General features: G+C 43.7%; 1 long non-coding RNA gene across 2 annotated transcripts; it reads left to right on the top strand.

Annotated features, from left to right (window-relative positions):
* The first annotated feature begins 38483 nt into the window (after positions 1–38483).
* On the top strand, positions 38484–94450 carry LOC124502261 (uncharacterized). 2 transcript variants are annotated; one of them, XR_006959884.1, is made up of 5 exons: positions 38484–38619; positions 55148–55209; positions 75887–76065; positions 77586–77674; positions 93409–94450. It is a non-coding gene; the product is annotated as an uncharacterized LOC124502261 (long non-coding RNA). The 2 variants fall into 2 exon arrangements; XR_006959885.1 differs by lacking the exon at positions 77586–77674.
* Positions 94451–144179: the final 49729 nt, after the last annotated feature.

Genomic DNA, 144179 nt, shown 5'->3' with positions numbered 1-144179 from the left:
GAGTTCTGATGTTTAAGTCAAATAAGGTCAAATAGATATTAATCTTGAATATATTAGCCTTAAAGCAAGGTAGATAGATTTTTTTTTTTTTTAGATAAACCAGTAAATATGGATTGGAAACTTTTTGTGTGAGACATAGTTACTGTGAAACATATAAAAATGGATCAGATGTTTCCCCTGCCCTCAAGGAACCTACAATGGAGTTAGTACTGAATGTGTTCTCAAGAAGCTTAGTGGCCACAAATTCAGCAAAATAATAAGAGCTAAACTTACTGAATGAGTGAGTACTCTATGCCAGAAACACGTACTGCTTTATTTAATCCTTATAACACTCCCATGCAGAGGACATATTACTATTCCCATTTTAGGGATGAATCTTCTGAGTATAGGAGTATCCAATAAGTGATTTGACTGGCCTTTGTTCTTCATTCCTGGGAGGGAACTTGTAAACCCTTGGAATTTCCTTCAGTAATAGAAGAATCTTTGTTATTCACAGTGGGTCCTCAGATCACAACCAAAAGTTTATGACAATCAAGTGACTCACGAGGGCCCCTAGATAGTTTGCACTAAGAGGATGACTCAACACGGGGGCTGGCCAGCCAGAAAGACCAACCATGTGATGAGAGGCTTGAGGCTCTGAGCCATGATGTTAGTCTGACGTCCAAGGAGACGAGGGGCCTGGAGATTGAGTTCAGTCATCTTGCCAATGATTCACTTCGCCATGCCTACGTAATGAAACCCCGACAAAAACTCTGTGCACCAACGATCCAGTGAGCTTCCATGGTTCGGAATACTCTGAGGATTACCACAGAGCATAGCCAGGAGGAAGCAATGCTGCCCAGGACTCCATGGAGAGAGGATGATTGGAAGCTTCATGTTTGAGACCCGCCCAGAACTCACCCCAAATGTCTCTCCTTTTGACTGGTTTTGATTTATATCCTTTTGGTATCACAAAATTATAATTGTAAGTATAGCACTTTTCTGAGTTCTGTGAGTCATTCTCATGAATTATGGAACCAACAAAGTTCGTACGGACCCCTGAATCGTATAGCCAGATGATTTGAAGTGAGGGTGGTCCTGGGAATCAAACTTGCTGGTGTCTGAAGTGAGGGCAGTCTTGCAGATGACCGTGCCCTTCACCTGTGAAGTCTGGCCCAATTCTGGGTAGTTGGTGTTATAAGTCATTGCAGGAAGTTCACTGCTTGCAGAGACCCCTTGTGCAAAGTAAATGACTCCCCTCTAATCAATCTCTCTCTTTTTTAAGTTTATTTTTTATTTATTTTTAAATGTTTTATTTATTTTTGGGAGAGAGAGAGAGAGAGAAAGAGAGAGAGAGAATGAGCAGGGGAGGGGCAGATAGAGAGGGAGACACAGAATCTGAAGCAGGCTTCAGGCTCTGAACTGTCAGCACAGAGCCGAACGTGGGGCTGGAACTCGTGAACCATGAGATCATGACCTGAGTCGGAGTCAGAAGCTTAACTGACTGAGCCACCCAGGCGCCCCAAGTGTATTTATTTATTTTGAGAGAGACAGAGTATGTGGGAGGGGCAGAGAGAGAGAAAGAGAGGGAGAGAGAGAGAGAGAGAGAGAATCCCAAGCAGGCTCCCCACTGACAGTGCAGAGCCTGATGCAGGGCTCAAACTCCTGGACCGTGAGATCACAACCTGAGCTGAAATCTAGAGTTGGATGCTTACCTGACTGAGCCACCCGGGCACCCCTCTAATCTACCTTTCTTAAAGTTTTGGTCTTTGTGTAGTTGGTACCCAGCTGGGAGAGGGGCACATTCCCCTCACTGTTTTCCATTCTCTGCGGCAGAGGTAGCCACACCACAGCCTTCATGTGCGTAGGCAGTTGGGGATGAGTAAGGGGAAAAGCTCACTCCGTGCTAAATCTCGGTCTCAAGGCTGCATTTTCTGTTTCGCATCAGAGTGTGCCAAAGAAAACCAGACATCAGGGCTGGTGGAGAGCTGGATAAGGACTCCTTAAAAAGAAAACTCCCAGACAAGGATTCTGTGAGCCTCTCAAACCATATTCATCTTGCACCTTAATTAATAGGCAGCTAAGCACAGAATGTGTAAAATGCAATTAAGATGCAGACGTGAGTCAGTTTTACAGCCACTGGCTTAGAAAACATATGCTTTCCTAGTTGAGAGCCACAGGATTTTTTAACACTATGCAGCAAGAACTACACACATTAACATTTTTTTTTTAAGTTGGTAGTGCCTGTGAACAATGTTCAGTCTACACTGACTGACCCCAATACGCATGCGTGCCCCCCATATGAACAGCAAGCAGTCCCCCCTCCAACACCAAACTGCCCTCCTAGGGCATTTTCTTACTCAGAGTGGTCCAAGAATTTTAGTTTGTTCAAATGTAGTTCTAGAAAAAGAATTCTGAAGAAATTCTCCTTTCTTAACTACTGAAAGTTTCTCAAAGTGTCATCTATGTGTGAGCTCTTGGGCAGGGTTGGAGCTCCTGTCTATTTCTCTGGGGGGGGGGGGAATGGCACCGATGTCTTTTGTGAGCAAAGCCTCAGCGTCACTCAGTGCATTGCTCTCTCCCATGACTGGGGCAGCAGAAGCTATTTCTTCCAAAGCTGGAGGGTCACAGCCGGATTCTGTGCCTCATTCTCCATAGAGGGTTGGTTTGAGGACATCTCTGAGCTGTGGCCACTATGCTTGTAGGAAGGAAGGAACGAGTAAAGGAAAATCTCAGTATGTGACATCTTGTATTAGTTTTCTAGGGCCTCTGTAACAAGTTACTACAAACTGGGGGCTTAAAACGAGAGGAATTTATTCTTTCACAGTTCTGGAAGATAGACAAAATTAAGGTGTCATCAAGGCCACACGTCCTCCAAAGGCTGTAGGCCAGCATCCTTCCTTGCTTCTTCTAGTTTCTGATGTCACCAGCCATTTCCTGGCTTGTGGCTCTATCACTCCAAATTCTGCCTCTGTCTTCATGTGGCCTTCTTCCAAATCTCCCTCTCCTTTCTCTTATGAAGACACCAGTAAGTAGATTCAAGGCCCACCCGAAATCTAGGATGATTTCGTCTCAAGCTCCTTAACTAATTACATCTGCAAAGATCCTATTTCCAAATATAGCCACATTCTGGGGTTCCGGGTAGACGTGAATTTGGGGGAGGGGGACACTGTTCAATCTGCTACAGCAGCCAAAGATACAGTTTTGAGTGATGCATTTTCCTGATCTCATCTTTCTTGAGCCTCAGCCCTGATTTGTAAACTGAGTCTGCTAATGACCCTTACTTACCCCACCACCACCAACATTGTTAAGATTGAATGAGATAGTTGATGTGAAAATGCCTTGTAGGCTATCACAGGAGTAAGGGGATAAATACGTAATGCAATATCTTTTTTTTTTTTTTAATTTTTTTTTTCAACGTTTATTTATTTTTGGGACAGAGAGAGACAGAGCATGAACGGGGGAGGGGCAGAGAGAGAGGGAGACACAGAATCGGAAACAGGCTCCAGGCTCTGAGCCATTAGCCCAGAGCCTGACGCGGGACTCGAACTCACGGACCGCGAGATCGTGACCTGGCTGAAGTCGGACGCTCAACCGACTGCGCCACCCAGGCGCCCCCGTAATGCAATATCTTAATAGCTGGCGATAAGATGTACTATTTTTGTTCTGGGAAATATTTTGATAGGGCTGCCCGCCGCGGCCAAGAATTTGTTGTGGGTGGTAACCCAGGTAACAAACGCGGGTGCCCAGACTGCCCTGTATACGTCAAGAAGAGGAAGACTGCATTTTATTTTATTATCTTATTTTATTATTTCATTTTTTATTTCCCTTGAGGAGAATGTGAGCAGGGAGAAGCTCGGACATAACCTGGGTTTAAAGGCTGCGCCTAAAAGCAGGGGAGCTGGGAATTCTTAAAAACAGAATGTGTGCTTTAAAGTTATTTGCTCTGTTGGTGTGTGGTGGGAACCCTTCCCATGGTGCTCAAGTCCTCAGAAATGTCAAGTGCACTCAAGGCTGCTTTCGGGAGGCAGGATTTGGGGGAAATTTGGGGGAATCATATCAGGAGATCGGTTTCAGGCTTCGGCCGGTGTGATCTCGGACAGAAATTGCATACGTATAAACTGAAGCCATGAGAAGAATATCATCTTTCCCCACATGCCTCCAGGAATTGGCCAAAAGTTGATGGCTGGTCTTCAGGCATGCAATTTGGGGCTGAGCCCAGCTTATCTAGAATTCCCAAGACAGGACATCCCTAGGTGACACTGTGTTCTACAGCACCGGATATAGGTATTAAGGAACTGAAATGGTTTGCAGAGAAACAGAATACTTACAAGCGGTAGAGGTAGGTCCTTCCCCGAGACTGCACCATTGTGCTCAGCACTGGGCTCACAGCTACGAAAGGCACAGTTCCCAATCCAGAGAAGCTCAGGGTCTAGAAGGAGAGCTGGGTCTGTGAACAAGCAGCCACACAATAGTAAGCACGTCGCCAGCGATAGGTAGAGGCTACAGAGGCAGCAGGTGGGGCCCGGGTCGGACACCTAATTCAAAGTTGGATTTTGGGTAGAGGGTTGTCCTGACGGCTTCCAGGAAGCTGAGAATTTCCAACAGTCTTAACTAATGAATGATAATTGGCCAGGAAAAAAGAAAGTGGGGGAGATCCTTCTAATACCCCTGGCCCAGCCTGCTTATCTTTCGGTACCTCACTTTTCAGTAGGAATATCAGGGGCTGAGCAAGGGCTGTTTTGGAGATGGCAGGGTCTGGCTGTAGCCCCTCTGCCTATAGCTGATGATCAATCTCATTGCAGTTGATTGATTTTCACTTCACAGGAGCCAACACGAAAGGTGGCCTGCACTTCCAGTTATAGTTACAATAAAGCAAAAAATAGTTCCAAGGCAAAACAGAATAAAAATATGTTACTATTAGAGCAGGTTGTAAAAATCCATTAGGTAGCCAAAGAAATTGTATGAGATAAATTACTGATATGCACTAATCACTTGCTTAATTATGAAGGAAATTACTCCTGATGTTTCGAAAGCCTTGTAGCACCAAGTTAACAGTCCTTCTTATCGAATTGTGCCTCATTACTTATTCAGCTTGGATTGCACCAGATGAATTATTAGTTGTCAGTCTGGATCCGGTTGCCATTTTCTCTAGAGAATGAGGCTTCTACTTCCAAAAAACATGAATATTCTGTGCGTGTGTGTGTGTGTGTATACATATATATATGTATATCAGCTTTATTCATATATATGTACGTATGAATAAAGCTAATATTTTACAAAAACATATAAAAATACACCATGCATGTAGTCAATCCTCATTATTTGAGGATTCCTTATTTGAGAATCTGCCTACTCACTAAGATGTATTTGTAACCCCCAAATCGACACCCTCGCTGCTCTCCTACTGATTTGCAGACAGATGCAGAGTGGTAGAAACTTTGAGTTGCTTGAACAGGCATGTTCCCAGCTGAGGTGCAATAAGGCAACAGCTCCTGCTTGTTCTGGCTCTCCTGCCGGGGTGACCAGAGGATGGTGACTGTGGGGTGGTGCAAGCTCTTGCTCTGGGGCCATCTGGGCCAGGTTTGAATCCCAAGTCCAGCTCCTGCTCCTGGGGCATCCTCAGGCAAGGCACTCAACATTTCCTGAATCTTGTTTTCACCTCTATAGAATAAAGAAAATAGAATCTACCAAGATGAGTTGTTTTTAGGATTTAAGATGATAATCTCTATGGGGGCACCTGGGTGGCTTAGTCAGTTAAGCATCCGACTTCAGCTCAGGTCACGATCTCACAGTTCGTGGGTTCGAGCCCCGCGTCGGGCTCTGTGTGGACAGCTCCGAGCCTGGAGCCTGCTTCGGATTCTGTGTCTCCTTCTCTCTCTGCCCTCCCTCACTCATGCTCTTTCTCTCAAAAATAAATAAATATTAAAAAATTTTTTTTAAAAGATTACAATCTCTGTGATACACAGTATATATAGACATGTATAATATACAGATTTTTTTAAGTTTATTTATTTATTTTGAGGAGGGGGCAGAGAGAGAATCCCAACCAGGCTTCGCACTGTCAGCCCAGAGCCCGACATGGGGCTCAAGCTAACAAACTGTAAGATCATGACCTGAGCCGAAACCAAAAGCCAGACACTTAACCCACTGAGCCACCCAGGTGCCCCAATATTTCCTTTAGATACAGTTAGTTTACAGAACATAATGACTGAGAATAATTAGAATCAATGATACACATTACGTATGTATGTATACGTATGGATTTACACATGCACGCACATGCACAGACACGCATGGAGAGAGGCACACATATACTTGAATATTTATAAATGAGGATACAGTGTGTTTGTCTATTTGCTTATTCTCAAATACATACAGATATAATCAATAGGCTATTGCTCATGGCTCTTATCTCTTCCATTTTCAGAAGTGAAGAAATTCTCTCTCAAAAGAACTTTCCTCCTTATGAAAAAAGAGTAAATTGCCCACTTTTTGTAGGTACATTAAGTCTTTTGGGGAAAACCTACCTGAGCCTACTCAGTAAACTACCTCTTTTAACACACTGAATGATATCCCATTAGTCTTACCAAGTTAATGCAGCTTCAAAAGGGAAATAATTTACTCCTCTTTCAGAAATATGAAGAGAACTATAATGCACATTTTCCCCACTATTTTTCTGTAGTTTTCTATTCATTGGCTAGGATTGCTAGCTGAGACTTCCATTATTATAGTAAAAGGATGGCTTCCCACGACAGGTAAAAAACGATGCCACTGACCTAACAGTAGCCTAGGAACTTTGAGAGATTTTTTGCAAAAGTGATAATGAGTTTGTTATGTTCCATTCCTGCTCTTCTTCTATGGCTCTTGATGAACAAGGGAACAGGTTTGCCAGACGGCTGGAAAGTACCGGGCCATCCATCCTAGGAACTGGGCGAACGAACTATGAGAGATATAGACTTTCAGTCTTGACCTCTTGGAACCCAAAATACAATGCTATTGAGCCAGCGAAAACATTTTCAGAAATGGAAGTGAGGTTTTTAACCTGTCACAGCCGAGGGCAAAACCAGGTATTTCTGTCTGATGTCAAGAAGAAAGAATCTCCACCCAGAAGTCTGCAAGTTTTACTAGAAAAGAGCTAGAGCTGTTTGCATTCCAAATGCTGTATTGGCTGAGGTAGATTAAGTTCAAGAATAAGCAGGCCCCCAAATTGATGACGACTCAAACACAAGATAAATGAGCCTCTCAGTCATGCGAGAGTCCAAATGGTTGCTTCCGGATGGCAAGCATATTCCCTCCATACGGTGTCTCGGGGATCCAGTCTCATTCTGTGTCTGTGTCACCTCCTAGGCCCTCATTGTCATCTGCATCTAGCCGGCAGGAGGAAGAGTGTGGGTTGGCATAGCCACTTTGTAAAAGCTTTGGCTGAGAAGCCCCGGCCATTATGTGTGTGTTCCATTGGCTAGACCTCAGTCTGTGGCCGCCCCAAACTGCAAGGGGTGCTGGGAAATATAGTTTACCTATGTACCCAGGAAGAAAGATATCATGGATTTTTGTGAGCAGCTAGCCATCTCTGGCATTATGTTGTTATGCTACTGAATCTGGAGGGGGGCTATAGACAACCCCCCACCAGAGGTGGAGAATAAGATCTCAGAAAAGAGGTGGGCCATTTGTGGTATAAGTACCCTGGGGAGGATGCTGGTTTCTATTCAGAAATAAGAACTGAGACAAAAAGGTCAAAGGCAGAAGGTAATCCATTTCTGTCTCTCAATTTTCTTTTAATCTTAGAATTGACGGGAAAAATAGTTGAGATGTTTAAAAAACAGTTCCTCACATGAAAGTGAGGAACCCAGGCAATATGTCTATGAAATTATGCCAGCAACTTGAAGCTAGACACTTCTGTCTCCTGGTATGTGGAAAAAAGTAGTGACATTTGTGGGTGTGAGAGGACATCCTCATAGATTTTTAATAACTTCTTCACATGTTTGTAGTTCTTCATCTACTTAGAGTCCATCAAAGGTAGTTGTATTTTCCTACCTTCCTTGCCTCTGGGACGCAGATAGGTGCCTTTGATTCTCCAAACAAATGCATGGGGGTGATTTGGAGACAAACTACCTGAGGGGAACGAGCAGAGCATTGGGGCATCTGTATTGCTGGTAAGAGTGGTCAAGATTGGGTATTTCTGGGGTCCGCAGCGATGGAGGCGACCTCCTGATCACAGAAGAGGAAGTCAGTGGTCGCAGCTACTCTGTTACCTGGCCAGCTCTGCGGGCTGATCCTGGGAGTTGCCCTTGGAAGCTTAATCTCACACTAGTCCTCCAGATCTTCCAGTGATTCCGTGAGCTTTTGAATATCCCTTAATAAATGTCTAGCATCAACTGGCTGGAATGAATTCCATTGTCTGCCTGCGACTCATAACCAAAACGAAGCTGGCTGTAGTAGAACCACAATCATTGCTTTGTATAGAAGACCACTTACGTTCCTTAAACTCGGACTTCACATTTTCTTATTCCACCCAGAATCAACACGGAGCTAAAAATATGCAGATGAAAAGCTCTGTCTATATTGTGCCTGAATATTAAAGCTAGAACGGAACACACTTGGAAGATTCGTGGTTGTGGCAGGACAATGCCATGGTGGGGGGAAGGTACGTTTCAGGAAACTAAGTCAGGGCCACTTATTTGGCTGGCCCTCCACACCAGGGAATTATTCTTCCTGAGTTAACCCGGAAGGTTCTGGGGGTATGATTTATTAAAAGGGATAAATTCCTTTATAGATAGACTATAAAAAGAAATCAACTACTCTTTTTTTTATTAAACATTTTTTTAAATGTTTTATTTATTTTTGAGACAGAGACAGAGCATGAGCAGGGGAGGGTCAGAGAGAGAGAGAGACACAGAATCCGAAGCAGGCTCCAGGCTCTGAGCTGTCAGCACAGGGCCCGACGTGGGGCTCGAACTCACGAACTGTGAGATCATGACCTGAGCTGAAGTCCGACGCTTAACCGACTGAGCCACCCAGGCACCCCTCAACTACTCTTTATAAACGGGTATCTCTAGATACCAAGATGGCAATGGTTACTTGGATCTAGTGTGTGGAAAAATTATTTATTTTATTCAAAAATTTTATACCCCAAATAATGTTTCTAGGGTAATGCCGGCCTAATGGAGCCCTAGACCAAGGGTAAGTACTGGATATACAGAAGTGGCCATGGTTTGTGAGAGGAAGCTTGGTGTAGTAGGAAGAGCGTTTGAGTTCTGTTATTTAAAAGCTGTGTGTGACCTTGGTCAAGTTACTTGACTTCCCTGAGCTTCATTCCTCATCTGTAAACTGGAGATAATAATCACAGGACCTTACTCACAGGATTATCATTAGGCTTAATTAAAGGAATGTTATGATTCTTTGTGACAGGCGATAGGAACCAACCCTGGCTGACATCGGCAGAAAAGCAATTATTGGAGGCTATTGAGATGCTCACAGAATTGACAGGAAGGTGAAAGAACCAGGGTCAGAGAATAAGCAGGCGTTAGGGAAAGTGGGCAAAAGAAAAGAGTCAAGGTCACCAGCAGGTATGGTTGGTGGAGCCCATCCCTGGCTCCTCTACCACTGACACCAGTTCCTGCCGTGGCTGCCACCTGGCACTGTCAGTCACTGATGCCAGACTCTTCCCCAAAGGTGTCCAGGCATCGTCCCCTGTCAGAGCTGTACCGCACGGGAATCCAACCCGCTCATGAGAGACTACCGTGAACCATTCAGGAGTTTTGCAAAATGGGTGTTGAAATATTTGTCGTTTGAAATCAGCCACTGTAATCAACACCACAGAAATTAGCAAATGATAAAAATCAGGGCTGGTTTTTGTTTTCCCAAGAGACCCAGTTTCCCAGCCCACTGCTGCCTCAAATACGGAATGTTGAACGTTGGGCGTGAGCACCTGATCCCTTGAGTCCTGGACACATGGCTGTGCATCAGCCCTAAGGGGATGGGGAAGGGGAGAGACGGCCTTTTGGATTGCAGGAGGAAGTGGCTGCTCCCTTACCAAGACTGAAACCAAGAATCCAAGAGGATTCTGCCCAAAAGGCTGGAGATTTCACTGCTGAATCACCTCCCCAAATTTCAAGGATTTTCTACGGTATAGAAAGGGCTCATCTAAAGCTATGCCTTTACTCGTAACGAGTTCCCAATACGTGCTGGGTCCCTCCTTCTTTCTCTCTTTTCCCCAGTTTGGCCACATGTATAACCCTTACTTTTCTATGTGGTATGTGTTCTGAAATTCTGGCTGTAACAAAAATAAAGCCTTAATAAAGCCTTGCCCTAAGTTGTATGAAGTTAAGGAGGTAAGGCCAGCTCAAAGCTTCCAACATTAAATCAATAACTGTAAACATTATGTTCTCCATTAAGGAAATGAACATCTTTTGATGGAAGAGTTATTGTCCTTAAATCTGCACATTTAAGTATTTTTGAAATAAAAGTAACTAATATAGGCAAACACTTGAAACAAGATAAATTTCTTGCAAAGATACTAAGGGTCTGAGGTCCCTGGCTGACTCAGTAGGGACAGCATGCGACTCCTGACCTGGGGAGCATGGGTTGGAGCCCCATGTTGGGTGGGGAGCTTACTTAAAAAAAAAGATACTGGAGGTTTTTCTGTGTATTCAGTTATACAAAATCCTACTGGGAGAATTTTTACTTGAAAAAATGAAGTTAGAGCAGAGGAATCTTCCAAGTGAGAATATAGGGCAGACAGTCCTCTTTTTCCTTCACATTAATAAATAAGTTACCTGGTTAATCAGCCAGAGGTTAGAAAAAAAATATTCATAAATTTTCATGAAATTGCTTTTTTATAATTATCAGCTACAAATGATTTCTGTCCTAGGACTTGAATGAAGGGAGGAAAAAGTACTTTTCTAATAGAAATTGCATTGCCCAACATGCTTTTTCATATGCATCTTTAATTTATGTTTAATTCATGTTGCATATTCAACACTCTGTGTGTATAGTTGGAGGGTGCCTGAGCTCACACTGGAAATTAGGAAAATTTGCCACTATTCAGAGTCAGCTTTAATTTTTTCTGGATGGTTCAAGAGGAAGAGACTTTTTTTTTCCCTAGGTGGAATAACTCATTCTGAAAGAGGCATTTGGAAGTTCCTTTACCTGCAGCTTTTGCTCAAGGGTCTGGAAGGGAGGATGTGGGGGTTGAGGGCAGGAGAGGCACCACGGGCTGGGAGAAGGAGCTCCACTTGGACTCAACCCCAGTGTGTTAGTGACAGGAGCAGGTCTCCTGGCCTCCTTCGGATTCCCCATCTGAAATATAAGGGTGCATTCGGTAGTTCATTTCTATTCCCGTCCCCCTGAACATTTGCGTCCCAATTACTGATTCTGATCCCATCTCTCAATCGAAAAAGAACCCTCCATTGCTTGTAGTTCAGTTGGACGTTAATGAAAAATTGGCAAACAGACATGAAGGGATTTTCAGTCAGTGGTGCCCCAGTTCACACCCGCATTTCAGAAACCCCTGCTTGTGACCGTTCTCAATGAGTACACACGGATTTTTTGGTAGTGCTGGCCGGGGAATAGCGTCTCTATAGAAACCAGGTGAATGCTTCCTTGCAATTAAGTATCTTCTCGACATTTGCGTGTCAAGTTAATTGATAAAACAGGGAGCTCTTCCAACATCTCCAAGTCCTTCTGTCAGCTTACAAGTCAAATCCTAAATTAGATACAACACCTGAATGGGGCATGCAAGCTGAGAGGAGCCCTCAGTGTTGTCATGACAACAGGGAAATGCCAGGTCTCCCCACACATGCATATTCCACTGTCAGGTTTTTACACACCGGTTGTTATTATATTTTCTACCGTGAGCAGAAATGAAGTAACATCTTGGGTTTTCCCTAAGGGATTCAAAGCCATTTGTATTCTTGTGGTTGGTCTGCTTCCTTCCTCTTCTATAACCCCCAACCTGGGTGTTTTCAGAGTTGCGGCATCTGCTAGGACTCAGCTACCACAGGGCATCTCTAGAGGCTCCCAAGCAACATTTGGGGGCTGGGACCGGAGCAGTGCAGATCTAGGGAGCCTACGCTTTCATACTTCCGAGTCTAGCTTCTCTGGAAACCAGCTTTATAAGATGGTTTGAGAATAAATAGAAATAATGGAAGCCCCCAAATGCATCACTGGTGGTAGGGCTATTATAGCCAGGAAGAGATTTCATTCGTACCCAAACTATAGGGCTAAACTAGGTAACGCACATACAGTGTTATTCCATTTCCCCCCCTCCAGCCCATAATGTATAGATGATTGTAAAATTCCAGAGTACTACCTGTCTTCTGGAGGATGGTGAAACGATAAACTCTGGAAGGGAACATTTTCTGATGGGTCAAGCCCAGTTTCCTTGCACCTGTTACCTTTGAAAGAATCAAGAGGCTAAACCCCCCTAAGGTTTGGTTTGGAAAGCCAAGCAGGGTGTATATCAAGGCACTGTGATAGGAAAATGTATCTTTATTATAAAGAAATTGATGTGCTGAAACTAGTCATACATAGTTTTGCGCCGAGCCCTTTGTTTTGAATGTCGGGTGAAGAGGGAATCTCCATTCAAGAGAGATCAAGACTTTCTGACCTGGGGCTGTGTCACAGGTAGGTTTAGATCAGTTTAGAAATGTTGGTTTGATTTTTCACCCTGGAATGCTCCCGGTGCTCTGACAAGAAGAGAAACACGCTTTGTTCTGAAGCATATGCCGTCCCAGCTCTTCAGGAAGGTTTGAAACCAAGAGCCCAAATGGATGCACGCACTGTTTTTAATATTTTGTAGCAACGCATGTCTCCGCATTCACTCCAAGCTGGCTCAGTTTTCCATTTCCTGTGTAGATTTATTCTCAGACTGGGAACAACTTCATCATCTACTTCTGCAGATTAATTCCTGAGTCATGCACAGTTTCTCTTGAAAACAGATCACAAAGTCTAGATTTTGAGAACTGGAGTTTGACCATTTCTTACAGTGTTCCAGGATAGGATGATCCGTGAAGATCTACTGTGACAGAACCACTTCTGATTTATGGGGTGGCCTGAGAATCTCTAATAAGGCAGAGAAAAGAAACAATGACAATTCCATAAGACTGCTACCGATTATTAGGAATCTGCTAGATTCCAAGCATTTTGTGTATCTTAACCTCACTTAATCTGCATTTGTGCATCTGTGCATTTGAACTCATTTTCGGAGGGAGAAACTCGTTCCAGAGATGAACTTGCCCAGATTACATGGCTCTGGTTTGCTAAGATGCAAACCTGAGTGGGCCTGAGTCTTCTGCCCGACAGTTATACATTAAGCAGTGCTGTGTCACTAGTCAATCAACCACAGAGCATGGTATATTTCTGTCTGTACCTGTAAGCTTAGTAAGTATTTTTAATGTTTGTGTTCTAGAAGACCGTGGCTCTCTATTGCACTGAAGGCCATAGAATGTATCATAATAACAGAGAGGCAAGCCCTTGATGAATAGAAATTGAATAGCGATAAATTGGAATAATACTATGTGGAAAGGAAAGAAGATATTTCTTACTAACTAGATGAGATTGTGTCCAGGGATGTAAGAGGCGATCCTTCAGTATTTATTGGAATGCCAACAGAAGCAGAGTCCCGTATTAGAGTCGTTAGCAAAAACTCAGTACAAAACCTTGGCTAACAGCTACCGGGGTTTCACTTTTCATGAAGTACAAGCGGAAGGTAAATGTTGCTTGTGCTTTGTCAAGTGACATTTACCTTGTTTGAAAGGGTCTGCCAAGATCAGAGGTCAGGAAAAGGACGAGTTGCTGGCAAAGGAGACTGAAAAAAGGGAAGCGCCAGTGAAACACAAGGCAAACTATGAGTTTCGTGTCCAGGATGAAAAATAAGAGGAGGGCTTTAAGGAGAGACAGATGCTGGTCATGTGCTGCTGAGTATCGGTGAAGTCCAGGGATTCCTTTCCTATGTATTTTCTGAAGATGCTTCCTCCTCCTCACCCCCATGACTGCTTCCCTAAATACATAGATACAACGTAAATTCATAAATACAACAAAAGTAAGTTCAGAAGTACAGCAGCCCCGCAAGGGACCTCCTCGCTTCTTGATTCATCTTCGCACGGGCCATACCCTGTGCTGTCCCCAGGGTGGGTAATCTCTCAGGACTGCAACACCGTATGTCTCATTCCGACTTAAAACTGGGCAACGGCTCTCCATTACGCACAAAATACAATCTTAGCTCCTTATGATGTCCTAGGAGGCCCTCCACCTCCTAGAACTTGACTCCCCCTCCTCACCAGCTCCATTTCCTACACACCGTTTGCTGTACCCCCCGGTAAATTGCTTCTAATGTACTCTGCTTTTTGTTTCAACCTCCATGCAATCCCCGCTGGCAGATGCTGTACTCTCTGGCTAAAATGCTTTTCCTCACCTTGTCCTCCTAACCCTTTTTAATATATAGGTCTCAGTTCCAGAGTTATCTCCTCTCTAAAGTCTCCCCTGACTTTCTCTGAACAGATTAGGCATCGTCCATCTTAATATCCCGTAACTTGTCATATATATCTTGATTGTAGCACCCCATTTGTATTATAGCTGATTTTTATTGACATTAGGATACCAGCTGCTACCATGAAGCCATGAATTCCTTAAGTAGGGACGATGCCTCCTCTTGTAATGTCCCCAGGGTTGTGTACAGCATTTGATTTCCTATGAGAAGCTCCACAAGTATCCACTGAATGAATAAGACGTCAAAGACTTCATAACAATCTGCATTTTCCCATTGACTCTACTTTGGCAAAGCTTTCTCTCAGGGGATTAGTCACTTATTAAAATCATGGCTAATTACTCACCTGGCTCTTACCTTGCATGATTTGGTCATTGTTCTGTTTTGTGATTCATCAGGGTACATTGTTGATCATTTCTTGCAGGGGCTCACAACTGTGAGTCATACAGTTGGTTCCTTATATTAGGAAAAAAAAACCCCAAAACAAAGCCACTTGTCTCATTTATTGAAAGCTCAGAGCGGTGTTGCTTTAATTAAAATGAGCCAGTATTTGTCAAAGTTCCTCCAGCTACAGAGAGTATACCTTGAGACATAAGAAAACTTACTCTATTAAGGCTCCACATTAAAAAAATTTTTTTACTGAGGGTTGATGGGAGTGGGAGGGCAGGGAGGGTGGGTGACGGGTATTGAGGAGGGCAAATTTTGGGATGAGCACTGGGTGTTGTATGGAAACCAATTTGACAATAAATTTCATATTAAAAAAATAAAAATAAAAAAATAAAAAATAAAAAAATTTTTTTACATTTATGTATTTTTGAGAGACTGAGAGAGACAGAGCGTGAGTGGGGGAGGGGCAGAGAGAGAAGGAGACACAGAATCAGAAGCAGGCTCCAGGCTCTAAGCTGTCAGCACAGAGCCCGATGCAGGGCTTGAACCCATGAATTGTGAGATCATGACCTGAGCCGAAGTCAGACACTCAACCGACTGAGCCACCCAGGTGCCCCAAGGCTCCACATTTTTATTAATGTAATTTTTAAAGAAAATACCTTATATAACTTAGCCGTAACCCATCTAGAATAGATATAGGGAGGAGAGGGGAGTAGATTACATTAGTTTAGAATTGCAATAGTTTATTGAGATTTATGGAAAGCACAACAAAATCAGATTCTGGCATTTAAGTACATTCCAGTAGAAAATATTTTAATATTTCCCTGACACTAGGTTGCATAATATTATGAATATGATCATCTCTCTCTTGGTTTTTTTTTTTTTTTTGTCTTGGCATCTATTTAAAAAAGCTATTTCAAGATCTATTTACTGCTAAAAGATTAACAAGATAAAATTCAAGCTTTAAGTGTTATTAAAGCAGGCATTTTGACCTCTCCAAATTTGGCCTTTTCGATATATTCTGGCCCTTCCCTCTGTTTTGTCAGCCGTTACTAAATTCATACCAGAAGAATGAGAATCTGTCCAATTTTTAGAGGCCTAGAAAAGAAATCTCCACCAGGAACTCATTTGAGTATACGCTAACCCTCCAGGACTTCTTTCTCGTGTCTTCTCAAAGCATGTCCCTATGCTTCTGCCAAAGCCCCCTGCCTTCTCCAAACCTGAACACCACCATGCATAAACCCACATCTTCTATGGGAGTGCTTTGACTTCACCTAACAGAAATCTGAATTCAAACGGCCTTACACAGTCAGAAAACTTATCACCCCTCATAGCAGCAGGTCAGAGGGTGTGTGAGTATCTGCACTTGTTTGATTTGGTGGCTCAAGAATATCCTTGAGGGCACAGATCTTTCCATGTTCCCTTGACCATCCCCAGAGCATGCTTCCATCTCAAGCAGGCAGCAGGATGGCTGGACAAGTCCTGAAGACAAAATTCAGAGGGAGAAGAGCGGTTACTTCTTCCTACGTCTCCTTAGAAGAGAGGAAACCTTTTCTAGAAATCCTCCTGCACACTTCTCCTCGTGCTCTTGGTCAGAATAGGCCATTCTTCTTTTTTTTTTTTTTTCATTTTTTTTTTTTCAACGTTTATTTATTTTTGGGACAGAGAGAGACAGGGCATGAACGGGGGAGGGGCAGAGAGAGAGGGAGACACAGAATCGGAAACAGGCTCCAGGCTCTGAGCCATCAGCCCAGAGCCCGACGTGGGGCTCGAACTCACGGACCGCGAGATCGTGACCTGGCTGAAGTCGGACGCTTAACTGACTGCGCCACCCAGGCGCCCCAGAATAGGCCATTCTTGAACCAGGCACGGACAAAAATGATATGTCTATGGTTGACCCATCACGGCTGGAGTGAATCACAAAGGCCACCACATCTGCCTGGCATTCCTCTGGCATTCCTCTCTGGCCTCTGGACCTCTCCCATTACCCTGTGCCATTTCCTTCAGTGAGCGGGAAGAGAAGGACCAAGGAGAGGAGGACAAGAGAACACAGAGAGGAAAGCGAGGGTCATTCAAGATTCTACTAGAGATTAACAGCTTCAAAATGGAGAAGAGAATTGATTGGAACAAATCCTTTTCCATATTTATTAAGAGAGTTAGCTCATGTGATTGGAGTTCCTATTTAACTCTAAAATGCTCGATAGGAGTCTGGACAGTGAACTTAGACAAGCGTGTGTGTCTTAAGGTCAATTAGTTTCATTGTGTTGAGCCTCAGTTTACTCATTCGAAAAATAAGAGTTATAAGCATCCTGGGGGTTGTCATGAGCACTAGAAATATTTTACAACAAGTGTTAGCATCACACCTGGAATTTTATATACAGGTAGTTAATATGTGACAGCTGTTGTTTATAATAATAAAGAGAAGGAATTAGAGATGCTAGGACAGTTACCAGTACAGTCAGCAGCAGGGGCCCCAGGAAGGCAGAACACTTTTGATTGATTATCATGAGATGGTAACTGTCAATATTGAATTATTCATTGTGCGAACTGCATTATTTATGCTGTCTCATTTAACTCTTTGTTGCTCTTCTCCTTTTAGAGATGAGCATTCAGAGGGTCACAGGGGTGGTGAGGGGAAGAGCCTGGTCTAGAATTTGGATTTACCTTGTGTCAAAGCCCAGGGTGTTAACCATAACATGATAGTTTCCAGACATGAGTCCCTTTTCTCAAGGTCACCTGGCTTGTACATTCTGAACAAACCACACCAGCATAGTACAACCACTTTTATATTTCTTTGATTTTGCTCTCTTTATCCCATTTTGAATCTTTTAAAATTGCATGTATGTTGATAATCTGTTATCATAGACAGTCTGTTTTCACTCCTTGTCGACACAAAACCTCTCCATAATCCCTACAAAGAAATCTGCTGGCACCAATGATTAGTGAGCAAAGCAAATTTCACTAAAGACTTTATGGCAGGGACAGAAGGGGGGGATTATATTATACACTTCACAGCAAGCTACTGATGATTCTCAACCAACCCATCTGCTCTCAAGATTCTTGCTTCGCCACCGAATCTGCAGTGTGGTGGGTTATTCTCCTCGGTCCTTCCCCGTGGCAAAGCCCTCTCTGCGTCTTATCTCCTTTCACTTGATCCCTCATCTCCAATCCAATGATCCCATTCCCCTTTTCTTTGCACGACATTTAGCACTTCTCTGCGTTCAGCCTTCAAGTTACACACCCGGCCCATCTCTGGAATCAACTAAAAATGTCTCCTCCGCATAGGAACCCAACATCCTTAGGAAATGGGCAGGGAAGAGAGATAAATAAGAATTCCAAGTCTTTTAAATGTAAAAACTGCCTCAGATCATCTTGGGTTGAAGTGGGGGGATACATAAATAAGTATCTCATTTACCTGGTTACACATGCTGGCCAGGTTCGCTCTCCAGCATTTATGGCCTCTGGCTCTACTGACCTGCTTCTTCACTTGTTATCAGGATAGCCTCCTGGAAAATGTTTATGAGATTACGTGACTATTAACAGTTATCCTCTTTATTTCCACAGGTATTTATATATCTTTTAGAAATATTTCCTCTGACTCTCCAGGTAGTACATGCTCATTATACATTTTACGGAAAATCCAGGAAAGTATCATGGAAAACATAAAAATGGCTTACAATTCTACTGCCCATAGTGACCCTCTGTTAACATTTGCGTATATTATCTTACAGATGTTTTTTTCTTTTCTGTCTCTCTTTCTGTCTACCTTCAGATCTCTTAAAGAATTAAAGAAGTGTTCAAGAACAGAAAGCTCCCTTTCCTTCACTGTGGAAGATGAAAGGAGAAGAATCAATTCGACAAATGATCTCCAAGATGAGCATCAGAACGACACTTTGCTCTCTGTGATGAGAAGGGGAGGCCACACAAGATTAAAGAGAAAACTACAAGGGCACCTAATTTCTATAAGGACAGTCCCCAAATTCCCACCACTCAGGCAGTAATGGTAAAATACAGAAACACAAGAAATATGTGTGTAATTTTTACATTTTTTAAAATGTTTATTTATCTTTAAGAAAAAGAGAGACACAGAGTCAGCAGGGGAGGGGCAGAGAGAGGGAGACACAGAATCTGAATCAGGCTCCAGGCTCTGAGCTGTCGGCACAGAGACCCACATGGAGCTCGAACCCACAAACCGTGAGATCACGACCTGAGCCGAAGTCGGACGCTTAACCGACTGAGCCACCCAGGTGCCCCAGTAATTTTTTTTCAAATAATTTTAAGAGTTTTATTTATTTACTTTTTTTTAAAAGATAATTTATTGTCAAGTTGGCTAACATACAGTGTATACAGTATGCTCTTGGTTTTGGGGATAGATTCCCGTGATTCATTGCTTACATACAACACCCAGTGTTCATTCCAACAAGTGATCTCCTCAATGCCCATCACCCATTTTCCCCCTCTCCCCCGTGCCCGCCAATCAACCCTCAGTTTGTTCTTTATAGTTAAGAGTCTCTTACAGTTTACCTCCCTCTCTGTTCGAAACTATTTTTTTCCCCTCCCCTTCCTCCATGGTCTTCTGTTAAGTCCCTCAAGTTCCACAAATGAATGAAAACATGGTATCTGTCTTTCTCTGACTGACTTATTTCACTTAGCACATACCCTCCAGCTTCATCCACGTTGTTGCAAATGGCAGGATTTCATTCTCATTGCCAAGTAGTATTTCATTGTATATGTAAGCCACATCTTCTTTTTTTTTTTTTAATTTTTAAATGTTTATTTATTTTTGAGAGAGAGAGAGAGACAGACAGAGCATGTGCAGGGGAGGGGCAGAGAGAGAAGGAGACACAGAACCTGAAGCAGGCTCCAGGCTCTGAGCTGTCAGCACAGAGCCTGACGCGGGGCTCGAACCCACAAGCCGTGAGATCGTGACCTGAGCTGAAGTAGGATGCTTAACCGACTGAGCCACCCAGGTGCCCCTAAACGACATCTTCTTTATCCGTTCAGTGCCCCAGGAATTTTTACATTTTAAGAATATATAAAACAAATATAGCAATCATCCTGAACCTGTGATTTATTTTTATTTTTTATTTTATTTTTTTTAAGTTTACTTGTTTATATTTAGAGAGAGAGAGAGAGAGAGAGAGAATGAGAGAAAGGGTTGAGAGAGAGGGAGAGATAGAATCCCAAGCAGTCTCTGCACTGTCAGCACGGAGCAAGCCCAACATGGGGCTCAAACTTATGAAGTGTGAGACTATGACCTACACTGAAATCAAGAGTTGGATGTTTAACTGACGGAGCCCCCCAGGCCTCCCAAGATCTTAAGTTTTGATAATAAAGGCACAGCAATAATGAACTTCATGAAACCAACAAACGAAATGAACCCCAAATGTCTTGTTTGGTCTCCTATAGGAGAAAAATCTCTTTTATTTCTTCACTAACAAACTCTAAATTCTTTTTTAGTTTGAACTCCAGTTTTGTTTTGTTTTTTTACTGACTTCCATCCCCCCTCTTCAGCCATATCAATGTATCACACATCTTTTATCCATACCTTCCATTTCTGATCATGCCTATCCTATTGCTACCTTACCGGCCTTGTCTTTCCTTCTTTTCTCCTCCTATATAATTCTGAGACTATCTTTTCAGGCTTAGTTCAAATATCTTCTCTTCTGTAAAAATGTCACAGACTAACAGTTCTTGCCATACTCTAAACTCCAGTAGCAACTTTGGTCTAATTTCCCCTCAGTTAGGCATTCATTCAGCAATTATTTATGTTGGACGTGATACCTTAACATTTGACGTGTGTATACACTACTTCTTCAAATGATTGTAAAATTTTCCAGAACTGGGCCTATGCTCTATCCTTCTTTGTCCTCCTAGCCTCTTTCTCCTCCTTGGTGGCCACCTCATCTACCAGCAGGTGGGATAGCACCTTGTAAAAAGTAATCAGCTAGCACTCGATGGATTGATTTATTGACCACAGTGACATTCCAGGAGACAAGACAATAATGACCCTTTTGAAGCAATGCTTTACCTTGGGTGAAGGGGGCTGCATAAAAGCCAGTGTAAACCCCTGGGGTGGTAGTTCATCCATGTTTGGGGCTTGATGTGAAATCAGCAGAAGTTATGCCAGCCCAGGTGGCTCTCAGAGAACAGAGATAATATAGATGCCATCACATGGGACGCTCAGAGCAATCCATTTCTACCGACATTTCTACAGAGTCAGGCAGTTTTTCACTATTTCCAGCTTCAACGACCTGTTCTTATGATTAAATGTGACTCATTACACATATTTAACGAGTTCCAGTCAAGGGGAAAAACACCTCGAACTGGCAGTGGTGCACGATAGATGCTCAGAAATCTTTCCTTTGCCCCCTTAGCTTTGGGTGGCAAATGTTCTGGTTGTTTCCAAAGATGGCCCCTCTTTGCCCAATTCCCCACTCCTGCCTCAGAGATTTCATGGGATGAGTTTTGGGTTGTGGATGACAGTTCTTTATATTATAGTGCTTTATGGTATACTAAACCACTTCCAGGTGCACGATTTCATTTGGGTGTCACATGACTCCAGTCAGATGGAGATTATTAATCCCTACTTTTCAAGTGGGAAAATTGAGGCTCAGAGAACTTACATGGCTTTGCTTTTGGTGAATAACTTGAACTTGGATTTTCCAATTTAATAAAGGAGAAAGAATGAAAAGAGGGAGAGGAAGTTTTGTTTTGTTTTGAATGGTATTACCTTGAGAATACCACTGTGGTGGAGAGACTGCTGATGGTCTCCCGAATACAGGTAGATGCACCATTAAGTGAACGTGTTGAGTGGGGTTGGATGTTAGGGAGCCTCAGAGAGCCTCAAACATTTCATGGTTTTCCATTAGCACAAAGGTAAAGATGTACCTCTGTAACATGGCTCAAATGCTCAACAGGATGTAGCCCAGCTGTCCAGACCCATCAAAAGCTGAAAACCATGAAATGTTTGAGTGTGGGGTGCGAGGAGAGCTATAATCACATAGGCCTTAAAAATTAAACAAAACAAGGGGCGCCTGGGTGGCGCAGTCGGTTAAGCGTCAGACTTCAGCCAGGTCACGATCTCGCGGTCCGTGAGTTCGAGCCCCGCGTCCGGCTCTGGGCTGATGGCTCGGAGCCTGGAGCCTGTTTCCGATTCTGTGTCTCCCTCTCTCTCTGCCCCTCCCCCATTCATGCTCGGTCTCTCTCTGTCCCAAAAATAAATAAAAAACGTTGAAAAAAAAAATTAAACAAAACAAAACAACCCACTCCTTATTGGTGAGTGGTATTCCATGGTGTAGAAATACATACCTTATTTAACCATTTCCTTACAGAAGGACATTATGATTATTGCCAGTTTTTAGCTATTACAAATAAAGCTGTTATGACCAAGCATGTATAGGTTTTTTGGGTGGACATAAGTTTTCGTTTCTTTGAGATAAATGCCCAGGAGTACCATTGCTGAGTCACGTGGTAGCTCTATATTTAACTTTAAAAAAATCGGCTAAACTATTTCCCGGAGGGGTTGTATCATTTTACAATACCATCAGCAATATATGAGAGATTTTGTTTCTCTCCACCCTCGCCAGCATTTGGTATTGTCACTACATTTGATATTAGCCGTTTTTATATCTCATCGTGGTCTTAACTCGTACCTCCCTAGTGGCTAGTGACATTGAAAATCTTTTCATATGCTCAGTTGCCCTCTCTATATCCTCCTCCGGGAAATGTGTCTTCGTGTCTTTTGCCCATTTTCTAATTATATTGTTTGGGTTTTTTGAATGTGAAGTTTTGAGAATTCTTTATCTATTCTAGGTCTGAGTCTTTGTTAGGTATGTGGCTCGTCATTTTTGTCTCCCGCTCTGTGCCTTGTCTTTTCATCACGGTTTTTCACAGAGCACAAGTTTTAAATCTTGATGAAGTCCAATTTATTAACATGTTCTGTTATGGTGTCATGTCAAAGACCTCTTTACTGACCTTTGAGTCTCAAAGATTCTCTTCTGTCTAATCTTCTAAAATTTTTATAGTTGTTGTACATTTAAGCCTACGACCCATTTAGAGTTAAAATTTTTTTTATATATGAGACAAGATGTGGGTCAACCTTTTTATTTTTGTTTGGTCTGTGGATATCAAATTGCCCTAGCGTATTTCTTGGCAATGCTATCCTTCCTCCATCAAACTGCTTTTGCACTTTTGTTAAAAGTCAGGGAGCCATATTTTATGGAGCGATTTCTTGGTTCTCTCTCTTCTGTTGATGGACGTGTCTTATCCTTTTGCTAACACCATACAGTACTGACTACCACAGCTACATAACAACTCTTAAAATCAGGTAGACTGATTCTTCTCACTCTTTTCTTCTTTTCCAGAATTGTTTTAGCCATTCTAGTTCCTTTATCTCTCCATGTAAACTTTACAATAATCTTGCCGTGTCCACAGAAAATCTTGCTGGGATTTAATATGGATAGCGGTGAGCTGTATATCAACTTTGAAAAATGGACATCTTTATTATGTTGAGTCTCTTGATCCAGAAACAAAGAATATCTCACACCATTTATTTTGATCTTTGATTTTTTCCCACCAGTGTTGTGTAGTTTCTGGTGTACGAGTCCTGGACATGTATTTCACTTAAATTTTTTTTAAAGTTTATTTATTTACTTTGAGAGACAGAGAGATAGCAACCCAGGGAGGGGAAGAAAGAGGGAGAGGAAGAGGGAGAGAGAGAGAATCCCAAGCAAGCTCCACACTGCCAGTGCAGAACCTGACGGGGGAGGCTTGAACCCATGAACCGTGAGATCATACTTGAGTTGAAATCTAGAGTCAGACGCTTAACTGATTGAGCCACCCAGGTGTCCCCATGTACTTCACTTTTTAAAGCAGTTGTAAATGGTTTTGTAATTTTTGATTTCAGTTTCCAGATGGTCATTGCTAGTATATAGAAATGGAATTGATTTTTGCATGTTGGTTTTATACTTTGTGACCTTGCTGAACTTGTAAGTTCTGGGAGTTTTGTGTAGATTCCTTGATATTTTGTATGTAGAATATCATGGAATCTTCAGATATGGGCAATTTTATTTCTTCTTTTCCAATCTGATGTGCTTTATTTCCTTTTTTTGCCTTATTGCTCTGGACAGATCTTCCTGTATTTTGTCAGACAACAGTGATAAGATTCTTCATTGTATGAGGAAAGCATTCATTCTTTTATTGTTAACTGTAATGGTAGCTAGAGATTTTTTTGTAGATATCTTTTACTAAGTTGAGGAAGTTCCCCTCCTTTCAGAAAGTTTTTTTAAAATCATGAATGGCTATTGAATTGTTTTCAAAAATTTTTTTTGCATTTATTGATAAGATTATGCAACTTTTCTCTTTTAGCCCGTTAATGTTGTGATTCACATTGATTTAATTTTGAATATTACCAGCCTTGCATTCCTGGAATAAAGCCCACTTGTGCATAGTATATAATTCTTTCTATATATTGCTGAATTCTGCTTGCTAACATTTTGTTAAAATTTTTTGGACAAATACTAATGAAGGCTAATTGGTCTGTACTTTTCTCTTGTTTTGGAACTGTCTTTGTCTCGTTTTGTTATTAGGGTAATACTAGCTTCATAAAGTGAATCGAGAATTTTTCCCTTTATCTTTTATTTTGTACATGAGATTGCATAGAAATCTGTGTTCATTCTCCTCTAAGCATTTGGAAGAATTCTTCAATGAAATGATCTGGGTCTAGAGTTTTTTTTTTTTTTTTTTTTTTTTTGGAGAGTTTTAAAATTACTAAGTCAATTTCCTTAATAGTCATCGGGCTATTCAAATTGTCTGCTTCATATGGGATAAGTTATGGTAGTCTGTGTTTTTGAGGTATTACCCTTTTGATGTGTACAGGTTCTGAGCGGCATTCCATTTCATTCCTGACACTGGTATTTTGTGTCTTCTCCCTTTTTTCTCCTTCTCAGTCTTGCAGGATGTTTGTCAATTTTATTGATCTTTTCAAAGAACCACCTTTTTGTTTCATGAACTTTCTCTATTGCTTTTCTATTTTTAACTTCATTGATTTCTGCTCTTATCTTCCTTCCTTCCTTCCTTCTTTCTTTGGGTTTATGTTGTCCTTGACTGTACGACATCACTGTAAATCAGCATCTCAAAAGACAGGGACCACCCGACTTGTGATTGGGTAACTGGAAGCCCAGGAAAACTGAAAAATATACACACCCCAATCCACTTCTCTCCCCTTGGGTAGAAACCGAGAAAGATAAAACCCTTCAGGTAAAAAATTAAGAGTTCTAGACAATAAACTCAAAACATTGGCAAATCTCTGCATAAAAGGAGTTGTCTTTAAGAGTCACTCAGGGGTGCCTGGGTGGCTCAGTTGGCTGAGCATCCAACTTCAGCTCACGGATCTCGCGGTCCATGAGTTTGAGCCCCGCGTCAGGCTCTGTGCTGACGCCTGGGAGCCTGGAGCCTGCTTTGGATCCTATGTCTCTCTCTCTCTCTGCCCCTTCCCCGCTCACACTCTGTCTCCCTCTTTCCCTCTCTGAAACATAAATACACATCAAAAAAAATTTTTGTAAGAGGCATGCAGTTGGCCCTGAGCTCATTCTTTATTCTGTTAGGGCCCCAGAAAGCACAATTTGAAAACAAGGAATGAAGGAAAGAAACCAATACAGCTCCACGTAATAACGTGACATAGTCATTCCATTGTGACATGCTCGCTGTGAGAGAGGTTCTGCGACATGCAGGCTGTGCGTGTGTTCTCCTTTAGTGTCAGCAGGATGGTACCATCAGAGGAAGAAGAGCTTCAACTCAGTCAACCGACTCTTCTGAGCATCTAGCATGAGCAGGACACTGCGGCAAGTTTCGCGTATGGTACAAAAAAAAAGTTTTAAAAGTCAAGAGGGGGTGCTTATCTTTAGCGAGGCATTAGAATCCTAGGCACTAAAATGGCGAGTCCAGCTCCAAAATCATAGTCCCATGGTCTCTAATCCACCAGCGTATAAAATACCCCAATCCTGGGGCGCCTGGGTGGCGCAGTCGGTTAAGCGTCCGACTTCAGCTCAGGTCACGATCTCGCGGTCCGTGGGTTCGAGCCCCGCGTCGGGCTCTGGGCTGATGGCTCGGAGCCTGGAGCCTGCTTCCGATTCTGTGTCTCCCTCTCTCTCTGCTCCTCCCCCATTCATGCTCTGTCTCTCTCTGTCCCAAAAATAAATAAACGTTGGAAAAAAAAATACCCCAATCCTGGCAGATAACTGAGGCAGGTAGAACACGCCAGTGCTTCTGGATCCTGTGAGGAGTGGGCCCAGGGAGTACCGAATCAGGACTGTGAGAAACTGCTGGTGAATATCTGTCACCTGCTTGGGAAATGGCTGAGGACGAAGTGTGGCTGTCATTGCCTTTCTTTTACTGTTATCGTTCAGCATGCTCCTCCAGAGCCAGCGAGGAGGAGAAAAGGCACAACATCCTGACAACATTTGTTAACACTTGGAGAGCTAGACGCAGCTCCCCGGGGACTTGCTCTCTTCCCACACTAGATGTCATCTCGGATGGGCCTGGGTCCCCCAGCTGGCTTGCAAAAGTCTGGGGGCACATTTCATGGCATTCCCCTCAGAAAACTCTAAAGCCAGTATACACACTGGAGAACCGTCCTTCATTTTGCATTTGTGCTGTCCTTATTCCACAAGAGAGAGACCTGAAAATGTCAGCGGTTGAATATAGAACGGGGTTCTTCAAAATGGGTTTAAAAATGCATAATGGCAAATTTAAGTTCACAATTAAGGAAGGTCCAGGATTCTGCACTTAGTAGCAATTAGATCTTCCAGACTCTTTATTTTGAAGTGCATCACCTTGTAAGGACTGTAAGAAAGACGTCCCCTGAGCCGGGGGCATGAAAATATACATCCCCAGGGAATTCACAGAAAACACTGAGGAGGGTGTTTAACTGTCTAGAGTCTGTGGGAAAGGTAAGGTTTTGCACATTTCAGTAAAATCCCAGAGCTAAATAATAGCTACCACCGAGTACTTACCCTGTACCGGCACTGGCATTAAAAAATACCTCAGTCCAATAGGTATTAGTATCATCCCCATTCTCATGACTGTAACGTCGAGGGCTGGAAAGGCTGGGTAACATGCCTAGTGTCAATTAGCTAGTACATGTTTATGCCCAAATGAAGCCCCAATATATTTGATCTCACTGCATCTTCTGACTAGTGCTTCATAGTCAAATAAATAAAAGAGCAAGGAATCCAATTACCAATTTTTTCTATAAGTTGTTACTTGTGGTGCCATATCTGTGCCCCAGCTGTGCCTGAGAACATTAAAAGCGGACCACTCTTGGGGCGCCTGGGTGGCTCAGTCGGTTGAGCATCCGACTTCAGCTCAGGTCCCGATCTCACGGTTCGTGAGTTCGAGCCCCGCATTGGGGTCTGTGCTGACGGCTCAGAGCCTGGAGCCTGCTTCGGATTCTGTGTCTCCGTGTCTCTCTGCCCCTCCCCTACTCATGTTCTGTCTCTCTCTATCTCAGAAATAAATAAACACTTAAAAAAATGTTTAAAAAAGTGGACCACTCTTTCAGACCAACAGTGGTACAAATCTACAATAAATTTTATTTCTACTCTACCCAATACATTAAAATTTTTCCAGGGGCACCTGGTTAGCTCAGTTGGCCGACTCTTGATCTGGCTTAGGACATGATTTCATGGTTCTTGAGTTCAAGCTCCGCATCCAGCTCTGTGTTGATGGTATGGAACCTGCTTGGAATTCTCTCTCTCTCCCTCTCTCTCTCTGCCCCTCTCCTGCTCGTGCTCTCTCTCAAAAATAAATAAATACACGTTAAAAAAAAACAAAAAACTTTTCCAAAGCACAAAGCCTCTTTCAAAATGTCCCTTAAATTAGGCGGGTTTCCTCTTCCTGAGCATCATCTGTGGTATTCTCCTTCATGCACAGTATCAATTGCCATGGTGAACTGCATTCTGGAAGCCCACGGGCCTCCTTCTGACATACAGTCTGAAGGTCAATAGTAGCCTTGGGCTACGTCACAATACCGACATCATTCACCTCACTCATCTCATCATTTTATCCTCTCACATATCATCACAAGAAGAAAGGTAAGTGCAGAACAATAGGATATTTTGAGAGAGAGAGAGAGAGAAACCACATTCCTAAATAACTTTTATCAGCATGTATTATTATACCTGTTCTATTTTATTATTTGTTATTGTTGTTAATCTCTTTCTGTGCCTAATAAATTAAACTTTACCCTAGGAACGTCTGTATAGGAAAAATCATAACATATATAGGGTTCAGTGCTATCTGGTTTCAGGCACCCAGTGGGGGTCTTGGAATGTATCCCCCGCAGATAACGGGGGCCCACGGTACTTAGAACTAAAATATTCGTGTCTGTTGGGGAGTACAACCTCAATTCTTAACTGAATGAGATCAAAAGAGATACCGGAGTGGCTTTGTTCTTTTGCTGTTTTCTAGTTAGTGACACGCCAGCCTCCGGGGCTCATGAGTTAAATTGGAGAATGTTCTCCCACTGCCTCAGGAACTTGTTTTCTAGGGACTTTACTTGTACGGACAAACTTCGTTCATCGATGGCATGAATATCGACAGAAAAATGTATAAACAGACCGGGACGTACTCTGATTTAGAAGGTAGAACAGAATAAAACAAAGTGAATATAAAATTACCTCTGGTAGTTAGTACTATAGTCTTTGAGATGGATTGGGGGCATCTCTGGGGAGAGTGAATTAATAACAATCCCTATTTATGGTAGTGCATAATAAGAATAATTAAGAAAATGAATATGCTGCATGGAGATCCCCCCCCCCCACTTTTTTTCCAGTGGACCCACAACACTGGGTGATTCAGCTCCTGCTGGAGCTGGATTCTTTTCCCAGGATCAACTGTGGGCCTCCCTGATGACACTTTAATAGAACAAGTGGGCACAGAGTGACAGCTGATGATGGGAAGCTCAGGCACAAAGTAGAGCTACCATTGCCTGGAGCTAAGCAAAAATTATACTGTTTAAAAATTCAGAGTCCAATAGCTGATATGTTGTCCACAAAAGGAGGAAAGGCAGAAAGTTTCCACTAAGAGGGGTAAGTTATAAATGCCAGGAAGTCATGAAGTGTGTATGTTTGATTGAGGCAAAAAGAGCCGATATAGAAAAGGAAACAGACTGAGGACAGATGACTTCCTGAAACTCTCACACGTTGTGCCATGGAAACAAATGTGGTTCTGGGGACTCACACGTGCCTGGGGGCCGAGAGGCCTTTGAGGAGGTGACTTTGTCTTTGCAGACCTCAGCCTCCTCACCTTGACAGTGACATCCTCTGATGTCCATGGCGTTGAAAGAGGCCCCTTGGAGAAGCTCCTCTCTACAAAATCACCTGTGCCAAGGAAAGAATTCTCGGGGAAAATGGAGCTGACTTGCTGTTCACTCTAACAAATGGCTTTAAAATGCATCCAGAGAAAGATGGAAAGAGGAAATGCCACTGTGGCAATAACAGGTCTTCATGACGTTCTTCCCCTGATAATTTATTCTAAGTGAAGGGAAAAACCAGGACACGGAACTTTTGTCACAGATGGAAAGAGGAAAATGGAAGCTGGTCATTTTGTTCTAATTCCTGTGCATTAAAGAAAAAAAAAAAAGAAAGAAAAGAAAAAAAACCATCTCCTTCATGGTTTCCATAGCTACCCCACCCCACCAGTTTTCATTTGCAGCCAGCCTAACGCAGAGGTCAGGGACTCGTGGCATCACAGCTTTCTCGCCCTCCCCACAGTGCCACATGCCCTGGGTGACACTGATCAACACCCCCGGATGTCACCCGAGGAGGGCAAAACAAATTCAAACAGCTAAACAATTACCCTTTTCCCTTTTAGCTCTGAAATTCTTATCGAAAAGTGGCTCGAGAACGTCCTTCAAGCTAAATGCAAACTAGAGCACTGAGGTAAACAATGATTGTCTGTAACAAAGTAAAAACAGATTTAAATATTGCCAACAAATATGTTTTGTAGCCACAGTTTGAGGCACAATTTAAGATAATATGTGTTTTAATATTGCAATACAACAATGAAAAAATACTCTGAGTGACAGGATCAATTTTTCTCCTAGGGTTCCCTCCCTGAGTAACCAGGAACATATTCTCTGGTGTTCCCCTGGGCTTCTCACACCTTCTCTGATATTACTCCGCAAGACTGTTTTCTGTCCCATTGTCATTCCAAGTGTCGATAGAGTCCACAGTCTCCATGTTCCCAAGCAGAGTAGGTCCAGACAGGGATGTCAACCACCTTTCCGGAACGTTGGGGAATGTTGGATCTTGGGGCCTTCGGGCCCTGAATAAAACCTCAGGGTCTGTGCCTGGTTCCTAGCAGGCTCCCACGTGACTCACCCTCCCATAGTGAGAAAGCTGTGGAATGAGGGTCCTCAGCCCAAGACGGCTCCTTGCTTCCAGTCCAGGGCAAGAAAATCCACCTGAGCACACTCCCAGTTCTTCGATGAGAAGCTCCTCCTCTGCCCTCCTCCCCCTGAGACATGCAAGAGCAGATGATCTTCCAGGAGCCACACAAGTCTAGACGTACATTTAGAGGTTTCCTGAGTAAGGATGGTTTTCTGATCAAAGACCGAACACACATGCTCATCTTCCTTCCGGAGGTCCACTGGAGAGATATCAGGAAGAAACACCAAAAGTTGCAGCTCCAATGGCGAAGCGAATGGAAGGCAGCCTCAGTAGAAGAGTTATTTGAACAGAAGTCTGAAGGATGTGAAGTCAATGGGGGGTGTGAAATGGACGGAGGAAGCCATAATTTGTATTGTTCACAAAGGGGCATCTAGACAGACTGCCCCATAAGCCAAGCAAGGACCTCCTGCACATTTGAAGGCACCCGCCAACAGGGGCGAGGTGGGGTGTGTGGGCCCAAAAGAAAGAATGAACATTCAGGGAGAAGAACGGAGGTTTCAAATGAAAAAGAAACTATAATAACTACTCATGGTGTAGGAAGGTCTCCTGGAAGAGGGTTGGAGCAGGTCTTGCGTGAGCCAGTCTGAAATCTCTCCGTTCTACAGGCACACAAAATAACTCAATCTGACGTTGAGTAAATTAACAAGTATTGATTATCCATCTTTTGTGTGTTAAGCTCATCCTGGGCATTGATGGTAGCCTATTTTATTTTTAATGGCATGTGATCAATTATATTCGTGGCACTAATCACTTTCATCTGTCCCTTGGCTCTTTTACCGAGTGCAGTCTGTCCAATGGAGAGTGGGAATTATAGGAACAGAAGACCTCCTTCTCCCACACAGACATTGGAAACAGTCCCTGCAAGTGAAATGATGGAAAACGGTAGAACTAAGTACCACCTGACCTACTCCGTGATGCTTTAGAGCTTGCGAAAGCACTTCTTTATCTCACGTTGTCCTATAACGCTGTAAAACAGGGTATTTTTCCAACTGCGCTTTCCCTCCAAACCAGTGTTGAACCTACTGGGAAACGTAAAGATCGGATGACGTGATGCCTGCAAAGAGCTCCACGAGCCTGCGGTACCAGTGCCTGGTAAGAGGCGGCGGCTACAATGAGGCTTGGGACACAGAAAAAAGGAAAGTGGGGCAAAGTTTGCCTTTTCTTGTCATCATTCCCCCCCCCCCCCGTGCTTGCATGACTTCCTCTTTCTCTCTGTACCCCAATGTGTCTAGATTTTTACCCCCGGGGTGCCCAAAGTCCCTTAGGTGCCCCCCACCCAGCCTTTAACCTCTGCTCCTACCTCCCATTCAAAATACATCAGTCTTACATCTTTTCTCTTACTTTTCTCCCCCCCCACCCCCACCCCCAGACTATTTGGTATTTCTGCTCTTAGTTTTGCAATCCCTTTGTGAAGGCAAGGGCTAGACTTGACCGTCCCTGCCAAAGCAGACTGAATCCTTTCTACACAATTCATAATAAAATTTAATCCGAGGCTAATGGCATAGACACCCTTTCAAATGAGTTGGAGGAAAAGAAACAAAGTTCAGAGATAAGGAGCTTCTTTTAATGGTGACAGTGGTTGATCCTGGATCCCGAAGGTTTGTTTCAGAATCACAGAAGAATCTTCAACACAGGACATTTCTGTCTTTTTGCAAATGGAAAGTCGCAATTATTCGGGTATTCAGGAAAGGTCGGGGTCTCTTGGCATTGGAGATTGTACCACCCAGGCAGGTGGGTGCCTGCTCTGTGGGCCCAAAGAGCTTGCCACAGGATTAGCTGAATGGAAGAAGATTCAGACTCTCCTCAGAAATACGTGTTGAGGGTTGGGGGGAAGAAAAGGGCTTTCCCTAGAGATTTAGCCACTGACCTGTGGAATAAATTTCAACTTTCTTCAGAACTTTTTTTTTATGTTTATTTATTTTTGAGAGTGAGAGAGAGAGAGAGAGGGAGCATGAGCAGGGGAGGGGCAGAGAGAGAGAGGGAGACACAGAATCTGAAGCAGGGTCCAGGCTCTGAGCTGTCAGCACAGAGCCCGACGCGGCCCTCGAACCCGCGTCACGCATCGCCAGATCATGACCTGAGTCGAAGTCGGAAGCCCAACTGACTGAGACATCCAGGCTCCCCAAATTCAACTTTCCTCAAATAGAGGAAGCAGCTTTAAGTCTTTTCCACAACAAACTCCACCTCTGAGCCTGGCACCACATCAAATTTCCTAGACTGAATATATAATTTTTACAACTACGTGGTAGAAATTTGGGTGAATATATGGTAGAGACCTGATTCCCATACGAAGACTGCTTGGTGTATAATGTAGGGTGGGTGCTGTTGCTGAGTGATGGAAATGGTGACTCTGAGTGAGTGAGTGTGTGTGTGTGTGTGTGTGCGTGCATCCATCTGCAATGAAAAGAAGAGTGAGACGGTGGAATATTTACCTACAAAATTTGGCTTCAACCCCCCCCCCCCCCGCATTCTATTTTGTTGTATATTATTACAACAATTTTCAGCCAAATAGGGCTTGTCTCACTTGGATTTTACAGGAAATAAACCCAGCATCCCGTAGTGGTGGGTGGTTGTGGAGGGATACTGTGATAGGAATTAACCATCTGCTGAATGGCTAAGCAAGGATCGTTACTGCCCAGATTCTAAGTCAGAGCTTCCTGTGGGGTCAGATGATTTCAGAAGAATTTTTATGGTGAGAATTAACTCTGAATGGCCCATCTGCCCACACTCCCTGGTCCAAATGAGAGCTGCCTCAGCCACACTGATCAACTACCTCTGAGGTGAAGGGGTCCTCCTAAGTTACCAGCACTAACTGGATGTGGACCCTGAGTGCGTCACAGTTACTGTTTTTTGTTTCGTTGTTGTTTTTTTTTTTTAACATTTATTTATTTTTGAGACAGAGAGAGACAGAGCATGAACGGGGGAGGGTCAGAGAGAGGGAGACACAGAATCTGAAACAGGCTCCAGGCTCTGAGCTGTCAGCACAGAGCCCGACGCGGGGCTCAAACCCACGGACCGCGAGATCATGACCTGAGCCAAAGTCGGGCGCCCAACCGACTGAGCCACCCAGGCGCCCCCACAGTTACTGTTTTTATCTCTGTGAGCTATGGTCTGCCTGTGACTATATATTAATAAAAGGAAGAGACAAAATGATTCTGTGCAGATGATCTAATTTTCCCTGAGAAAATCTAAAAGAATTAATTAAAAGGTTAGAACACAGTAGCTGAATACATTAAAATCAACATGCAAGATTGTGATGAGGAAAATAGGACAGACTTGGCGTAACCAGGATGAAGTCTAATGGAGGGATACCATGAGCCATTGCCTGGGGACAGCCTGTCCTCTGAGCTGCCTGATAAACGCTCTTGGTTCAGGGAAGAATCCATAAGCAGTTAAATTCTTTCCTTTGATAACCCTCAGCAGCCTCTTCGGGACAGACTGTCCAGACAGACTCCTTTGCTAGACACGAGCTAATCAGTTTACTAGGAAATGTAAATAAGTTTCCCTCCCCTCTTTCTCCTATAAATTCTGAAATTTTTGCCTTCCTTCCAAGACAATAGTCGATCTATTGTTCTTGCTCTTATGAGTAAATTTGCATGCTTACAACAAACTATTATGCCATATCAATAATCACTTGGAAAATATGATTTTAAAAGAGGAATTGCAGGGGAAAAAGCAATCAATCGAAATTTAAACCTGCTATCAATTTTAACGAAAGAGGATATCTTTTTTTTTTTAATTTTTTTTTTAATGTTTTTTATTTTTGAGACAGAGAGAGACAGAGCATGAACGGGGGAGGGTCACAGAGAGAGGGAGACACAGAATCTGAAACAGGCTCCAGGCTCTGAGCTGTCGGCACAGAGCCCGACGCGGGGCTCGAACTCACGGACCGCGAGATCGTGACCTGAGCCAAAGTCGGACGCTTAACCGACCAAGCCACCCAGGCGCCCCAAGGATATCTTTTTTTAAAGGTGTACATGGTGGCTATGTTTTCATTGCTATGTAACAAGCAAACTACCCCAACTTGATGACTCAAAACAGTGCCATTTTATTTGTTCGTGATTCTGTGGGTTGGTTGGGACTCGGCTGGGTGGCTCTTCTGTTGTCTCACTTGGGGTTCTTCATGCCGCTGCAGTCAGATGGTAAATGGGGCCAAAACATTCAAGATGGCTACACTCATGTGTCTGGAAACATGGAGTTTCCATGTTTCACCAATTCATGGGATTGATGAGGACAGCTAGAAGGCTGGAACCTCTCTGTCTTTCTTTCTCTTCATGTGGCTTTCTCTGTGTGGCTTGCTTGGGCTTCTTTACATGATGGAAAGGCTCCCATGTGCAAAAGCTTGCCAGTCTTCTGCTTACATCATACTTACTGTTCTCTCAATGGATGAAGTCTGTGTGGGTGGGGTCTATACAAGAGTATAAATATGGGAGGAATGGCCAAAGTATAGGTCTACCACAATGGCTCTCTGCTCAGCCTCCAGGGGCATTGGTCAGCGCTGTAATTGCTAGTTTCTTCCCAGACTCTAAGTGCCATGGGTTACAGTCTTGTTTAAATACATTCAGAGCCTAGCATAGTACCTGGTCAGTGATAAACACCCATCGGTTGAATGAATGAAGGGATGAACACGTAGAGTCACATACTCCAGTCCTTGCTGGGAGAACTAAAGATGAAGACATGAAACCAGCTCGTGCTCTCTAATGTCTCTAGTTTCTACCCTGCATCCTTCCTGTGCCCGCTGTGAGGTGGCAACACATACAGAAAGGAGTGCCTTCCGCCAAGTTCTGTCTGCTTTTGTCACAGCTTTACAAATCTCTGCGTCGTATCTCTCCTCAGTGCTTTCAGGAGACAATCGAATCCTGCAAGCTATGGCATCCCGAGCTTAGCAATTTTTCAAAAGACCAGTTGAGAAATGAATTCTAACACCGGCTCAGAATGAGGCTGGCCGGGGCCACCAGGCACACGGCAGCGCAAGCAACGCGATGACTAGCGAAGGATGAGGTGTTTCTCACAAGACGGGGTGGTACTTAGAAGAAGCCCGTTGAGCCTGGCCCGGAGAATTCTCTTTGAATATATTATTCAATCCTTTTGAAAGGTTGCTTTAGTTGAAAGGATGAACCAGTCTCAGGAACCTAGATTTGGGTGTCCGCAACGAGATTGCCTTATTTGCCCTCGTGATACGGGCTGGCGTTTTCCTTGTCACGGCCTGGGAAGTGAGAGGGGAGGCCAGCTCGGGAGCTTTCCCCCTGCGCTCCTGTCTGGGTACCAGGGAGGCGTCCAGGGGGTTGAGGGGCCAACCTGACTTCAAGCAGGCCTCCGCTGCTTTCATCTCTCTCCTGTGTACGAACATGTTCTTTCCGCTTAATACTTTGTTTGAACAAAAGGTCCTGCGACTCAAATCCATCGTTTTTTAAAAAATTCCTCTCATCTCTGGAATTCTGTGGCCCTTCTCAAAATCCACAGACTACTTTGAATAATTGGTTACATAATTTCCTGTTGCTTTTCTTTCAGGGAAAGAGAAAAAAATATGGAAAGAAACCACATTAGAAAAGCAGCCCCCGGCTTTTGATGTTGTTTTGTGTTTATTATGACATCTATAGCAAGGGCTAGGTGGGTGCTGACCCAGCTTCTGGTCTCCAGGACGGAAAAGCAGTTTGCAAACGTCCCTTTACAAGCCCTGTTACAGGGCTTGTACTTTCCAAATAGTTACTTTCCAAATTATCACCAGTTTCAGAGCCTTTGGAATCCGAAGACTACGCTATTTGTGTTTTGTATTCTCACATACTCTCTCCTTCCCAATATTTTGGTTATGTAGGCATATTAAATAGAAGATTTTGTGGTGTCTGAAGGGCCATCTTTTAAAGCATGTCTCATTTTCTGATTGTCAGGATTCCCTCCTGGCCGTCGTGTGCAGAAATGCTTTCATTTATTCAATCAGTTGAACGAGCACCTCCTATGTGACAGATACCGTTCTCAGCACTGGGGATGCAGCTGTGAATGAGTCCCTGCCCTCATGAATAGGAGAGGGAGACAACAAGGAAATAAATCACGTACTTTCAGATATGAAGAAAAAAAAAACCCAGTAAGGGAAAGATCATTAGCATGATATGGTTGTAAAGTAATCAGGGAGGACTCTCTGAAGAGGTGTTCTTTAGTTGAAAGATAAAAAATGAGTTCAAAGAGCTGGGGACATGGAAGGGGACTTGGTGGGGGCGGAATGTTCCAGAAAGGGGAAGCCACGAATCCAAAGCCTGGAATAGAAGTGGAGCTTTATATTTTTGAAGGACAGAAAGAAGGCCAGAACAACTGGTGATTACTGAAGGAGGGACAGAATGGTAGGAAATAAGGTTGGAGGGAGGCCAGATCATGTAGGGCCTTGAAAGACATGAAAAGGAGTTTGGATTTTATTTCAAGTACAACGCAATTGACAGCCGGGGTGTGAAATGAGCCGATACCCATTTTTAAAAGCTCACTTTGGTTGCCGAGTGATGAATGACTCTCTCTATGTCAATGCCCCATTTTATCTTTTTTACAGCATACATCACAATCTTTAAAAAAAATTTTTTTTAATGTTTATGTATTTTTGAGAGAGAGAAAGACAGAGCGTGAGTGGGGGAGGGGCAGAGAGAGAGGGAGACACAGACTCTGAAGCAGGCTCCAGGCTCTGAGCTGTCAGCACAGAGCCCGACGCGGGGCTCGAACTCACGAACCATGAGATCATGACCTGAGCCGACGTCGAATGCTAGACCGACTGAGCCACCCAGGCGCCCCGCATACATCACAATCTTAAATTAACTCGCCTGCTTATGTATTTACTTGTTTAGCGTCCGTCTCCTCTACCTGTACACTAATAAAATGTAAAGCCCAACTGTGATTAGTTTGCCTCTTTTGTTCACTGCTACTCAGCCCAGTGTCTAAAATAGTGCCTGGCACATAGTAGGTGCTAACACTTGCTTGTCGAATGAAAGAGTGACTAGATAACTAAACCTGAGAGGAGCGTTTGTGGTATACGGGTGGGTGATAAAGTAGGAAACGATGTTATTTTGTGACCCTTTCCTAGTTGTACCTGGGGGCAATGATTCCCTGAACACCCCTCACCACTCCTGCATCATATACAGGTGCAGTAGGATCACAGCGGATCTTAAGTCTATTCCCCGGGTGCAGGGACATATGTGTGTGCCTTCTCACAACACTTGAACTATGATGAAGCATGGAGAGAGCAGACACTGGAAACAGGACAGGTGTGGCGTCCAATTTCTCCTCTGGCTCTTGCCGGCTGTAGGGTTTTGAGTCAATTGCTCTAAAGTCACCACCACCCTGACCTCATGACTCTGTCACGGGTGTTTTCTATGAGGCAGTTACCCTGTTCTGTGCTTAGTAACCACACGAACCGGAAACTTACTCAGACAAGTGCCGCTTCCCTTCCCAATGGGAGGAAGGGGCTTGGGTGGGGACAGAGAAGTTGTAAGGCAGTTAGAGGTGGGGGGCAGCCGCCGGGTGGGGCAGTTATGTCGGCACGGCTAAAATTGGGTCCCAGCTGCATCACACCTGCTGCCGTCAACCACCGCACCAGGTCCACCGGGGCATCCCGGAAAGGGTGAACCGGGGCCACAGAACCTGTGGGTTTTGCTTCTTGAAAAACCAAAGCCGGGAATCCTCGGGATACCAAACACGCATCGTGATAACGGATACTCGCTGTGCCAGGTGCGGTTCTAAGCATTGCTTGTAGCGACTCACTTGGTTAGTCCTCATAAGGATCCCCCTTTACTGTGCAGCTGAGGGAACTCAATTACAGGGGTCAAGTAACTCACCCAGTGGCCCAGAGCTGGGATTTGAACCAGAGCATCCTGGCTCCAGAGCCTTACTCTGAGCCACCCTGCTCTCTTCAGACCCCCGGGGAACGAGAGGTGGGCTGACAAGTTGGGAAGATGGAAAGTCTGTAACCCGTGTCTGTGGTCTCCAATGGTATTAGCACCCCCCTCCCCTTAACATCTCCAGGACCCACTGCAGGGCCAGGCTCCTGGACAAGCACACCAGAGACGCTTGTCTGTAGAGTATTTGCTACGTCCCATGGCCAGCCGCTGCAGAACGGTCCCAGTGTGCCACACCCCGCATTTGCATCTAGGTGGGCAGAAAAGCACACGGTTTGCAACGGCTGGTGTCTGCCGCTGTCTGCCACCTCCTCCGCACGGCAGGGGGGCGCCTTCCTCAGGACACCTGTGCTGCCGTCACAAACAGCTGTTAGTCTGTTGCTGTCTTCTTTCACCTCCCATCTGACTCGGATTACCCCGCATGCAGAGTGCCCCGCACACGGTAGGTGCTCAGTAAATAGAAAATGCCAGGGGCGCCTGGGTGGCTCAGTCGGTTAAGCGTCCGACTTCGGCTCAGGTCACGATCTCACGGTCGTGAGTTCGAGCCCCACGTCGGGCTCTGTGCTGACAGCTCAGAGCCTGGAGCCTGTTTTGGATTCTGTGTCCCCCTCTCTCTGAACCTCTCCCGTTCATGCTCTGTCTCTCTCTGTCTCAAAAATAAATAAAAAAAAGAAAAGAAAATGCCAGAAGAAGAGAATTTCGGACCACAGTGCAGAACCGTTTGGGACGCGGCGCTCCTGCCCCCTGTAAGCCCGGGAGCTGCGCCCGGTGAAGGGCTGACGTTCTCCCTTAAAGAGAACCCCCTTAAAGTGCGATGGCAAATTTAAACATTAGAGCATGAGGAATATTTTTATTACCACCCCTTGCCAAATGGAACTCGATATGAAAATTGATAGGAAGCAAAAGGAATGAATAAAAATAGAAAAGAAATCACCGAGCTTTGAAAGGAAGTACATAAGATGAAAATGGAATTAAATCTACCTTGACTAGAGGAGATTACATAAAAATGAAGAAATCGACAGTAAATTAACAGGTAGCACATCTACACTCTGTCTTGAGGGAATAACAGGAGATATTTTTATTATCTCCATGCAGAAGTTCGGTTGATCCCCCCCCCCCCCCCCAGCCATTGGCTCCTGAAATGAGAGGTTTCTTTTTATGTAGAAACAAGTGTTGTGCTTTGCCCGACTGCCGGGGAGTCTGAGATGTGTTTCTGTCTCAACCTCCCTGGATTTTCTTGGATGAAATTTTGTGTGAAGCTGACAGCGATTGCCTAGGGGTTGGAGTGTGTGTACACATGTGTACGTGTGGGTGTGTGTGTTGTTTGGGGTTGTGGGAGAGGAAACATTTCAGAGTTGAAACCCTCAGAAGTCTGATATGGCAGCTGCAGAACCTAATGAGGAAGCGGAAGACCGGGTCCCTTCTCAGAAGCTTACAATAGCTTCTGTCGGGTAAGTCGCCTCATCTCTGGGTCTCAGTTTCGCTAATTATAAAATGAAGATGCTAATTGCTACTTTCCCCATCTCATTTACGAAGATCAAATGAGATAATGGACGTGAAAGTACTTTGAAGAGTCGAAATACGAGGCTAATGCAAGGAATTATTTTATAATTTCATCTCAGTAATAAAATTATTGTAAGTGCAATTTCTAAGACAGCAAAGGTTTATTTTGAAAAAGTAGAGGAATAGAAGTATGTAGTAATTGCTTATATTTATAAATTATCCTGTAATTTGAAAACGCCACAATCCGCATTCACCTACCAGGTTCACCCAATAGTCCTGTGAGAGAAGCAGCTCTTTGGACAGATGGAGAGAGGCAAATTGCACCAAGTGCCCCGGCTCTTGAGCGGTGGAACCAGCCCTAGATACTCACATGCTGCTTGAAGTCGTTGCCATTCTTCCTATGTGTGTGAATAACATTTTTGGATTAATAAAGACACAAAAAAGTGGATGGTTCCATGCTTTCCTTCCAGTGCTTTCTTCTGGACATCTCTCTCTCTCTCTTTTTGACATTTGGTGATATTTTTCAATAAATATGTACCATACCGGAGCCCAAGATGGCTGCATGGTGAAGAGGTCATTGCCTTGGTCTTCAGGAGACTTCTGATCTAGAGGGGAGGAAGGACATATAAACGGGCTGGTGCACCAGGTGACAGATGTTACAACGAGGCAAGATGACTTCTGGGTGCCTGCCCCAATTCTGTGCGGGCCATAGGGGGCCTCCAGAGACGAGTGGTGCCTTGGATGAGACCTGAGGAAGGGCAGTAGCAGGGCAGGTCAAGGAGGAAAAAGCGTCAGGCAGAGGCAGTTTCAAAAGCCTGCAAGGAGAAGCAGGATATTTGGGAGACAATGTATTTGAGAAAGGCTGAGTGTAAAGTGTGGGTTTAGGGGAAGGAAGGGGGGTGCTGCTGGTGAGAGGTGAAGCTGAGACACAAGCCGGGGTGTTGAGATCTTGATCAGTTTGGTCAGGAGAGTGACAGACTATTCCGGAAGTGTGCAGAGAATGGTATGGACAGGATTCAGTGAGGAAACAAGGAGATAAGAACAAACAAAACAAGAAAGGATAAGGGCCTGAACTAGAGTGAAGGCATGGAATGGAGGACATTTGAGAGAGATTGAACCTGTTGGAGAAAGAACGAGAAGTCTTTCAAGGAGTTCTCTTGAAAGAGAAGTCAAGGATGACACCCAAGTCTGCAATCAACACAGGCGGACGGTTCATGTATTTGAAGATATCTCAGCAATGGATTGGCTTTTTCACAAAATGTTATGATTGCCTGGAGCTACAATCCCCCAGAGGCCACTTTACTTTACTTCCGTCCAAACTACTGAGCAAAACATACGAGTGGGAGCGTGATTGCCTCTGCCTTCCCTCTTTTCCTCCTAGGGAGACAAATCCACTGCTCTCTCTCCTTTCCCATCTACCCTTTTCTCCTCCCTGACGTCCCCCCCCCCCCAGTTCTTAAGCTGTAGGAATTTAAGCCAACCCATCATGGACTACTTCTATTTATATTTGGAAGAGGATTTTCACACAAAAAAAATCTGAAGAGAAACGAAAACGTGTGCACGCAAAGACTGGTCGTGAATGTTCATGGAGCCGTATTATTCAGATCTCGAGACAGTGCAAATGTCCATCGACGGGTGAGCGGAGAAGTAAAACACGGGGTATCTGTGCCATAAAAAGGACTGAACCCCTGAAACATCCACGACATGGATAAACCTCAGAAACAGTCCGCTAAGGGACAGAGGCGAGGTGCAAATGACCACATATGATATGATTCTATCTACATAAAACGTCCAGAAAAGGCAAATCTGTAGAGACAGAAAGTAGGTTAGTGGTTGCCTGGGGCTGGGGGTGGGGATAGATTGCAAATGAGGGATCTTTTTGAGGGTGCTGGGAATATTCTAATGCTGGAATGTAGTGATGGGTGCACAACTCTTAATTTACTAAAAAAAATCAGTAAATGTCAATTATTCTTAAATAAAGCTGTAAAAAAAAAACACCACTGGCGGGGGAGGGGGTGACTCAAGGAAATGAATGATAGTGTACATGTGCACTTGAAAGGGCCAGCTGTTGGAGAGGAGGCCTGGGTCTTAAATTAGATTTTCTCACAGGTGTGAAGGTGGAAGGAAGCCAGAGTCTAGGCCAGCTAAGGAGTGCTTCAAGGAGCAGTTAGTCTCTCAGGGTGTGACAAACTCTGCTCCCATACCTGAAGGACCGCGGAACAGAAGGTTTGTCCTAACATGGGCAGCGATCAGTGGATGTCCCTGAAAGGATAGTCAGGCAGGCTGAGGGACTGGGCTGTGCAACCTCAAGGTGCCTCATTCTGGACTGGACTCCAGAGGAGTTTTTAGACTTTGGGGATGGCTACTGTCAAGGACAAGGGCACAACCCTGCCCCCAGGTTTCCAAAACCAGACTAGCTGAAGAAGAGGGAGAAAACAGGCCATAAGCATTGGAGCATCGGGGGAGGATGGGACTCAGAAAGACCATCAGAACCGGTGTTCAGAGTCAGGGCGTTTGAAGATCCAGACGAGTCACAGGGCCGTAGTGGAGGGCTGTGGTCTGTCCACCATCAGGTGGACGCCGATGATCAGAACTGGGACGCAAGGGCCTAGGCGGACAGCGGTGACCACACTGAGCTCAGACTGAGGCTAGTGAGCACACTTAATACCCCTGCCTCAGGTCAGGGACAGGTTAGGGACTCCAGATGCTCACTTTTTCCACCCCTACATGGAATTCAAAATACAACAATACTGAACCTGATCATAAGTGTGTGGAGGTCTGACGAAATTCTGATTTTCCTTATGATGACCACATCAGTACTTTTTAAGAAAAAAATCAGCATTATTTGTGACCATTCTCCAGTTTCTGGCTTCTTCCTACTCTGCTCTCTTCATCCTCTTCCTCATTACATTTCATCACTTTCTTTTTTAAAAAACAAATTGTTTTAATGTTTATTTTTGAAACAGAGAGAGACACAGAGTGTGAGTGGGGGAGGGATGGAGAGGGAGAAACAGAATCTGAAACAGGCTCCAGGCTCCAAGCTGTCAGCACAGAGCCCGACGCGGGGCTCAAGCCTACGGACCACGAGATCGTGACCTGAGCCGAAGTCGGACGCTTCACCGACTGAGCCACCCAGGCGCCCCTCACTTCATCACTTTCTAATATACTATATAATGTGTTTATCTGTTTTGTTTGTTGTCTGTCACTAAAATTTAATGGTATAAACTCACTGCTGTGCTTCTAGGGCCGAGAACAGTGCCTGACGAAGTGGTGCTCCTTAAGTACTTAACTGAGTGAATGAATCAACCATAAAACTCCCCATTTTTTCTCCTCTGCCTTGCAGATGCTTTGAGAATAGTTTAGGTTACAAGTTGGGTAACTTGGCACTGCCTCAGGTCACAATATGTCCTGAGAACTGATAGCCGGGCCCTTCTGAGCCCAGAGTGAAAGATCTAGTGAGTGCTGGCAGAGGGTGGAGTGGAGAGGGGCTGCAGAGGCCAGGAAGTACTGATGATGGGATCTCAGTACCAGTGGCAGGCTGGTGGGGGGCTATTTATGCAGGGCGTTGTCCTGGCCTTTTCAAATGGCACCAGCAGGGGTTCCATTGTTGTCACTGGCAACCCAGACAGGTTCCCACCTTTGGCAGAGGAGCCTAGGGATGTCAGCAGGAGCTGTCTGCAAGGAGGGCAGTGAACATCTGGCCAGAGTTCCTCTGGGTTCCATCCTTCCCATTTTAGACAATCAGGGAAAAAAAAAAAAAAAGGAAGGTAGACATATGGTAAGACACAGTTGCTCTGCTAGGGTCTTTAAAGAAAGAGGACAGTCTGATTCAGTGGGAGTCTCAGGATAATTTTGACAGGCTCAGCGGAGCACTGGCTTCTGTTACATGCATCACGTTATCTATCCCAGACGGTCCCTACCCAAGTTTTTGTAACATTGCTCACATTTCAGATGTTCTAATAAGTCTTTGAAATTTAGCAGTGATTGATTCCTATTTTTTTTTTCTTTTAGTCGAATTAAGAACATAAGTGATTTTGTATTATGGGAGGAAAGGTTCATTTGTTGGCGAACGAGGATGCATTTTGGAATCTCTTTGGGCACCAAGGATTAAGTCATATATCTTCAGTAGGCAGACGCCTTGATGTTTGGCGAACATCTTTGGTTCAGAAGTAATTGTTTAATCTTCTCCAAATGTCTCGATAACATTTTTGTTGAAGTAAACTTTTTATTGAAGTATATCTCTGCTCATTCAGAGAGGAACACAAATGCAAAGAATTTTCCTGAAGTGAACACATTCGTGTTACAGTGTCTGGACCAAGAAACAAAAAGACCAGCTCACTGAAAGCCCCCTGGAAATTCCTTCCAGTCACCATCCCCCTCTGTCCCCCCGCCCCCCATCATGGATCACTACCATGATGGTAGTTTGCCTGCTTGAGAATTGCTAGAGGAATACAGGCATACGGTATGCATTCTTTTGTACCTGGACTCTTGCTCAACAATTTATTTGTAAAGACAAAGTTCTGGACCTGATAGCGAGGCGAGTAGAGGAGAAGAAACGGCAGACAGTCTGGTCTAAAGGCTGGTAGACCTGGGATCAGGCAGACGGTGGCCTCGGGCAGAAACAAACAATGAAAGGAGAACCCAGATTTGCATGAACGCTGTCCCGATTCTACTCCTCCGATGCCACCAACTCCTCCAGTGCCATTTTGATTTATTTGAAGGGACACCTGAGAGGACTCCCTGAAGGAGTGATTACAAGTGTGGACAGGAAAAGGGAGGCATCAAGGATGATCCTTTAGGTCCCACTTGAAAACCGGGTTGCTGCTAATTACTGAGCTGGGGAAGACTGGGGGAGACACAAATTTGGGGGAAATGTTAATCAGCTGTCTTGTTTTGGCTAAGATAGGTTTTGAGATACTTCTTACAATCTAAGTGGGTCTGGAGCTGGGTGGGAGCGGGGGGAGTAGTCAAAGTTCGAGTTGCAAATTTAGGGATCATCAGAATGAGGATGATTTTTAACTCTATGGGCGGTCAGGGGGCAGTGTTGATATCACCTGGGGAGAGACAGAAGAATGGAGTGAACAGCAACATGGTGCCTCAGGATGAAATCCTGTTTCTGTTCTTTCCCATCAGCCTTCTCCGTATACTGTGCTTGCCTTGCAAAGTGCATCCACTCAATCCCCAGGCCCAAAACCTCCCCTGACCTCCTGCTCCTTCAGTTCCTCTCCTCCCCCACCCCTTCCTATGTTTGGTATCACAAAAGTCCAAACAAATGAGGAAGAGGAAATTTTCTTGAGAAAGGGGGAGGGGGGGAGGGGAGGGAAGAGGGTGGTAGGTCTGGCTATTGGAAAACTTTTTGTGACTAGAAGGAGAAAGAAAGCCTTAGTACACATACCAACTCATACTGGTGTCCATATTAATATTTTTATATTATATTAACCATGTTTTTATTATGGTGATTCATATGCACGAGTTGTTCCCGGAATTTTCTTAAAAGTTGTTCCTCCCTGTGTTCCAAGACAATTTTACTATGGTGTAAACCAAATAGTTTAACAAAATATATTTATTGGATAAATTTTCTCCTTGCCAAAAGGACTAAATTGCTTATTTATATATTTATTCCAATACTTACCAGTTCAACTGTAGTAAGGTAAATATTTCCTGGACCAATGTGTACGTGTGTGCGTGTGTGTGTGTGTGTGTGTGTGTAACTTAAGGAATCATAAGTAGACTCCTACATTGTGTAAGCAGTGGTATTTGGGAATAGAAAAAGAATCCTTTCAGATTAGACTTCCTCTTCATTGTTTAAGTGTTGGCATCCATTGCTGGTTGAGTACTTATTTTTCAACCAGGGATAGGACGCTGGAATGAGGCCCTGGCAATCTCTGGTGACTAAACCCAAGAACAATATGTGCCTTCCCCCTCAGATATTTTTGGGGATTAATTCACTTACATGCAACCTCTAACGGATGTAGCACTTGGGGGGGAAACAGAACCCTTCTTCATGCCTAGATTTCTCTTCTTCTCATAATTAAACCATAAAGAAAATAAAAGATGAGATGAAATATGCATCCTTGCCTTAAGAAGACACAGAAATGCTGAGGAAATGACACAATGGGGGGATTGACAGACTCCCTGGGAGTCCGCACCTTGGCCAGCCGCCAGTCTGCTGCTTCTCTGACTACCACCTGCCTCCCTCCTCTTTGGGTCTCCACGCGAAGCCCTGACTTGAGTCCCTGGGCTCTTTGTCATCTCTGCCCTGATGGTTATTTCTCTTTCTCTTGTATAACTAGTATTTTCACATTTCCTCAGGACAGACTGAGAAATAAGATCACATTGAAAAAAGAAATTCTATATTGTGCTAGCAAAATCAGAAATTGACAAGTCGATGAGGGCCCAAGCAAGTTGACTCGTAAAAATGAAGTCATGGACAGTACCTTCCTTTCAGAGAATACACATGCATGTTTTGTTTTCTTTTTTAACATTTTTTTTAACACTAATTTATTATTGAGAGACAGAGAGCATGAGCAGAGAAGGGGCAGAGAGAGAGAGAGAGACACAGAATCTGAAGCGGGCTCCAGGCTGAGCTGTCAGCACAGACCCCGACACGGGGCTCGAACCCATGAACCACGAGATCATGACCTGAGCTGAAGTCGGACGCTCAACCGACTAAGTCACCCAGGCGCCCCAACGCATGCATGTTTTTAACCTTTGAGACTCTGTGGGGACCCAAAGACATAGGATAGGTGGATATAAGATAAGTTTACTCACAGATGGGGACCAAGTGATGCTCCACAGAATGAGAGGTCTAATGAGCTCTAGGAGTCACATACCCTAAAATATGTCTCCCACTTGCTCTGTGACTAAAATTTCTACTTGAGAACAATATTGGTAATGCCTTACACTTTATCAGTGTTGTGAATCCTCCTGTTGTGAATATATTGTGAAGCTTTGCATTTGTACACACCTGTCTGGTTCATTGCTGCTTATGAAGGGCCTTCCTTATGTGGCCCTCACTGAGCTAAAGAATGGTGTGCCCTGTCTTCTCTGGTTCTCAGAACCACCCTAGAAAGGGGGCACGGTTTAACCGATGCCCATTTCACAGATCAGGCAACTGAGGTTTAGAAAGAACTTGTCTAAGTCAGGCCTCTTCCATGTGGTGGGGCCAGGAGTTCTGACTCATGCCTCTGGACCCTCCTTGCCTTCTAACCCAGCCGGGAGCTGGCAGTTTTAGCCATTTGTTGAGGACACGGATGTATGGTTGCCAGGGAGCCCTGACTTGTTCATCAGACTAGCTTTATTAGAGGACCACACCCTCAGAAGGTGGGAGAGGCTGGATGGGAAATAGAAGGGCAATCATGGCAGGCAGGGAGGGAGGAGGAACGGAAGGCCAGATTCACGTCCTGGGTCACCACGATGTACCCAGGACCTCCCTGCACATAGATGAGAGTGAGGAGGAAAGAAAAATGGTATACTTTTGCTGGAATAGGCATCCTTCTTTCAGTCAAGGTGACAGGCATTGTACAGGGGTCCTCTTAGACCTGGGGAAAGCCACAGCCCTTCAGCCTTCTGTGGTTTCAGTCCTCAGTCTGCCTAGAACAGTGGCTGACCTCCTTCACTGTTGCTGGGGAGCACCGTCCGCCAGGGTGTGGGTGTGTAAGGACAGCCCAAAGGAGGAGCCGCACATCAGCAAAGACCCCAGCAGAGGGACCCGTCACCGGCCCAGCTCTGGTCTGATCTTAACTGATCTGCAGCTACCTCTCTGTCAGACCCTCAAATGTGGGAGGAGGGGGCCCCCGCGTCCCCTTTGCCCATCCTTCTCTCTCCCTTGGGGCTCCAGTGTCCGTGATCTCTGATGCTGGCCCCTGTGAATCTGCCCGTAACACCTTTGCACTACAGAGCAGAGAATAGCTTTGTGCTATGTCCTGTTCAAAAGTCCATTTTCTCCCTTTCTTTTTCCTTTTTTCCTTTTCTTTTCCTCTCCTTCCTTCCTTCCTTCCTTCCTTCCTTTCTTTCTCTTTCTTTCTTCTTTCTTTCTTTCTTTCTTTCTTTCTTTCTTTCTTTCTCCCTCCCTCCCTCCCTCCCTCTCTCCCTCTCTCCCTCTTTCTCTTTCTTTCCTGCACATTTTCTCCATTATAAGATCCACTACTATGTAAGCCACATGGAAGAACCCTTGCTTTCTCACACAGACCATCGCTTCCATATACTCTGGTAGGCAATAAAATTTGAATCTCCAAATAAGGGATTTCCCATAACTGCTGCATTTCTAAAGGTTTCTCTTTGTTGTGGATTTTGTGGTATCTATTGCAATGTGTGCTAGGGAGTGGTTTTGTTGCCTGGGTCACGCGTAGATCCGTCTGCGTGATCAAAGGCTTCCTCACATTTACTGCGTGTGTGTGATGATCTGCCCTATGGTTACTGGCGTTGCCATCCTCTTCAAGAAATAAGCTGTTGCTCTGCCATCTAGTCCCTCGTGTTGAGGGTGTGGCTTGTAATTGACCATTTCCCTCATTCACGCTTTTAAATGGATTCTCTGTCCTGAGATTTCTCTGATTTCCAATAAGGTACAGGTTCTGCCTAAAGGGTTTTCCACAGTGATTACATTTAAAGGGCGTCTCCCCAGCTTTTGTTTTTTGATGTTAAGGACTGAGTTCGTGTACAAACTTTCCGGCACTGGTGACACACAGAGGTATGTATTTTCACATGCATTTTACGATGGGATTTTTCTGGCATGAGTTTCCACACTCACTGCGTAAGTAAGATTTCTTCACTTTTCCAAATTTTGAAATAGCAGTGTTATTCGCAATCGCCAAAAGGTGGAAACAACCCTAACGTGCATTGATGGATGAATGGATGAGCAAAATGTGGTATGTACCTCAGCCCTAAAAAGGAAGGAAATTCTGACACGTGCTATAATGGGGTCGAACCTTGAAGATATCATGTTAAGCTAAATGAGCCACACGCCAAAGGACAAATACTGTATGATTCCACTAACATGAGCTTCCTACCACAGTCAAACTCGTAGAGACAGAAAGAGGAATGGTGGTTGGCAGGGGCTGGACGGTGGGAGGAATGGGGAGTTATTGTTCAATGGGAACAGAAGTTCAGCCTGGGATGATTAAAAAGTTCCGGAGATGGATAGTCACGACAATTGTTCACCAAGGTGAATATATTTAATGCCACTGAGCTGTACGCTTGAAAATGGTGGGGGCGCCTGGGAGGCTCAGCCGATTAAGCGTCCGCCTTCCGCTCAGGTCATGATCTCACTGTTCGTGAGTTCGAGCCCCACGTCGGGTTCTGTGCTGACGGCTCAGAGCCTGGAGCCTGCTTCGGATTCTGTGTCTCCCTCTCTCTCTCTCTCTGTCCCTCCCTGCTCACACTCTGCCTCTCTCTCAAAAATAAATAAACAGTAAAGAAATTTTTTTTTAAATGGTTAAGGTGGTAAATTTTATTATATGTAGTTTACCACAATTTAAACAAAGAGTACAAGAGTTTTATAGGATCCTTCTTTGAAAATGCTGGGATTTTTCTCTAATAACGTTTTTTTTATAGACTCTTTCTCTGGTGGGGTTTTCCTTCTCTTCCCCCTCTGCCGTCTTTTAGAGCAGCCCCTGTCTTCAAGGGATCCTCCAGAGGGTGCACATCTTTCTGCACACATTCTGAAGCCGACAACCCCTTGGTCTCAGTGTCGTCGGCCCACTCAGCAGACAGAAAATGCTAGCTCTGTCAGTCTTAGGGACTCTCAGTTCCCTCAGTCAGTCTTAGGAACTCCCTCTTAGCTCTCTCTGTGAGAAAACAGGACTCTGGGTTCTTGCAATTTAGAAATCTCAGCTTCTCTGAAAGGTGAAGAGGCCGGGGAATCTCGGGTTTTGCTATTCTCCAGCCTCTCAAGATACAACCCTTCCTCTCACATCCTCAAACTTTAAGGGATCCCCACACAATTCATGTTCACTGCAGTGGCCAGGTCCCAGAATTCCCAGAACAAGAGCCTGCTGTAGCCTGGCAGAGCGAATGGTGGCTATTACTGGAAATCCTGGACTTTCCCCGAAGCCTGGGGGATCAGGTGCAGCAATTTACCTGAGTCCTAAAATAACCTGTGGGCTCTGGGACTGGAATGAGGCCGGGGGCCCTGCAAAGCTCCCCTCCATGCCATTTGCACTTTGAGAAGGGATCAAGTTCTAACGGAGGCATTTCAAGCTGGAACCAGCAGGTGGGGTTGTATTTCTTCTGGTAGCAGCGCCACTGAATTTTACCTATTGCCACCTGCGTGTTGGTGCCTGCTCCAGAAGTCACAGATGCTAACTAAGCCAGAGCTAGTCATGAGACTTGAGTCTGAGCCCCTAATCTGTCCCTAACTATCAGGCCTCGGGGGTGTCATTTAACCTCATGGATCTGCTGGGGCTACATGCTGTCCACCTGCCTAATGGGACTGCTGGGAAGATAAAGAGCTATTTCGGGAAAAATGGGGAAATCTGTAGAGCTAAGCTTTATAGGGGTGTGTGTGCAAATCGGGAGCTTTTTGTAATGCTGCCCATATTGTATGTGAATCATTTAGCTCTTATAGCTGGGCCACATACTGGCTGGTAAGATTTACGGGAAAATGTAGCTAGGCGTGGCTGGAGATGGAAAATAGGATGGGAAGGCTAGGGCACAGTGTGTCCTTTGGGTCAGATTAATGGAGATAATTTCATAATGTGTTTCGGTGACTTCTTAGGACAACACGAAAACAACATCAATGGCTCTGCACCTTGGTTCCGGGCGGATATACAGGGGCCAGGAAAGCGGTTGGGGGAAAATGGTCTCACAAAGGTCCAGCCAGGGCACTGCTGGTCTTCTCCCTAGAGATGGCCCTGGTGGGCCAAATGTCTGGCTGTAAAACCCCGTGTGGGAACAGGATGAAGAACTAATGAGAGGGGGAGTCAACAGCACCCTGTGTTACTTTCCCATTGCTGCTGTAACAAATTACAACAAATTCTGTGACTTACAACAACATAAATTTGTCCTCTTATAGTTCTGGAGGTCAGAAGTCCTAAGCTGGTTTCACTGGGCCAAAGTCAAGGCATGAGGGGAGAATCTGGAGGCGCCGAGGGGAGAATCTGTTTCCTTGCCCGTCCAGTTTGTGGTGGCCGCCTGGATTCCTTGGCCTGTGGCTCCTTCCTTCATCTTCAAAGTGCATGGCTCCAATCTCTGCTTCCTCATCTCATTGGCTTTTCCTTTGACTCCCCCCTCCTGCCTCCCCGTTATAAGGATATTGTGATGACATCGGGCCCATTCAGATAAACCAGGATTATCTCCCTATCTCAGGGTTCAGAATTTAATCACATCTGTGAAGTCCCATTTGCCAAGGAAGGCAAGATTCACAGCTTCTAGGGATTAGGATGTGGACATATTTGGGATTATCTTCTGTTATTCTGCCTACCCACCCCCTCTTTAATCATTAGTAGAAGAGTGAGAGAAAAAGCTGACTATGGATTAAGAACAGAATGGAGTCCCCAAGACATTTTACGCTAAATTGGCTTAAGACCAATTCACTGCATTTTAATTTCCCAATGACCAATTTATCTAACTTTTAAATTTTATTACTATTCAAAAGATTGTCTTTTTTATTTTTTTTTAAGTTTATTTATTTATTTTGAGAGAGAGAGAGACCGAACATGAGCATAAGCCGAAGAGGGGCAGAGACCGAGAAAGAGAATCCCAAGCAGGCTCTGTGCTGTCAGTACAGAGCCCAACACAGGGGCTCGATCTCATGAACTGTGAAATCATGACCTGAGCCAAGATCAGGAGTTGAATGCCCAACCCACTGAGCCACCCACGTGCCCCAAAAGATTGTCTTTTTTAATGATCTGAATGTCATTTTTCTATTCTTCAATGCTTAGTATTCTTTGTCAATTCCTCAAATAGCACGTGAATGTTAATTTTGAACTTCCAGCAATTAAAACGTAATTATGTTACATTAAGTCAAATTAGATTAAAACTGTAAAGGCTTAAGATAAAGGGATGAAGTTTTAGCTGGGGATTTTCGGGAAGAATCTGCAGATACAGTTGTATTTAAATTTAAATTTGAGAGCAAAAAAATGAGCGGTAGTCCAAACTACCCTACAAAAAAATGATGGCATTTTAAATTTCTAAGAAGAATCAATTGAGACAAAACAAACCAAGGCAGCAGAAAGGAAGTGAGGCAGCCCAGAAGATTGTATCATAATGATTTCTATGACCAGTGCCTCAACTTTGATATTCACTGACTGTAAACACAAAATATAAAATCCTAAAATGCTGGAGAGAAATAAACTGCAAGCTACAGGAACAATCACATCACCCAGTAGACTTGAATTGTTAAATTGTTGGAGAAGTTGGGTTGACAACATACTTGAGAAATTGGCAGAATCATCACAAAACTGCTGAAATGTTTTGCAAAACCAAAATGGCATGAAAGAAATCAGTACAAACTGAAAAATTCTTGCAGGAAGCAAGCACTGATATTTCGGTTACGGGATGATTTCTGAATTTGAAATACAGTTCAAAAACACTTGACGATTTCTTTAAATGCCTCTATGATGACAGAATGAAACCTTGTCAATAAAAACTACAGAAATCCTCCTAAACTACTAAAACTGTTCCATTGGAGACAAATTAATTTCCTACGACGGTTTATAAATAATTAAGAGAAGCAAGTTTTGTTTTTGTTTTTGTTTTTGTTTTTGTTTTGTAGAAAGGTACATTTGATGAACTGATGATTTTACAAATTATTTTTTGGCAGACTAAGCTTCCAGTAATTTGAGTAACCCACCCTGTTTCCCTTGGTTTCTAGGCGGGGGGGGGGGGGTGGGGGGGGTGGGGAGCCAGTAGGGGAGGCCAGAACTGCTCTGAATTCTCTCTTCTCACTTCCTGGGTCTTTCTCCTGGTGCCTGAGTTGACTGGGAGCTTTTCCACTTCCGAGGTCTGGTCCTCTCCTGCCAGTAAATGTCTCCCTCCATGGTACCCGGACCATCACATGCTTCTATCACATCTCTAACACTTGATTACTCTTGTTATTTACATGTCTGTGACCTTCAACCAGACCTTGAAGCTCTTGGGCTATGGTTATATCTCATCCAACGTTTCCTTTCTGGTCCCAAACCTTGTGCCTAGCATATTGTAAGTGCTTAAAGAGTGATTATTGAATGAATGGATAGATGGGGGAAAGACTTTTTATTTTAATAAATGTGTTAGTTCTCCAGGAGTCAATTCCTAACTCCTTGCAGCTGGATTCCATGTCCCTGTCCACCTCCTCCTCACTAAAGCAGGGCAACCCTTTTCAACTGTACTTTTTTTTTTTTTATGTCTATTTATTTTTGAGAGACAGAGAGAGAGACAGAGCGTGAGCAAGGGAGGGGAAGAGAGAGAGGGAGACACAGATCTGAAAAGCAGTCTCCAGGCTCTGAGCCGTCAGCACAGAGCCTGATGCGGGGTTTGAACTCACGGACTGCAAGATCATGACCTGAGCAGAAGTCAGACGCTTAACCGACTGAGCCGCCCAGGTGCCCCCAACTATACTTTCTATAAACAAATACGGGCGCCCGGGTGGCTCAGTCAAGCATCTGACTCTTGATTTCAGCTCAGGTCATGATCGCACAGTGTGTGAGATCGAGTCCCTCCTAGAGCTCTGCACTGATGGTGTGGAACCTGCTTGGGATTCTTTCTCTCTCCCTCTCCCTCTGCCTGAACGCGCACTCTCTCTCTCTTTAAATAAATAAATAAACTTTAAAAACAAACAAACAAATAAAAGCAGGGCAGCCTTTCTCTCACGGGTGCCTCCCCTGACTCAGCAGCGGTGGGCCCTCAACACACGTCAGTCTAAACTAATTATTTAATGATCTGAAGCGAGCCTCCAAAGGTCAGAAGGAAATTCTCTGTGCGTGGTATTTCCAACACGACATTCCAAACTCTTTTTTAATGTAGACATCTTGAAAGCTGACTTTTTCCCACTCATCTTATTATTTATTATCTTTTGACTGATAAGCAACCCACTTACTCAATAGCTTCTTCTGAATCTACTTTGTGCTACAGTCCTAAGCAGTAAGAACAGTTGTGAATAAAACAGATGCTGTCTTTCATAAATATTATACTCAGCAATTTCTTTTGTTCTAAATATTTTCTTACTAAAAGCAACTTTGTTAGAAATAGCTGTCCCTATATTTTCCACTCCTACTGTCTTTGTAACATGAGTGGGATTTCCCAGATTAATCTTTCATTTTTTTATGGCTGAAATGAACACACTACAAATTTTTAATTGCTTAGTTCACCCATGAATATTGGAAATAATTCATCATCATCAAATGAGATGTTTTCTCATTTCTCTCTTCACGGAAACAAACCGTTAATGTTAAAAATGTTCTCTCTCTTCTCTTCTACATTTTTCATTTAATATTTGAAAAACCCTTGTAGTGTTAAAGGGGCATGATTTTGTCATAATAGATTCTAAAAAAGCTGCTGGTGTAAATCCCGAGTTGCATTTGGGTGAATCAACATGATGACTTCAGGTTTCTATAAATATTTTCTGCAAAGGCCTTTGTATTTTCCCGAAGGCCTTTTCCATGAATCTTTCTTCAAGTTCCCATAAAGTGTTATGTATAGTTCTATAATGGCACTTCATGCACAGCCGTTATTATTTACTTGTTTCCCTCCTTTGCTAGATTGCATGGATCTTACCCACATTTGTATGCCCAGTGCCCCGCGCACGGAAAGTGCACCACGGGCATCACGGCGTGAAGGAATGAATTCACAGAGACATTTTCATGTCTTTTAAAAATAATAATTCCAATGTATCAAAAATAATAATACCAATAATACCGATGATGGCCCGGGTACCATGGAAGGAGACATTTACTGGCAGGAAAGGACCAGACCTCTGCAGCTGATGTTCAGTGGCTACATTCTCTGTGCCGGGCATTAAGCTAATCTCACTGGATGCATTATTTCCTTTAATCGCTACTGCAGCTCTATCTGTGGTGCAGATATTCTTATTATCTCCCCCTTTTACCAGGAAGGAAACTGTTGGAGATTTAAAGAGGTTAATTAGCTTTCCAAAGGTTACACAGCAACAATGACCCAGTGGGATGCAAGCCCCCATCTGATTCACTGGAGGCTCATATTTTAACATTGCTCTGTACTGCAAAGGCATTTCAGTTACCTATAACTTGAAACTGTTTCAGAAGGCTTCCTCTACTAGCATTCTTTGTATATAGGACACGGATGGCTGCATTCCATGGGCATCTGACCAGTGGCCTCAAAACCAAAGCCAGTCGAAGGGGAAGAACCCAGAGAAAAAAGGAAAATAGGTGGCAAAATAAAGGGGTCTGTTTGGTGCTAGATGGGGCACGGAAGTGGAGTTTTTACCTAACCATTGTGATGTTTCTACGTATCCATCCCTAAATGCCTGGTGATTATATCCTGATGATAAATGAGAATTCTTATCTTTTTTCTAGGTATGTTATTCCAAAGATTCAGCCAAATTAAGGACAGAGAGGAGAAAAAGCAGGCAGGGAAGGTAAGTCACCATTTACACAAGAGTGTCTCAAACTCAGTGTTGTTGACACTTTAGGCTGCGTTATGGGTTGACTTGCGTCCCCTCCCCCCAAGTCATACGTCGAAGTTCTTCTAACCCTTAGTACCTCAGAAGGCAACCTTATTTAGAGATAGGGACTTTACAGAGGTTATCAAGCTAAAATTAGGTCATTAGGGCCAACCAATCTGATATGACTGGCGGCTTACAAAAAAGGGGAAATTTAAACACAGAGATGCACACGGGGAAGACAACGTGAAGAGACACAGGAAGACGGACATCTGCGAGCCCTGGAGAGAGGCCTGGAACAGATGCTTCCCTCACACCCTTAAGAGGCACTGACGCAGACTCCAGAACTGCGAGACAACACATTTTTGTTGTTCGAGGTGCTCATGCTGTGGTACTTGGTTCTTGCAGTTCCCGCAAACATGTCGATCGGATTCGTCTTTGTTGAGGGGCTGTCCCGTGCGTTGTAGGATGGTTAGCAACATCCCTGGCCTCGACCGGCTAGATGTAGTGGCACCTCTTTCCCCCAGTTGCCACAACCCCAAATGTCCCCAAACACTACCAAATAGCCCCGTGGGGCAACCGGTCTAGACTTTCTCTGGCCTTGAGGCAGACGTTGCTGTCAGACATCCGAGGCAGATCCACGGCTAATTTCACAGGCATTCTGCAGGCCCTGGTGATTTCTCATGCAGAACAATATGCTTAATCTGGAACATTCAACTTCGTCTCAACAGGGACCCCTCACAAATCATGCTGTAAGACCGGAAAAGTTCTCTAATCAACTGGAGGTTGAGATAAGATAGAAAAACCCTGAGTCATGCTCAGGGAAAACTCCTGAAATTTGGACAGCGTTTTGTCTGAAGACCAAGGAATCTGCAGATGTCACTGTTTTGAAAGGGTGTTAGTCTTGCCATTGTACAGGAGCAATTCAAGAAGGGAAGTGATGCTTCTGGGCTTATGTGAAAACACAGACAAGTCACTGCTTCTGCGTAAAAGCTGTGGGAGAAGGATCTGAAGAGAGAGTGGAGTATTATGCAAGTATTTTAATAAACTAGCACAAAGGCTTTGATTAAGTTGCTATTTATTTACGTGTGAGTGGCTAGTTGCAGTGAATGGAGCGGAAGAACAGAGACGAACAGCAGCAGGCACGGCAGTGATGCGGCCAAATCCCTTTTGCAGCCTGTAATTCCAGAGGGATTCTAAGAGGTCCCATCTTCAGAGCTACCATAATTTACGTTCTGTCCAGCGCCAACTCTTCTTCATGGCTATGCTGCAAGCTCTATTCAGGTGGCGAATTTTTTCCCAACAGGCCAATGCATCATTTGTAACAGAAAACGATTTCTCTTTTGCTAATAGTTTAAGCTTGTTGACAAAGTCTAGGTTATAAATCTGTAAGAGATCCTTTTAAGTAGGAACACCTACGAATTTAATTAACTCCAGGATTTACTTGATGGTACTGGTCTGTAATTGATCAGGCATTATTTATCTTTTTTCCCACCTTTTAAGTGCGTGCTTCTTTCTCTTCTCACGCATGCAAATGCACACACGAGTATTTGTCTCTGTGCCTGTACGTTTTATCATGAGCGACTAAAAAGACTGAGACATTCCGATCCCCCCTATCTATTTGACTGGGGAGTTCCCCAATACGACCCCCAGCTCATCACCCTATCACTTCTAGACGTGGTGGAGTGTAAGGGTCACAGAAGCAGGAGACAGATCACATGATTAGGTTTTGGCTCTTCTCCAACCTGGCTGTGTTTCTGAGCTCCTCCTTCTTCGTGTGGAATAGACGCACTGATCCCCATATGCCCACCTTGTATGACCGTGAAAATCAGAGAGGGGCAGTCCAGATAAACACGGTAAACTGTCACATGCTTCCACGTGGAAGATACTATTGTTGTGTTAATGTCCCAGTGAGTAGGGAGGTCACAGGCCTATGAAAGTTGAGTTGGGGAATTACAGACCCAAGTCTCCTAGGAGTCAGTCAAGTGCTGGAAGGAACTAGGGCACCTTGGAGACACGTCTCTCTGGCCCATCAGGGCTGGATTTAGCCTCCCGAAGTAGAAATTTATAACCCTCTACTCGGAAAGAGGAACTTTCCAAAGCTTTGAGATGCACAGTAGAGAAATTGTTAAGACACTGAGATACAAGGCAGGTGGCCCTAAGAGATACCTGTACGCCCATGTTCACTGCAGCCTTGTTCACAATAGCCAAAAGATAAAAGTGCCCTAAGTGACCATCAACAGATGAATTGGTAAATGAGACGTGACACATACATACACTAGAATATTATTCAAAAGGAAAGGAATTCTAACACTTTCTACAGCATTGGACAAACCTCGGAGACCTTAAGCTAAGCGAACTAAACCAATCACGAAAGGACGCATGTTGTATGATTCCATGTCTCCGAGGCGTCTAGAATAGCCCAGTTCATAAAACAGAAAGTAGATGGTGGTTGCCAGGGGCCGCAGGTGGGGAGGTGTAAACGGAGGTGTCATTTAGCAGAGATAGAGTTTTAATTTTTGCAAGCTGAAAATGTTCTGGAGATTGGTTGTACAGCAGGGTGAATATACTTAACATTACTAAACTGCACACTTCAAAATGGTAAAGAGTAAATTTTGCATGACGTGTGTTTTACCACAATTTAACAGAGGAATTAAGAAAAGAAGTTAAGACACCGCTGCAAAGTCAAATAGCCAGAGTTAAAATTATTTGAACTCTACCTATGACTCAACGTCTGTAGAGCTTCGCTGCACTACAGGGAAGTGAAAAAGAAAAAAAAAAACAAAAAAACCAACCAAAGGGGAGTGCAGTGACCCCACCCTCTCCTCTTCCTTTTCATTTTCAAAGTAGTGGAGTTCAGTATCTGGAGAGTTCTAGAACAGAACTCCTTTGAAAGGGGTGGGATCATAATATACCTCCTTCTTTTCCCTTTGTGTTATTGTAGATTTTCTTAGATTTCTGTAATGACGATGGATTACCTTTATAAGTGGAGGTAGAAAGTACCGATCCTCTTCTAGAACAAACCATGGTGCACACCTCTGACATGCTTGAGTGATTACAACTTAACAACGTTCTGCTGGTGTTTCCTGTGTGCCACCAGGCCAACCCCAGGAAGGATCTGGCCTCATCACATGGCTGCTCTCGTTCTAAGGAAGAAAAAGAGACCCAGAGATGGTGAATGACTTTCCTCAAGCTCCAAACCAGTTGTACCAAGTCAGGGCTTGAAGTCAGCTCTTGCAACCTCCACCCAGTACCCTTTGCCCGGCTTCACTATTTCTCTGAATCTGAGGTGCTTGGTGTTATTGACGTCATGTTTACATCTAGGCCTGCTCCATTACCCCTGGGGTTTCTCAGCTTTGACGCTATGGATAGTGGGGGCCAGATAATTCTTTGTGGAGGTGGGTTGCCCTCTGTATTGTAGAAAGCTTAGTAGCACCTTTGGCCTCTCTCCACTCTTTGCCAGTAGCACCCCTGGTCCCACTCATGTGACAATAAAAATGTCCCCAGATATTGCTGAATGTCCCTTGGGGGGCACAGTCATCCCGGGTTGGGAACGAGTGATTTACTCTTGGTGAAAATTCATATTCATTCAGCGGACTTCTCCTTTGGACCTTTGTCCTACCTGTTCATAGTTTACTAGAGTCTGAGAGGTTTATGTCCAAAAAAGAAAATCCTGCACAAACCTCTGGCCTGTTCCTTGGGCTGTTCCTGCTGTGTGGCTGCTAAAGGGATCCTGGGGGGTCAGAGTAGGAGGCTGCACGATGGCTTTGCCACCTTTGCTGCTATTCAGTTCCAGTCTCATCCTTAGCCAAGCTTCCTTGTGTCTCACCTGCTTTTCCAAGGTCTGGGCCCTGCCCACCTGGAGGCAGCCTTTGTCCATTTCTCTCCCCGTGGTGCAGGGACCTTGTCTGGATGGCCCTGGCTTCAGGAGTAGAGGGACACCCCTTGGGTAGCCCTGCGGGGGCAGGGAGCCAGCACTGCATTTGCATCAGAAAACCTGCCTGTGACTCCTAGCCATCTGATGTGTCCTATCTTGTAGGATTGTTGGGAACACAAAACGAGATGATAGATATAAAGGGCTTAGTGCCATATCTGGTCAAGCCACCCTCGTTGTCATCACTGCCACAAAGCCACTTGACCTTTCAGGCCAACATCCTCATCTGAAAAAGGAAGGGATTGGGTTGGGTTAACTTCTAAGGTTTTCTTCAGCGTCAGCTTTCAAAGACTATTTGGTTGCTTCAACTGTAAGACGGAGCAGTTATAACTCCTTACGAGGTTGTGGCACAAATAACTTACTATGGGAAACACTTTGCCAGCAGTAGTCACGTCATCATGCGGTGGATTTGGCCGGTTGGGTGGAAGGACCGTGGTCAGGCGGGACGGACACCAGGTCATGGGGCTGCTGAGCCTCAGGGCCCACGCTCAGGCTATTCAGGCCAGTGGTGAATGAACCTCATCTCCCCCCACCCCTGCCAGTCTCTCTGTGGCTCTGCATATGTGGGCAGCCTCCTGGAACCTCTAGAGCCATGGGAAGTCAAAACGAACTACCAAGATGAAAAAGAACCGAGGAAACGCTTCTCAGTCATTCCTCGACAGAGAACTCGTTTTCCCATTCTCAGAGGGCTGAGGGGGCCAAAGTGGAGGCGATATGTTCCTGGAGGTGATGAGAGGTTGCCCAGTCAACCAGGAGAGGCCAAGTTCTCAGCAAGAGAATGAAGAGATCTGAGTGAAGCAGAGAAGACGCCCAACAGCTCCGACAAATCCTTACAGAAGAATGCTGTTCCGATTGATCATATTCTGGCTGTAATGGCCATCAACCAGGCGGCACCAGTGAAGTCTTTCAGTTTTTATGAGAACAGTAGTACCGCGATTCCTTCTAATAGTACCGGTAAGGGTACCACTTGTAGTGTGGTACTTGTGTCAGTGGTACCGGTAATGGTGATGATATTGATGATAATGGTGATGATGGTGATGATGGTGATAGTGAAGATGATGATGACGATAGACTCCACCAGTGGCTGTTTTAAGGGCTTTACGTATGTTACCATTTGAATCCTAATAAGAGGATTTAGGTGTTTCGGTATAAGCGCTCCCAGTTTATAGAACACAAAGCCAAAGCCCAAAGGGGTTAAACAATGGGCCTCAGTTGTCTGGTGCAGACCAATGGAGTTTATCTTGAAGCCTTCAGCGGGCCTTGGACGAGAAAGGTTACTACCATCTCCCACGTGACATTGACCTTGTGTGGAGCTGCCACCTGTGCTGGGTAGGCCTTCCTTCTCCTCCAGTCTCCTTTTGGGACTTGGGCTTCCAACATTTAGAACTATATTTATATAGATTGCTACGTTTTGGCAATATGAATGTAACTCTCGATTCTGGCACCAGAAGCATATTTCGCCGTGATCAGTCTATTTTCACGAAACCTTTAGTAATGTAGAGGACTGCAAAAACCAGTTGAAGCAGGCATCGTGGACCTAGGCATCTAAACAGGGTCGACTTACGAGCGCTGGCATCCGGGGCCAGACAGCTCCCTCCTCTCCATCTTGGTTTCCTTGTCTGTACGTGGGAGTGAATGGTTTCTCCAGTAGGTCGGTATGAAGTGCCCCTGATATGATGGATCTAAAAGTTATCCATAAAGAGTAAATTCTCATCAAAAGGCAAGGCATTCCTTGTCCTGGGGGGGGGGGCAGATCTTTTATTTTTGCTTTCTTATTACCAAATCAATACTAGTTCACATCATTATTATTCACACACAGAAGGAAAAAAATCTATAATCTCTTCATGCAGAAATAGCAGGTAACATTTTAGGGTACGTGGCTCCTTCCTGACTTCCTATGGAAATGAAAGGTACCCTTGTCTTGTAATTTTAAACAACGGGTGCTGATGAGGTAGAGGAGGAGAGCGTGAGAGGGCAGCAGGTGGCCCTATGGGAGACGAGGCTGTGGGGGAGCCGTGGACATGTGTCCTCGGAAGATCCCAGACCGGCAACTAGTCAGGTAATCAGTTATAGTAGATATTCAGTAAAAGCAGGGAGACAGTAAAGATGAAAAAACAACGTGACTATTTTATTGAAGTAAAACATCTAAATATACCTTCATGTAACAATATTTTGAAAGGACAAAGCCCCTTCTACAAGCGTGTGACAGCTGACTGAAGTTTTGTACAGAGTTAAAAATAATTTTTTTTAATGTTTATTTATTTCTGAGAGGGAGAAAGACAGAGCCTGAGCAGGGGAGGGGCAGAGAGAGAGGGAGACACAGAACCGAATCCAGGTTCCGAGCTGTCACCACAGAGCCTGATGCGAGGCTCAAACCTATGAACTGTGAGAGCATGACATGAGCTGAACTGACTAAGCCACTCAGGTGCCCCTGTACAGACCTTTAAAAAACTAAAAGTTTCTGGTCCTAACAGCTCTTTTTTAGAAAAAACAAACAAACAAACAAACAAACCACTTTTTAAAATATTTATTTATACTTATTTATTTATTTGAGAGAGAACATGACAGAGTGTGAACAGGGGAGGGGCAGAGACAGAAGGAGACACAGAATTCGAAGCAGGCTCCAGGGTCTACACTGTCAGCCCAGAGCCCAGCACAGGGCTCCAACTCATGAACCACAGGATCATGGCCTGAGCCAAAGTCAGAGGCTTAACCGTCTGAGCCACCCAGGCACCCCAGCATCTTTTTTTTCCCTTTTAATCTTTATTTATTTTTGAAGAAGAGAAAGACAGCAGGGGAGGGGTAGAGAGAGGGGGACAGAGGATCCAAAACAGGCTCTGCCCTCACAGCACAGAGCCCAATGCGGGGGTCAAACTGACAAGCCAAACCCGGAGATCATGACATGAGCTGAAGTCTGGCGCTTAACCGATTGAGCCACCCAGGGGCCCCCTGGTCCCAACTGCTTTAAAAAGTAGAGAGACGACTCAAAGATAGTCAGGAAACCATCTGAGTTCAGAATCTTCTAGATTAAACAAAATTTCCCAATTATTGTATACTTGTCTCACCCGTGCCAGTAGTAAAGCTACTTTCCCTCTACTGTTTAGTAAACGCATTCAGTGTGGCTTTTATACAATTATTCTTTTCCTCACGCATCTTTCATTGGTTCACAGAATAACAGAAACAAGTTCAATTGGCAAAACCAGCGTGTAAACAAACATACGTGTCTCTTGGTGATCCCAAACTGTAGGGGCAGAAGTGCCACGGTGACCCTGAGTCCTGCTTCCTGGACACACACATTCATGCTGCCGTTAGACCGTATGTTTAACTGAGCACAAGGCGAGCACTGGCCGCCTGTTTGAAGGTTTCTAATACGGTGTAAATACAGGAAAACAATTGTGTCCATGAAGATGCTTTCGCTGCAAGTAGCAGAAATCCTGACTTAAGCTGGTTTTTTAAAAAAATAAGGAGATTTATTGTCTCAAGTGACAGGAAGTTTAGAAGTAAGATGCGCTTTGAGGCTGGCTGATTCAAGGATTTAACAATGTCATTGGGGTCCCAGATTATTTCCATCTCTCTACACTGCTGTTGATAGCATCAGCTTCGTTTTGCAACTGAGGCCAATACTGGAGCGTTAGGTTTCCTTTTTCTGGTTAAATGGGAGAGAGAAACAATGGGCGTCCACCAATGGGATCAAGTCCTTCCCTTCCATCTGATTGGCCCAACTTGGGCCCCATGCCCCATCCCTGGACTTACTAACCATCATCAGAGAAATGGCGTGTGTGGATTGGTTTCGAATATCAGATATGACCTCACACCTGTCAGAATGGCTAAAACGAACAACTCAGGAAACAACAGATGTTGTCGAGGATGTGGAGAAAGGGGGACCCTTTTGCACTGCTAGTAGGAATGCAAACTGGTGCGGCCACTCTGGAAAACACTATGGAGGTTCCTCAAAAAAATAAAAATAGAACTACCCTACGACTCAGCCATTGTACTACTAGGTATTTATCCAAAGGATACAGAAATGCTGATTCGAAGGAGCACGTGCACCACAATGCTTATAGCAGTGCTATCGACAATAGCTAAATTATGGAAAGAGCCCAAATGTCCATCAACTGGTGAATGGATAAAGCAGATGTGGTATATATATACAATGGAGTATTACTCGGCAATCAAAAAGAATGAAATCTTGCCGTTTGCAACTACATGGATGGAACCAGAGTGAATTACGCGAAGTGAAATGAGTCAGTCCAAGAAAGACAAGTACCATATGATTTCACTCATATGTGGAATTTAAGAAGCAAAACAGATGAACCTAGGGGAAAGGAAACAAAAGTAAGATAAAAACAGAGAGGGCGACAAACCATAAGAGACTCTTAAAGACAGAGAACAAACTGCATGTTCCTGGAGGGGTGCTGGGTGGGGGGGATGGACTAAATGGGTGATGGGCACTTGGTGGGATGAGCACTGGGTGTTATATGTAAGTGATGAATCACTAAATTCTACTCCCGAAACCAGTACTATGTTATATGTTAACTAACTTGGATTTAAATTTTTAAAAATTAAAAAAATATATCAGCATCCATTCTTGGAGCTGGAGACGAGCTCAGTTTCCTATTCCTGTGAATCTCATGAGCTGGGTGAACCCTTGAGCAAACTGGATTCTATTTTGGAAGAGGAAGGGAGGACGGGATGCTGGGAAAGACGTAGTGACTCCTACGATAGGCTTTCCCTAGTTCACAGTATGGCTGGAGGCCAGCTCTGTTCCCTCAGATACCAGAAATGTACATTCCTGAAGACTCTTTGGTCCTGGTCAGAAGTCCTACCATGGAATCACCCACTTTTAGCTATAGCAGCTCAAAGTGGCAACGTCAAAGTATGGAAACTAGTCTCACTTTAATTCATGACCACAAATAGGGATGGGCTCTCCACAGTGCCAGGCGACCCACCCACACGTTCCTTGCTCCTGCAAGGAAGCACCTCACAGCTTCTGTCGCCATCCACTCCAACACCTGTTTTCTTCTCTTCTCACATGCTCTGGCTGACGCCTTTCTGTCAGATCCACTGAGAAAACAGAAGCTGCCAGACTGTTCCGTGACCATCTCTGCCATGCGGCCTTCTGTGTGGGACTGTAGATGGCCTGGCTCCTGGCTCAGGCCCGCCCTCACCCTCCACTTGCACCAGGATCCTCTCCCTCCCCACTCACCTCCTCAGGATCTCGCTCTGGCAAATAGCATCCCCCCCCCCCCCCCAACCCTGTCAGCATACAGAGCTCCGGGAGCTTGCATCTTAAAAACAAAGCAAAACCACTCTTCCTTGACAGTCTTTCCCACTCTTTCCACAACAGAACGTCTTTAAAATGTGGTGTGGAGTCACTTGACTCCACTGTCTCGATCCTTCCCCTCTCAACTCACTGCCTTTGACCCTCTCACCACCCCTCCCCCATGCCACTGAACTGTTCTAGGCACAGTCAGGAGTGACCAGGATTTTACCAGAGCCAGCCGCTTGCTACGTTTGTCAGACGGGATCCCCAGCGCTTTCCTCAGCCTGTCTCTGTCTTCTCTCAGCTTCGACAGCACATGCTCTCCTGGGAAGATTTCCTCACTGTGTTTCCTAAATCACTTCTTGTGTCTCACTCTCCCCTCTGAGCATTCCAAGTTTGACGTGGGGCCTTCTTTTCTCCTTCCTTCCTCTCCCCTCTTGTCCTTCCTCTCTCTTCCCTCTTGTCCTCCTCTCTCTTCCCTCTTTCCCCCTCTTAACTCCCACACTCATTCACCCCAATTTATATGCTCTGCTCCCCTGTTTAAATGCCATTCACTGGCAGGTGATGGGCAGATTCAGAGTTCCAACGCTGAGCTACCCACCAAGCTTCAGGCCTACGGAGCCTACCAGCTCCCGGCACCGTCTTACAGCATCTCCAACCTGCTGTGCCCCGCATGGAACTTCTGGTTCCTCCCCACCCAGTGTTCTTCAAACGTGTTTCTCCTCACCTTCACCACCTCAGTGAATGACACCACAATCTGTCCCCTGCTCCTCCCTTCATATGTTCATCAAGTCCTGTCATCCCCTCCCTAGGAAAAGCCTAAATCCACCTGCTTTTCTCCAGCCCCAGCGCCAAGCCACAGTCACCTCCCTGAACCGCTGTGATAACCTGCCTGTTCTCGCCTTCCGCACAGGGGCCAGAGTGAGCTAAAAATATTAGATCAGATCATCTCACTCCCCAGTGCAAACCCTCCAATGGCTTCCTGTTGTGGGCAGAACAAAATCTAGATACCTTATCATGGCCTGTGAGGCCCTAATGAACCCAGTCATGACCCCTCTCTGCCCTTTTCTGGTGAAACTGGCCTCTGGGCACCTGGACCCTCTTCCAGCCAGACTCGTTCCCATGCAGGGCCTTTCAACTTGTTCTGCTCCCTGACTTACATGACTGGATCTTTCCTGTCACTCAGACCTCAGCTTAAAAGTGACTTCCACAGAGACCTTCCCTGGCCACAGAGTCTAAATTAGCCTCTCACTCCCCATCACTCTTTACCCTTAACCTTGTTCTGTTTTTGTTCTAGAATGTACCAGCATTTAAATGATCTTTTCACTTATTTATTTGTTCTCCATCTCCTTCCCCTTCATATTAGACTACACCCACCAGGGAACAGGATGCTTGATCTTACTTTCTATGTGGTCTCAGCACCTAGAACAACAGTAGGAGCCAATAATAATAATAATTTAGTGAATGAAGAACTCCGTTTGCCCCACTTACATCTGACTTTCCTGGGAATGGTCAACCGAGGTTGTAGGACAAGTAGCTCACTCTTTTTTTCAGTCACCACTTAACCCATGTAGCAAATATCACCAGGCTGTGTGCTTGGACCTGGAGGAAGCCAGGTAGAGAACTTCTAGAACTTGACTTCAAGCCCTCACAAACAAGTGGGTGGCGAGAGACGAAGCATGAGAAAGTCTGAGTGCCATAGTATGGCAAATACCAGGAGAGGGGGAAGCACAGGGCGATACTGGAAACTCAAGGAGGAGCATCGAACACAGGAAGGTGAGGTCAACGGTACGAGTCAGCCAGGTGGAGAAAGGATGGAAGGTGGGAGTGAACACTGTAGCCGAGGGAACAAGGGAGGCTCATAAGCCTCGGGAAGCCATGGAGACACGCAAGGAGGTTAGGAGGACTGGAGACTGAGTTCAAGGAGGACAGGAGGAGGGCACGGAAAGGTAAGAGACGGGACCAGTAGGAAGAGACCATATCATAAAAGGCCTTGTAACAACAGCCACCGCAGCTAACATTGACCGAGAGCACACTATGTGCGAGACACAGAGTTAAGCACATCACATGTGTGTCCCATTTAATCCCCATGACAACCCTGTGAGCTAGGTTCTATCACTATCCTCAATTTACTGGTGGGAAATGTTAAGTTACTTTCCTGACGACACACAGCGTTGTGGAGTCAGCATGTAAGCCCATGGAAGCATACTGCAAATGCTTTGAGACATAAGCCCTGGGTCTCTTATGACATTTCTTAATTTCTCTCTCTAGAGCTTAGTTTTCTCACTGATAAAATGGGGCCGATAGCAGTGCTCCTACCACGCGGAATTTGTGAGAGCAAATTTGTGAGAATTTAATGAGGGCGTTCATATAAAAGTGCTTAGCACTGAATCCATATTAGTCCCTGTTCAATAAATATAAGCTACTACTGTTATTATTAAAAATTTTTCTGGAGGGGTGCCTGGGTGGCTCAGTAGGTTAAGCATCTGACTTCGGCTCAGGTCATGATCTCATGGTTTGTGGGTTTGAGCCCCGCGTGGGGCTCTGTGCTGACAGCTCAGAGCCTGGGGCTTACTTCAGATTCCGTATCTCCCTCTCTCTGCCCCTCCCTTGCTCTCTCTCACTCTCTCAAAAATAAATAAACATTAAAAAATTTTTTTTTAAAAATTTTGGAAATATTGATACAGAAAGACTACTATTTATACCTGGGGATTTTTTTCCTTGCAGTGGAAACAGGACTTGATAGTTCCTAAAGTTTGTGGCTCTCCTCTTTCATTATGATTCAGTTTACTCATCCGTACCATATTGTGAATGTCTAACTTTGGTCACTTTTCTCCTCTTCCTCCTCCTCCTCTTTCCCCTTCATCTTCTTTTCCTTCTCCTTCCCCTCCCCCTCCCTCCTCTTTCTATTTGCTAACATCTTTTTAGATCCAGACTGACAGGTAAAAATGTAGAATTGGTATTTCCATGGAAGGATTAATGGCTTGAATTTTTGTTTTTTAGCATAAAATAATGCATGCACAAGTTTAAAAAATTCTAACAATACAAATGGATAAAATATGAAATGTAAAAGCCAACCTCTTTACCTACACCCTCATACATAATGTAATTGCAGCTGAACATAATCGTAGCTATTATTTCTTTTTTCCCAGAAATTTCTATGTGTGTAAGTACATGTATATAAATATATGTATAAAAATGTGACCCTTGGAGTTTCATTTATAATAATACTGTATTGGGGCGCCTGGGTGGCGCAGTCAGTTAAGCGTCCGACTTCAGCCAGGTCACGATCTCGCGGTCCGTGAGTTCGAGCCCCGCGTCAGGCTCTGGGCTGATGGCTCGGAGCCTGGAGCCTGTTTCCGATTCTGTGTCTCCCTCTCTCTCTGCCCCTCCCCCATTCATGCTCTGTCTCTCTCTGTCCCAAAAATAAATAAACGTTGAAAAAAAAATAATACTGTATTCTGCCTTATTTTTTCACCTTAAATAATTTAGTTTGGATAATTTTTCACATCAATATGGATAAATCTATTGATTCTTCTGAACAGCTATATAGTATTCTATTTTATAAGTTATTGTAGTTCATTTAATCCTCTCTTGATGGGCATTTAAATTTTGTCTAGTTTTTAACTCTTACAAATAACATTATTTGTAATATTATAGAATAATTATATTACAAATGTAATATATTACAAATAATTATATTATTTGTAATTATATATTATATTTATGTATTTGTATATTATATATTATAATATACAAATAATTATATTATTTGTAATACATGCTGCCCCGGTACAGTATATATTTGCCTCCTTGTGCAAGTGTTTCTGTGGGCAAAATTCCTAGACGGGAAATTGCTGAGTTAAAGAAAATGTGCTTTTAAAATGTTAATAGTTATTGCCAAATTGCTTCCCAAAGATGTTGTAGCAATTTGCATTCCATTAACAATATGTGAGAATTCATATGTTTCCCATACCCTTAAGTATGAGCAAAATTAAATTTTTACAAAGATTCTAAGTAAAAAGTGATATCCTGTTTTATCTTTATCTTTTCTTTGACTATTTAAAAAGCTGAAAAAAATCTTTTCATATGTTTATTGTCCATTTGCTTTTTTTTTTGCCACAAACTATCATTTGCCTATTTTTTTCTTGAGTTTTTCCTTTTCTTTTTGCTGAGTGTTAGATCTGTTTTTGTATTAAAGAAATTAATCTCCTTCCTGTTATATAAATTGCAAGCATTTTTTTTTTCTATCCTGTGGTTTGTTTCTTAACTTTGTGTATGGTATTCTCTGTTTTTGCAGAAGTGTTAATTTTTATGTAATTTTGTCAGTCTTGTATTATCTGTCTCCTGACCTTCTCCAGTTCAAAATCTGGAAAAAAAAATTACCTGTGATTTTTTTAGAGTTGTTATAATTTTGTGTTTTATGTTTAACCTATTGATCCATTTAGAAATTATTTGAACCGAAGAAGGGAGGTATTTTAGCATCCTCCCACCGACCCCGTGCCTTGTCTGTCACAACATTTCTAAATTATTCATATTCTTCCATTGGCTTAAAATACCATTTTGTTTATATTCAAATGTATTTGGGTCTATTTCTGGGATCTCTGTTCTCCACTAACATCTTTGTTATTTCCTGTACTTTCTGTGTAATGTCTTTCTGTGTTTCTTGTAATTTCTCTACCTGTAACATGTCTTAATGTTGGGTATAGTTAGTTGTCCTTCATTATTCTGTTTGTTCTCATACTGGCTATTTTCACTCCATTATTATTCCACATGAGCTTTGTATCATTTTATCAGATTCTCAAAGAAATCCTACTGACATTTGCATTGGAATTACGGTTGTTCCAGGGAGAGGAAGCTGTGTTGTTCCATTCACTCCTGTCTTCTTTTATGTTCCCAAACTAATCGGGATAGGATGGGCTATGCTGCAAGAATAATTAAAGCTTTAAATCTCAGCAGATTAATTCAACAAAATTTTGTTTCTCATGCATACAAATTCCAATGTAGCTCAGCAGCTCTCCAGGATAGGAGTCCATTTCTGTAGTAATTTGATCTTTTTTTTTTTTTCTTTTTGAGAGAGAGCAAGCAAACACGTGTGTGAGTGGGGGAGGGACAGAAAGAAAGGGAGAGAGAATCCCAAGCAGGCTCTGTACTGTCAGCACAGAGCCTGACGCGAGGCTCGAACTCACAAACTGTGGGAGATCATGACCCGAGCCGAAATCAAGAGTCAGGTGCTTAACAGACTGAGCCACCCAGATGCCCCAAGGCCGACTTAATCTTATAGCTTTGCTTTCTCAACACGAGGCCTCCATGGACTGTGGAAGAGACATTTACTGTTCAATGACTATCCATGTGCTCCTTTAAATTTCTAGCCCCAGAGTACTTAGGTGGGGACATAAGACTAATTCTGGCCAATGGGTTTTGAGCTAAAGTGATGTGTGTCACTTCTAGGTCAAAACTTAGAAAAACAGATGTAAATTTCTCCTGTGATCTTTTCCCTTGTTGGACAGTTGCTGAGACCATCAGCTGAGATGATTTGGCCAAAGACAGATAGACCCCTTCTCAATAATTGAGTTACTTCATGGAAGGCAGTTGCCCTGGAGAATTACCTGGCTCATAATCAAACCTAGTATGCATATGAAATAACCCTTATTGTATCAAAGCCACTGAAATTCTTGCCATAAGTGTGTATGTATATGTATATATACACACCTATATGCACATATATACACATATACATATATGTATGTATACACACATATACATATATATGCACTCGTATATACCCATGTATGTACACATAAACATAAACATATGTATGTGTATGTAATATATGTATATGTGTGTGTGTATATATATATATACAAAATGAAACCTATCTTGACCAATACAAAAATTAGAACCAAAAGTGATACACTGCTGAAAAATACACTTAAAATATTGACTTAGCAATCAGTTGGTAGCAATGGGAAAACTGATATCAGAGGCTGGGAAGAAGGCAAAACATTTGGTAAAGGTGTTGCTTTTGATTATCTTGAAGGTGGTTCATTTACCAAACTCATAGTTCAGGGGGGAGATGTCAGGAAACAGAACCTTAGAACTTATGCAGTTGCTACTGGTTATGTTTGGAAAAGAATTGAAAGAGAGAGAGAGAGAGAGAGAGACTAAGAGAAACAGAACGAGTTGGAGAGGGTTGGGGCAAAAAAGCAAAGGAATAAAGCTCATTTAAGAAGTCCCTCAAATAGAATATTGATTGTGGTTCCTTGCTCACGGAGATGTCTGGACACAGATAGACAGAGCCTACTGCATTTTTGAGAGAGTTGCAGTGGACTGCCAAAGAGGTCCCAACCTCAATTCCTGGTAAGAAATGGGCTACGAGAGCTGTGTGGCCCTATGGAGGGACTCCTCCAGCCCCCACCCCATGCCCACTTCCGGTTTCACCAGGGAAGGTAATCGAATAGGAAGGACTTCCCAGATGTGGCACCAAGGAGCTCTGAGAACTGCCCCACAGCCCAGGAATGGACCAGGAAGGTTGTGTTTGTACCCATGGTGTGCTGTTTGAACCAGTGTAGGGCAGGTGTCCTGCATTTACCTAATTTGATTCTATCAGAAATTTTGAGACTGGGACCAAAATGTTCCCGTTAATCTGAGAGGCTTTCTTGTTTTGAGGTAATAAGAACTAAGGCTATTGTGGGGGTTGGCCATCTCTTATCCATCAAGCGTGCTGAGAATTCTGTAGAGAAAGCTGATTTTTTCTTTAGAGAAAAGAAAAAAAAAGCTTTTTGTGCAGAAGAAGAGATAAGAAACCATATTTATAAGGGGAGGAGAGAAAGAGATAGAGAAATATGATGTGGGTCCTTGGGAGCTTTCTACTCCCCCGGCTACCCCTAGTTCAAGTCCCCAGCTATATTCCCATGGGTTCCAGGAGACACCCCTGTATCATTATAGTCCATCTCCTTTTCTTGTTTAAGTTTGATTGAGTCAGTTTCTAGTTCTTAAAATTAAAAAAAAAAAAACGTAACAGAGGAAGTTCCCATACCCTATCACTGCAAAACATCTCCAGGAAGGGACCACCCCTTCCTTCCTGCTGCATAGGTTGTGGTCACAGCCATGCCCATGAGATTTCTCAGACTGGTCTGATTTCAAAGTCAGTATGGGGGAAGCTGGAATATTGGCTCATGCTTCCATCCCCACCTACACTGGCCAGTTTTAACGACGGCCTCTTAGTAACAACATTGAGAAAACTAAAAATAAAGCATAATGATTCCAATTTTCCTTGGAGGAAACTCTCTTCTTTATTTCCCTTACGCATTTGCTTTCCTGTCCTCTAGAAAGTTAATTTCCTACCATCTCCTTTCTTCCCATCTTGCAACATCTCCCTCCCCTTCCTTCCTCACTGTCACTTGATGACCTTACTTCTTATTCCACTGAGGAAAAAAAAGAAATAGCCAGAAGATGACATTCTTATCCTTCCAGACCAAATCTGCCAGGCTGCCATCAACTGCACCCGTGTTCTCTGCCCTCCCTCCAGCGCTTATCAGCACTGTCCAAGAGAGCTGTCCTTGATGATAGAGATGTCCCGTACTGTCTCTGTTCAATACACCAGTCCCTTGCCACATGTGGCCATGGAGAACTTGAAATATGGCTGGTGCAACCTAGGAACTGAACTGTACCTTTTATTTGATTGCAATTAATTTAAATTTAAATAGCCACATGTGGCTAACAGCTGCTGTGTAGAACAGCACGGGGATAGAGAACTCTTGAGTTCTGCCATGAAGCGAACAAAGAAGTGAATGGGATGGATAGTCACAGAGGGATGGGGTCAGAGCTGCATTTTTTAATAAGATGGATAAATAATATTTTAGCCAAGCTGATGGAAATAATCTAGCAGAGATAGAAAAATAGATGAAGCAGGAGAAAGCAGAGTCAATTATAGAAACAAAGTAGATCCTAGGCAGGAGCAGGTCATTGCCTATGGTGGCACTGTCTCATACGGCAGCTGGTGGCGACCCGTGACTATTTAAATTTACATTAATTCGAACGTAATGAGGGGCACTGGGTGGCTCAGTTGGTTAAGCATCCGACTTCGGCTCAGGTCATGATCTCGCAGTCCATGAGTTCGAGCCCTGCATTGGGCTCTGTGCTGACAGCTCAGAGCCTGGAGTCTGTTTCAGATTCTGTGTCTCCCTCTCTCTCTGCCCCTCTCCCACTCACGCTCCCTCTCGCTCTCTCTCTCAAAAATAGATAGGCTTTCAAAAATTTTTTAAAAAGGACGTAATGACATGTTAAATTTATTTCTCAGTCACACTAGTCACATTTCAAGTAACTTCCATATTGGATATAATTTCCATCATCGAAGAAAGTGCTGTTAGAGACTGCTGCTCTACACTTTCTGTCTTCATTTCATATTACATTTCTCTTTCTTGCATTTTTAAAAAAAGTTTTTAAGGTCAGCTTTATCCATGTTCATAGTTTTGAGAGCCAGAAAGCCTTACAATTTGTTTTTTCATTCCTTTCCCCATTTTCTACTCTCCAAGTAACTACATTCAACTCGTTTAGCTTTTTAAAGAATGTTTGTGTCTCTGATTCTAAATAATTTTCTTGTACTGCTTCTCAATTGTTTTCCAAGGTCTGGGCATTGCTGTGATTTCTTTATGAAATGTATGGATCTAGCCTGCTTACACCTCTCCCCTATGTCACTGCTCAGCAACGCGTGAACACTTCCTGCCCCTAACTCTCAACGGAGTCAAGCAATTTTTATGGTTAGATCAGTATTTAGTGTTTTAACTCTCCAGCAACTTTTAATCACATTGTAAAATCCCAAATCCTTACCCTGATGTGCAAGGCCCTCCCTGATCTGTCCCCTGGGCACCTTTTTCACCCTTGTTCACCACACATCGCCCACACTACAACCTTGAAGTACCTCTGACACGCTTCTATTTCAGGGCTTTCCCACTTACTATTCCCACTGCCTACAATGTTTGACTCACAAGGCTTTCCCCTCAGGCCATTCGACTGTCACCTCCCCAGACAGACTCCCTGAATACCTTACAGGATGGAGGAAACTTTGTCATTCTCTATCCCTTTGTTCTGCTTAATTTTTCTTTTTCTTATGATCTTGAACAATACCTGGCCTTACACTGTTGTGTACCTATTTTTTTATTTTCTCTGTTCTCCACTAAAATGTATGCTTCATGAGAGCAGGATCTTAGACTTCTGTGTCACTCCAGTGTCCCCAGCACCTAGAACATTGTCTAGCTCATAGTTGGTGCTCAAAAATTACTTGTCCAAATAAGTGATGAGTAAATTGATGAACTTAACAGTTTAGAAGCTGAGCCCGTTTTGCATTGGCACTGGTGGGAAAAGGGAGTTCTGTTCAGGCAAACCCAGGGAAACAACTCAAATGTTGGTGCACGTCCATTTCCCACGGGCCAGGATGCTGTCCTGAGCAGCTAGAGGGTGGCGTTCTGACACATGGTCTTGTTGGCTCCTTAAGATGACCTCTTAGAGGAGCACAGAGCAACTTGTTTCTTGGTTCTTTAAAAATAATCCTGTCCTAGGGGCCCCTGGGTCGCTCAGCCCATTAAGTGTCTGACTTGGGTGCAGATCATGATCTCGCGGTTTGCGAGTTTGAGCCCTGAGACAGGTTCTCTGCTGTCAGCGCAGAGCCTGCTTCTGATCCTCTGTCCCTCTCTCTCACTGCCCCTCTCCACTCCCTCCTCTCTCTCAAAAATAAATAAACATTAAAAAAATAGTAATAATCCTGTCTTAATTAGGAGGTAACATGGAAATTCCTTTTTCATCACGGATCATTGGTACTTTGCTAGAAGATCACTTGTGCAGCTACTGCCCATGCTGGTACCAAAGTGTGATAGATGGTGTTCACTTCCTTACTCTCCACTGGGCAGAATTCAATGTTATAACAACATCCTGTCCATCCCTCTCAATAAACCAGAGAATGTATTCAGTGAAGTTAGGACAAGTACCCAGCTGTCCAGAAAGGTAATCCAGCCCCAAGGTTATGGACTTAATAGTTCATAAAATCCCACAGATCCTATAAGTGTACTTAATTATCAAATCTTCTTGGCTAAAATATGTATATAGGTCTTTGTTGACTATATAATTCTAGTGCTCAGTTGGGATACATTCTAAAATCTAGTACATGGGGTGCCTGGGTGGCTCAGTCGGTTAAGCAGCCGACTTCAGCTCAGGTCATGATCTCACGGTCCATGAGTTCGAGCCCTGCATCAGGATCTGTGCTGACAGCTCAGAGCCTGGAGCCCGTTTCAGATTCTGTGTCTCCCTCTCTCTCTAACCCTCCCCTGCTCATGCTCTGTCTCTCTCTGTCTCAAAAATAAATAAAGGTTAAAAAAAATTTTTAAAAAATAAATAAAATCTAGTACAAAACATATTTCAAAGGTAACTTCTATGTATTTTTGCAAATGTAATTTTATTTTTCTTACATAAGTAATACTTTTTATTTTTGAAATCTTAGAAACTATAGTTAAACAATCAGAAGAGAACTGAAAATATCTATAATTACTACTGCACCATTGACATTGATTTGTATAACTTCCAGGTCCTTCTGAGAATACGTTTCGATGTAGGCATAACATTATTAAGTAGATAAGCTTCACATTCTTATACTGAGAAGATCCCCTGGAAAATATGGGGGTTAGAAGAAAAAACAAATGCTTTTGGGTAGATACGTTTCAGCAGCATTAATATCAAACTGACTGTTCACAAAAGTTCTGCCACTTGAATATCGCTTTAGCCATTTTTTGCAAAACAATAAAAAAAAAAAAAAGAAAGAACGAGAAAAAAGAGAAAGTGTGTGCCGTGTGCCAGGCTGCTGTGATGCAAATACCGTCAGTCGACATAAAGTAATGGCCAGAATGAAAACCCCAAACACATATGGCTGGTAGAATATCTGTGGCTAATAATTATTTTTAAGGTTTTTTTTTTTTTGAGAGAGAGAGCGCACACACACGCATAAATAAAACATTGAAAAATAATAGTAAGTCCTTTTGAACTTACTTTGCTTAAGAAGTAGTGGACCAAAGGGAAACATTCAAATATGATCTGGATTGAATCTAAACCAAACTCATAGTCCTTTTGAATTTCTGCTCTGAGGATCTGTGAGACTGAAGCAGGGTTCTCCACATATGCAGAGATAGATGAAGGGTTTCTGGGTCGTGCTGTGAGCGTAACTGGTCATCAGAGGAAGTGGTACAGTCTGTCCGTAGGCTAGAATGCACAGAGCGATCTCTACGTGTACTTTGTATCTGGTGCCGCAAAGGCTTTAGGGATATGGGGTGAACAACACAGAAATGCATTCCACCCTCCTTGAGTTCACTGTCCAGTGAGATGACCATTAAACAAACAAGTACTTAGTCCCAAAGGAGAACAAATGACTTCAGTAGTGAATAACTGAAGAACCAATCTTTGTCTCCAAGCTTTAGATGAAACCTCCCGGAGGATTCAGTGGAATGCCAAAGGTGAAGGAGGAGTTGGTCCCCACCTCAGCCCTTCCCCGGAACTTCTGGCAAGAGGCAACAGAACACCGAAGGCTCAGAGGCAGACATTCACAAAACTATAGGAAGACCTCTGTGGCTAAAGAATAAGTGAAGGAGAGGTAAGTTCTTGGTTTATTCTACTGCTATACACATAAACACCATTATAAATAGGGGGTGGTGGATATTTACGAAGAGAATCATCAAACTGTGGTGTTAAATCGACAGAATACAAAATTCAGCCCCTTCTTTCTATAATTCTGATCGGCCCTCCTCAGTCTCCCTTCTTTGTTCCCACTTTGAAGGTTGATAAGCTGCATAGTTCTGTCTTTGGTCTTGGTCCTCTTTTGTTCTTATGCTGCACACCCTCCTTGAAGATCCCTGGTGTTTCTCAAACAAGTCTGATAGCCTTTGCCCATCCAGGACACTCCTCCCCTCTGTCTTCTCATGGGGTGCTCTCTCTTCCTTTAGGTTTCTGCTTGGATGTAACCTCTTCAGAGAGGCCTTCTGTGATCCCTTACCACTCTCTGTTCCCTTAATGTCCTGTATTTTTCTTGAGAGCACTGATATATCTGGCATTGCATGCTATTGTGTTTCTTATTGTGGGTCTCCTTCCCACTCGAATGTAAGTTCCATGGTGCCAGAACCTTCGTCTTCTGTTCACTGCTGCATAAACATTCAGCTACCCATACCATGTTGCTGGTATAATGTAAACAATAAATATTTGTGGCATGGACAGATTAATGGGTACATGAATCAAGGATAAAATGCATTTCATGCTGTCAATGGATTGAGCTACTACCCACATGCCCACGACTCCAAAACCCAGACTTCCTGCCTTCTCTCTCTTGAGGGCCAGATCCACTTATCCAACTTCCTGTGGGACATCTGTGTTGTCATGATCTAGAGGCACTCAGATTAGCATACCCCAAATAGAACTCATCAACCCCAGTAACCTCATCGTACCCTTCCTCTTGTGCTCCTTTCTTTTGTGATGTGAGTGACTCCACCGTCTGCCCAGTTGCCCAAGCTAGAAGCCTGAGAATCGTGTTCCGTTTCTTCCTCTCCCTTATCCTCTGCATTCGGTCACTAAATCCTGCTGATTCTGTCCTTTTGACTTGATTCCATTCCTGTACAGCCCCACTGACAGCATACGATTCACTTGTTTCTCATTTCTTTCCTGAATTATTGCCCCTGACTAGCTGGCCTATCACAAATCTTGTCTTCACCAAATTCATGCTTTGCCATGCCGTAAGGAAAATCTTTCTACGGTACAACTGCAATCATGCTTAACATTCCCCAGCGGCTCCCCTTTGCTATAAGGTAACAGTCAAGCTGCTACGTATGGCGTGCAAAGCCAATTAAAATTCAGCCCGCATCTAAATTCTAGAGCGTGTCTCTCACTAAGTCTCCTTTTGTCTCCATCTTGCTCCGCCACCACCATTCACACGAGCACAATGACGTGCCAGAAATATTTCCAATAAATATTTCTGGGTCACATTCTCAAAAAAGTATGTTTTTCTTGGTTTCTTGGTTGACCCTCAAGTTTCTGGATAAAGGGAAGGGTCCTTAGAGACAATGGGGCTTACAATGACCTCACTCCCGGCTAAAACCTTTCTGAAAGTCTGCCTCTTTGTGGAAGGTGGAGAGCTATGCTCTTTGAAGGAGCCTGATCAGAATTGTGAAAGGAAGACCAGTCGTGTTCTCAATTTCTTCATTTCCAGGGAAGAGGTAAGCCTTCAATTTGTAATCAGGGGATCGTCCTGACACCGAGAACTTCTCCATCTCACTGACATGCCTCTGTTGATACTGGAATTGTTTCCTTAAAGAAACATCATGCCTATCTCTACATGGGTCCACACAGCTTTCAAGCAGAATAGGGTATCTGGTTAGTCTTTATAAATCTAAATGGAATAACCAGGACCCACGAGTAGAAGCTCCAGTCATGCCTATTCATTCCTTGGATTTAATAAAAGGGATACATCCCTGGAAATTCAAGCTGTCCAACAAATGAATGAGCCGTCTGGCAAGGTAATGGGTGCCCCATCATTGAGGATACGCAAACAGAACATAGATATCCACTCCATGGTTATTAGATGTTTCAAAGGAATCTTACATCTGAACAGGCGTTGAGTCAAATGAGCACAGATGTCCCTTCCTTACTCTGATATTCTTATTTGTCTCTGAGTCAAAGGATAATTACACAGTCCTCCATTTTACTTTGGCTGTAGAGACCTAGACTTTGGTTAACAGATGGGAAAACAGACTTCGAAACTAAAAGCCCAGGAATTATTGTGCCTATTTTTGTCAGTTGGTTTTGTATAATCCTGAGATTAAAAAAAAAATACTCCAAAGAAAGTTGTTTGTAGAATGAATTTCATCATAGCGAGCATGGTCACAGTAAAACATTCCCATGGCCAGTATATTGTCAAATCGCAAATGATGAGGCACTGTGATGAACTGATGAACACTTTTCAATGCATTAAATAATTTGGGCCTGTTTTTGAAGTTTACTGGAGTCTGACAAGAGCACCTTTTTTTTCTTTTTTTTTTTTTTTACATTCTGTTGGTTGATTCTGTGAAATGAGCAGCTGTTTGATACAGACTTTTAAAGTTCCAGGTTTCAAAATTAAAGATCATAGAGAAGCTTTCAATGAGTTTAAGGATTCAAGCTCGGACAAATTATATATAGTATTCGTTAGGATATACTTAGGGAAAGAGAAACCGTTTAGATATTTCAAACAGAGGGAACTTAATATAAAAATTGGTTCCAAGGGCGGGGGAAAGGCTGGAGGAGCAAGAGGGAAAAAAAAAAATCAGGTTACTGAAAAGAGCAACCCCAGGAAAGCAGTTCCTCCCCGAGCCGGGGCCGCTGTGACTCAGGAGTCAGGAGTGGACACCCCAGAGCAGGCCTTGCTGGGAGCTGCCAGACCACTGCTGCAGCCGTGGGACCCCCCTGTCCCCCACCAGGCGCTGGCCCGGCTGCTGTAGCTGCTGCCACTCTTGCTGCTGCCCCTTCCACCCAAACTGACAGCCAAGATGGGAAGAGAGTCGGTTCTCTACTCTTTGTACTTTCCAGGGTCCCTTGGAGCCCGCATCCAACGGGAAGCAGGGGACAAGGGCCCAGGAAAGCACGGCCGGCAGGATCTCAGCCCCTAACTGTCCAGAGCAGTGCACAGAGGAGCGATTGAGCTAAGGGCACAGGGGCAAAGGTCACTAAAGCTTAGAGGCTGGTGACTGATGTGAAAATGTTGGGGTTCAGAGCAAACGGCTGCTAGGAAAGAATTCTTGAGACATCGTCAGTGCAAAAAGGTGGTTTTATTAAAGTGCAGGGACAGGGGCGCCTGGGTGGCTCAGTCGGTTGAGCGGCCGACTTCGGCTCAGGTCACGATCTCACGATCCGTGAGTTCGAGCCCCGCGTCGGGCTCTGTGCTGACAGCTCAGAGCCTGGAGCCCGTTTCAGATTCTGTGTCTCCCTCTCTCTCTGCCCCTCCCCTGTTGGAGCCCGTTTCAGATTTTGTGTCTCCCTCTCTCTCTGCCCCTCCCCTGTTCATGCTCTGTCTCTCTCTGTCTCAAAAATAAATAAACGTTAAAAAAAAAAAAAAAAAGTGCAGGGACAGGACCCGTGGGCAGATAGAGCTGCCCTGGGGTTGTGACAGGTGACTGATTACATACCTTCAAGTTGGGAGGGGGTTAGGGACAGCGTAAGTCTCTGAGGAATTTTGGAAGCAAGGTTTCCAGGGCCTTGAGGGAGTTAGCTATTGTTTGGAAAAGGTCATTTATTACTGTTTAGTAAAACCTCCCTCATGAGACCCTTCAGATGTGTATCAGTGGGCCATATGCTGGGAAGTGATTGCTAATATATATCTTGGAGGTAGAGATAAAGGAAGTTCCCAAAGGAATTTCTATATGTTAAAGAAGACTTACAGCGTCCTGGAGATGGGGATAATGTTAAGCTAACATTGCCTTTTGCCCTTAGCAAAGTATTAACATCGAGGTAGCTGAGTTCCTAGAGGAAGGTCACTCCGCCTATATCAAGGACTTGTCATCGGGCTGTAAGTAGTAAGGAAATTTAATTTTTTCTTTTGCCTTCGTTTCCCACATCAGTGACTATTGTCCTAATTTTCAAAGAGGGGCTAACAGTGATTTCTGTCAAGAGTAAACCAATTAGAATGGCACCAACCTCTAGCAAGATTCTAGGATAGGTGACTAAGTGATTGTGGGGACTGTTATTTTACTGTGTTTAATACCTCTGGAAACCAGAGAATTGCGAGGGCCAAATCTTAGCAATTCCGAAAATGGAAAATATGGGCCATCTCAGGGTACAAGGGTCTGAGAAATTTGTTCCAAATCCGAAAGCAGACATTCTAGATGAGCATAGAGTCCCCCGGTCCATTAAAGTCCATGCATATGTAACATTTCACAGATGGAGAGGGCGTTTGAGATCTGGCAAGACCACCGAGATCTCCTTTATCTCTGTGTCAGTGGCTGGGATGCAGATCACTGAGCGCCTTGTCTGAGGTCACACAGCTGAAGTTGTCGAGGTGGGCGTACAAGTCAGCTTGCTGTCAGGGCTCTACTCCACACCAGTCCCCACAAAGGATGGAGCACTATGCAGCCAGGTGGCATCTCCGCAAGGGGGATTATTGTCTTTGCTGTTGAGATGGAAGTTTTGCAGGGAATCATCCAAACCCTAGTTCTCCAGCCACTGTGTGACCCATGGCAAGCTTTGGCGAAGCATTGCAGGAGTCGGGAATGGGGTTAAAACGTGTCCTTGACATCAGGGACATGCCTGGGCAGGCTCGAGCCTGCTGGGTTCCCTTGGTTCCGTATCCTCTTCCTAGTTGGAACTAGAAACTGTGTTTGGAGACTACTGTTTACACTAAAGGTGTTGCTTCCTAAATTTATTAAAGTTTGCCTGAATAAATTTAAGCATCACTACTGAAAGTAGCACCTAGTTCACCTCTAGGAAAATTTAATTAAGTCAAAAGGAAATTTGAAAGGAAAAATAGCCATGCCCACTGTCTTCGTTCATTGGGGCTGCTATGAAAAATACCACTGACCGGGTAGCTTATAAACAACAAAAATGTACTTCTCACCGTTTTGGAGGCTGGAATCTGAGATCAGGGTGCCAGCGTGGACAGATGAGGGCCCTCTTCTGGGTCACGGACTTCTCCTGTGTCCTTGCATGGTGGCAGGGGCTACAGAACTCTGTGAGGTCTGTTTTATAAGAGCATTAATCCCATTCATGAGGGGTCCAGCCTCATGACCTGAGCACCGCCCAAAGGCCTCACCTCCCAGACCATCACGTAAGATGTTAGAATTTCAGGATATGAATTTGGGGAGATGTAGGGGACACAAACGTTCAGACATATGCAAACCTAGCATCCACTTAACTGTCATTCACTAAACTGCCCCTTGTAGACCTGCTTTGTGCCTGGCTCTGACTCTGCCTTTTATATGCATTGCTTAAAGTCCTTAACCACACTTCTAGGGGCCCCTGGGTGACTCAGTCAGTTGAGCGACCAACTTGGGCTCAGGTCATGATCTTGCAGGTTGTGAGTTTGAGTCCCGCCTCGGTCTCTATGCTAACAGCTCGGAGCCTGTGTCTCTCTCGCGATCTGCCTCTCCCCCACTCTCTCTCTCTCTCAAAAATAAACATTAAAAAAAAATTTAATAAATTCAAATAAAATCCTTACCACTCTCCTGTGTAGGCGTGATGTAAGGATTACCTGTCCTTTAAGGATAAGAAACAGATTCAGAGGGTTATCACACGCCAGTAGTGGTGAGGTTTGGGGGTGATAGGGGGCGGGTCCGGAGCCGATGGCCAAGAAAGAATTCTTGAAAACGTCTTTGGTGCAAAAAGGTGATTTTTATTAAAGCACGGGGACAGGACTTGTGGGCAGAAAGAGATGCACTGGGGTTGTGAGGAATGGCTGGTTCTACACTATGGAGTTGGGGAGGCAAAGTCAAAATGGAGGCCTCCAGAGGGACTTTGATATGCCAAAGAGGACTCCTAAGATACCTGACGCCTTGTTATTGTCAAGCCAGTAAAGCGTCAACAGTAGGAAGGTAGGGGGTTCCCGGGGAAACTCTATACTCTGCATTTGCCCCAAGTGTCTGCCGATGGGCTGCAGGCCATGAGGAAATTCAACTTTACCTGCCATTTGCCTCTTGCCTTTGTTTCCCATATCATTATTGAGGGGTGATGTTGGAGTGTATAGGTTTCTGGAGATCAGGCTATTGACAAGATCACCTTTTTCTTGTAGCTTACTAAGTTATTTGTAAACTGATGGAGACCCATGTCCTGTATGACTGTGATCTCTATCGGCTGGCCATTTGTTTTCTTTCCTTTGTCCTTGAGGAGCCAGGGGTGCCTGGGGAATATCACACCTATCCCACCTGGGGAGGAGGGGTGCGGCAGCTTGCACTGAGCCCTCAGCCCGCCCCACACTGCCTCATCGGTAGAGGAGGAAAGTCTGAGAGCTGAACCGAGTCCCTCTGAGCCCAAAGGGCGCCCTCTTCCCACTCGGATACACCTGGTTTATGTCATTTTTTTTTTCTGGAAAAGTCACAGGAATTGTACCTCAAGTATAGTACTCGAAAATGCATTTGTTAAAGAAATAGAAATCCATTTATAAACACGAGTCGATGTCACGTTCTAATAAAATAAAACGGGCTCTTAGGTGCTTGCAGTGAACTTCTGAAATATTTATGTGGCTCCCAGAGAGAGGTTATTTCGCCACTGATGAGATTCTGGGACTTCATTAACCTTAATAAAATTATGTCTGATTCTTTAAATCAAGCAAGAATAACGTAAAACTGAGGACAACTTCTGGCTTAGAGTAGAACATTGCCCATGGCTGGGGGACATGTCACTGTAATGATACTAAGTATTTGGAAGGGCTGGTGAACATTTGCAATCTGCAGTTAGTGGGAAACCAACCGTAAGGCTAATGTGTTTCTGTGCTAGGAATATATTTTATTGAAGACAAATGATCTCTTTGGGTAGATATTTTAAGAAAGGAGATTACATTTTTTCTTGTTACGTTTGTTTCCAAAGTATCCCCACTAACTGCAGCAGAGGTTGGCTATTTCTGTAGAGGAGCAGGGAGTAAACATTTAGGCTTTGCAGATCACATGCTTCTGTTGCACCTATTCAACGTTACCACTGTAGCGTGAAAGTACCTCAGACAATAGGGAAAAGAATGAAAATGGCTGTGCTCCAATAAAACTTTATTTACAAAGTGGGAGGCCAGGGAGAGGACTATAGTTTGCCCACCTCTGGACTACAGTGTTAGAAGGCACCATCATAAAAGTTACTTCTACCTATATGCCCAAGAGACTATCAAACCAAAGAAGCTTAGTGACATTTATTAATTTTTTATGTCACTGTACATACTGGGACATGCAAAGCCAACACAGAATATGACATTTATGTAATGTGTTACCGTACTTAATTTAAAGGATTTGGATGAAATCTCTGGTGTTAATTTCTCTGTTGTATTTCTTAGTGACTTTGCATAAAAACAAAAGAATCTAGACGCAAGTGATGGAAAGAGGCCAGGATGAGTTTCCAGGTGTTCAGAATCTAACAACTGATGGCAGTGCTAGATCAATATTCAATTAGGAGATAATGAGTATCTTTCCAGCTTCCATATCCTGCCATCTCTGAGACTAGAATTGTGCAGGTTAAGGGTGGGCTGATTTCACTTCAATAAGTTATTAGAATTTTCTGTGACCAAAGTATATGCTAACTCTTCTAAAGTGTTAATCAAGATTAAGCAATTTTGGGGGCACCTGGGTGGCTCAGTCGGTTGAGCATCCGACCTCGGCTCAAGTCATGATCTCATGGCTTGTGAGTTCAAGCCCCACGTCGGGCTCTGTGCTGACAGCTCAGAGCCTGGAGCCTGCTTCATATTCTGGGTCTCCCTCTCTCTCTCTCTCTCTGCCCTCTCCCACTCATGCTGTCTCTCTGTCTCTCAAAAATAAATAAAATAAACATTAAAACAATTTAAAAAAAGATTAAGCAATTTTTCATGAAGTTTCTTGGTTTTCTATGTTTAACCACTGAATGGAAGTATCGTCTTTTAGACAGCCAATAATAACATATTCAATAAGGTTTAGTGACAATAATAAATTAATTCAATTATAGGTCTTTTCCTTAGAGATTTTTTAAGGGTTATGTTTCTTATAAAAAAAAATGACACTCATTTTACATATTTTTCTTAGTTATGATGGAGAATCTCTATGATAATATGAAAAATTCATTATATCATTCCTTGGAACCTTGGTTATCAATCTCATTATGATGTCATAGCAGGTTAGATGTTGGAGCTCAACTGTAGGTAAAGAGAAGAGATAACTTTGAAAATGTAAAAATCATTTTGAAATCAAAGTTATTTTCTAATTGAATTTAGTAATAACAGTTTGACTTCACGCAGTGGATTAGCCTTTGCCTGTTCTTTTCCAACTGTGACCTCTTCCGCTCGGCAATATCCAAGGGCAGCAGGAAGGCTGTGGCCGTCCTTCACCCTGTGTACTCTGGGATGCAAGGCTCACATCTTCCACTTCTCCCTGGGTTCCTTGGCCCTCGAGTCAGACTGTCCTTGGAGGTGGCCAAGCCTAGCTCCTCCAAAGGCTTTCCAGACCATGGCTTGAGAATGAATAAGGCTGATGGGCCCTTCTGATCAGTGTCCTGCTTTGCCTCCTATGCCTACGGTGGCCCCTGCTCTCCTGGAGCAAGGGACCAACACTTCTTACAGAATGTGACAGCTTTACTCACTCGGCCCACAGACCCCTTGCCTATCCTGGCTGGTGGGGATGTGTGAAAGTCAGGCGTGTGATCAGTAGGGACAGGGGTCACTTTCCAAGATTGTGGTGATTTCAGCCTAGAGTTCAAGAGAAGACAGAGTGATCTGGAAGACATGCTGTTCCCTCTTTATGCTATCAAATTCCAAACTGTGAATTTTATATGACCCCCAAATGGAATACTGTTCACATGTTCTGGAATTCCCTATTCTCCCTGTGTGAGACTTGCATTTGTGGCCATTATCAGTGAAGCAAAATGATGACTTTGTGACAATCATTGGAAACCAGTAATCACAGGTCACAGGATGCATGTTCCAGGACCATGCGTAAGTGATATAACAAGGCATTGAATAAGTGCAGAGGTGAGATTCGTATGGTTTCAATATAAACAAGTTCCAAAGGATCGTAACATTGTGAGTAATAACAACATTGCAACCCTTTGCTGTAGTGGAAAATAAAAAATTATCCAGAAGTGGCACATCCAACAATAAAGAACGTGAGTGATGATTCCTGGACCTTTGCAGAAAAAGATGGTCCCTGGACATTGGCCAGACTGAATAGTAAATACACCCCCAAAGTATCTCTTCCACTCCTTCCCATTATTCTGCATCTTTATTGATAAATTCCTATACTTTCCAGGGGCCTACATATTTTGTAAAACTATTTAATCAAAGTCCTTAGTTAGACAGGGCCTTGCAAAAAAATTTTCCCTGGGTGCCATATTCCGCACATAGGGCAGCTCTGCTTAGTTGTGACCTTTTCTTTCAGAGTGAATAAGTATTAATTGACTCACTGCATTGTACCGTGTTCTATGACAAATGCTGTGAGGCCACACCTTATCAAAACCTGTAGGATGCAACCACTGCCCTCAAGAACCATGGTCTTTCTGGCTACACACAATTAAACACATGAAGCGGATCAAGGGAACTAGAAGACCAGACATTAGATGGCACTTACTAAATCTCAAAACACGGCAGAAATGGTTAATGCTTGGGGTTCAGGTAGGGCCAAACTCAGGCTGGGCTGGTATCTTCAGGAAGGCTGGTGGCACTTAACACAGGCCCTAGGCCTAGGCTGGGTGTAGAAGACCTCAGAAAGATACAGGCGACAGGTTGGGCAGCGGCAGCAGTGGGAACCCCTTGAGGAGGGAGCCCCACTTCAAGATTCAGACTTGAAGACATTCTGAACTGAGCAAGGCATGGCCCCTGGCCCTGAAGAGCATTTGACTGGCCTGGAGTGGGGGTGGTGAGCTATTAGGAAAACACTGTGAACAGGAGATATTGATAGAACTCCTTTTGGGGTATAAGTCTCTCATCAGAAATATCTTGGTCGGGGGCATCTGGGTGGCCCAGTCGGTTAAGAGTTTGGCTCAGGTCATGATCTCACGGTTTCGTGAGTTAGAGCCTCACGTCCGGCTCCGTGCTGACAGTGTGGGGCCTGCTTAGGATTCTCTCTCTCCCTCTCTCTCTGCCCCCCTCCCCTCCATTTGTGTATGGTTGTGCTCTCTCTCAAAAATAAAAAAGTAAACATTAAAAAAAAAAAAAGACATCCTCTTGGTGGTTTCTTCAACACCCATTTCTTGGCATAGACCTAGCCCAACAACCACTCTCTTCCCTGTCTCTCTCTCCACCTTGTTCCTATCCTCCCACCCCCTGCTGGCAGGGTGTGATTTCAGTGCTTTTCTGCCTGCCATGTTCTCTAAGCATGAACGCTGGTTTTTCACCTTGCACTCCTAACCAAACCTCATGGAGTGCTCATATGATGGCATGAGCCCCAGATGTGACATCAGAAGACCGGTGGCCGAGACTAGGTCTGTCACTTGCTGGCTCTGTGACCATGGGCAGGTTACTGGATGCCTCTGAACTTCTGTTTCTTTATGCATGGACATGGTGATGCTTTACTACTTACTTTAGAGGGCGTGGTGAGGAGCAAATGACGTTCTTGAGCTTAAGAGAATAGTTTCTAATACTTAAATACAGCTTACTTAGTGCCAGGCAATCGTCTAAGGGCTTTAGATATACTAAGTATTTTAATTCTCACAATAACCTTGTGAAGAAGAAACTATTATGATTACATGTGCACTGGGGAAGCTTAGGCACAGAGAGATTAAGTAATTTCCCAAAGATTACCGCATTCATTCAGGGTAAGCGCTGGGAGCTAAACCCTGGGGAGTCTGGTTCCAAAATCTATTCCCTTAACAAGCCCATTATACTGTTTATCTAATAACAATACGAGAGAACACTTAATTCAAGGCTCACTACTTGTCCGATACTGTACCAAAGGCCCACTTAATTCATTTAATCCTCACGATAGCCCTTTGAGGTATCTATGAGGCGGGGGGCATTACTAACTGTCGGAAAATGATTTGTAAAAACTTCCACATTTAGGAAGGGAGAGTAGATGAAGCCTTCCCTATTCTTCCCGCTGAGTACAACTGAAATCCTGTGCAGTGTATATAAAACAAACACAAGAAGAATTTGAAAGGTGGAGATGAGAAGGCATATCAACTGGGGACCTTGGAATCAGAGGAGCAGGATGCTTTGAGTTACCTGAGTTTTCTGTTTTGCCTCATCTATCCCAGAGCTGGGCTGAAGAAGCTGGCAGCCTGGAAAGGCCAATGAGTGTAGCCCCCCGAAAGCCCCAACGGAAGCCTGCTCTTGGGAGCCAAGGGAGCAGCCTAACAAGACGGAGACCTTTATCGGCAATAGCTGCTCTCCTGCAGCCGAACCCTGCACAGGAATCTGGGAGCCCGCTCTCCCCCATGCCCGTGAGGCCCAGAGGGAAGCCTGGACTTCTACCCTTGTGAGGCTTCAACAAGGAGCCCAAACCTCTCTGCCGGGGCTTTCATCCCCCGAAGGTAACGAGGCCCCCTCTGTGTAGTCGTGTCAATGGAGACCAGTTGGGCACCCTGGACTTCCGTCTCCATCCGGAAGTGCTGAGGTGCCTCTCCCCATCCTGACTGGGATGGTGTCAGAGAAGGCCTCATGCAGAATCAGGACTTTCAGCACTGCCCAGCGGTAGTGAGCCCCCACCCCCGGACATGCCCGCCATGATGTCAGTGGAGACCATGAGAGGAGCGGTAATGAGGCACCCCCTCTTCTGCCCAGCTGGGGCGATATCAGTGGAGGCCCAATCCCCCGCGATCCTCCCATGCCCCGCGAGCTGGGGCATCAACAAAGGCCAAGTGGAAAACCTGAACTTCACCCTCAGCTGGCAGTAATGAAGTTGTCCCCTCATCTTCCCCTGCCAAAGTAGTGTCAGAGGAAACCAGACAATATGAAGGTTTAAACAAGATTCAGAGTCTCATAACAAAATAGTCCAAATGTCCAAGAAAAAGAAATTGCTCATTATACCAAGGGCAGGGAAGAGCTCAGACTAAATGAAAAAAGACAAGCAATAGATACCAACACCAAGATGACAGAGATGCTGGGATTATCTGACAAAAATTTTAAAGCAGTCATCACAAAAATGGGTCTGTGGCTTATTTCACTTAGCATAATGCCCTCTGGGGAGGCCTTCCTTAGGAAGGAGAGTGAAAAGAAGAAAATTAGGTCCACATGTGCTCATTTGCCCTTCTTTTTCCCTCTGATATCTTGAAGAAATGTACGTACTTTGACAGTTTTCTGAAATACAGTGTTCCAAGTGTTCCCTGAACGTAACCGTCAGGATTTCTCTAAATCCATTTAAACTGATCTCTTAATAATTTAAAATGTATGTGACCGGGGCATCGGTTTAAAGATATTTCCAGGTTTCTCATGGATTTGCTTTCATTTTCTTGTCAACAACTCATTTGACACAATTTGCCTCTTTCGTTCCCTCACATTTCTTTTTCTGATGGTTTCAGCCAAAGGTAGAATTTAACAGGGTTGTACCCCTGAGATTTCCAGTCATAGCGTCATGCTGTTCATCCCTGTGGGTTTTGTCTGTTACCTCTACTAGATAAATTAGTAAGAACTCCTGCATCTTTGAAGAATCTTGGCGATCATGAACAATCTCCTGTTTTCCTTGCCGGTTTTATATCTGTCCTCCACATCTTTCTCAAACTATAATCTTGCTTGCCATCCTTTTCTTCTTTATTTCCATCATGGGATTTTGCTGGTAGCCTCTTCCTGTCATCGCACTGGAAACACATTATTATTTTTATTTCTTGTCCTTGAGAATAATAAAAAAAAAGATAAATATATTTCAACACCACAGGACACTTTCTTCTTTTTCCAAATTGCCTTAGAACTAATGTTTCACATCAAATGCCTTATAGAACACAAATCTCAAAATCAATTAAGAAATTTTTTTACTGAAATTAAGGGTGCCAGAATGATTATATAGAATCTTCTTTCCTATTCTCAAGTACTTAGAAAGAAATGCCTTCTAAGCAGGAATGGAATTCAGACATATTTGGGATTAACATGAGGTCCCCGTGGAATCGTATATCGTGGAGGTCTGTGTGTCCCGAGAGTCTTGTAATAGATGATTTCAGTTGCCCAACCAGTGCCAGGCATCCACACTGAAGTGTGTTGGGACAGTGTTGGTTGAAGTCTGAGTGCTCTCATCCTTCATTTTTCTGATGAAGCAGCCTCAGCAGTGAAGCAGTCTTGAGTAACCATCATATCTCAGGCTGCGAGACTCTGAGGTATTTATTCATGAGGTTTGATTTTATTCTCCCAGAGCTGGCTGCTGATTCAGAGAGCAAATTCCACTCCACTCGGCCTGAGCATAAAGAACTTATTTTAAGTTCTAGACAGCTTCTGGTATCCTAGGGAAGTCGGGCCTCCTCTGACAGGAAGTGGGAGCTAGAAATCCAAGGAGCTGTCTCCAGATCTCTCTCTCTCCTGTGGTCTCTCATGTGTCTATCTGCTCTCCCTGTGTCTCACTCTTGCTCTCTCTCCTTCTCCCTGTCATTTCATTCTCTTTCACTGTGAACCTGTACCTCAAAATGTCCACCAGCCCCAACATTGCATCATCTCCTTCCTGCCCAACATCCTCCTGTAGCCTAACTCTGTCTCTCAGAGTTCTGATTCCAAATCCCCGAGGAAGAAATTCAGTCTCGACACTGTCTTTTAGAGCCCTGCTGTAAACTTCTAGAAAGCCTATCGATGTGATTTAATCAGTGACTGCCTGGGATCTAGGGCTTTCTCATTGACTCAAGACAGAAGGAGTGCACAAGATTAGATTATATGAAAAAAGATGGGGCAATTGTTTAAAAAAATTTTTTTGAGAGCACACAAGTGTGGGAAGGGCAGAGAGGGAGGGGGGACAGAGGATCTGAAGCAGGCTCTGTGCTAACAGCAGCGAACCCAATGTGGGGCTTGAACTCACAAACTGTGAAATCATGACCTGAGCTGAAGTCAGTTGGACTGAACCACCCAGGTGCCCCCGGGAAATTGTTTAAAATACTAGTGTGTTCTCTAAGGACACCTACATTTTTTTTTTTTAGGTTTGTTTATTTATTTTGAGAGAGAGAGATAGATCATGCATGCAATGAAGGTGGGGCAGAGAGAGAGGGATGCAGAAAATCCCAAGCAGGCTCAACACTCGCAGTGTGAGCCCGACTTGGGGCTCGATCTCACGAAACAGGAGATCATGACCTGAGCTGAAATCAAGAGTCAGGTGCTTAACCGACAGAGCCACCCAGGCGCCCCACTAAGGATACTTGTTTGTTATATTTTGGTAATACCTTTCAATAAGGCTTAATATTTGCTGTACAGGGAGAAGTTTCTTACAATTCAGTCTGAGCCAGACGAGGACCCTTTATTCTCTCTTACAGTAGAGTCTGTGGGAGCTGCTATGTAATTGAGAGGATCATGGCATTCGGGGGATTGGACTACTGGAGAGAGCAATGGGTTGATAATTGAGAGCCCAAAGATTATGCCCAGGTCCCGACATAATACTAATTTATTAAATTACTAAATTACAAATTTATATTTGTAAATACAATTTATATTTAGTATTACTAAAATACTAAATACAAATCAAGTCATTTTCTGGGCCTCTTTTTCTTTCTTTCTTTCTTTCTTTCTTTCTTTCTTTCTTTCTTTCTTTCCTTCTTTCTTTCTTTCTTTTTTCATTTATAAAATGATGGGGCTTGTGTTAATCAGTGATTCTCCAATTTTTGGAGTATGAAAACTTTTCTTAATTTCAAAAAGTTATGGATAACACGTGATATGGTGTTGATTTTGTTGCCCAGTGAAAGAAATTAAAAAAAAACAAACAAACAACCTGTAAACCCTGGTTCCAATACTTGTAATAATTCCAGAACCTCTGGGAGTCCAAATCTCTGGGGTTCCACAGCCTGGAACCCCCGGTTTAGCTGAGTTTGAGGTCCCTCCAGGCTCTGATATTCTCGTATTCGAGTCAAGCAAATATGGGCTCCTTAGAAAAACATTCATTTATTCAAGAGGAAAGCTGACATTCAATACTACCAGATCTGAGAAAAGCACGAGTTTTTGAGAGAGGTGAATTGAGGCAGATTTCAGGGTGTACGAATCTGAGCTGAGAAGATGGGAGGAAGAATCAATACTAGTCGCAGTGGGAGTGGGGTGACATGATGGCGAACAAGGTTCCAGAATGTGGCTCATGCCAGGAAGAGGGTCAGATGCCATGATCACTAACAGAAAGAGGCAGAGGAGAGGCAATCTCACCCCCAAGGCAAGGTGGATTAACTCTTCCAGCCTTAAGTGAATATATTATATATTAGTATATTAAATATAAAATAATATCTTTTTTGTTTTCAATGTTTATTTTTGAGAGACAGCGAGAAACAGCATGAGTCGGGGAGGGGCAGGGAGAGAGGGAGACGCAGAATCCGAAGCAGGCTCCAGGCTCTGAGCTGTCAGCACAGAGCACGCGGGGCTCAAACTCATGAACTGTGAGATCATGACCTGAGCCCAAGTCAGATGCTTAACTGACTGAGCCACCCAGGCACCCCAATAGAAAATAATATCTTAATGTAATACGATAATATAAGTAATAATATGTACTCATATGTGTTATGTCAATTAATATTCATCTGTAAAAGCACCAGGGCAGTGTATGGTATAGAGTAGGCTGGTCTCCCCGCTCCTCCTTAATCACATCGACAGTTGAAGTGTTAACGAAAGCCTTCTAGTTAGACTTCTCTAAAGACGAACACCAACTGAGTTGACGTCACGACATTACTGGCAATGTCTTAGGGTAATGTCTACAATATATGTACGAGAGAGAGGCTCACGGAAAAATACATTCGTGAAGCGTGCCCCAACACTGTCCCTTTTATGTTTTCAATACTTTGCATGCTTCATATCAAAGAAGAGATTGATTCTGAAAGACATGGTGCCTCACAGCACTCTTCATGAATTTCAAAGGAGATCTGAACCTGACAGTGTACGTTTCCCAGAGTTACATACAGATTTGGGTATTAGGTTGAGGATATCAGGTCAAATTTCTACCCAGATAGTCATCTAACTGCAAGGAGAAGCAAGATGGGCAAGGGAAAATTCTTGAAAAATCTTTGAGGCTATTAATTCTCAGGGTTTTAAAAAGTTACTAATATTTCAATTCCCATGTTCCAATAAACATTCCCTCTCTCTCTATGCTCCAGCAACCTCAACTGTAGAAACTCTAAGAGGGGCACCTGAGTGCCTCAGTTGGTCGTGTCCGACTCTTGATTTCCTGAAGTCGCGATCTCACAGTTTGTGAGTTCGGGTCCTGTGCTGGGCTCTGTGTTGACAACACGGAGCCTGCTTGAGATTCTTTCTCTCCCTCTCCCTCTGCCTCTCCCCTGCTGTCTTTCTCTCTCTCTCTGTCTCTCTCAAAATAAATAAATATGTTTTTTAAAAAAACACAAAGTTTCTAAGAAAGTGTTGGTTCAAATGCGAACCAAACCGAAATGTGGTAATATTCTGAGCAGCCATGGGATGTAGGAAAAGCAGAGCCTCTGAATATTCTATTTCCTTTCTAATATGAATCAAATCATATTACTTCAGCAAAGCGATGAAAAAAATGTTCAGTGAACACTTCCATGAAAAAAGTTTGTATATTCATCTATCACGAGTGTTGTGTTCTGTTTTCAGAATCAACCGATAGGCAAAATATGTTCGAAGAACAGAATGTGTTTTAATCTCATCATCGAAAACTGCAAATTGATGCTATGGCTGATAGAAGTTGAAAGTGGAGAGAGGAGGAAGAAGAAAGGAGAGTTCCAGAGGGAGAGAGACAGAGAGAGAGAACAGAGAGAATAATGGAGAAAGCTTATTAAAGAAACAGAAGAAAATTTCCCCCAAATAAAGGGCATGTCTCCAGCCTGAAAGGTCAGACTGATTGTTTAGCTCAGTGAATAAAAAATATGTCCACCGTAAAGCTACAACACTGTGAAAGTTCGAATCCCCAGGGATGGAGAGAAGATCCCCAGAACTTCCAGATAGAGAAAGAGAAAATCAATGTACATACACAGCCTTGGTTATAAGAGTGGCATTGTTTGTAGCTTATAAATCTCGCTACTCACAGAGAGCTTTTCTTCCACATGAGCTGATACCGTGCTCCTAAAGACCTGTCTTCTAAGTTTTACCTCTGATTGCTTCTCTGACAGTCCTTCTTATTCCCCGCGCCCGTTGAAACTATTGCTACAAGTTTCTATCAAATATTCAACGTGACCTCTTCTCCCTTTGACCCATTTCCAGATCTGACACAAGTGTGAACTGGCCTGTATCCGCCTCCTCTTGGTTAAGGAGCCATCTCTACAGTCATCCTCTGTCCTGGGCAGTGGCAAGTGTGGATTTTCTTAGCCCAGGCCAGCTGACCTCAGACACCAGCGTTATCTGCGGAGACCGACCCCAACCTGCTCTTGGCACGCCGAGATGTTGACAACACCTCTTCTTCTTCTGCTGGAAGCAGATACAGTCTGCAAACACCATCACACAATCATGAGAATTCTCTCGGCCTCTTCCCACACCACGGACCCGTCCACACAGCATTACCATCAGGCAGGCAAGCTGAGGCAGCAAGAATCTGTTTATGCTGACAGCCGACGCGTGGGTGGGTAGGCACCGTGCCCTAGAAGCAAGTACTATTAAGGCTTAAGGATGCAGGCTTGAATTTATATATTTGTATAAGATCAACCCCCCCCCTCCTTTGTTCTGTCTCTGCGGTCCCTCATTTCCCTTGAATCTCTTTCGCGATGGTGGTACAATAGTACCTACTCCAGCGTGCTGTTAGGCAAGGATTTCTACTTCTTCCCATTAGCATTTCATTGTTCCATAGATTTTAGGTGTTCCTGTGCCCTGCTAGCCTGAGGACACCAGAAACTGTTCTAATGGTCACTTCTACCAGTTAGTGTTTACTACATAACAAATTGCCCCTTGATGGCTTAAAATAACAACCAGTTTTTAGCTCACAACTCTGCCGTTTGGCCATTTGGACTGAGTGCATGTAGATAGTTCTGGCTGGGGATTCGCTGGTTGAAGGGCCTCAGTTGAAATGGCTTTTCTCTACTTTGCACGGTTTCTCATCTTCCAGCAGGCTATCCCAGAATGGTCACCTGGTGACTGCAGTTTTCCAAGAACAAAACATCGGAAGTTGCAAGGCCTCTTCCCCCCACCCCTAGTTTTGTTGAGAAATAATTGGCATATATCATTATATAAGTTCAAGGTGTAGCACATGATGGTTTAATTTACATGTGTCATGAAATGAGCACCACAATAGGTTTAGTTAATATCCATCTTCTCAGGGGTGCCTGGGTGGCGCAGTCGGTTAAGCGTCCGACTTCAGCCAGGTCACGATCTCGCGGTCCGTGAGTTCGAGCCCCGCGTCAGGCTCAGGGCTGATGGCTCGGAGCCTGGAGCCTGTTTCCGATTCTGTGTCTCCCTCTCTCTGCACCTCCCCCGTTCATGCTCTGTCTCTCTCTGTCCCAAAAATAAATAAAAACATTGAAAAAAAAATTTTTTTTAAAAAAAATTAAAAAAAAATATCCATCTTCTCATATAGATACAATAAAAAGAAAAAAATTCTGACGACGAGTGCTCTTAGGATTTACCGTCTTAACGATTTTCCTAGATATCATCCAGCAGCGTAGCTAAAGTCATCATGTACATTACATCCCTAGTGCTTATCTATCTTACTACTGGAGGTTTGTACCTTCTGACCACCAATTCCCTCTCCCTTCCCTCTTGCCTCAAGCAGCTACAAGGCTTTTTCCATATCTCTTTTCTTACGAGTTTGATTTTTTTAAATTTTTCATTAGAGTCTACGTATAAGTGAGATCATACAGGATTTGTCTATCTCTGACTTATTTCACTTAGCATAATTTCTTCAAAGTCCATCCGTGTGTTGTAGATGATAAGACTTCCTTTTTTTATGGCTTACTAACCTTCCATTTTACACACACACACACACACACACACACACACACACACGTATGCGTGTAGGCCACCTCTTCTTTATCCATTCATCCATCAGTGGACACTTAGGTTGTTTCCAAGTCTTGGCTATTGCAAATAATGCTGCTAGGAACATGTCGATGCAGATATAGTTTCAAGTTAGTGTTTTCATTTCCTTTGGATATATTCCCAGAAGTGGAATTACTGAATCATACAGTAGGTCTATTTTTAATTTTTTTTTTATTTTTTTTTAACTTTTTAAAATTTATTTTTGGGACAGAGAGAGACAGAGCGTAAACGGGGGAGGGGCAGAGAGAGAGGGAGACACAGAATCGGAAACAGGCTCCAGGCTCCGAGCCATCAGCCCAGAGCCCGACGCGGGGCTCGAACTCACGGACCGCGAGATCGTTACCTGGCTGAAGTCGGACGCTTAACCGACTGCGCCACCCAGGCGCCCACTATTTTTAATTTTTTGAGGAAACTCCATACTGGTTTCCATAGTAGTTGCACCAATTTCCAATTCCACCAACAGTGCACAAGGGTTCCCTTTTCTCCACACCCTCACCAGCACTTGCTAGCTCTTGTCTTTTTGATGATGGTCATTCCATCAGGCATGAGGTAATGACTCAGTGTGGTTTTAATTTGCATTTCCCTAATGACCAGTGATATTGAGCATCTTTTTATGTACCTGTTGGCCTTTTGTAGTTTTTTTATGGAAAAATGCCTCTTCAGGTCCTTTGACCATTTTTTTAAGTTGGATTATTTGTATTTTTTTTTTAATTTTTTTTTCAACGTTTTATTTTATTATTTTTGGGACAGAGAGAGACAGAGCATGAACGGGGGAGGGGCAGAGAGAGAGGGAGACACAGAATCAGAAACAGGCTCCAGGCTCTGAGCCATCAGCCCAGAGCCTGACGCGGGGCTCGAACTCCCGGACCGCGAGATCGTGACCTGGCTGAAGTCGGACGCTTAACCGACTGCGCCACCCAGGTGCCCCGGATTATTTGTATTTGTAACTATTGAGTTGTATGAGTTCTTTGTGTATTTTGGACATTAGCCCCTTAGGTAGTTTGCAAATATTTCCCCCATTCTGTAGGTTATCTTTTCACTTTGTTGATGGTTTCTTTTGCTGTGCAGAAGCTTTTGATGCGGTCTCAATTTGTTTTTGATTTTGTTGCTTGTGCTTTAGGTGTGGTTTCCAAAAACTCACTACCAAGGCCCATGTCAAAGAGTTTTGTTTCTGTTTTCTTTTAGGAGTTTCAAGGTGTCTGGTCTTATGTTTAAGTCTTTAATTCATTTCGACTTAATTTTTGTGAGCAGTGTGAGGTAGGGGTCTGGTTTCATTTTGTTGCATGAGAATATCTAGTTTTCCTAACACCATTTGTTAAAGAGACTATCATTTCTCCATGCTCAACACAGAGCCTGATGCAGGGCTCGATCCTATGACCCTGCAATCATGACCTGAGCTGAAACCAAGAGTTGGATGTTCAACTGACTGAACCACCCAGGCACTTCTTGTCCCAAATATTTTATGTATTACTTAAGTTACACACCAGAATAATAATCTCCTGACATGTTGGAGGATTCATGATTTTGAGTCAAAACACCTAATTCAGGGTATGTCTCCAGACCTCTTTTAACTGTATGTAAGGCCAAGTAATGGCAAGTATTATGAAATCTTCAGCATGGGGCTCAGCACATAAATGCTTAGCAAATGTTTGTTGAATCTGAATGAAAAGATGGGAGCAAAAATGCTATATAAATCAGAGGAAATTAGCCTGAAAACCTATCCCACTAATTCTGTGTTTATGATCAACTTTTATCATGGAAACTTGGAATTTAACAGGTGAGAAAAAAGATTTGATTTAACTTCCATACTTGCAGTATGGGCTGTTGGATGGAACAGCAGCACGTCCATTGCTGTACGTAATAGTTGGGAATTATAATGAAGGGCAGAATGAAGAGGGTCCTTAAACTTTAGTTCACTAAGTCACCAACTGAATTAAGAAATCACGTATCTTTACAAATTCCAGCAATGTTCCTCAGCTATTTCAAGCGGGACCTCGGAGAAGCACCTAAACGAACTATTTTTTAAAAACCTCCTTTCTTTAGAAGTTGCAACACAAATTGGCAAGAAGCAGAAAGTGACCTCTTAATTTTGTTTCATAGGCCCCATATTCAGTTTGGTCTGATGCTCTTTCCAGTCCTGTTTCTCCAAATTAAAAATTGATCAATAGAAACAATACGAATACATTAGAGAAATTTTTGCAGATTCTTAGTCTAAATATATTTTCCTAAGTCCTATTTAGTAAGCAACTGCAAGAGTAGGCTGGCTATTTACTTAATGACCATGAGAAGCCATCCTGACCCTTCCCAGGAAGGTCAAAGAGCAGCTTGTTTTTTGGATGCCTAATTTAATTGGACAAAGGAAATTGCTTTCATCATTTTTGTTTTGCCCTTCCTAATTGGATTGAATGTCAACTTTCCACGCGATGTTCCCCAACATACACTCATGTTCCTAATGCAACCAGATTAGATCAATCTGCATCTGTCTTCATTGTACCCTGGGACTGCATAAACTTTGAATACATATTTATTTTGTGGATTTCATTTCCATGTTAATTAGAATTCAGGTTCCTGGAATTTCCATTCTGAGTATGATAATCTTCTTATAGTCAGCATGATAGAAACAGCTGCATTCGTTTACTTCATGAAAAATGGTGTTTCTGGCTCAGATGAGCATTGGATATGTACTTTCTAGATCAAAGATTGTGCCTCCATTCCTTCCTATAGACTTATCAGAATGTATTAATGTATTGAGAACTTTCAAACTCAATTTTATGAGGTCACTGTGTTTTTTGGAAGACAAAGTGAACAACAAAAATTATTGGGAAATGATACTAAAATGCATCTCATTGCCTTTTCTTCTACTGTAATCACTGCTCTCCAAGTAGACTTTTTAAAAAGATTAACTAGTTTCTTAATTATAAAAGTTGTCTACTACTGTTAACGTTTTGATGGCTTTCTTTTCATATACGTATAGTAGATTTTTGTAAAATGTCATTACTCTAAACAGATAAATATGATCTCTGTCCCAAAATGTGTTTTTCAACAGCCATCTTTCTAATCAAATCAAGAATTTTTTAGACAACCAGGGTGCCTGGCTGGCTCAGTTGGTAGAGCATGTGACTCGATCTCAGGGGAATGAATTCAATCTCCAGGTTGGGCAAAGAGCTCATTATTAAAAGAAAAGTTAAAAACAAAAAAAGAATTTATTAGACAATAAAATAAAGGAGATTATTCAATCCAACATCAACATGTGCTAAAGATTTACTATATTACTATGTCACCCGCCTTCCTCTTTGATGGGGGAGAAGGACACGAAAATAAGTAAGACACATCCTTGCTTTGAAAAAGTTTGTAAACTACAGAAAAAAAAACATGGTAAAGTAATTATGTAAATTATGTAAATTACATAGTAAAGTAACGATATCAACCATTTACTGGGCACTAAGTAGGTACCAATTACCTTTTATTCCTCAGGACATCTCTGTGATGTGGGGACTGTCACACTCCTCATCTTACAGATGAGGAAACTGAGGCTGAGCGATGTGGAGTGTTGTGCCCCAGACCGCACAGCCGGTTGGTGATAGAACTGGGAGTTGAATCCAGCAATAGGGTTTCAGCCAGGCCCTTGATCACTGCATTCCACCATGGGGGAGCACTTCAGTTATAACGTGCCTTCCATATATTGGAATAAATAAAATTCTCTCCGAGTCTTCTTGACGTGAAAGATAGATCCAAGTATTCTACAGGGTCTGTGCACGGTACCTCACTCTCATTTTCTCAAGAGAAGGGACTAGAACATTTATCGTTGAGCCTGTCGGTCTATAGAGGAGATCCCATCCTTGCAGTAATGGAAAGGATAAAAAAGTCAAATGGCCTGGTATTTCGCCACCCTCAGGATCTGGGATAATTTTCCCTGAGCCTGTAGAGAGTGAGCGCAGGGCAGTTTTATTGTCGGTCTGTGCCCAGGGCACACTCTGCCCCACCCTGGGCGCACGATGGTTAAAGGAGATAAGGAGTAATGAGGCCCGCTATTACGTATAGGGCTCCCAGGGACCATCTCTCTCATAAGGTACCATTGGCGCAGAGACCTGAGGCAAGTGAGAGAAGGAGAGAAGGAGCCACCCACTCTCTGGGGAGGAGGATTCCAGTCAGCACCAATGTTCCGAGGCCAGCATGTGGCTGGTGTGTTCAAGAAACAGCGAGAAGCCGGTGGCTGAAGCAGAAGAAGAGAAGGGAATGCAAGAGCTGATGAGGTTAGACAAGCAGCAAGTCAGGAGGTAGGGGAGGAACACAGGAATGCTGGAGGCACCGAGGATCTGTTTGTATCACATTCTTTCACGCGGGTGACGGGAGCCCTGCCCGATGAAATTACACGGAATTCCCTGTTGGAAAACTTTGCTTGAATTAAATAGCTCCCACTCAATAGGACTCCGTTTTTCCAGCATAGAAATTGAGAATAATAAAGCCTGTCTCATGGGGCATTGTGCTTATTAAATGAAATAAGATAATGTTTGTGAAAGTGCTTTGTCATCTGTAAGGCACTGTGATAAAGACTACTCTTGTTTTTGCTGTTAAGAGAAGACGATGGTTAAGTTGCTCAAGAAGCAAGGGAGTGGAGACAGTTCTAAGCTGAGTGCCCTGGATCCTGTGGTCCTCTTCCTTAACTGTTCCATCCGTTAATTTCCAGTGCCTTTCCCAGTCTCCCCTTCAGCAGGAGGACTTGGTGAGCACAGGCAGATAAGCAAGCTTCTCATCGGCATGATAAGAGGTGCATAACCACCCCCAGTGATAACCAAGCCACACGGTGTTAAGATCACCTTTGTTTGCGAATTTGACCGGCAAAATTACAGTGCGGTGCTCGTGGTGGGGGTGGGGGGCCTCAATGAAGCTCAAGATCGTTATTTCCACATCTAATATCAGCCTCTGGAAAACACAGTACATCTGTATAATGACAATGTCAAAGATCCCTGTTTTTGTGTGTGACACCAGCACCCACACGGAACAGGAATCACTCCAGAGTAGAAAGGTAGACATCGTTCTCTGAGTGGTCATGTCAGATGGACATATCTGAGTGTTCAGCACATATCAGACCAGACTACTGTGACGTCATTTGTTGCAATTACTGATAGAAGTCTGCCGAGGTCCAGCCCCAGCGGGTCCAGGGGTTCCCGAAGGATGAACGGCGTGGGCGAGAGTGCAAACAGACACAGACAACAGCAGTGTGTTAGACTGGCCGCTTTATTGTGGCAAACGTGGCATTGTATTTGTTAGCCATTTCCTTGTAGCGGGCGTCATCTATGTTTCTCCGCATTACCTAATTCTAAAAATGTTCCTTTGTGTAATCACCCATTAAGGAACATCATGGTTATTTCTTTGTAACGTTCCCTCCTGCCTTTTTGTTTGTTGATTAATTTCTTCTTACTACTTTCATTATGCATCTACGTTTATTTATAGTTTATAAAGAGTTTGCTTCGCTATTGTCATAAAAGGTCAACTAGCTCTCAACACCTCAAGTGGAACAGTTACAGGGACATGACTTCTTAATTGTTCCTTTGAACCGTTTGCGGCATAAGGAACAAAAGTATTCTCTTTGGTCTGGGGTGCCCCGAGGGAGCCAAAAGGGCCCTGGGAACCCACGCCTTACGTGTTCCCAGAGAGACAATGTATACCTAGGAACTAATGAACCATTCTGTAGCCTAACCCACCAGGTCCAGTTACCATCTGGAATGCCTCCTGGGGGCCAAGTGAGCCTAGGAGTTGGAGCAACTTGTATCCATAGATACATTCCTTTGTTGCAGGAGTGGGGATTTCGAACCCATTTGTCCCCCTCCTTGGCTGGGAAATATATGGGGCTATCCTTCCTTTAGGTAGGGGACGGGCAGGCAGGGGTGGCACCGTCTGGATATAAGGTTTCATTATTCATCTTCGGAGTCTCAAGGTTTTTCCCTCATCCCCAGAATATATCCCCGAGTTTGCCCCCATGGGTTTATTTTGAATCAGTGCCAGTTAGACCATGGGGATGGCCATGATGAGTAACAGGAGGGATACCAGTAGCTTCCCATTTGGAGGGTTGCTGTGCTTTGCCCTTGTGCCAACCACCTGGGCTGTGCCATCAGGAAGGCTGGGTGGATCGGCTCCCGGCAAAAGTCATTGGAAAATATTCGCTAAAACTGAAGGAAAGCATGAGTTGTCTTTCCATTCTTTTTCTTTTTCATAGGTCAGAAGAAAGTGTTCTTCGCTTGAAGAAATACTCCCTTACGTAAATCAAGTAGGGAAGATGGGGATGGGAGGAATCAGTGTAGGAGTAAGAATTTGTCCCAGGAGAACTTGGACGGCATCTCCCTTACATCTCCTATTTATTTCTGCCTCCTACGAATTTACTAAGGGGTCTTGGCTTCCAACAGACCTGGGTTTGAATCCTTGTGCACCACGGATTTGTGAGGCCTGAGGCAAGCTATTTAACATTTCTAAGTTTCTGTTTTCTCCAGCGTTAACAAGAGGTCTGTAGGTAAGGATTCAGGACCTACCTAACAAGAGGTAGGTCTGTGGTAAGGATCAAATAAGGAAACGTATGTTAAGTACACCGTGGTGTTGGGCATATGGCAGGTATTTAATAAATACATGTTAGCCATTTGTGTTATTATTGGGAAGAAATTACTGACAAAGGTTTATCAGAGGGAAAAAGCATAAGAGTGAGGGAAAAATAGTCAACTTGAAGAATCACCGCTCGTTTCCTAGGATTTATCTAACATACGTGTATCCGTTATAATGCTTAGTCTAGGTGAACTTTTTTTTTTTTAATGAGCATATTTAATATAGAGCGTTTTGGAATACATTTGGTTTTCAATTTCGTAATACAATAAGATTCAGGATAATGTGAACTATTATTTAAGAAAAGCACACGTCATAAAATTTAAATGATGGCATTAAGATTTCTAAAGCAAACATTTCTTTTTATACTACCAATAGAAATAACATTTCTCAAAATCTTATTTGTATGGAACCATGAGTAAATGAGGAACATACCACATAAGTAAAATTTCCAAGTTACTAAAACCAAACCCTTAACATAAAGAAACTTTAAAAGTATATTTTATGTTATAATAGCTATCATTTATGATGACACATACAGATATATAATATTTTAGATAGCCATTTGGACAATAGCCCTTCTTGTTAGCATTTTCTCACGGACTGTGGTTCATTGATCTAGACATCAATTATTGCACAATGTGGAAATAGGCATTGCCCTCAGGAGCTAGTAGAACTCAGAAGATAGAAACTCACCAATCCAAATAGCCTTGCACTGAAGAATTTTTCAAGAAATACAATTCAGGGGCGCCTGGGTGGCTCAGTCGGTTAAGCGGCCGACTTTGGCTCAGGTCATGATCTCGCAGTCCGTGGGTTCGAGCCCCGCGTCGGGCTCTGTGCTGACAGCTCAGAGGCTCCAGGCTTCTGTGTCTCCCTCTTTCTCTGACCCTCCCCTGTTCATGCTCTCTCTCTGTCTCAAAAATAAATAAATGTTAAAAAAAATTAAAAAAAAAAAGAAATACAATTCACATTGCTTTGTAATCATTTCAGGAAGGCAGGAAGGAAAACCTTTTCCCCTTCGGGTCCATAGCTGTGCCTGAAAATTAAATTGGCCAAGATAGATTAACAGGACAAACGCATGCAAATAATGCTGTAAGTTTCACACGACACAGGAGGCTTCATAAGGAAACGAAGACACAAGGAAAAGGTTAAGCCTGGACATCGTTTATACTAGATTTAGTAAAGAGGAGAAAGTTATGGAAAAAAGTAATAGGACAAAGGAGCGTGAGTTCAGGACAGTAAACTGGGAGAAATGAGCAAAGTCTGTTCATTTGGATTTCCTCCATCTTTGGAGATGAGGGCGCTCCTTTCTTCCAGGTACAGGGAGGAGACCTCTCACAAGTGGGTCCTACACCCTGCTTCAGGGGAGAAGGGGAGGGGTCAGAGAGCTTTTCCTGCACCTGCTGCTCTCAAATTCCTTTAGCTGAAAATATCCAATATGCCAAGGTGCCATATTTGAGAGTAGCATGTTTTGAACCCCATCAACATCCTTTTCCTCTAGCGGAAAGAAGAGAAAAATAACCTTTTTTGAAAGACAAATAGGACAGGTGAGCTGCACGGTGGCCCCATCTGTGTCCTTCAGAGTCACCACACTGCCACACCATCTTCTAGGCTCCAGAATTCAAGGGTGATTCTATGCCTTCCTGAGCACCCCCAGTTCTCATTTCTGAGCTTTCTCTAACCCAGCTATTTAGAGAGTCCTTGTCCTAGGCATAGGATTCACCAACACAGAATGCAGCTGGGTGAGGGAGGGTTCCGACTTTCTTTCCACGTCTTAGAATATTCTGCCAATGTGGAACTCTGAGCTGATCATTATAGGCCAGCACATATCATTTCCGTGACCATAAGCTACTACTACCATTAGTAAAGTGCTTGTGGCTTTTTTAAAAAATGCTTATTTATTTATTTATTTACTTATTTATTTTGAGGGGGTGTGGGGAGGGACAGAGAGAGGGGGAAAGAGAGAATCCCAAGCAGGCTCCACACTGCCAGTACACAGCCTGATGTGGGGCTCAATCCCACGAACTGTGAGATCATGACCTGGGCTGAAACCAAGAGTTTGATGCTGAACTGACTGAGCCACCCCGGTGCCCCAAAGTGCCTGTGGCTTTTTAACGCCAGCAACGTAGCAGATAGTCAATGTGTCTTAGTTGAATTAGGTTAGAGGGTGATCTTTCTTTTCATAAAAGCGTCCATAAGAGAATACTGGGAAAACTGTATTATAAATATTCAACAATTGAAATAAAATAGACTAATTCCTTGAAGAATACAAACTATCAAAAGCCAGTCAGGATGAAATATATGTTATCTTATAGTTATTAAAGAAATTAAATTTACAGTTTAAAAACCTCTGGGGGCGGGGGGAAGTCTCCCAGCCTAGATGTTTTCACTGGAGAATTTTACTAAACATTTAAAGAAGAAATGACACCGTTGTACATATCTTTTCTAGCAAGTAAAAAAGGGGAAAACATTTCTTAACTTATTTTTTGAGGCCTGCATCACGTGGGTACCCAAATCAGACAATGATAGTACAACAAAAGAAAACAACAGACCAGTGTTCCTTATAAACATAGATACAAAATCCTAAAAAAAAAAAAAAATGTGAACAAGTTAAATCCAACGTTATTTAAAAAGAATAACACACCATGAGTTGGGATTTCTCTCAAGAATGCAAAGCTGGCTCAATATTCAAAATCAGTCGATCTAATTCACCATATTTTTATTTCGAGCTGTCTCTGCATTTTAAACATAGCACCCAGCATGTTACAGAAACACCATTCATAAACCCCAGTCACGGGTGTCGGATGAGAGCAGGGTACATGTATAAATAGCCTGTGTATGTCAAACAGAAGAAAAGAAAGGAAGCTTGGGGAATAAGGTGGAAATCATCGTGCCCAATTTAAACCATATTTACAACCTAATTTACAACCCTCCTGGAACGACTCCTCCCCCAAAAGGAGAGAACATCAAATAGAAAATTCTAAATAAGCTAACATCCTCAGGTTGAACTAAACAGAACAAATGAGGCTCTAAGTATGTTGTTTCACTTCCTGGACCCTGGATGTGCAAGATACAGAGCAGGCACTGCAGCGTTTTTGGGACTCGGAACCATTTGGGGTCCTGAGGAGAAGGCAGCTTTGACACTGTGGACCAATTGATTTGCATCCATTGATTCCGTGATGCTTTGGGATTGATAGAAGGACACTTCCCCAGCCTGATAAAGGGTGCCCATAAAAATTCCCCGGCTAACATCATACTGAATGGGGAAGGTCTGAATGGGGAAGATCAGTGACAAGACAAGTGTAATTTTTTTAGGGGTGCATACTTAGGCGGTGGAACTCTAGAGCAAACTCTTCAAGCCAGGCTAGCGGCTCCCTCTGGGAAGGGAAGAAGAGAGGCACTTGGAACTGAGAAGGGACACTCAGGGGTTTTCTGGGCGCTGGCAGAGGTCTATGTGGTTTCATGGGTGTTTACATTACAACAGTCTGTGAGTTGTGTATCTGTTTTATGTACCTTCTACATTTGCATTATATTTCTCAGTAAAATGCTATAGAAGAAATAATTTTTTTTAGAAATTTTAAATGTTAGTTTCTTTAGAAAAATAGTTTAGCCCCTTATTCCTCCTAACTCCCTATGTTTTTAATATTAACACTAACAGTTAATAAATAGTTGAAATAAAGAATTGCTCTCTGGAGCTTTTATGGCAATCAAACCAAAATCATGTTTGTTTGTTTATTTTTTAATTTTAGAGAGAATGCTCATGAGCAGGGGAGAGGAGCAGACAGAGACAGAGACGGAGAGACAGAGAGAATCTTAAGCAGGCTACATGCTTAGTGCAGAGCACGATGTGGGCCTTTATCCCACCACCCTGGTATCATGATCTGAGCTGAAATCAGGACTCAGACACTCAACCTATGGAACCACCCAAGTGTCCCCCAGATCATAGTTTTAACTACTCAGCTTGGAACCTGCTTAACTTAGTTTTGGTTTCACGTCCTGCACAGTGAGGGGTGGGTTGGGATGTCTCCCCTGGGTAGGGGTAGCTCCCCTACTGGGCAGACCACAAGAATGTTAGCTTTAGACAGCAGTCTCTGTTCTCAGCTTCAATCCAAACCTTCTGACTGAAAAACAATGTCAAAAATTAGCCTTAATTACCTAAAAGGTTTTTATGTAAGTTCCTTAGCAGATTATTTATAGCAAAGCCATTTAATATCATTAAGATAATTCCATGTGCATTAAAAAAACCTTATTTTAAGTTTTAGTGATGGCTCAAACTGTCTTTCCTAATTTTTTAGTTTTCCCTTGCTTAAAATAGTGCTTAGAAATAAAAATGTGGAGCAAGGGGCTAACGGGAATTTTGAAACACAAGCATGTATAGAAAAGAATGGGTATAAGTCCCATAACGACATCCTCACTTATATCACTACTATGGAGAAAAACACAAAGCAATGTAGGTAGGCTTCAGCAAAAGTGCGTGATAACTTCAGCTCTTTTTTTTTCCAGAACTGGAAAAAATGATGTAAAACTTGAATTTTTATTATGAGCCCTCATTTACTCTAAAATTTAAAAAGTTCTTACTTTGAGAGAGATCTGGGGGTTTTCTTAAGTATATGATATAGTAGCCTATCTTTGTGTTTTACCTGTGGTTAAGATTTAAACGCGTATGCAGTAAAAAGTGGAATCCCCTTCTTTGTGATTCCTTTTTATCTTTTCTGTGCCTAGAAAGTGGTTCCTCATCTTTTTCTCATCCACCCAATTAATCTCATTCATTTACTTAATAAATATTGAGCATCTAACATGTGAGTGTTCTGGGTATAAATCAGAAAACAAAACAGGCACTCTTTCCTGCCCTCATGGAGCGTATCTATAGAGGAAGGAGACAAAGAGAAAAATTAGTATGTTGCATATTAGAAGGCAGTTAAGGGTGATGGGGAAAAACCAGAGCAGGCTATGAAGATGAGTGCCAGGACAGGGGCTGGGAGGTGGGGACTTCTGGCAATTATAAACAAGGTGGTCAGAGTAGAACACATTTGAGGAGATGACTGTTTTTTTGAGGAATGAGTAAGCCATGTCGATATTTGGGGGAAAGTCATTCCAGGTGAAGGAAACAGCATGTGCAGGCCATCTGAGACCAGAGGGCGGCTGGAGCATTGAAGGAACAGCATGGAGTCCACTATGGCTGGACCAGAGGGGGCCAGTGAGACAGTGGTCAGAGATGTAAAAGGGATCTTGTGGGGCATTGTAAGGACTCTGACATCTACTCTGAATAAAATAGGAGCCATTGGAAGGTTCGTGATCTACTTGGGTGTTGACAGAATCACCCTGGCTGCTCTGTTGAAAACAGATTGTAGGACACAAGGGTAGAGGCAGAGGGGCTGTTAAGGGGCTATTACAATAATCCTGGTGAGATGTGATGATAGTTGGACCACAGTGTAACAGTGAAAGTGGTAACAAGCAGTCAGACGTTGGATCTATGCTGAAGGTAGAATTCCCAATGGAAGGATGGAGTTGTTGCCAACTGAGATGAGGAAGACTGTGACTAGAGAAGGAATGGAGAATATTAGCTCAGTTTCTGACATGTCAAATTAGATGCTTATTTGACGTTAATGACAATGTCCAGAGGTGTAGTGGGTTGACTAGCATTCCCTCAAAATCATGTCAACCGTGAACGTCACAGTGTAACCTTGTCTGGACATAGGATCTTCGCAGATGTGATCGTTTAAATTAAAATGAGGTCATACTGGATTAGGAGGTGCTCTAAGTCCACTGACTGGGGTCCCTAAAGGAAGGCCATGTGAGCACACAAAGACCCACAGGGGAGAGAGCGCAATGTGAGGACAGAGGCAGAGATCAGAGAGATGTGTCTACAATACAAGTCACTCCAAGGATTGCCTGTAAGCACCAGATGCTGTGGGAGAGGCAGGGAACGGCTTCTCCCTCCAAGCCTCCAGAAAGAATCAACACTGCTGACACCTGGATTGGGGATTTTTGAAGGAATAAATTTCTGTTTGGGGTAATACGTTGCAGCAGTCCTCGGACACTAAGCCAAGTAGGTGTTTGAAGACAAGAGGGTGAAGTTTAGGGAAAAGGTTGGATTGGGGGTATACATTTGTGATCTGGAACAATTGCAAATTGTTCCAGGGCCCTCAATATTAAGAGTCAGGGAAGACGAGGAGGAGTCAGGCAAGGAGAGGGACGAAGCAGGTAGGAGGAAAAGCATGAGTGTGATATGCTACAAGTCAAGTGAAGAAAATCTTACGGGTGCCGGTGTATGTACATACGCATAAAGAATGGAATATTAGTCAGCCATGAAAAAGAATGAAGTCTTGCCATTTGCAACAATATGGACAGATCTAGAGAGTGTAACGCTAAGCAAAATCAGTCAGTCAGGGAGAGACAAATCCCATATGATCTCACTCATATGTGGAACTTAAGAAACAAAACAAATGAGCAAGGAAAAGGAAAAAAAGAGAGAAGGAGAAGACAAACCAAGAAACAGACTCTTAACTATAGAGAACAAACTGGTGGTTACCAGAGGGGAGGTGGGTGGGGGGGATGGGCGAACCAGGGGATGGGGATTAAGGAGGGCACTGGTCGTGATGAGCACTGGGTGATATATGGAAGTGTTGAGTCACTGTATTGCACACCTGAAACTAATATAACACTGTATGTAGACTCTACTGGCATTAAAATTAAAAACTCAGGGGTGCCTGGGTGGCTCAGTCGGTTAAGCTCTGACTCTTGATTTCAGCTCAGGTCATGATCTCACAGTTCATGAGATTGAGACCCACGTTGGGCTCCATGCTGACAGAGTGGGGCCTGCTTGCGATTCTCTCTCTCTCTGTCTCTCTTTCTCTCTCCCTCTGCTCACACACACTCTCTCTCTCAAAATGAATAAAGTAAACTAAAAAAAAAAGTCTTTTCAGTTGGCGAATCAGCTAAATCATCAAGCAAGATGGAAAGTCAGACTGTAGCAGTGAACTGATTAATAGAATGGACCCTGGAGAAAAAGCATTTTGGAATGCTAAAGGACAAAGCCTGATCGGGCGGATTTAGGGGAGATTGTGAGGGAAGGAACTGTAAACAATGACTAGAGATGTCATTTTTCTTTAAAAGGAGCAGCCCAAATAGGGTTTCTCAAGAAATAAGTGGGGTCAGGAGAGGGCTATTTGAAAATGGAGAAAATTATAGCACACTTCTATGACAAAGGCAGTGACCCAGGAGAGAGGTGAAAATTGGTCCACGCGGGGGAGTCAGGGAACGGGACATGTCCTTGCGCAGTGGAGAAGGAATGGGATCCGGGGCTGTATGCCCGATACGGGAATGAGGAGCCACCGGTGGCTGCTGAGTATTTGAAATGTGGAATCTAACTGAGATGTGCTGTAAGCATGAAATACACATGAAACCTCACAGATTTAGTAAGGGCAAAAGAATGTAGTTTATTGATAATTTTTATGTTGATTACATGTTGAAATGATATTTGAAATATATTGAGTTAAATAAAAGATATTATTAAAATTATTTTCACCTATGGGCACCTGGGTGGCTCAGTAGGTTAAGCGACCGACTTTGGCTCAGATCACGATCTCACAGTTCGTGAGTTCGAGCCCTGCATTGGGCTCTGTGCTGACAGCTCAGAGACTGGAGCCTGCTTCAGATTCTGCATCTCCCTCTCTCTCTGCCCCTCCCCTGCTCTTGCTCTGTCTCTCTCTGTCTCTCAAAATTAAATTTAAAAAATTAAAAAAGTTTTTCACCTATTTCTTTTTACCTTTTTTATGTGGCTACTGAAAATTTTGAAATTCCACATGTCATTTTCTATTGGACAGAATGGCTCTAGGGCCCAAGTTAAAAAAATGATAGAAGATAGAAGCAAAGACAGTTTGTCTAAAAGAATAAAAGGAAAAGCAGAGCATAAGGGCAGAAATGCTAGTGGATAAGTAGAGGGGGTGATGGGTGTCTGAAATGGCTTCAGTTTCCTCAGTGAATGAGGGAGGAAGATGATCCCTAAGTTGAGTCCAATTAATTTGTGTTGGATTTATTTCGGTATAGAATCTAAAGGTAAGAATTGAAATCGATTTTTCCCCAAATAAAAGACCCTTTGTCCCAGTACCACTTACTAAGGTTTCTCTCTTTCTCCCCCTATGCTTGTTTGTTTTGTTTCTTAAATTCCACATATGAGTGAGATCATATGGGATTTGTCTTCCTCTGACATATTTCACTTAGCGTTATATTCTCTAGCTCCATCCATATTGTTGTAAATGGCAAGATTTCATTCCTTTTTATGGCTGAGTAATGTTCCATTACATATACCCAACATCTTCTTTATCTATTCATCAGTCAATGCACACTTGGGCTGCTTCCATAATTTGACTACTGTAAATAGTAATGCTATAAATATAGGGGTGCCTGTATCCCTTTGAATTAGAGAGGAACATTCTTACCCCAGGAGACTAGAAGTCAACATCAAAATGGATCTGTACAAACAAACCTCCTAAAGTGACTCTGATCTTCTGTTAGTTTCCCCCATATATTTCCTAGTCACTCTCCCACAGTTTGCTGCCCCTAGCACAAACCTCTTTGTCTTGTCACTTCTCCACAAATTTATTGTTTCTTTGTTTAAAACGTATGTAAATTCTCAGTCCTAGATGCTTCTTTGGGTCCTCAATTTCCTATAAAACTCCCATGTGCATGTAAAAATAGTAAATAAAATGTACATGTTTTTCTCCTGTTCTCTTGTCTTATGTCAACTTAATTCTCAGGGCCAGGTACAGAACCTAAGAGGGTGGAGGAAAGATTTTCCTCCCCTACATTATGTAATATACTGTGTATGTTAGGACCATCCCTACCCTCTCTTTTCACAAATATTCTTCACTATACTTGCTTATTGTGATTCCAGATGAAATCTTAAGATACTTTTGCCAAGTCCCCAAGATTGTAAGCTAGAGATTTTGCCTGGAATGACCCTAACTATATAAGTTGATTTGGAAAAAAGTGACATCTCTACAATACTCTGTTTTGCCATTTACTATCTTAGTATACTTTTCCATTTGTTGAAGTCATTTTTCTCTCTCTATAACTTTCTAATCTCCCTCATATAGGAGGCTCAGATTTCTTTTTCTTCCTTGGGATTTTTGATTTGAGGCTTGTTATTTTTATTTCAAATGTAATCCTTTTCCCCCCACTATAATTTATTTTCTTTTTAATTAATTTTTTTAAGTTTAATTATTTATTTTGAGAGAGAGAGAGAGAGAGAGCACATGCGCGAGTAGGGGAGGGGCACAGAGAGAGGGAGAGACAGGATCTCAGGCAGGCTCCGAGCTGTCAGCGTAGAGCCCAGCGTGGGGCCCGAACTCATGAACTGTGAGATCATGACCTGAGCCAAGATCAAGAGTTGGACGCTTAACCAACTGAGCCACCCAGGCACACTCCCCTTCCCCCATTATAATTTCTAATTGGTAAGTTCTGGTGTGCTGGAAAATTCTGGACTTTTCTATATGAAACTTGTATTTATTCTCTGCCACTTGTCAAGGACCTACCATGTTCCAGACCACGTGCAAGTGCTAACTCACGACTACTTTGAGGAAACTGAGATGAGTCAATACATTATTGTAGTCGTTTTCCACTTGATTCTCTGAAGTTTTCTCTACATGTAATTACATCATCTGTACCAGATGTAACCACATCTCTTTCTTTTCAATAATTATACTTTTCATTTCCTTTCTTTGCCTTCTTTCAGGGCAAACTGAACAGCACTTAAGCCTCTTTTTAATGACTCGGGCACGTGGCTACAGAGACTGGCAATGTCAACAGATTATGGGCTGTTTCGTCGCTGGGCTTGAAATTGTTGCCACTGGCGGTATTCTCCCGGATACTACATCTGGTTACTAGCCTCTCGCTGCTCTACCCCACCTACTCTGTAGCTTTTGATCTGACAAATAGTAAACTGCTACATCGGTACACTTCATTTTAGATTAACTTCCAGGCTGTGTGGTTGGAGGCTCCTGTTGGAAAGTGGTAGCTGATAGCTGTTCTATGTCCTGACACTTCCCTGCTTTCTCTAAACAGTCGAGGTCATGGAAAGCTTGCCCTCTGGACAAGGGAATACTCTCGTACAACTGAGTGTTATTAAAAAATCGCCAGCAGGGAAGTTAGGAGATGTGGATTCCCCAGTTTTATTGACTTGCAATATTTGTCACTTCTGCCCTCTGGCTCTCATCTATAACATGGCTGGGGGGTAGGACAACAATATTAATAGTTTCTGGTTCTAGAAGTGTCGCGTCACAGGTTTCTCAACTTTTAACACACGTTATTTCATCCGTTCTTTCAAATAACCTTTGGAAGTGATCAAGCCAAAGGCCATCATTCCCACTTTACAGATGAGAAAACTGAAGCCCAGGAAACTGAGTTGTACAGACTAACAGAGGTTTCTAGAGGTTGTGCGTGAGCTAGAGACTTGGTTTCGTGTTTTCCAGTTCAGGGCTCTCTCTTCTACCCCATGCTTTTGTTACGCATGGGTGCCTTAAAAATCTATCCAAGCATATTCCCTTAATATTTCTCGTTAGCTGATAAACCTACTGTTGATAGATTTTAGTCTGATTTGCAGGGATGGATATGGAGCACAGTGCCCCTCATCCCCCACCACCAATGCTCTAAACTGGGATACTCCCAATCTCAGTATAGATTCTCCCCCGAGAGCAAACTAATTCCTTATTCCCAGGGTCTGGGGTCTGATCTTACTGACGGAGTGCATGTGAGGGCTTTAGGAGCAATTGCAAAGGTAGAGGGCATAGTCCCCGAGACTGTCCTCCCTTCTGACACCAACCGCAGTTCAAGGGGTTCCCAAATCATCGTCTGGTTTGGTATTCTCCAGAAAGACTTACAGGACTCACTGAAAGCTGGTAGATTCACAGTTATGGTTTATTACAAGGAACAGATACAGATACAGATCAGCCAAAGGAAGAGACAAATAGGACAGAGTCCAGGAAGGTTCCAAATATAGAGCTTCTGTGGGCTTTCATCCAGGGAGGCGAGATATGTTGTGTGATGCCAATGCGTATGTATGCACAGGGTATTGCCAACCAGGGAAACTCACCCTAAACCTCAGTGTTCAATTTTTATTGGGGCCCCATTACACAGGTATGGTGGAGAGATTAACTGATTGCATGTTGCTGATATCAGTCTCTAGGCCACTGATACTGGGAGACTCAAAGCCTCTGCCCTAGGTCATGTTGTTGATCTTTCTGGGGTGGCCAATCCCCCAATCTCAATCACAATGGCGGTCTCTCCACTGCACCAGAAGAATGAAACCAGAGATAACCCCCCCCCCGTTCCCCCCCCCCCCCGCCCCCGGAGTTGAGAACAAAGGTCAGACCTCTTTAGAGGGTGGTTCATTCTTCACCCCGCGGTGTAGCTGACATTTCTTTGCTTCCTGTGTAGTTAAGAACCCAATGCAAGAGCTTCGGCTCAGAGCAGCAGACTTTTGGAAGAGGGTTCACCTTGGCTGTGCCTGAAAGGCACGTTCTCTAAGGGAGAATGAACCCACCCTGCATTGGAAAACAGCCCTTAACCAATCAGCAGCACAAACAGAATACTCCAGGAGGCCCTCAAACCTCTAATCAGCAACCTGAGTCACGCTGAGGACATTGCTCTTAATGTGTCATCCAAATTTTATGCAGCCCCAAATGTTTCATTGAAATGTAAAACGAAGATAACAGAGTGTATCCTAGTGAAATGCGCCTCTCCTTCGATCAGGCTGCTCTTTCCCAAGCACTCAAAATTCCAACCCTGCTGAGAGGTTACCCTGCATCACCTTCCAGATAGCAAAACCCCATTAGGGGAAGCCAACCATTTTTTTTTTTTTTAAGTTTATTTATTTTCTTCTGAGAGAGAGAGAACGTGGGAAGGAGGAGCAGAGAGAGAGAGAATCCCAAGCAGGCTCTGTGCTGTCAGCACAGAGCCAGATGTGGGCCTTGAACTCACGAACTGTGAGATCATGACCTGAACCGAAATCAAGAGCCAGAGGCCTAACTAACTGAGGCACCCAGGCGCCCTGCAAGCCAGCTATTTTTAAAATCTTTCCTCAGTGCATTTCAGATACAATGTCAGTCAGTCAACAACCAAGAACCCACTTGGGGACAGGCACTAGATTCATTGTGGAGACTAGAGAGGCGAATCAGGGGTGCAGCCTGCCCTCTGGGATCTGACAGTCCAGAAGGGCAAGGAAACACCTGTGCAAATACTCCAAGGACGGTGGGAGACATGGGGCCACATAGACTAACAGGGAAGAAATGGGAAGTTTCTTCCTCAGAGCCTGGGACACGGGCCCACATCTTGTCCTTTCCGAGGCCGGGAAGCCTTTCTCCATGACCATTTAGTCTTGGAACAGCGGCTTTACTTGGAAATCAGGCCTCTGGTTTCCAATATGGAGCAATTCTATCCACAGGAATGCATTTCCACCAAGGGGTCAGATTTTCTTAGCCATCCCTTTCCTCTAGACTTCTCAGGATGTCACCGTTGCCTGTGGAGGAAGGCACCAGCAGAAAGGCAATGGGATTAGGGGTTGAATGATTGGAGCCTTGTCAGTGGAGCTGCCTCAGAGCCCTAGTCTTTGAAGAGTCGTCAGAGACAAAGAAATTTGTGTGTCTGGGAAAAGAGGAGCAAGCGCTGAGCTAAGACGCTCCCTTCTTCACTGGCTTAATGGATGATAAAATTAAGTTCAAGGGTAGAGAATGAATTGTTTTATTTATTCCATTTTTCCCAGGCATTTCCATATTAGATGACCTTTTAATGTTTGTTTACTTTTGAGAGAGAGAGAGAGAGAGAGAGAGAGACAGAGACAGAGACAGAGTACAAGTGGGGTGGGGGGTAGAGAGGGAGGGAGACCCAGAATCCGAAGCAGGCTCCAGGCTCTGAGCTGTCCGCACAGAGCCTGACGCAAGGCTTCAACCCACGAACCGTGAGATCATGACCTGAGCTGAAGTTGGATGCTTAACTGACTGAGCCACTCAGGCGCCCCTTAGATGACCTTTTTAAGAAGCCCAGAAATGGTTTCATTTTTCTGGTAGGACTACATGTGGTTAGGGTGGGGAGTAGGATGGGACCACGAGGAGCTGCCCCTCATGTTAAAAACAAGAGACTCAGAAGGCCAGTGTTAGTCCGCATGCAAAATTCGAGAAGTCACTTAGCTGCTACCTCAGTTTTCCTATCTGTGAAAAACAACCCGTAGCTCAGGCCACCCACCCCACCCCCACATTACCCACATCAACTTTCCACTACCATCATTTCCACTGGGGCCAGTCTTCGTTCCTAAAGGGCTGACAGGGAGTTTCCTTCCCATGGCCTCTGGCTTCCAAGGCCGAGCCCTCCTACGTGCTCAACCTCGTAAACCAACCCAGGCCTACTGCCTAACCCTGTTCCCTTCCACGTCTCAGCAACCCTCCTCACCTCAGCAAGACGCATGCTCACCTATGTCAGTGCCCTCTAGCGAAGACCACCAGACGCACCCCTGTACAAACCATGGGGGTCCCAGTGTGTGGATGTTAGGAAAGCCTATAGGGCTTAGGCTCGCATTTGCTGATTTGGGGGAGTGTCTGAGGAAGAAGGGCTGGGCTCTAGATCGGGCATTGTCAGGAATCTGGCTCCTTCTCTGATTGGCGTATTGATAAATGTCAGGTATGGGGAAAGTACGCTAGGGGGGGAGACCAGGAGGGTTAACTGATAAAGAAATAACCATCCTCCGTTATCAGCTGGGAGAGAAGTTTGGTAGTGTGGCCTGGACAAGATTTGAGTCTTATCTGTGTTCAGACAGGACTGTGGAGTGGTTTTGTTTCTATCTTGATCCGTCACAATCACAGAGTGGCCCTGGCCGATGCTGATGGTCGTGGATATTGTGTGCCTTCAGTAAAAGAGCGCCAAGGCCCAGCTGACCACACCAGACCGGCCCTCCGCTGTCGGGGCTGCGGTTTGCCTCTTCAACCAGTAGGTCTCCTTGCTCTCTGCTGACCGCGTCAAATTATGCCCATCCTTAGTGCTGGGACTAGGGTGAGGCCGGAGAGGCAAGAAGTGCACACAATTTAAGGAGGCACCCACTCTCAGGTACTGACCTTGCCCTGGCGACCCTGACAGGGAGCGCTTCCTTACATTTCATGCCTGACCCCCCTACATCGCCTCACCTCTGTCCTGCTCTGTGAGATCCCTTGCCCTTCCTTCTTCTTTCACCCTAAATCCTACCCAGACCAGATGTAGACGTGATGAAATTTTGAGGTGATGGTGGGGTGGCCCGGAGCCGATGGCCAAGAAAGAATTCTTGAAGACTCCTTTGGTGCAAAAAGGTGATTTTATTAAAGCAGGGGGACAGGACCAGTGGGCAGAAAGAGATGCACTGGGGTCGTGGCGGGTAACTGATTATACACCCTCAGATTGGGAGGGGGTTAGGGATAGAGTCAGTCTCTAAGGAATTTTGGAAGCAAGGTTTCTAGGACCTTGAGGGGTTAGCTGTTGCTGGGGAAACACCATTTATCACCATTTAATAAAACCTCAGTCATGAGGCCCTTCATGTATATCAGGGGTCCATAAGCTTGGAGTATGATTGCCAGCATCTATCTTGGGGTAGTTCAGATAAAGGAAGTAGACCTACAGGATCCTCGAATTTGGGACAACGTCAAGCTAAGATTCTCTTTTGCCCCCAGCAAAGTGTCATGCTTGAGGCAGCTGAGCTCCTAGAGGGAGGTCACTCTGCTGGCTTTAAGGACTATGTGTGGGCTGTAGGCAGTAAGGGGATTTAATTTTTCATTTGCCTTAGTTTCCCACATCGCCATGGCAAGCACTTAAACCCCTTTCCTTTGTTCTTGGGTAGCCAGGAGTGTCCGAGGAATATCACACGTATTCCACTGGGGCGGGGGGTGCCAGCCTGTATTTTGCCCTCAGCTTGCCCCATGCTCCCTCATCAGACATACGGAGACCACAGATGGAGTTCAGAGCCAGTCCCCCAAAATACGGCACGCGACCATATTGCATATTTTAAGCTGAAGGAATTTGAGAAAATGGTGAAAACAGGAAGATTACTCTGACCTCCTCTCTGTCTCAGCCTCCTTCCCTGAAACAGGTCATAAAATCTTCCTGTGAGATGTGTGTCCTCACTACATCCAGATACCTGGAGGAAAGGGGGCAAGCTTATCTGTGATGACAAAGGGATGCCAAGAAGAAGCCTAACAAACTGAACTTTCTAGGTTTCCCCCAGTTTGCCCCACTTACGTCATACTCCTCACTCGATCATATTCCTCCGCGACGGTCCAACCCCCCATCAAACCTGGCATAAAAGTACAAGGTCTGACTGTTTCTTCCTTTCCTTACGAAGGCTCCTGTGTCACGTAAGACTTACCAGTGAATAAATGTGTAGGCTTTTCTCTTATCAATTTGTCTTTGTCCGTTTAATTTTCAGACCCAGCCAGGGACGCTAAGAGGACGGAGGACAAGTGTTTCTTTCCCTATCCCAGATACAGCTTTCACCCCCTGACCGTTAATGTCCTCGTGGCCATCACCCCTCATTGTAGCCCCCAATTATTTGCTAATTGCTTCAGGTGGATTTGTTTTCTCCAATTGTACTATAGACCTTAGCCTGACTGGTTCTTTCCCATCATTCATGTCTCAACTTAAATGAGCCCCTGAGAGAGGACTTCCCAGGGCATCTGAACTAAAATACACCCAGCTCCAGTCAATCTCTCCCTTTGCCTTAGTTTGCTCTCTTCATTCATTGATCACCATCTGAGATGATTTTAATGTTAATGTTATTTTCTGTCTCCACCAACCGCTCCGGTGTTAGTAGTACGAGGGCAAGTCTGTCTTACTCATTCCTGTATCTGCAGGGCCTTGCCTTGTTTGTTTTTGACAGTCAATGTGCATTTATTGTAAGTGCACGTACGGGATATAGTGAGTGCGCTGTGTATACGTGTGTGCAGGGGGCAAGGGAGGGATGTTGGAATAGAACAATAGAATCCTTGCCTTCCTGTGGTTTGCAATCCAAGTTCATCAGTGCTTGAATTGTGCTGGATTCAGCAAATAGGTGTCAGCAGATGTTCATATATCAATACTGCTCATTGATTCCCTGATTGCCAATCATTTAAAAAAAAAACTAATGATCCTAATTAGACTAGTTAAGTTGCTACATACAATCAGCAATTAAACTGCACTTCGGAAAAGGGAGTTTTGAAAATGAGACTTTTCCAATTTTTCGAAATTCATGAATGTCTAAATTATAAACCACTGAGGATTCCATGTGGTGTAAAATTCCTGATTCAACCCTCCCCTGAAGAGTTTTAGGTGATGGGGCCAGAATGGAAAGAACAATAATTGTTGGGGCCAGGAGGGCTGTCGAATCCAATTTTTCATTTGTTTGTTTAGGTCTTCACTTTCCTACTATTGTCTTGTGTGACTTTTTATAGTTGTTTGTGGTGAGGGAACTTCCATTGTCATCAGCTGACCCTGACCTCTATACTGGTTCAGTTCAGCTGCTATTTATCAGCCAACGTGTACAGAGTTCACAGCACCAAACCAGGCTGCAGCCAAGCCATAGATCATGTCTGCTTCCAGAATAAGGGGTAACACCATCCAAGTGCCTCTTTATCCTTTGGCCAAATGATTTTTTTTTTTTTTGGCCTTTGAATTATCTGCTAAATTCTTAACCCTTAATGGCCTTCGGCATTCTGCGTGTGGAAATTGGATGCCCGTATTTCTGAGATGTGAAGAATCTCACCTACCTACTTTGGTTTAAGTGGTTCCAGGTTGCTAAGTGCTGGATAGGGCTGTTCATTTATACAAAACTATCAAATGGAACGCCCCATATGCATAGAAACAGATCTGGAAGACTACCCAGAATGCCCTCTGGGTAAGAAGCAGGATTTGGGAAATAGAGTCAAGGCAGACTTTGGCTTTACCTGGACTGTTTGCATTTTTCATAGTGAGAATACATTTGTATGTTAGTTATATAATAAAGTAATTTTTGGCAGAGCTATTAGGCAAGAAAAGGAAATAAAAACAATCCAAATTGGAAAGCAAGAGACAAAACTGTAGCAGATAACATGATATTATATACAGAACTCTCTAAAGGCTGCACCAAAAAGCATGTTAGAACCAAAAATGAATTCAGTAAGGTTGCAGGATACAAAACCAATATACAAAAATGTGTTACATTTCTATACACTAATAACTATCAGAAAGATACATTTTTTAAAAAAAATCACATTTATAAATGCACCAAAAAGAATAAAATACCTAGGAATAATCTTAATGAAGGAAGTAATAGACTCATACATCGAAAAGCATAAGATATTAATGAAAGAAACTGAAGATGACACAAATAAGTGGAAAGATATTCTGTGCTCATGGACTGGAAGAATTAATATTGTTAAAATGTCCATACTACCCAAAGCAATCTACAGATGCAGTGTAATTCCTATCAAAATCCCAACAGCCTTTTTCACAGAACTGGAACCAACACTCCTAAAATTTGTATGGAGCCACAAAAGACCCCAAATAGCAAAAGCAATTTTGAGAGAGAAGAACAAAACCGGAGGCCTCATGGTCCCTGATTTCAAACTATATTACAAAGCTATAGCAGCCAAAACAATATGGGATTGGCCTTAAAACGGACACATAGATCCATGAACAGAACAGAGTCCAGAAATAAACCCACGCCATATATGGTCAATTAATTTATGACAAAGAAGCCAACAATATACAGTGGGGAAAGGACGGTCTCCTCAATAGATAAATGGTGTTGGGAAAACTGAACAGCCACATGCAAAAGAATGAAACTAGACCACCATCTTATACCACACACAAAAATGAACTCAAAGTGGATTAACGACTTGAATGTAAGACATGAAACAATGACCCTCCTAGAAGAAAACATAGGAACAAAGCTCTTTGACATCAGTGTTGGTGATGAGTTTTTCGATCTGACTCCAAAAGCAAGGGCAACCAAAGGAAAAAAAAAACAAAAAAACCAGTGTGACTCCATTAAACTAAAAAGCTTCTGCACAGTAAACGAATCCATCAACAAAATGAAAACACAGCCTACTGAGTGGGAGAAAATATTAGCAAATCATGTATCTGCTAGGTAGTTAATATCCAAAATGCGCTAAGAACTCCTACAACTCAATAGCAGAAACCAAAACCAAAAACAATCCAACTAAAATGGGCAGAGGATCTGTGTAGATGTTTTTCCAAAGAAGACAAACAGATGGCCAACAAATGCATGTAAAGATGCTCAACATCACTAATCGTCAGAGAAATGCAAATCAAAACCAGAATGAGCTATCGCTTTACACCTGTCAGAATGGCAAGTATCAAAAAGAAAAGAAATCACAAGTGTTGGTGCAGATTCGGAGAAAAGGGAACCCTTGTGCACCATGGGTGGGAATGTAAACTGGTACAGCCACTGTGGAAAACAGTATGGAGGTTCCTCAAAAGATTAAAAATAGAACTACCCAGGACGCCTGGGTGGCTCAGTCGGTTTAAGCATCCGACTTGGGCTCAGGTCATGATCTCACGGTTCGTGAGTTCATGCCCCGTGTCAGGCTCTGTGCCGACAGCTCAGAGCCTGGAGCCTGCTTCCGATTCTGTGTCTCCCTGTCTCTCTGCCCCTCCCCCGCTTATGCTCTGTCTGTCTGTCTCTCTCAAAAAGAAATAAACATTAAAAAAAAATAAAAAACAATAGAACTACCCTATGATCCAGCAATTCCACTTCTGGGTATTTATCCCAGGAAAACAAAAAACACTAACTTGAAAAGATATATGGATGCCCATGCTCGTTGAAATATCATTTACAACAGGCAAGATAAGGAAGCAGCCCAAGTGTCCACAGAAGGATGAGTGGACAAACTAGTTGTGGTATATACATACAATGGAACACTATTCAGCCGTACCAAAAAAATAAAAGCAATCTTGGCATTTGTGACAGCATGGATGGGCCTTGAGGGCATTATACCGAATGAAATAAGTCAGATAGAGAAAGACAGACACCACATGACCTCACTTATATGTGGAATCTAAAAACCGCAACAAGAATGACAACAAACCAAGTTTATAGATATAGAGACCAGGTGGTGAGGGATGGGTGTTGGGCAAAATGAGTTAAGGGGGTCAAAAGGCACAAATTTCCAGGTCTAAAATAAATAAGTCACGGGGATATAATGTACAGCTTGGTGACTGTAGTTAATAATACTGCTAAGTTGCTAAGAGAGTCAATCTTAAAAGTCCGCACAACACAAGAAAAAATGTTGTAACTATGTACGGAGATGGATTTTAACTAGACTTGTTGTAAAGATCACTTTGCAATCTATATCTATATCATCTATATCTATATCTATATCTATATCTATATCTATATCAAATTGTGGTTTATACCTGAAATAAATACAATGTTTTATATCAATTATTAAAGACAAAATAATTTCACAAAATAAGTTTGAGAGAGAAAATACACCATGAATGTCGTATTCTCAAATTCTATACCAGGGAAGTAAGAAAATCTCTACTGTCGGTGAGATCATACACATTTTCACGAAATTCAGAAGTAAGAGAAGGAGTGTTCCTGGACGTCTGTGGTGATTCCTTCGTGTGAAGCTGGCTGTTCCCAGCAGGTGTCTCATTGATGGCTCTTGGTCTGCAGCTCATTCCTCAAACGCTCTCAATTCCCAACTGGCTGTGTTTCCATCTCTTCCTGGTGCGGCTTCTCGTCCCCCACACCCTACGCAGCTACCACCTTGTGTCACTGCATTTCGTGATCTTCCCCTTCCACTGCTGATAATGAGGGGAGATTAATTGCCACTCTTGTCAGTCACTGCCAACATTCCAGCCACCCTGCCCACATGTCCCTAGGCACTCCTGAAGGAACCGGGTGTTCCTGAGCTCTCTTGGGATGACTAGATCCAGCTGGATCCCTAACAGGGGCAGTCAAAGTCTGTAGGCTGGTAACGGCCCATGAGGTATTCTGATATGAAAAGCCTTTCCAAACAAGGATAAATTGGCTCTGGCCGTCTAGCTTTCAGCAGTTAGAATTGAGAAACAAAAGAATGGGGCAGTTTGCAGTGCGAATTGTACAGAATATGCAAAAGAAAGAGCCTTGAAGAAGAAAGGGGACCATGAGGACCCATGAGCAAGTTGAAGTTGTGAAAAGGCAGAATCCATGGGCACAGAGATACTGTATGAAAAGATGGTGAGTGAAAGGTGGGGAAACCAGTTGACAGTGAAAGAAAATCAGAGAAGCCCAGAGAAGCAAAGTGCAGAGAATAAATTGGTCACATTACTGGTGGGGGCCTCCCAGAAGACCAAGCAATTCCACCACCTGAGCTCCCAGAATGGTCTCGGCATCTGTATGACTTTCTCATTTCAGTCTCCTCGAGCCTAATTCTGATGTCGCTTCTATGCTTCCTGAAACTTGGTTCTTCTGCTTTTCCTGGGTTCTCTGGGACTTGGCCATGAGGCTGAGATCCCTGCTTCCTCATTTCTCCACATTCTCCATTGTTTGAGTGACCTGAGTCTTATTCTTAAAACAGAAAGAGCCTAACTCAAATGGTTAGCTTGCCACTCAGGTGTCCCCTCACCACAGAAGGTAGGATGGACACAGCTGAGCCGAGTGGAAAAGGCATGGTCCTCCAAGCATACTGGCCTGAACAGCAGTCCAGAATCTACGAAAGGTGAGTTGTGAGGATTTAGGCAATTTACTTAACTACCTCTGAGACTCATCCTTTCTCCCTTGAAATGCCTATGGCTCAGGACTGCTATGAGACCCAAGCATGGTGCATGCAAGCAGCTGGCATGGTGCCTGATGAGAGTTAGCACTTGACACAAGTCCGTGCCCTTTCTTCTCTCTGGATGCTTCCTGTCTTGCACAGTAAAGCCCAAACCACCCATCCCCCCCTCAGCAGCTATGGTTAAAATTGTCTGCTTCCTGTTTCCATGGGCTCTACTATTTTAACTGTTTTGTGCTTAAACACTTAAAGAGTGATAGTCAATCTGGCCAAAGCTATAAACACGGATTTGGGGTGCGCTAGGGCCCATTTCTTTGGTATCTACTGAGAGTTCCTTAGAAGAAAATATTAAGAAGCCCCATGATGGTGCAATCAACTGGGCAGGCCATTGGGGCGTGGGGTGGGGTATTAACCTTTTTTATGCCTACACCCAGTCAGTCTGCCATCTGCAAATATTTATTGCGTGGCTACTACGTGCAAAGTTACTGTCAAGATAGAAGGACCACAACGTTGAACGTGATGAAATTGCTGTACAGAAAGATTAAATTACGGTAAGATTATTTCGAGTTCACTTATTTAGGAATTGCAGATGTATGCTAGACGTTAGAACAATGTAATAAACATCATAAGGGTAGGGCCTAACTCTCTTTATTAGCTCTTAACTAGGACCAACTAAGATTTGATATAAAAGTGTCTCTTGCATAGTGCTGAAGTGTCTTGCTCCTAGATAGGGCTCATTAAGTATTTATGAATGACTCTAGATGCTGCAGGAATCTGCAAACATCTGTAAATCTTGCTGAGCTAAAGTATGGTGTTACTATGTCGAAAAATCTACGGTCATATTGTGATTATGGTCGTACCAAATTATCCTAAAATCATAAGTCCTAGAGGCATCCAAACACATATTCTTCCTCAGAAACTAATCTGCCTCTTTTCCCTGTTTGGACCTCTTTTTCCTACGAGCCTACAGATGGTAATTTTTGAAAAGGGATAGGTATAAATCTTTCTGAAGCTGTTTGCTCTAAATTCTATTTTCTAACAATCTCAGGGAAGGGACTTTCTGTGCCCCACTGACCTCCATCTCACAACAAACACAACGACAACAACAACAAAAACCCCATAGACCAAAAAACTGAGCATCCCCAATAATCAAATTAGTCAATGTGAAATATGGATATTCCACAAGTTCTGTCAATTTTTTTTTAGGCATAAAAGACAAATGCAAGTATCATTATTCTGCCAACTTAAGGATCTGCTTTGAAAAATACAAATCACAGCATGAACAATTCTCTGAGGATAATGAGATGAGGAAGAATCTTTCATGAAAAATCAGTGAGAAAACTTGTAGCTAATTCACCCTTCCTACCAGAAACAAACGTTTCCCAAAAATATATGTCTTAAGTCAGTATAAATCTTAAGCCGGTAATCAGAAAAACCAATATCTCATCAGCAAGAAGATCGCTACGATTCTCAGGTAAGTAATGAAAAATTAGGCAAGGGAAAGATGTAGAACTTAATTATATTCACATTCTCCGGAAGCTTTGTTATTTGTCATGTAATAGCCACATACGTTCTATGCCTTGATCTAGTGGTTGGGCAGAACCTGTTTCAATCAGCCAAAATGGTAATTTTTAAAAAATGAAATGTCTGAGTTTTCACATTGAAACCCTCCATGTGAGAAATTCTGCTGCAAGGAACAACCTAAAATAGCTTGGCTAGGTGACATCACATGCCAGTACCCAAGGGGAGAAAACACCTCATCAAGAAAAGGTCAAGTTAAACCAGGAGAATAGATGTGGCATCTAATTACCATTTCCTAACTCAACACTTAGTCATTAGGTAAGTGCCATCAGACAAGATAACAGACGGAAAGGAACATCTTAAAGGGAAGAATCAAAATGACCAAAATCGTTCAAGAAAGACAATGACTAGGATATTGCTTTCAGGATTCATACCATGAATCCCGTGTCCCTATAATGCTTCATTCAATGAAATCCAGTTATTTCTCCTGATTAAATAATGTGGGGTGGGGACCAAAACACACCATTTCCTCCTATTTCATTTCATTTTATTTTTGAGATACTTTCTTTCCTTCGTCATCGGCATTGTCGTCAATATTTAAGGAATTACTGTGTGCCTCGTAAGAAGAGAGGTCATAATGTCTACCTGCTAGCATAGTAAAGCTCCTTCTTGCTACTTCAACTACCATTGCTATTTATTTTCTCTCCAAAAAGACCCTTTCTGTTCCATCTGGCAATGGTCCTGGACTGCCTTGGGTGTAGCGTGCTTCATATGACTGCATCATGCCGAAAGCCATTCTGGGTCTTACGCTTGCCACCTACTTTTCTCAACTCCTCCAGGTCGGTGCTGAGCAACGCCGTTGGCTTTCAAAAGATACTGACAGAAGTGAAATCAATCAAACACCTTGGTTACACAGGTCTCTTGTCAGCATTTTTTTAATGTTTATTCACATTTGAGAGAGAGAGAGAGAGGGAGAGAGTGTGACAGAGGGAGGGACACAGAGAGGGAGACACAGAATCCGAAGCAGGCTCCAGGCTCTGAGCTGTCAGCACAGAGCCCGATGCGGCGCTTGAACTCATGAAACGCGAGATCATGACCTGAGCCGAAGTCAGACGCTTAACTGACTCAGCCATATAATTAGGGATGTTTTCCTTCCAGAATCCTCACTTTCATTTTCTGTGTCTCAGGAGTAGGAATGCCTTCTCTTACATCAAGAATTCATCGAATGACCTTTACAGACTTTTTGTTCAAACAAGTCACCCTGAGTTTTTCTCTGAAGTGCCCTTGTTTTCTCAGAATTCTTCTGTTTTATGTTCCTTGGAGTAGCCTTAAATAGCTGAGCAGTGTTTGTGTGCCTGTTTATTGAGCTGTCTCTATGGCTCCCACCTCTCTTCTCCTAGAAGTCCAAGAGAGAGTCTCTGTGCAGAAAGAATCACTGTGTGTGAACAAATACACTGCCTGGCACAATGAAGAGCTCTGTGAAAAGGCAGCCTTTCTTTTTATTCAGTGAGATTAATCTGATTAATTAGAACGCTATCGTTTTTTTTTTTAATTTTTTTTTAACATTTATTTATTTTTGAGACAGAGAGAGAGTATGAACAGGGGAGGGGCAGAGAAAGAGGGAGACACAGAATCCGAAACAGGCTCCAGGCTCTGAGCTGTCAGCACAGAGCCCGACGCGGGGCTCGAACCCACGGACCGTGAGATCATGACCTGAGCTGAAGTCAGATGCTCAACCGACTGAGCCACCCAGGCGCCCCATGCTATCGTTTTTAAAACAGCACGTCAAGAAGACAGGCAGAATGAGATGTAACACTTTATGGGGTTTTAGAGTTGCCAGACATATTCCCAATACTCCTGATTATCATCTCCAGAAAACTGAAGTTCAGCAAGCAGTTCTTTGCCTCCAAATTGCTGTATTTTACCCCACGTTGGACGGTATAGAACATGCCCTTTCCTCCTTAGAGAGCTCCCAGTGAGCCAGCCCTCTTGTTCATTTCTGTCTGCCTAGATGTGGTTATTAATAACTAATTAGTTCAATGACTTGTTAATATAATCACTCAATACCTACTCCCAAATGCTGCTGCTCACCCCAGAAAGCATTTAAGGCAGATTGTCATTATTCATGGGGATAAACAAAGGGACAGTCTTGTTCCTCCGCGTTTCTTCGCAAAGCCCTTTGTCCCCCAAGCTGGGCTTCTGTTCCTTGTCTAAGCCAGCAAGCAAGGCCTGTTCTCTAGAGACGGGCCACATCTTTCTCTACTAGGGCTGCTGTGGAGTACTGCCCCAAGCCCCTCCTCTAGTGCTGCACTTTGAAGATACAAGGTTTCTAAATGTCTCTTTTGAGCTTGAAATCCACATACACAAAACATCTGATCCAGAAAAAGACACTTCAAGCAGCTTCCCAGGAGCCTTCCCTTAGAAATATTTTCCAGCCTGTACAATGAATCCAACCCAAGACAAGCTACATCATGGGCTCTACCTGTCAGAGTTTGTTCACTGAAACTAAAACTGATAAGTAGAAATTCACCTATACAATTTCCATATATGCTTGTTCATTTCATGCGTGATATCTCTAGAATGCTCGCTCTTACAGAAATACGGCTGTTTTGTTTTGTTTTGTTTTGTTTTGTTTTGTTTTTACTTCACCCAGTGAGTCTGAGTTCCTCCTGCCCAGGATCAAACATTATTTTCATGTCTTCCCGTCCATGTTAGGAATATGCCTCTAGTGTTCCCAGGGATATTTTTCCAATGGGAAGAATTCAAAGAAAGAAAATAGCTCAGTTGATCAACGTGATCATCTTTCACTTCAAAATGGACATACTCTTTCCCATATGTTGGGAATTACGGACAGATTCTTTATCATCCCATTATACTCAGCTGTTGTTTACTTTTTGTGAGTCGAATGTTGACAATTATAGTTTGAGAAGTTTTTTTTTTTTAACAGCATATGCTGAACAAGATAAAATATTTAGAACAACTTACTTTGGACTTAGTAATTATGCTACATTCTTTCAGCCCATTTATGACTAAATTAGAACATTTAGTAATGTTTGGCAACAACTCCCACGCTTCGTAAGCACCAAGGGGAAAAAATATAATTTATTTAATTGGTTTTCGTTTGGAAGGGAAATAATCCCATTTCAGGCATCTCGGTGCTAGAAAAGACGCTATATTCTCCATGAAAATACACAGATGCTCATACATTTGGGAAATTAACATATATCTTCCTCGGGGAAACTTGGAAAGACTGTTCCATTACATTATACCCATTCTTTCACCCATATATTTTTGTAGGATCACTCTCTGTCACCTCATACTCACCTCACATATTCTTTACAGAAACCCTGAACGTCAGGAGGCAGGAATGAAGCTATTAAGTTATTGTGGACTTTTGTGCCGTCACAGACAGAGGCGGATTAGGTGGCATCATACATTCAATAGGCACACAAGGAAGGCCCACTCTACTGTGGCAGGCCTGTGCTGGGCACTGGGATGCTGAACTAAATGTGGGCCCTTCTTCAAAGACCTCATGACTTAAAGGCGGAGACCACGAGGAAAATGCACAATAACAGTTCTGGAGTGCAGAGGGGGCACAGAGGGGCTTCTCAATCAGCCAGAATGGGAAGGGGGTCGGCAGCAGAGAAGCTGAGAAATATTAACCAAGAGCAGACAATGTTTGAGTGAGTCAGGGAGCGAGGGCACGGCATGAAGCATCCCTCTCAGAGGCCCGGAGGCAGGAGAGTGCACCCCCGATCAGTGATGGCTACTGTCTCAGTGGTGACCTGAGGCGAAAGGGGATTCAGACGGAAAAGTTATGCGCAGGGTGGATGGCGCTGGGCTTTGCACTTGGACTTTGCTCTGAAGGCAGTGGGGAGCCCATGAAGGATTCTGCATTTTTTTCCCGGTATACGAGAGGGTGGAAGGAAGGTAGACAGAAGGCAGTCTATGCTATATGAACCTAAACCAGGACTGTGGCAAAGGGATGCCGAGGAGGGGACAGACTTGAGTGAACTTTCAGGGTGGAATTGGATATGCTTTAAATGTGCAAAAGCTGGTGTGTAGGGAAGCCTAGATAGAAAAACTGAGGAAAAGACAAAACTGCTTCTTCCCTTTTCCATGCTGCCCTGCCATGCTGGGCTCCAGAACTGCGCATTCGACTCAAATGATAGGTGACTATCCAGGACTGACCACACCTGTACTAAGCACATTACACCGACAGGGATCAGAATACGCCACCTGAAAATGTGCCACATTGGCATAAGGTTACTCTGAATTGAAGGCCAACTGAGAATCAACAGATCCAGGAAGAGTTCTCTGCTCTCCACTTGTCTGTCTCAAAGTGTGGCATAAGTTTTCCTTTATGAACTTGTCCCCTCCCCCCCATCCCTAGCCTGTAATCTCTGGAAATGGAAAATCAACACCGAGACGAATCTGCGTAAACAGACCTTGCTAAAATAACCCTCATCTTCCATCAGTTCCCCTACATATCTCCTAGTTCCTTTCCCCCAGTTTATCATTCTTTGAAGCCCAAACTTCCTTTCCTTAGTTAAAATGGTGGGTAAGCCCCCGAGTCTGACCACTTCTCTGAGCTTCACTCCTTTTCTAAGAACTCCCATGCATGTAAATATTAATAAAAATGATGTGCCTCTTCTCTTGTTAATCTACCTTTTGTTAGCTTAATTCGCAGTTCCCCAAATATAAAACAGAAGAGTGTAGACAGAAAGTTTTTCTTCCCGGACAACATACATCATCTCACTGAACCCTCATCCCTCTCGGTGGGGAAGGTACTGCTCTTATCTCATTACACTGATGCCAAAACTAAACCGAGAGATGTTAAGGAGCTGGTCCAAGGTCAAGTAGCTAATAGGTAGCAGATCTGGGATTTGGATCCATGGGTCTATGGCTATACAGCCTGATCATCTAATAACTGCACTGTAATCCCTGCAGGATGGAAAGACACTCTAACAGAGCCAGGAAGGATGGATTAGGGTGCCAGGAAATCCATAATCTAATCCTGGTCTTGTCACTACCAACAATAAAGTTAACCATGTAAATATTCATGTTGTCCTCTGTGGTTCAGATAATAAGATAATACTAGCCATCTATTGCATGAGATGCAGTATAACTTTGAGCAACTCTCGTCCCCCAAACTTCATATGTTGAAGCCCTAACACCTGCTACCTCAGAATGGGGCCTTGTTTGGACATCGGCTATATTAGAGTGAGCCCTAATCCACTGTGACTCTTGTCCCCAAAGAAGAGGAAGTCAGGATGCAGATTTACATGGAGGGAAGAACGCATGAAGACACAGGGAGAAGACAGCCATCAACACAACAAAGACCTCAGAAGAAACTAACCCTGGCCAGAAAAAAAAAAAGTCTTGATCTCAGACTTCTAGCCTCCAGAATTGTGAGAAAATAAATTTCTGTTGTTTAAGCCACCCAGGGTGTGGTACTTTTTACGGCAGCCATGGCAAACTAATGCAATCATATATAATCTAGCTATGTGCTGGCAAAACACGGTTTTCAAATTCCTATTATGTCCCAGGCCCCATTCTAATCCTTTTCATCCACCTTGAAATAGCAGTGATCACCACCCTCCAACAGTGACCCCATGAGCTACACCACAGATGTCTAAATTCTGTGGTTGCAGGAAAATGAAACAGAGAGAGGTCCTTCCAGTTCTGTTAAATCCAAAGCAAACACCTATGTGGGCCAGGTGGGGGCTTCAGGGGCTGCGTTTGGACTTAGGCGTTAGCCAGGGTAACTAAGTGGTCACTTGCTCTCAACTGAGAGGGGAAAGGGAGGCAGCAGGGTTCCTGCTGATGACCTTATTTTGAGCAGGTGAATAGCCCCTCCTTAGCTGGGTAATTTCACTGCCTTGACTAAACTGTGATGACCGGGTTGGTCGCATTAATGCCATTTAGCCAGTCTTGAGGCCCGGAGTGGTCACCAGGAGAGCCCCAAGGAGAGCCAGCTTTGATAGGGAAGGTGAAGTCCCCATGACTTTTGGACAAGGCTTTTGTGGAGGGGACTCAGAAAAAGGGGTGGGGGAGCAGAGCACAGCCAGTGAGGTAGAGAGAAAGCTCAGCAGGGAGGAGAGATAGGGAGCGTCATGGCTATGGCGACTGCTGCAGGAGAGAAATTTGAAGAAATAAAGAGAACGTAGAAAGGTTTTGTTGTGTGATAGGTATACGAATCCCTCTTTAATCTATGGACAAAAATGTGAATCAAATTCCTCCTTTTTAAAGATTGTGCTGGCAAGTTGCCTGTTTGTACTCAGACCCATTCCCTGCCTGTGTTTCATCCGTCTGACTGTCACAAGCTCTGATTCTCAGGCCCTCTTGACCACCAGCTCTAGACTAGGGGACAGACTTGAGTCTAGACTAGGTTTGCCAGCTCTAGACTAGGTTTGCCAGCCAGAGGTGTGGCTGGAGATTGGAACTGGGGAGGAAAGGAGAAGCCGGGGTATCTCTCGCCCTTCTCCTCTGCCTCCTGAGGCCTATCCAGCAATAACTGTAACTCCTGTGTGGCTCCAGCTCCTGCCTAAATAGGTCCCTATGATGCTAAGGGTCTACCAGGTGGCCCCAGCTCCTGGGCTCAAATAATACCACCTTCTTCATTTGTCCCTCCAGCCCTAACGATGGGTAATGGCTTCCCAGTTGTTAGTCTTTGGGATGCTTCCTTCCTCCAGGATATTCTTTCAGCCACTCTAACACCTTTGTAACCAATTCCCTGCGTTTCCTACCCTGCGTTAAGAACCCTGACATGGATTTTGCTTTCCTGGAAGAACCGTGATTGATACAGGAGAGAGGAACCTTTCTCCTCTCCCAGATTCTATAATGAGGAGTTCCCTAAACAGAGGCCTTGTCTCTCTTTACCCTTTTACTCATTCCACCCTTGGGGCACTGGAGTGGGTAATCTGATCATAATTTTGGAAGAATTACTGGGCCTCTTGGTTCAGCTCTGCTTCCTCCTTTTTGGAGCAAACCTTCCAAAAGAGTACAATATCTCTTTGTACTGTCTGTCTTGCCTGGGCCTGTCCTGGTCCAGCAAATGCTTGCCTATGGGCAAGTCTGTCTAATTTCAGCCCACTTGACCATCAGACCTGAAGCCTAGTCGTCCAGCCTGGTCTCCAGCAGTAACAAAGTCGATCCCCATTTGTTCTACCTGTATTTTACTTCCTCAGCTTGTTCAGAACGCAGGTGGGGAAGAGGAGTGCTATGTATTGAGGCTCCTTCAAATCTTAACATTATTCACCAACTTTTTTGGGAACTGCATTTATGATTTTTTGTGCTTTTTGTTTTTAGCTGTTAAAATAGCTGAGAAAGGCTAATGGCAGGGGAATCTGGTCTTAGCTGATTAGACAGTGTTCCCTTCCTCAGCAATTTCTGGATCACTCTAGTTGGGCTCACGCGTGTCCGTGGATCAGCCCTGCTTACTGCTGACTTCCTGATTTCTCAGTTTCTCACCTGACATGTCTACAGTGGCGCCATGGAGCTAGAATATTGTTCCTAAAGCCAAGTTGATGGGACCAAAATTGACATCTGCCTTTGAGGTTGGAATCCCACCATATATTTTTGCTGTTAGAGATAGAGTCCTGCTATACTTGGGTTTCAGTAATACTGACAAGTAGGAAGTATAAGGCTCCTTGTGATTCCTAGAATCACCAGTGCCCTGAGCTCCCAAGGCCAAAGACTTTCCTTCCTCATGGAGTGTTCTCCCTCAGTGGTCCCCATCGTTCTCCTTGTAATCTGGCTGCTTTGGAACTACTGGCATGCTTTGAATACACAAATATGCACGTGTGCACGCATGCACATGTGTGCACGTGTGCGTGTGTGTGTGTGTGTGTGTGTGTGTGTGTGTGTAATCCCCTTGGGTATACATGACTCAAATCTTCTTCCTAGGAAGCTCCCATGTAAATCAAGGATTCAAATATACATATTAAACTTTCTCCAGAAGCATCTGAGCCTCAGCCAAATGACCTTGTGCCAACGTGTATTTTAAAAGTTGAACCCAGGGTTGAAGAGTCTTGCCTTCTAGACACCACCTGGGCTGTTTTTCCATCCTCCATTCTCTTTGGTCAATTTGTGTGAGTGCAGTGGAGGAAATTTGAGCCCTTGGAATGAAGTCAGATAAGAATATCTTACGAAAGAGCATATTTCTTCACCATTCTCTTTGAATCCCATGATGGGGCCAGGATTCCAGGACAAGAGGTAACTTAGCCGAGACACAGATTGGAACTCTGTTGCAGTGGAGTTCTTGGCCCCCATCCTGATGAGTGAGGTCATTTGTGACTGTTCTACAGAGAGGCCGTGCAGACTGAGTAGAAGCATCTTACGCTTACAACAAAATTCCAGAGATAGGGAAAGATCTGGAATGTAGACTCACTTCCTTATGCACCTGTAAGCCCAGCCCTAGTGTAGGGGGCACCCCTTAGGGGAGCAATTGATGAAGAATGAATGAGTGATGTTTAAAAGGATCTGCAGACGGAGCATAGACACCAAGTCTGGTGCAGCAACCCAAGACCACCTGCTAAAAATGCTGAGTTAGCCTTTTCCTCCTATTTCTCAAACCCAGATTTTTCTTCCCCCTTCTTTAATCTCTGTCCTCTTATTTTACTTCGTTCTCCCTTTAGACTCTTTTCCATAGGCAGCAAACTTCTTGGTATGTGATATGACCGGAGAAGAGGGAATTCTTTTCTGGTGCATGGACTCCAGAAAGAGTGGCACAACCCTTTCCACCACCACCATCCTGCCTGCTGTTGGGCAAGGTGCTTAGCCGAACTGGAACTCAAAGTGAGATCAGCAAGCGCAATTCTATGAATCTCCTGGTGGAGCATGAGTGGATGATAGTGGATCGTGAACTTTCTCGAATGTTGAAAGGTAAAGGCCCTGTGGCTCGTGTGCTGATCGTTGTTTCCACGTAACCAAAAAAGGCCAAGCGTGCACAGTGGAGCACGGTGAGAACCCGCTAAAGTAAGGCTTCTTTGTCTGAGGTCCCAGGGCTCCCAGAGGCCCTGTGTGTATGCGTTTGCCATCCTTTCCCGTGGAAGCATTTCATCCTTTCCCGTGGAAGAGATGGGAAAACGTGTGGTTCTGAGGAAGGTTCAGGAAGGGAATGCCTTTCTCCAATGTAAGCGGGGATTACCTGGGAGCTGGGAAGAGATGTCCCTGCATGGCTCTGGGCAACGTTGTGTGGTGTGGCCACATCCTTCTGCCGATAGAGGAGAAAAAACCCACTGAGAAAGAAAATTGGAAAGTATTTGTGAAAGTGGGGAAGATCGACGGTGTGCGACAATGATAGCGGCAACCGCTGTCATCAAGTGTCTGCCACACGCCAGGGGTTTTACTCAGCTTTGGGCTCTGTTTACTTTTCATCGTCCCCCAGCGCTATGGCTTAGGTGCCCTTACTCTTACTCTGCAGATCAGGACACAAGCTTGGAGAAGATCTTTGCTCCACGTTGTGTAACTACTACGTGATAGAATCATGATTTGAGCCTGGATCAGTTTTAACTCTTAAGCCTGGTGGGGGGGTGGGGGGTTGTTTTTGTTTTTATTTTCTACTTGGCGAGACTAAGTTTTCCAAGGGAAAGCCATTGGTCTTTGGAAGGCAGAGAGGAGGAAGAGATGGTAAACATACCGAGAAATGTTCCAACAGTCTCTGCGTATCCATGGGGAAGGAACTGTGTCTTTTCACCGTTGTATCCTCACGCCTACTCTTGGCACAACATAGGAGCTCACTAAGCACGTCTGAATAAGCGAGTGAACGAGTAAGTGAGTGAAAACGTAGGTAAAATGGCACAGAGACTTCCTGAAGAGTACAGAGGGGAAAAAAAGGAGCTTTCTAAAAATAAGAATTGCGTCTTGAGAGGAGGTGTGGGAGATCGTAAACAGTAGCTAAGACGCAGAACAGCCACCTGGGGAATGTGATAGAGAAGCCAACAAGAGGTCAAGTCAAGATGGCTGAGCAGTGAGGACAACTCTCCAGAAGCGTGTATGAGTTTGACATTTATTTCTGAGTTGCACTCTCTTAGGGGGCTTTAGAAAAGGATTTGGTGTTGTACTCTAATCCCGCATCATCTGTTATTGCTATCATTAATTTAAGAAAAGAAAACACTAATTAAGAACCGGCTGCACGCAGGATATTTTATAAAACGATGACGATGAGAATTATGATTTCAATTAAGTCATGGAGGAAGTTAATAAAAGTGCTGGATAGAACTTAGAGTCAAATCAGTTCCACTTCAAACACACACCTTTAAATATCTATTTAAGTAGTAATTATTGCTCTATACTTTCCATTGCACCCGTAACTATTTCAGTGTGTATCTAAAAACATAGCCACAAGACAATTATCACACGAAAAAGAAATTAATAATTATTTTAATAGCATCAAATATCTATTCAACGTTCAAAAGTCCCCCAATTTTATTTTTTACACGCATTTGATAAAACCGGGATCCAAACGTGATGCATTCATACGTTGCAATTAGTTTATATGAATCTTTCAATCCATAGGTTCCGTCCCTCTTTGTCTCTTTCCCAACTTACATGTAAAGAAAATTAAATGTATTGTCTGTTAAGTTCTCCACAGGCTGAATTTTGCTGATTGTGCTCCCACAATGTCATGTGACATGTTCCTCTGGTCTCTTGTTTTATCCCCAAATGGTATTTAGTTATAGAAGCTTGAAGAGTCTTGGTTTTTCTAGCAAGAACACTTCGTAGGAGGTGAAGTGTGCTTCTATATGGAAGGATCTGGACATCTCTTTATGAGAAATCGGCATCTGTTGATGATCATGGCATACACTCATTATTTTGTTGAGGAGTGCAAAATGATGATATTCTAATTTTATTACTCATTCATTTGTTCTTCGAAGTTCTCCTACGAAGAGAGGTTACATCTCAATCTACTGGTTATGGGAAGGTACAGTTTATACATATAAAGGCGGGATAAAAGCCTAATTCTACCTGTTTATCTTCCATTTTAAATAATAGTGGGTTGGTTCTCTAGCTTCCTTCAGAGGTTACCAGTGAGGGATTTTGTTGTGGTTGTTGAATTCGTTTTATTTCTGTTTGCTGAGCACAGACTCTGAAGCCAGACTGCCTGTGATCAGGAGCTCAGTTTTGTCACATGACTTGGGGCTAAGCAGTTACTCTTTCGGGGGCCTCGCCTTCCTCACTTATAAATTGAGGCTACTTCAGGATATCTTCACCACAGCGTTGTTTGGGGGACTTCAATGAGAATATTCGTAGCACTTGGCAAAAGGTGTGGCACGTTGTAAGCCCAATGTAAGTTTTGCTACCATGAGTGCTACTGTTGTTGTTTTTAAGTCCTGAAAGGATTCCAGGCAATGGGATTTTGTGAAAGGTCCCCAAGTGATTCTAATGCCAAGCCAACGTGGAGAACCACAAGATTGTGAGTTTTTTTGTTTTTTTTTTTTTTAATTTTTTTTTTTCAACGTTTATTTATTTTTGGGACAGAGAGAGACAGAGCGTGAACGGGGGAGGGGCAGAGAGAGAGGGAGACACAGAATCGGAAACAGGCTCCAGGCTCCGAGCCATCAGCCCAGAGCCTGACGCAGGGCTCGAACTCTCGGACCGCGAGATCGTGACCTGGCTGAAGTCGGACGCTTAACCGACTGCGCCACCCAGGCGCCCCAAGATTGTGAGTTTTAAGGAGACAATGCTTACAAAGCGGAAGAATAAAATGACTACATTTGTGTTTTTAGGCGATCGCCCAGGGATGGGGGTCCCACTCCTTCCCTCGTTAACAGTGGCAAGCAAATTAACCTCTCTAAGCCTTGGTTTCTTTACAAGATTACTAGTAGCGCAGGAATAAGATCAATAATAGTGCAGTGCTCACGGAGTGGCTATGAGGGTCAGGAATTCTGCACAGCCCCTTGCGCATAGTAAGTGCTCAAGTCTGTGTGCCCACCTGGCACCCCTTTCCCTGCCTAGATGTGTCTTTCACAGAACTAGTTTGTTCTGCCTTTTCACCACTTCTAATTCAGATCAAAAAGGCAAGCTCTAGGAATTGGAAATCTATGCCACACAAACAGCTGGAATAGAAAGGAATCCGTGGTCAGGGCCATGAACAGGCTCTAGCAGTTCACGGTAGAACGTTTGAACTGAAATGGTATTTTTTTAATTTTATTTTAAAATTTTTATTAAGTTTATTTATTTTGAGAGAGAGAGGGAGAGAGAGAGAGAGCAAGCAGGGAGAGAGAGAGGGAGAGAGAGAGAGAAACCCAAGCAGGTTCCACACCATCAGCAAGCACAGAGCCTGACGTGGGGCTTGAACCCACAAACCATGAGATCATGACCTGAGCCGAAACCAAGAGTTGGGTGTTTAACCGACCGAGCAACCCAAGCACCCTGAAATGGTATTTTAAAAGGAAGAAACTTCAAATTGGCTAAGCAAATAAGGGCCATTTGAACAGCTCCATACCCAAACCCAGATGGATTTTCTGTTTTCTTATTTGTGCTTCCTGCTTTATCAGAATTTCTTCCCTCTTCCTGTCGTACAGCTTCATGCCATTTGTTTCTGTTACCTACACACTATACATTTGGGGCATTTCATTTGAGATGCTGTGTGCTTTAAAAAGAAGGTGTTTTGTTTTTTCAATCTCCTAATCTGTCGTCCATAAAGACAACAGATGAGATAGTCTTTAAGAAACAGATGCTAAGGGATGAATTATTGATCAATCCATCAACAAGTTGGAAGGTGACGTGCATTTGCCAAATCTATTTTTGTTAATCTTCTCCAAACGTTTCATCCTGCGATCCTAGAGATGTGTCAATAATAGAGCAAAATGCTAATATACTACAGGTAGAACCAACTGGAATAATCAGAGGCTATATATTTTAAGGCAGTTGTTCCCAACGTTTCCAATACTGAGATCCTCTTTTATGATTTCCTCTCCCTCTGGGCCCTGTGTTTTGGAAAACTGAACATACCAACCTGCATTTATCAATATTTAATTTATTTCCCCATATTTTATTAATCAAAGTAATCTATAACTGCCAACTGGAACATTCAATCAGTATGAGAAAACGTGGGTGACTATACTGAATTGCTGCAATTCCGGCTAAAAGCAAGAAAATATTTGCTCTAAAGAAACCATCTTTAATCTGAAAACAGACCCTGTGTTTTCTGCCCCAGCTTGAGAAACGGGGATGACAAACCCAACATTCAGGGCTCTTTCATCCGTGGTTCCAGTTTACGGTAGGCAGAACAATTCCTCCCCCACGCCCCACCCAAAGATGTTCATGTCCTATCTCCCAGAACCTAGGAACATGTTAGGTTTTGTGGCAAAGGGGAATTAAGTTTGCAGATGGAAATAAGGTTGCTAATTGCTGATTTTGAGATGAGGAGATTATCTTGAATTATCTGGGTGGGCCCAGGGTAAACAGAAAGATCCTTAAATGTGGAAGCAGGAGGCAGACGAGGCAGCGTCGGAGTGATGTGATTAAGTGTGGTGCGACAAAGACTCAACCGGGCCGTTGCTGGCTTTGAAGAGGGACGGGGCCAGGCGCCAAGGAATGGGAACAGCTTCCACCTGGAAATGGCAAGGGAATGAACGGGTTCTCCCTAAATCCTCCAGAAAGGAAAACAGCCATGCGGACACTTTGATTTGAGCCCAGTGAGCCCCCGATTGGACTTCTGGCCTCAGCACTGTAAGATAATGTATTTGTGTTATCTTAATCCGCCAGCGGGTGGCAATTTTTTACAGCGGCCAAGACAACTACTGCATAACCTCTTTCCCCGAATTCTCAACCTCTCTCTCTCTCTCTCTCTCTCTCTCTCTGGTGGGCTCTGTGCTGTGGCCAAAGTGACTTCCTCAATGGCCCCTGGGCACTTTCCTACGTACTTTTGGATCCTCCTTTATGGCCTCCCTCATGGGGACGACCATGCCACCTTATGTCAGCAGAGGTGAGCCCTGGCCGTCTTTCAGGATGCTGCTGGGATGCTTCCTCGGCCACAGACTCTACTGCTCCCGCGTCTGCTGGATGCCTGCAATCGCTCCCTTCCAACCCCCCGCAGTGCTGTCCTGTCTCTTCTGGACTTACCGCATTTTCTCCTGGCTGGAGTTATTTGTGCACCCGTCCTATCTTCTCTACTGGATTATAAGCTCCTTGATGACAGGGCTGGTCTTTATATATCTCTAAATCTTCTACAATGCCTAGCTCAATACATTTATGTCCTACAAACTTAGACATTCGTGGTCCTTTTTATGCGTGTAAACGTACATACATGCGTGTGTATGTACGTATGCATATGTATGTATGTGCCCATATGCAAATGACATTATAGACCATCCATACGCCTTACGGGAATAAGAGAAAAGAACAGTCAGGAATTTTACCAGCCGCCATACAAATGTTAATATCCCAGGCACGTCTACTTTTTAGGACCGGATGAGCTCCTGTCTCTTCACAAAAGGGAGGCTGAAGCACGGGTGAGTATGACGGGGTTTTATTTCTTGGTTGAGGAGGTGCATATTAAAAGTGGAGAGCTGTACCTGAGACACGTCTGTGTTCATGCAAAGGATCTGAGCAGCACGTGAGGCCCATGAGCAACTGTAGGGAGGTTTGGGTCCATCAGCCTAATTTTTCATTTTATTTGGGATCCAGCTACCAGAAACAAATGCAAAGCATTTTTTTTTTTTTTTGCCTGCCAACGCTGAATAATATCTTTCTAGAAAGAAAGAAGCTAAGGATGAAACTAAAGTTATGACATCACATAGTTGAGGTACATCTATAAGACAAGGAGTTCTTGACAAAAAAATTGGAATGTTTTGCCTCCAAGATAAACAGTCATCTTTGGGATACCGTGATTTCCAGTTCTGTGAAAATAGAAAATTGTTCTTGTTAATTTTTTGCCTGTTGAAGCAATCACTTCAGCTATTTTTTAAACTTTTGTTTTTTCTAAAATAAACAGGCCGAAGAACACACATCCCTCCAAATACCATCCTAATGCTGGTACATTAAAAAAAATTTTTTTTTAATTTTTTTTTTAACGTTTTAATTATTATTGAGAGACAGAAAGAGACAAAAGCATGAGCATGGGAGGGGCAGAGAGAGGTGGGGACACAGAATCCGAAGCAGGCTCCAGGCTCCAGGCTCGAACTCACGAACCGTGAGATCATGACCTGGGCCAAAGTCGGTTGCCCAACCGACTAAGCCACCCAGGTGCCACCCCCCCCAAATTTTTTTTTCAACTTTTTTTTTTTTTGGGGGGGGGGACAGAGCGAGACAGAGCATGAACAGGGGAGGGGCAGAGAGAGAGGGAGACACAGAATCGGAAACAGGCTCCAGGCTCTGAGCCATCAGCCCAGACCCCGACGCAGGGCTCGAACCCACGGACCGTGAGATCGTGACCTGGCTGAAGTCGGACGCTTGCTTAACCGACTGCGCCACCCAGGCGCCCCTCCCCCAATTTTTTTTAACGTCTATTTATTTTTGAGAGGGTGGGGAGGGGCAGAGAGAGAAAAAGACACAGAATCCGAAGGAGGCTCCAGGCACTGGGCTGACAGTACAGAGCCTGACAACGGGCTCAAACTCACAAACTGGGAGATCATGACCTGAGCCGAAGTTGAATCCTTAACCTACTGAGCCACCCAGGAGCCCCCCTCGTCCATTTTTAGGTCATTTCGTCTCAGAGTCTGGAAATGCTAGGTCATGAATGCCTTTTTAGTTCTATGTATTTATTGACAATTTACTCTATGCCAGACGCTGTGCTAAATGCTTTCTAGGCATTGTGCTATTTAAAGCTAACATTTCTATGAGGTGGGTTTCATTTTAAAGTTTAGGCAGCTGAGCCCTAAAGAGTCTGCTTCTTGCACATGTTTTCATCATCAATAAGGGTGACAGACTCAGTTTATCTGGAGGTATTTGCACCCCCAAGCATGTGCTCTTGACCTAATGACATCAGACCCTCTCTGTGGGCTACTCGATGGGCAGAGGAGGCAGCTTTACCCCTCCTGTACACAGATGAAAGCTTCTATCCTCAGATATTAGAATTGTAAGTCCAGAGCAGGACTTTCCAACTTTTTTGGACAACAACCGAAAGTGAGAATCACGTCTAACATCTAGTCGCAGAACAAACACCATGAAATAATACCATTACTGCTTGATAAGTCTTCTGATATCTTCTACTTCATTTTTAAAGACTTCTGGTCGGGATGCACTAGTTTGTTTTCACCGTCCACTATTGGGTCATTGCCTTTATTTTGAAGAACCCTGCACTCGCACACAGCAAGTGTCTCTTACGCAATTACCTTTGGAAAGACAGTTCTACCATCTCAGGCAAGCCATTTAATTTCCAAAGTCCTCAGGGGCGCCTGGGTGGCTCAGTCGGTTAAGCGACCGACTTCAGCTCAGGTCACGATCTCACGGTCTGTGAGTTCGAGCCCCGCGTCAGGCTCTGGGCTGATGGCTCAGAGCCTGGAGCCTGCTTCCGATTCTGTGTCTCCCTCTCTCTGTCCCTCCCCCGTTCATGCTCTGTCTCTCTCTGTCTCAAAAATAAATAAACGTTAAAAAAATTAAAAAAAAAAAAATAATTTCCGAAGTCCTCAGTTTCCTCATCTGCAAGATGAGGCTGGACCAGATTAGTGATTCTTAGTCCTGGCTGCCCATTACGAGCATTTAGAGAGCTTTTAAGTACACTTATGTCCAGGTTTTTGCCCCAGAATTTCTGATTGAATTGTTTTGGGGTAGGGCCTGTGGATTGTTTCATTTGTTTGTTTGTTTGTTTTTAACTGCCCAGGTTACTAAACCATGCCACTAGAGTTAGGAATTACTGAACTACCTGATTGCTACGTTGTCCTCTGGCCAACAGTTCCAGGCTATTCTGACATGGTGCACAAATTATACTTTTTAAATGATTTTTTTAAGTTAGTCTTTGTAAAGAGAAAAGGGCATTGCCCTTGGGAAATATCACTGACAACAATGGTTTTCACATTCTAGCTACATAAGGAATTGGTGTTTGTTTAAAAATCCTGATACCTCTGGATACCCCCATTGATTCTGATTGTATACATCCAGGCTGGGGCCGCAGACAATTTTTAACAGGCACCTTAGGTGATTCTGATGCAAGTGGTCTAAGAAACCCTGCATTACATCATCTCAACAACTATTGGTAGTTCCCATAGTCCTCAGTGCCTGGCCCTCAGCCTGGGGCCGGTGCTCTGAAACATTTGCTAAAAGCTATACCACCAACCTGCCTGGACACCAACACTCTCTGCCACGGCCATGGCCACGGCTTCATGTCTATTTCCTTCGGTTCTTTGATTCCTTTTCTAACTTAGCCCAAATAAACAATCACATTCTCCGTGTTCACTTACTCCAACCATAATTATGGCCTTACATGTTAAAATCACGCTCAAACTGGGTTCCTAATATTCTGGGAGCTATGGTGGTAGGTAAAACAACAGGATGAACTTGGACAAAAATCCTTAATTTTTTTAAACAAATATTTTTGGTAGAGCCAACTATGTGCCAATCACAGCTGCAAGGACTTTGTAAATATTTCCTCAATTGATATCTGTAATAATCCTATGAGATGGTGCCCTCACCCCCCAGTTCTATAGATTAGGACCCTGAATCCCCAGTATTTTTGTAGCATTGATTCTACTTAGCATTTTGAAGGGCATTGTTACTATTTTTTTTAATATAAGGGGCGCCTGGGTGGCTCAGTCGGCTAAGCGTCCGACTTCGGCTCAGGTCACGATCTCACTGTCTGTGGGTTTGAGCCCTGCGTCGGGCTCTGTGCTGACGGCTCAGAGCCTGGAGCCTGTTTCAGATTCTGTGTCTCCCTCTCTCTGACCCTCCCCCATTCATGCTCTGTCTCTCTCTGTCTCAAAAATAAATAAATGTTAAAAAAAAATTAAAAAACAAAAACAAATTATGATGCTGTATGGACTTGAACACAGAATTTCAGCTAATATTTCAATATGAGGTGTAAAATACATTTGATCTGTGGGGTCAGTTGCTACAGACAGACAGAGGTAGAGGTTCAATCTTCTCCAATATGAGGTGTAAAATACATTTGATCTGTGGGGTCAGTTGCTACAGACAGACAGAAGCAGAGGTTCAATCTCCTCCACCATTAGAGGAATTTCAGCGAAAAACTGCGAATTTGGTAGTAAGTTCTTACAACTATGATTGGCACATGGTTGGCACTGTAAAAAAAACACTCAGTAAAGCATTCTTAAGTTAATCCACCCAAGTAGCAAGTTTCTGGAATAATATTATATAATTTCTCTTTCTCATTTAAAGTTTATCTCTAGCCATGAAAATGGAATGTATTGCCTAATACAAAACAAACATTTTTTTTAAGAAATATGTATTTGCCAATAAACCATAGGAGACTAGTATATCATTTGCCAATTGACACGGGTACATAAATACCCCCACTCTGATATGCAATAATTTATTTATTGGTCAACTAGGAAAGATACAGTCCCCAAATGAAGACGACTCACAGGCAAAGACAATTTTCCCACTTTGAACATTCATTTATTAACCGGCCCATTGGTTGTTTTTCTAGAGTCTTTCTAGAATTTTCTAGGAGACTTCGCCTCCTTCCCTTCTGCAAAACCAAGCACACTTGTGTTCTATCTGTAGTCATCTCCACCTGGTCTATCTCCTTGCCGTTAGTCTAGCTCTGAGCTTATTTCCTCATGTCAAAATTGGGGTTCTTGGTTTGTTTCAAAGACCTGGCTTCTTACCAGAACCACATTTCAGATGGCCGTGTCATTTCTTTTTCTCTGTATCTGGGTCCTTGCCAGTGAAGCCCCGGCTGACTGGGAGGGGGAATCTGAGAGTAGAACCCATTTGTACCCATTGTCATATCTTATGGTAGCCAGGCTTTTCTGTAGGAGGCGTGTCTCAGAGAACCAAGTAGCTCTGGTTGGTGAAAATATTTCTCTTTTACAAAAGAATGTTGGCTAAGAATTGTACCAGGAATGGCGAAACCAGAAAATCAGTGTTTCTCCATTGCTGGGGTCCAGCTCCAGCAGGCCCAGGGGTTCCCGAAGGATGGAGGGCGTCGGCGAAAAAGTGAAAATACAATACAACAAAAATAAAACGGACACAGGCAAGAGCAGTGTGTTGAACTGGCCGATTTATTGTGGCAAACGTGGCATTATATTTGTTAGCAATTTCCTTGCATCGTGCGTCATCTATGTTTCTTGGCATTACCTAATTCTAAAAATGTTCCTTTGTATAATCACCCATTAAGGAACAACATGGTTATTTTCTCATAACGTTCCCTCCTGCCCTTTGCTCATTGATTAATTTCTTACATTATTTTCGTTATGTATCTACGTTTATCTATAATCTATAAAGCATTTGCTTTGCTATTTTCATGAAAGGTCATCTATCTCTCAACACCTCAAGTGGAACAGTTACAGGGACATGACCTCTTAGTTGTTTCCCCGAGCCATTTGTGGTTTGAGGAACAAAAGTATTCGCCTCGGTCCGAGGTGCCAGGAGGGGGCCAAGAGGGTCTTAGGAACCCACGCTTTATGCATTCCCAGAGAGACAATGCACCTAGGAACTAATGAACCATTCTGTACCTTAACTGACTAGGTTCAGTCATCATCTGGAATGCCTCCTGGGGGCCCAGTGGGCCTAGGGGTTGGAGTAACTTGTGCCCATAGATACACTCCTTTGTTGCCGGAGTGGGGCTCTCAAATCCATTTGTTCCTTCCTTGGCTGGGAAAAATATGGGGCTATCCTTCCTTTAGGTAGAGGAGTCTTTATAGGGGGTGGCAAGGGCTAGATGTAAGGCCACACAATTTCCTTGTGGAACCTTATTTGTTTCCCCAATGGTTCTTTTCCCAGGGGGCCTATCGAAGGCAATTCCCCAAAAGACAATTCCCCAGGTACTTTGATTGGTCGCGGGGCTGCCCTGACCAACGTTAAGGCCAAATCACTTAAAAGCGGGAGTACAAGAAGCTTCACTGTCGTGGGCCACCCTACAGTCCCGACCCGTCCACCGCCCGGGCCCTGCCATCAGGCTGGTTGGATAGCTTGGTTTCCAGCACTCTATCCCTAATGAAATCACCATTTCAAGCAAGAATCATCAGTGGTTGCTAAAACTGTCTAGTTGAAAGATTGATGAGGAACTGGAATACT

The sequence above is a fragment of the Lynx rufus genome, unplaced genomic scaffold (assembly GCF_022079265.1).
Source record: "Lynx rufus isolate CCGP_SWC_20201006 ecotype Redwood Valley unplaced genomic scaffold, mLynRuf1.p SCAF_7, whole genome shotgun sequence".
Lineage (NCBI taxonomy): Eukaryota > Metazoa > Chordata > Mammalia > Carnivora > Felidae > Lynx > Lynx rufus.
The sequence above is the reverse complement of the archived record's forward strand: the minus strand, read 5'-3'. Positions and strand labels throughout refer to the sequence as shown.